Here is a 144179-nt window from a genome sequence, read left to right on the forward strand (position 1 = left end):
CGCTCTGTCCATATGATCAAATTACTTCCTGAACCTAGCCCGTTGGGCGCGTCATCCGCGGGACTGACTCTGCCTCCCACCGGCTTCCTGAAGCCGGACCGCAGCGGGGACGCCTCCTCTCAGGCCCAGCAGGGGGCGCGCGAGCCTCAGGAGACGCCAGCGGTGGTTGCGGAGCTGCGGTGCTGGAGGCCAGCTGTCACTCCAACCCAGCTGGAGATTCCTGTCGGGAATGCTTGGCATAGGACAACTGTGAGGGAGCCCCTGCGGCATGGGAAAACCCTCACAGTTCCAGAAAAAAACAGAAAACGCGTGCACAGTTTTTCTCGGTTAATCAAAGTCAAATTCCTCTTCCCACAACTGCTGGGGTGCCCGCTGGCTGGCAGGATGGAAGACCCAGGATGGTACCAATCAAAATCCGAAAAAGGCAGGGCCCAGAGTCATTCCTGGGTTTTGCTGTTTAATGTCATCGGAAGTGGGCCGTGACAGCAATCTGCCCACCACTTGCCCAGTCAGGTCCTCTTGCCTTTCATGCTGAGAATAAAGCCATTTTTTCCCCCCAGGCTTCTGGGTTTGTTGTGTTTGGGCCTCAGTAGTCACCGGCATCCTTCACTTGGCTCTGCATGAGAGAATAAAAACCCTGCAGTGGGAACAGGCTCATGTATCTCCTAACCAGGACCCATGTGTGCAGAGGGACCTGTCATGGACACTGGTGGCCTTTCAACTTCATTTCAAAGTTTGCAGGTAAAAGGGGAAAAATGGGTGTGCATAAAATCATTTAAGAATAGACAGGACGGCTGTGTCTGAATCGTAGGACACCACGACCAAGGCCCCCACGCCCACCCCTAACACATAGAGATGATATTTGGAGATAAGGACTGGTCTGGCACAGAGCGGGCTTCGGGAGTTGGCCCATCTCCCCTCTTTTCTTCTTCTGTCCACTCCACATTCACTAACAGTGGGAAACTTGGTTTCCGTCTAGAATGTGCTAGAGGATAAATAGAGCCCTCACATCCTTTATATTCATCTATAGGACATGAGGGCTCTATTTTCAGCTGTCAATGAAAATTTCGAGTCATCCTCACACAAATGTTGGAACAGGCATCTGTTTATTTGCTAGACATTTGGTTCTGAAAACTTTACTTCAAGGACCCTTGTTTAAACCTTCTATAATGTGCTGGATCTTTGCACACGGCTTAGGAGTGCAGATGAGGTGAGGGAAGCCATCAGCCCTGACAGCCAGTTGAGTTCAGCGGCGAGCTGCCGGCCTCCCCCATGCCTGGAAGATAGAAAGGATCGTTCGCTGTTTGGAGAATGGAGGGGCATTCTGGGTGACATGCAGAAGCCTGAGCAGCAGCAGCACCACATTGCAAGAAGGCAGACAATTACTACAAAGACAGCTCACGGTATCTCATTAGATATTTCCTTGTTATGGAATGGAAAGGAAGCACAGCTGTGTACTGGCATACATGATGTGATTTTAAATCCCAAGTCATAATTTTAGAAACCAACAGAACCTAATATTAAAGCTGAACTACCGTCCTCTTGAAATGATGAGACACCATTCCCGTTGCCCTTTTAAAAACACAATCAAAAGGTATGTTCCCTGTAAGTTCCACCTTCGTTTTGAACACTTGAAGAATCAGACTTTTACTGGCCTGGGTCACTGGGTTTTCTCTTTGGGATGAGGAGGACTTATTTGACTTCACCATCACATGGCACAAAATAAATGCATTCCACCTACCTGGCATTTCTAGGACCACCTATTTCTTTTTGTCTTCAAATGATTGTGACTTCCTGCTTCATTCACCTCAATAACTCACCCACACCTCCTTTCTATATTTGCTAATTGCTGTAATCTTTCTCATCTCCATGTAACTTTTTTTTTTTTTCTGAAGCATTCCAACATGGGTCTCTTTGAAATTCTCTGTACAAACCACAAAAGGCCGTGACTTCCCACAGTCTTTCTTAATTTCTGGCCTTAGCAACCTACATCCTGAAAATCCCACAGACATTTATTTAACCATTTCCCCATGCAAACAATAAGAAATGGGGGAGGAGGATGGCAGACATCTGGCTTACTCAGGAGATGATGTGTTAGTCTGGACCTAGAATATTCCCAGAGAATATTCCTGTAATCTGTATTAACTGCTCATTTGTGAATGTTCTAACCTCACAGACTCTGACGCATTAGGACAAAGCCCTTTGCAAGAAACGGACTTAATGGAAAGCTCCTAATGCAAGAAAGTTTAGGCCCAGGGAATGGTCTTTATACACTGAGAGATGTTAGGAACACAGGGAAGCACTGGGCACCTTACGAACAAAGTAGATCGCACAACTTACTGTGCCTTCATTCTCAGAAATCTGCTACTAATAGCTTTGTAATCATTGCTGATTGAGAGATGGCAACCTCAGGGCCAAGTGAGGCTCCTGCATTCATAAAATTCTCAGCTTCATAACTGCTCTTCTACAATTTTGAATTCTACTGTTGATTTTAGGATTTTCTTGGGAAAGGGTAGTGGCTGGGCTAATGTGTATTGCAGTGGGCAGAAAACCAACAAGTGTTTCTCCAATTATTTGCTTTCGTAGCTTTTCTGGAATTTGGACCCAGTGCTGTGGCTTGAAAGGGTGAAGCACATGCATGCATGTATGTGCACATGTGTGCATGTGTGCATGTGTGTATTTGTGTGTGTTGGGGATAAGGAAACATGCCCCAGTTAACGAATGGAGCAGTGGGCCAGATCCACATCCTGTGTAACTCCCACAGGCTCCTGCTATAATGAAAGTTCCCTTCACAGGGTTGAACACAGTAATTCCCCAAGGGATCCTGGCTGAAGTGGGTGGAAGTTCAGCGTTTCTTGTCCCACTGAATTTTTGAACATGACAACCACATCCTGCTCCTGATACTGTGTGCTTTCCTTGATTGGTCATGTCAAGATAGCCCTGCTAGCCTTGTGCTACAAGCCGGGTTCCATTCTTCTTGATATAACTCCAGGAACCAAATCAGTCAAAGGCCTTCTTTCTCTAATTCTAATTCAAGGGATTTCCCTCAATCCAACCTCTGTCTCCATCTTCTTAGTACCAAGCTCTGCCCAAAGTTGATCATTCCTGAAGAACATGGCATGCACTTATACCACAGCAATGATTTCCTTTAGGGACTTTCAGTAATGCACCTTTCATTTGGGACTGGGATGTGACAATTCTCAGGCAAATGTGGGAGTAGATGTCTATGTCATTTGTGAATAGGTAGAAATAAAGAGTTCATTTACATTAACTGTCCCACCTCTGTCCCATACCTCTCCTTCCCCATGAAGAAAAGAGAGGCAGAAGTAGAATTTAAGTAGAATTTAAAACTAAAAATAAAAAGAAGATATTTTAAAGAGTTAAAATATTAAAAGAAAACTCCTTTGAACCTCAATAAAGAAATGGCTATTGAATCTCAGCCTCTTTTGCCCCATCTTCCTAACAACTGGACCCATTTATGTTGCCACACAGCCCACACATCCTGAGTAGCCCCACATCTCTATTTTTGTCTCATTCTCCTTTTGGGATCGGACTTTTATTTGCAATGTAGCGTTGCTGTATCAATAGTACATGGTTAACTCTAATATGGATGCAATTTTCATAAATATTTATATTTTTTAATGAAATACACACCAAAAAAAAGCACACATGCAGATAATTCACAAACAATCAAATCCTTGGGAAAGGCTCTGCCATTTGTTCAACAAGGTCAAGTGTCATTAGGAGCACAGAACAACCGAATGTAAAATTTCTTTCCAGGAGCTTTCCAAGTGGTTGGAATAAACACAACTTAGACCATGCAAAACTCTTAATGTATATTGGTCTGGGAACTTAAAGATGGAAACAGAGAATACATAGGGAGCTATGCAACACACCAAGGGCCATTATCCACAATAATAATAACAGTGACAACGCAATAATAATATACAATGCTATAAGATTATTAAAATCTATTCTATAATGCACAGAGAAGTACCTGCTTGAAGCCATTAAATATATGACAGGGTCTGTCTTCAGTGCAATATATCAAATTTGGCAATTGAAGGGTATATAAAATGTATATTTTTTGCTTTCAAAATGTGGAACAAACTAAAATATAAGGCTTTTCTGATAAACTATAAAAATTTAATCAGCACTTGGATCTAATGACATATCTTTATAATACTTCCTCTGCAGATACATTCACTCAGTTCAAACCTTAACATACAAAGTTAGCCTCAGGAGGATCATATTTCCTTCCATTCATTTCTTATAAATATTGTTATCCACTTGAAGTCGTTCTGATGAAGGAATTTCCTCCCTATTTTTTCAGCCTTTTTTTCCTCCTCTTAGCTAAGAAGACATCAGGAAGATACTGCCCAAAGTATTCATTCCCCATGACTTACTTTCAGTTTCCATTTTTGAGCCATTAAAAAAAAATTCTCAATGTTGCACTGAGTGATTATATTAGATCATTAACATGGAAATCTTACAATGTGGCCCTTAATGTTGTTTGTCTTTATTTGTTCCTATTTTCATCTTTCTCTTTTTCTTCTTTTTCCCTTTCTCCCTGTTTCCCTCCCTTCTTTCCTTCCTTTCTTCCTTCCTTCCTTCTTAGAATTCACTGAAGTATTTCCTAGGTAGCCTTTTACTTACTACTTTAATCAAAGCTTATCTTTGTGCCCAATGTTTAAAAAGTGAAAATGTCTCTTCGAAATTCTATATTACAATATAGACAGAGAAGTTGGGCCTTGAGGGCTTGAGTTTCACTTAAATACTATACACATGTGGTATCACACAAGGGGGAGGGGGAAGGAACAAACAGAAACATAACAATTATTTTTAGTCTGTCTTTACAAAAGAAAGCCTCTTCTCTATGAAAAAGTCTTTTTGGCATCTGCTCCCGGAAACCTGCCCCGAGAACACGTTCCCCATTGCTTTGCAAGGATCTCTTTTTAAAAGTACAGCCACTGTCCCCGGGAGGTCACGTAGGTTGGATTATCCTGTTCTTAGTTGAGCAACGAAGAAGCACTGGATGAGTTTTCCAGGGATGAGCTGGTTGCTTCTGGGGTGGAAACATTATACGTTCCTGAAAAACAGAGCAGCAACTCAGCCTTGAAGACAAGCCATCATGAACTCTGGGGTGTGAACATCTCCTAAGGGACCCAGGGGAGCAGCGGTCCAGGCGCCAGGTAAGCTCCGCCATGCCTGGAAACCAACCCATACCTGCCCTCCTCCCAAGACCCAGAAATGCCAGAGAACTAACAGAGCTGTCGTTCTCATGCATGCATGGCAGCCAACAAGCAGTCACTACTTCACATCATACCAGCAGCCAGGTTTCTACAGAGGACAGGAAGATCTCAAGGTGGAAAGCCCTGCACATGCCATCACATGCATGGTCTGGGAACATCTGCATGAGGGAATCTCCCTGGTCCTCTTGGGTTGTGGTGACTTGGGGAAGCTCTTGGGAGGGACCTAGAGGCTCTACTGAAGGTGGAGGTTTGTAAAGAGAGAAAAGGGAAAGGAAAGAGAAAATTATAGGGGGAGAAAAAGCAGGACCAGAAAAGAAGCAGGAGTCAGGAATGTCAACAGAACTGCTGAGAATCAGCGCAGCAAGGAAGGCAGCCTCGGAGCAACTGCACAGGCTTGTGTCTGCAGGGAGGTGGGGACTGTGCACAGGGAGCGGGTGGAGAGTGTGTGTCAGTCAAGAAAAGGGTTGAAGTGCCCACCCTACCATCAGATTGCTGAACCGCCACTGCTAACAAGGTTTCCGTCATGGCCTGGGGGGATCTTAGGGGCTGCTGACAACATAAACCAAAGTTACGGTGCTTATGGGGCCCCCAAACATGCCCAGTTGGGACTTTCATAATCAGAAGTGAAGGTCCACCAGTTTCATAAGTAATTCATCAAATTGAAGCAGAAAAAAACCCAAGTCCTGTGGAGTTTTAACAGTTATAGGAATTCACAAAATTTGCTTGTATATGAAAAGCCTTCATCTGGAATGTTGATGCATTTCTCAACTCTGCATTTGTGAGATCTGTTCAGTTCCAAAAAGCTAGAAGAAATCCTGGGGCTTATTTTCCTCTGGGGAAGGGATGATGGCGTGGGGACAGGGGTTTCAATTTGCTAGAATAGCTGAGGTCTGTTGCCCCAAGTTATTAATTCCATTCATTTCATATCTCCAAGGTAGAAATTTAACTGTGAATATTTTTTTTTCAGTGAGATACTGTGGCCTTTGCCAATTTAATCAATAATAGCAGGGTTGACTGAAGTATCAGCAGCACCACCACCACTACAACAATCGGCGTCATCATGAATGCTGAGTAATTACTATAATCCATGTGCCATACTAAGCACTTTATGTATATTTGCTTATTTAATTCTTACAACTCTATGAAGTCATAATTATTACCCTATTTTATAAATGAGGAAGCGAGTTCAGAGAGGTAATATTTCTAATAGAATATCTAACTTGGGTGATCCCTTACGTAATGCATGCACAGTTCTATACACTTCCATGTGTAACACAAGCACACTTTATAGAAAGAACAAAAAAGGAAAACAAACCTACATAGTGAGATCCTGTAGTAAGATTTTCTAAATGTATTCTTTGCTGCCCCATAACCCTGAAACATGACCTATCTACTCTTATTTAACATAATTTGAGAAGAACTCTGTGTTTGACAAGGCCAGCAATTTACAATTCTCATTTTGATGGATGATATTTTGACAGATAGCTCTCCAAATCATTGTCTAGATTCTCCAAATCTTATTCTTTATGAGTTATTATAAGTTGCTTAGCAAAGGCAGCTGCCCTCTGTACCCACTTTTTGGTGATTTGTGAAAATGTAAGTTCCTCTATTTAACCTCTACCCCAAAAGAGGACATTTCAGGTAAATGCCATGAGCGGGGTGAAAGAGTAGGGGTGTTGAGGCTCCCCATTTAAGCAAATGTGTTCTGGACAAGCAGGGAGAAACTAGAGGCCACTACTCACCTGTTTTACCAAACAAATTGTTAAATCTCCTTGATATTGGAGAACTCATAGAAAACACAGGTGTGGATGAACCCAGGGATGTTGACTAGAAGAGAGAAAAAAAGGGACAATCACAAAGCAAATTTGTTGGACCAAAGCTGTTTCCATCTCTAGAAGGATTGATTTTCCACCCTCTAGTGATCACTGCCGGCATCTCTAGTCCCACTCCCAGAGGTCACATTAAAATACTGGAATCTTATCATCTGTATTAGAAAAATAACTGTCAAATACAAGTTTTATTGTTTGTTAGGCTTCTAGCATTTTCTGACACGTGAAAGGCAGTCAGATATATCCAAGGGCAATAGTTGTGTTCCAAAATGAACTACAGAAAATTCTATCCATTATTATTCTTCAACTTGTTTTCTCTAATGCCTTGAATCCCCCCAGAAGATTGCTTCTCATTGAAAGTTTGATTTCAACCTTAAGTTTATATCATATATTATTTTAAACCCTATTTAAATATGTGGAGTAGCATCTCAATGACAGCTCCATGGCTCTATTTAATAGACAGAATGACTTGAGAAGCAAAAACAATGGAATGATCCATGCCAAATACAGCTGTTGAGGGAGACAGGTTTGAGGATGCAATATATTTAGCCTAATTGATCAAAATCTCAAAGAAAAAATTTAGTACTCTGTACTTCAGAATGCTAGTGGAATACATGATGTTATAAAATGAAAAGTCTCTGCAGAGAAAAGGTTTACCTTTGAGTGCTGTGAAGACCATCTCGACAATGAAAACTTATTCAGCAAAGCTTCCTGTACCTGCATTGTTAAAAAGAAGCTATCGTAACTTCAACATGCCACAAGCACTTCAGACTTTTCTAGAAACATGAAACTTTCATTGCTCTTACCTTCAGATCCCAGAGGCATCCAAAGAGTAAAATGAATAATCCCTGAGAAAAAAAAGATTGAAAAGAAGTGCATTTTAATTATAGTCTATTGTCCAGCAAAAGAGGAAGTACTGTTAACCTGGTGTTAAATTTGTACTACTTCTTTTTCCTTCTGAGTTTATGGAATAAGTCCAGTACATGATACTGTTCAAAGAGAGGCATTTGGTCCACACCAAGGGACTCTAAATGTTATGATGTTAGGAAGATATTTTCTATTTTCCAATTTTCTTTTAGTTGAAAACTGGAGGTCCTGTTGGTTATGCTATTAATACACCTCTCGTGTCTACAATATTCCTTACATAGCTGTGATAAGAATCTGGGCTATGGGGTGGGATAACTAGTTCCTTCCAAATGAGGCATATCATGAAGGTCATTACATATGAACTACATAGCTTGGAGACACAGGCCCAGTAGCAGAAATCAAAGTTCATATGTTCTTGGCACAAGCATCCTGAAAGCAGTATCTTGAGTGTGCCTCCAGCCTCTGCCTCTTCACAAGTTTACAGTGGCCTCAATCCTTGGGCAGGTTTTTTTCTATCCTTACCACCTCTCCATTGGGTGAAACAGAATTAACCACTTCCTTCCTTGTACTTTAAAGGCTTGCTATCTATACCTCTGTTATAGTTCTTCTAACAAACTGGCCTGCACTATAGTTAGTTATGTGCTGCAGGAGAGCAAAGAAGATGTTTTTTCATTGTAGTATAATCAAGCAGATTGTCTGGCATTCACAGGACATTCATTCTCCGATTTTTGATGTTTCCAGAGAAGCTGCTATGTGGTACATAGGATTTATTTCATTCAAATGGTTATTGAGAACCTACTCTGTACCAAGGTCTCTATCAGGCATAGAGGTATAGTGATGAACAAGAAAGGGGCATCACTCACAAAATCCTCACAAAGACAGGATTTTCATTTAGGAGATAATAGACTACATCAAGATAATCTTAGACAAATGGGGATTTTCCTTTTACTAGTGTAATCAGTGTATTTAGCAGAGACTGGCAAATGACACTAAATTATAATGTAGGTGATAAAAAGCATGAGGTGCCATAGGATCAGAAGAATGTGTCCTTTCCATCTGATTGAGTTCTCATTATTACTGCTCTTTAGAGCTGAGGCTTCCTCTGGGCTGAAATCCTTCCCCATTCCTACTCTTGTTTGTGTTTCTATCATTAATTTGTCCTACAGGAATAAAATCTTCCTGAAAGCCCCGCACTGTAAAACTCACCTGGAAGACATTGAGGATGGCAAATATGATATGGAACACAAGGTTGGTCCCTGGGAACACAGTGGTGAGACCAAAACCCCAAGTGAGGCCCAAGAGTGGTGTGAGGACCCCAATGCTCTTGCTGATCTGAAACAGGCTGCTCTTCTCCTGCTTGCATGGCTTGTCTCCAATGGAAGGCCTCAGGATCTTGGTGATGACCACAATAGTGATGGTTATGTTCACCACCACAATGATCAGTGCTGGGATGGCGAAAGCCAGCAGGGCCTTGGTGTCCTCCCAGTTGAGCCAACAGACATTCTTCCTCGTATAGACTTCCCGGGGCTGGGTGGCTCCCAGCGTGATGACCGAGATGGCAAGTGGGCAGCCATAGCCAAGACAGAAGGCAATGGCTTTCTGAGTGGACCTGCTTGTTTCGTGCAGAATGAAAACCAGGCGATAGAACAGCATGAGGCCCAGTGTCAGCATCCAGAAGAAGACGCTGAGGTAGAAGAAGTGGATGAAGAAGGTGGCAGCCACACAGGCTGTCTTGCAGAGTATGTAGCGATTGTCCTGGATGGCAGCGACCACAATGAACCAGGTGTTGGCGACCAGAAGGGAGGCAGCGATATTCACTATGCAGGTGTGGCGCATATAGGAAGTCCGGTTCTTGGTCACCGATTTCCACACCACAGCTTCCACAACTAGACAGGCTGCCAAGCTCAAGATGGAAAAGCCCACCCCAACATAAGAAATAATATCCAGGAGTATTCCCAGGAGAGAACTAGGATCTGGGGAGTCAGGGGACATGAGGATGGAGAATGATGTTAGGTGGTCACAGATACAGGTGACATTGTCCCCATCACCTTCTTCGACATAGCACCCACTGCTGTCCCACCCCCCTGTGTTGTTGGCAAGCCTGAAGTTCCAGAAGACACACTTCGTTTCGCCGCCTGAAGGGCTGTTGTTCTTAAAAGTCATTGAAATCCTGAATGGCATAGTCGTATTGTGGCTGACAGTGGTTGTCATCACTAAGCTCTCTGCAAAGTTATTTTCCTGGATATCCTGGGCAAGGATGGCTTGGAGAGTTGGGAAAGCCATGGTGACAACAGACGAATCCGACTGCAAGTTTTCTAGATAGCTCTTGTCAATGACCACATTGCCCCAGAGGTCAAAGTATGGGAAAACAAACCTCTGTTGATAGGTTTTTGGGTGGCTGGACTTGATTACCATGCTGCTCATCTGCACATTAGTTTGGGAGAAGGACAAAGGAGGGCTATCTCCTGACTGTAATGCTTGGGAAAATCTTTCCACTGAATGTAGTAGCTGTGAACTCTGATTGGTCCATTGCTGTTGTAAAACCTTCCAGGTGTTCAAGACGGGCTTGCCAAGGATGACATTAACCGTAGAGAGCACGTGCTGAAAGTGAAATGGTATGGGGTCAAACTAACCAAATTCTTTCAATCATAAAAAAGAAAAAAACAACATCTTCCTAGAAACTGATTGCATAAAGGTAAGAGGAAATGAGAAAACAAAAATGAGACATCACAGGCAGTGGGGATGTATGACCTTCTTATGGCAGAGTTTAGCAAAGGATGGGTCCCCAAGACTGAAAGATGCCAGTAAGCATTTAGCAATGGTGACAGTGAGAGTCACACCCACTACACACCCTACTCTCTAAGGCCAATTCAGCAGGCTGGCAGGGATATTTACTATTTTATTTTATTTTATTTTAAATCTTAAGCCTATATTTTTAGTAGAGATGGGGTTTCACCATGTTGGCCCGGCTGGTCTTGAACTCCTGACCTCAGGTGATCCATCCACCTCAGCCTCCCAAAGTGCCTGTAATCCCAGCTACTTGGGAGGCTGAAGCAGGAGAATTGCTTGGACCTGGGAAGGGGAGATACATCTTTCCTGCTGTCCACTGCTCTCCCTGCTGCAGTCCCCTTTCTCCTGAGCACATGTCTGGTTATAGCTCTGGCTTTCCAAGACCATAGCTCCTGCTGACTGGTCCCGCCTCTAAGTCTTCAGCTCTCACTGGGCTCTGCCCTGTTTCCTCTTTTTCCTAGGGGGTGATAATGGCTTCTAAATGTTGCTGGTCTCTGAGTGCCTCATCACCCCTGGTTTATTTGTTTGTTTGTTAACCCTGTCTTTACCTCTGTAGGTATCCCTTCATTAAAGTCTCTTCATTTGAACTCTTGTAGGTGAATTCTTTATCCTCCCAGAACCTCTATGCTTCCAGAACCTATCCTCCCACGATTCCTTTAAAGTTCACATTTAGTGCTAGACCTTTGAGAATATCATCTTGTATATTCTGGAAACCTTTAATTCCTAGTTTTTCTGGAAAGCAAGTATGAATTTATTCCATTTTAATGAAGAAAATAAAGCAGAGATTCACTAATAAATATTCTTAAGGTCTCAAAATGAATACTGGAAACATTTCCTAATATTCTAAAAGCCATAGCTGGCAGAACTATCCTGAGCACTGCTCTGGAAAAGACAGAGAAGCTGCAATGGGGAGGAATTATGTTTCTTGAATACAAATTCTGAGGGGTGAAAAGGTAAGACCCAAAACTCCTGCAAAGGTTAAGCAAACTCACCGTCATCATTTCTGAATTTACTTGGGTTGGAACTGTTGAGAGCAGATCAAGGATGTTAATAATGGCTCCCAGACTCCCAGGAGAAGAGCTGATTTCATGTTCCGCTTTGTCTATGCTAATAGAAAGATCCTTCAGGTATGTAGGGAGCATCTCATCCTGAGAGGGGCTCTTGATCAAAGCCTAGTAAAACAAAAGCCAACACACAAAAAAATTTACCAGTCAATTCAGCTATCGAATCCAGCTGATCCATTCCTGGCAAAATCTCTCACGTCCGTTGTTTCATTTTTTGCTCCATTTCCATAAATATGTCCCATAAGATGATGTGCTTATCCCTTAAGCACTCCATGCATGCTCTTCAGAACAGAATATGACATAAGGCCACACACAGAAGGGGAACACACATATGTCAACCTGATAGCTAACTGGAACAAAAAAAGGGAAGCTAGATGTGATGGCTAGAGAAGTAGGTTAAAGTTGGGTGCAATGGTCACTTGGATAGTCGGCATGGAAGCACAGTTGCCACTTTTTGGTTTTCCTCATATCACTTACCCTGCCAATCATTAAAGTGACGGACCCTTCCAATTTTCCAGGGACTGTTCTGGTTTATACCTTTTCTCCTTGTGTATTTATTGAGTGTCCTCTTATATTCTCAAAATGTGTCCCGACTTGGATGATAGATTATATGGTCACCCTACCTGTATGATTACACTTCTGCTTTCTAACTCTCTCACTTAATCGAAAAGAATAGCTCAAATTCTGTCTTCTATGAAAAGCATTTGATAGATGTTCCAACCCAGGAAAGTTCCTTCCTCTGAATGCATAAGTATTGGTTTTATATAACATACTTTCATTTGTGGCATCTCCAGTAGTGTCATCTTGTGTTCTAATTTTGATATTGCTCCAATTAAATTATAAGCTCCTTAACAACATGGACCATGTGCTACATTTCTTTACATTCTTCTCATTCCTATAATTCCTAACATAGTACAAGTCATATAACTCAGCACACAGTAAGTATCCAGTAAGTATATGCTGAATGGATAAATCAAAAGAGGCATGATAGAGCAGCATGATCCTTTTCCATTGAAAATGTATGTAGGTATCTAGAATTGGGACTTGGGCCCACATCGAGTTCAGATTACAATTTCTATCTTTCTTCATTAGGATAATTTATATCCCTCATGCCTCATTCATCAAGGTCCAGCTCAGATGCCTGTTATTTTTTTCAAGCAGATCTTCTTAATTTATCTTAGCCAAATTAATGTGTATGTAACTACCCAATTCGATTATTTTCTTTACCAGAGACAAAGATCTGATTTGGCCCATTTACCTTGACAGCACCTATAATCATGCTTTGCACATAGTAGAGATTTTAATAAATTTGGTGTGAGACAAGAGAAAAGATAGAAGTTAATTAGATGAAACACATATAAGTATTACCCTTTTTTTCAATTATTTTCCCAGTGGTGAGAGGATTTGGAATTGGTTGTCTGAGGATGTCATCATTGGCTATAACCTCACCAGTTGCATCACCAGAATTTTTTAAATGTAATTCATGGAATTTTAGGAGTCTAACAACAAATCAAGTGTGGAGGTCCCATTTTTTTACATTGACAGAAGGAAAGGAACTTCTGCCCTGTTACATAGCAGTAACCTCTATTATAGGTAAGAGAGGCAGGGTAGTTGCTTCTTCAAAAGCACAAGTTACTTCCAAGTAGTCAGAAAATTTCATACCTGTAAGAGCATCAAGCCCAGCTATTTTTTTTTAAAGAAATTGATGAAGCTTGTTTTTTTTATATTGTTCCTTTTTCTGAAAGGATTATAGCAATTTTCTTGGTATCAAAATTACTCAAAGGAGAGCAATAAGAGAGAGGATAATACCGCTGCCCCCCGGAGGTATGGAACACATGGTACTGAGAAGTCAAGGTTAAGGTATCTAGTTGGTCTGAGAGCAGAACACATACTTAGTTGTCTTAGTATTTGAATTGAGGCTTTTTTTTTTTTTTTTTTTGCATTTCTAGGGTTGCATCTCCTTTGGAAATACACAAATAAAAGTAGTTTTGGAGCAACACAAAGCAGCACCAAATCCATTTTCCTAAGTGCTGAGAAATACGATCAGCCAGACAGATCGCCCCACCAAGAGCTCAGAGTGGAAGCTTTAAGGATCACCTTAGCCATCTGGAGCAGACTGTTTATTGGGGCAGAGATGCAGTCATTTCTCTTCTCCTCCCACTGGGAGCCTACACATTTGTAAGTGATGGTCCCGCCAATGGGACTCTCAGGGCTGCTGGGAACGTTTGAGAACCGGCATAGCTTCTGGATGACTTTCCCTGGCTCTCCGACACCTATTACGGGATCCCGGCATGTGATGTTTTCCCCTGTGTTGGAAACATTGAAATAAAAGGGATAATTGCAAGGAAGAGACAACATAGTAGAAATACGGTCAGGCCAAGGTAGAATTTTGATGTTTGAATTCACATTTACCTTTACTTTCAGTCACCTTTTCAGAACTACCCAATTTCTTAATTTTGCCCTTGATTTTCCAAAGCCCCTCTCTGCTTTCCACATGAACCTGACTTCTGTAATCTGAACTTCCTTTTCCTAACAGAATTTTATACCTTCATCTGGAGATTCCCAACTGTGACATATTAGAATCATCTGGGAAGCTTTTGAAAACACCAGTGTCTGGGCTAAGTAAATCGGAATCGTCAGAGCGGGATTTAGGCATCAGCAGGTTTTTAAGCCTCCCTGGTGATTCCAGTGTGCTGTCAAGGTTGAGAATCACTGCCATAATCCAAAGACATAATTGCTAGTAGGAACTCCAGGTACCTATGACCTGAATATTCTAATCAATATGTTTAAGCATTTGTTCCTTCTGGTTTCCCTTAGAGGTGATTCTATTTCACCTCTTCTCATGACCAGGCCAGGATGGGGAAATGACACTTGCTGTGGAATCTCTCATGTCCAGTGGACCCTGACTCTGATGAGACCCCTCCCTGAGCAACACTTTTCTTTAACATTAAGATCTTAACCACTGTATACAAATCTTAAATAAGTAATGTTCTACTAGGAAAAAGAAGCGAAACCATATTTGGTATAAAGAAAGAGGAGAAGAACAAAGATAAGTGAATAAAATGTGTTGGCTAAGATGAGTGATGGGGAAAAGAAGAGGTGACCTTTGCTGCACCCTGGAGGGGTTGTACTTGTGCATGGAAAGGTCAGGTGAAAGTGACTCTAAATTGTTTCCCGTTTTGGTGTCCAGGGGCTAGTTGCCAACATGTGAGAATGACCACAAACTATTCAGTAAACTCAAACAAGCTTGGTGATAACGATCCTTTGTCTATCACAAGTCCTGTTGCTGGGAAGATTTAAGAGGATGAGGAGTTGCTTATGGTAGAAGCCCAGGGTCATCATTTATCCTTTGCCTTAACATAAGATTCTCCCTTAAGATGACCTTGTATTAGGATGATCTATCCCTCCCTGCTGCTGAGAGGAGCTCCCCAACATGGGCTAGCATAGCAATGACTCTATAAAACATGACCTTTCACCTCAAAGATATTATGTGATGGCAAATTGACTCAGTGGTGGCAAAGGATGGGAAAGGCAGCTGCCTATTCTCGAGATTAATTGTTTTCATGTAGCCCTGTCTCAGAAAAACAGTGCAGTGTGGACACCTTTCATTTGCTAAAACCCCAAAGGACCTCAACCACGTTGATACTGTCCACTTCTAATCACCTGGTGAACTCCTTTAGCAGAGCTAAGCCACCCACAACATTTCTATTTAGCTCTTACTGTATTACATGTAATAATTTTTTTTTTGAGACGGAATCTCTCTGTTGCCCAGGCTGGAGTGCAGTGGCACGATCTTGGCTCACTGCAACCTCCTCCTCCTGGGTTCAAGCAATTCTTCCGTCTCAGCCTCCCGAGCAGCTGGGACCGCAGGTGCATGCTACCACGCCTGGCTAATTTTTTGTAGTTTTAGTAGAGACGAGGTTTCACCGTGTTAGCCAGGATGGTCTTGATCTCCTGACCTCATGATCTGCCCACCTCGGCCTCCCAAAGTGTTGGGATTACTGGCGTGAGCCACCGCACCCAGCCAATAACATTTTTTTATCACATAGATTTCTTCCCTAGGCTTTAGGCCAGGGGACATGGCTTATTTCTTTTCTTTTAAATACCCCTATGGTGAGCCCAGGGCCTACCGCAGTGAGGGTATTTAACATATGTTTATTGAATGGGGATGAATGAGGGAGTGAATAAATAAATAAGTCCCTGCCCTGACTATAACATCTTAAAGTAATTTAAAACGTTCTTACCAGGAACCAGATTCAGCTTCATAGATGGGCTCCAGACTGAATTATTAGCAGCATTGGTAAAGTGACAACACACATCAACAGTTTTTGAACACCAGGAAACTGAGCTTGCATTGAAATTGTGTTTGTAGCACACTTGTTTTTTGTTAACTTCTTTTGCTGAAGACAGAATTATTGAAAGAATTAAGTCACAACATGAGTCTCTAACGCACAAATTGTGTGAAGATAACCTAATATGAATAAACCTGTCCAAGCTTTCCCGAGGAATGTGCCACATTCATTTTTAACAGGTTTTACCTCTGGGTTTTGAAGTATGTAAGCCCACATTTGCATGTGTGCTAGTCAAAACTTCTCCTCTACCATTCATGACTCCAAGTCACACATTTTTGATATTCAGAATGCCTTTTCAGCATTCCACAAATCCTTCTCCCTATGTAAATTTCATCATTCTCTGAGTATTTATCCTATTCTGCCTTTACCATATTGGTATATAGTCACCTATTCATGAGTTTGTCTTCTCTACTAGACCATAAGCTCCTGGAGAGAAAGTACCTTGTCTTATTTATCTTTCCATCTCCTGGTGCTCAGCTCAGTATCTGGCACATAGAAAGCACTGAATGTATGCATATTAAATACAGAATGTTGAAATGTTGCATATGTCAAAATCCGGATTGATTATATCCCTCTGCCATGCAGCCTTCTCTAAAGACTACAGTGTTTATTGAGTCCCCACTTTTCTGAACTTCCACTGTTTTTTTAGTCTGTATTATTCTATTTGGATATTTTATATTAAATGCATTGCCTTTCATGGCATGGGCCCTTCTAGATATTAAAATATATGCCCCACTTCTTTTTTCTCCCTTTCATTGCCTACTATGGTGTCTTGCGTTGAGTAAGTCCTCCAGAATAGTTATTGAAAGAATGAATGAGCTTGTAAATCCCTCATGAAGTTGTCTGTGTTTTGAGATTTTGGGTTGTGAGATCATGCTGGTTGACCTTAATCTCTGGGAATCCCTAGGGATCTGGATTAAGGGCACCATCTACCAGAAAGACTTTGATTTTTTTTTTCTTTTTTTGCTGGTTGACATAGGGTGCTACCAATGGACAACTTTAAACTTAGGTTGGCACTCCTGAACCACAAAGGAAATATAAATTCAAAGCCCAAACCTGAGTGATGGCAGGACAACTATATTTTTTGGGGGAAACCTTTTGTCCACCTAGAGATGAGGCCAAGGTCTCAACTCTGGCAGATGAATTTTGTTTTCCTACCTTAGTCTCTTACTGAATGTGCCACTTTTTGAAGGTCTTAACATTGTGTCAATGGGGTGTGAGTGCCCCATTGTGTGTTTAGGGAGCACAGTCTTTACTTTTATGCCCTCTGGAGCCTTAAAACCCAAGGTTCTGGGTTTCTGATATTGGCAAAAGCTCATAGGAAAGCTCCAGCATTAGTTAAAGCATCATTTCTATTTTATTTTCCTCTACTTTTTTGGCACTTGTTTATTTCTCATACTTTCTTACATGCTCAATTATGCATTTAAAGGGATTTTCATGGCAGTTTTGTGGCATGCAACTTTATAGCATGGAAGAAAAGATTGTCAGAATATCTAGTCTGCCATATTCCTTAGAAGGTATCTCAATACTTTCTTCAACTTCTCCCAATTAAAAAAAAAGGCTCCACCATTGCAAACTCCCAAGATTGTACCACAAACCAATGAACCACTAGCCACATAGCAAAATAGAAGGTAACAAAGACTCATGGGATTCTACTCTGTTAATTCTATCTCTGATACAGTCCTATGTCTCTTGATCCCTATTTTAAGACTAAATTTTTAGACTCCACATATGTGAAATAATATACCCTAACAATTCAGCAATCAGCATCTTACCAGCAAGAAGGGATGAGGAACCCATATGGAAAGTAACTTTGTAGTCTCCATCCTCCTCTATGCAGCACTTGATGTGATGGTAACCACTGCATGAAACAGTAGCTTCCAAAGGATCAACCATGATGTTCAGCTTTAGAGGCAGCGGGTGAACAATGACGTCTTTGGTTGCAATACTGTATGAATTCTTATATCTAAATATGCAGTGATAGGTTCCTGAGTAGAAGACAGCAAAAATGAGATGGAATGAAATAATCGCCCTTCAAAAGCATCTGCTGGGAAGGTTAAGAAGAGGCTTAATTTTCCCTCTTAAGCTTTAGTAAAGGAATACCACAACTTCCTGGACACTGGAGGAAAAAATGCTTGATTGATTCCTCTCCTGGGTTCTCCATGCACTTGAAGGACTAACCAATGACCTCGTAAATATGCACTTACTTTCAAATAAAATTAAGTGGCTTATTCAAGGCCAAACAGCCTGTTAGTGGCAAAATTGGATTTCAAACCAGGTTTTCAATTTCTACTCTAAGGCTTTTCTACCAACCCAAGGAATAAATGGGAGTTTTGGCGTGCGCAGAAGTGGGGAGTGTTTTGACAATAATTGTTAACCTGATGGAACACTGTGGTGTTATGACGCCCCCATCTCCCATCTCTAAGTGAGCAGGTCTTTGCTCATCATGGCCCCAGAGGACAAGTCATCATTTGGGCAGCTGCCATGGAGACATACAGCAAGATTACAACAGCACCTACAGTTAAGTAAGACCCTTCAATTTTCTTTACATTGCTTCCCTTTGCCCCAGCTCTGGAAAAGTCAGAAGCAGCAGCTAACCAGAGGGCGAACGAGGAAAGAAAGGAAACTCCTTTTAATTCCTGCTGGGGGGAAGAGGGAATTTAAATTGAATATAAAATCACAGTGTAGTAGATTTAGATGAGAATATGACTTTTCAATAACTGATTATGGGACTGTTTAATAGATTAATGTGACTGCAAAAGCTAAAATTCTTCCTAGGTTATTGGCTTTTAGTAGGAAAGAGTAATTGGACAGAGCAGGATTGAGGTCAGCCTGGAAGAAAAATACTTCCATTTCCTGACTGTATACTACCAAGTCCAGCCCAAACAATAACTAGCTATTTCTACAATGTTGCCTAGGCCTTATATGAAAATAAAAAGAAGACATGGGACTCACGGAATCTAGACTGATTAATCTCATAGTTAATGAAAGGCTTTAGAGGGGAGTGGCTAAGAGTTGACCACTGGAGCCAGTCAATCTGAGTTTGCATCCTGGCTCTGCCACTTGCCAGATATATAACCTTGGGTAATTTACTTAACTTTACTGAGTCTCAGTTTCCTCATCTGTAAAATGGGGCTAATAATAACAGTATCCTCTAGGTTTATTGTTTCACATGAATTAATACATTTAAATACTTTGCATAGTGCCTATCACATAGTTAAGGGCTCAATAAATATGAGCTATTATTGTAGCAGTTCTATCTACCAATTTCTCTTTGCTTTCAAAGGCTTGCATTTCCTCACAAAACAAACAATGGATAGAGGTAAACAGGAAATTAAAATGTGTTCCTTTTTTTGGAACCAAGCTTATAAAATCTTTACCTAGCTGTTCTAAAGCACAGTTGGGTCAAACACTCCCGAGTGTCTAGTGAAAGTACTTTTAGAAACAATCCTCATAACTTAATGGCAAGGGCACAGGGTCTGGAATTAGAGACAGTAGTTCCATTCCTGGCTCTACAACTTAATTTGTTTGAGCATATTTACTTTATCTGTAAATATGGAAATAATGGCATCTTCCCTCAAAGGAATGTTGTGTTAAGTGTGAAGACATATTGAATTTAAAGTGGTTGGCATAGGCATGTCTCAAAGAAGACCCTACATAGATGGTAACTATTATTGCATGTTTCCAAGAGCCCAGGCAGCACAATGCGGTGTCCGGCCTTTCACTCACCATTCCACTCCCTGGTCGAGGTCTTGACTGTCAGTACTGATTCTGCTCCATCAGGATACCTCCTCGTGGTATAAAATCTTTGGTATATTTTAATTCCAGCAGAAGTGTTCCAATAAACCTCATCATAGTTACTCACATCACTGATGCATTTTATAGAAAAGTTTTGTCCCTCAGAAACAGAAATTGGGTCCGGGGTTATTGTTAGATTGGCTGAAAAAAGGCAAACAAAACAGACAAAAGAAAACTGACAACAAGTTCAATGTGTAGTATCTCTGGGGACATTAACATATGAGTGAAACTTCAGAGAGGGACAGAAAAAAAAATGAACCATCCTGACTCTACTCATGTCAAGGTAGAATTGGTACCTTGCTGCTCCCGGGCTTTACTCGTTTCTAGGCTGTTCCTGGTGGTGCTCTGCACTGTACTCATTTCCATCACATGCCTTAGGACCTCGTGCACTTCACTTTTGTGGCTGGAATTATCTCCTGATGATCAGCAGGGTAAAAGGTTGCAAACTTAGGGGTGTCGCCTTATCCCATGCTCCCCTCCAACCTCCTCTGTAACACCTCAAGGGAGAACAAATGGCTGGGTTCCTCTAACAATCTCAATCTCTACTCTTTTAAAATACTTTTTAATAATACCACATTGTGTATTATTTTCTCTCTTTTAATATCTCCCCTCCATAAAAATGTGAGCCCTCAAGGGCAGACCTGTAGCCTCTGTGTCTTTGCATCCCCAGTACTCAGCACTGGGTCTAGTACACAGTCAATGCTTAATAAGTGAAAGAGTGAATTCTGGAACTACATTTTAAGTACAAGAATCATAGACTGTATTGCCCAAATATAAGTTGGTTTAAAAGTAATGGCTAAAAGCACAATTACTTTTGCACTAACCTAATAATTACACCTGCACTGTCAGGTAAACTGGGATGTACAGGTACCTTAATTATAACTATATAACTACAGTAATATAAGTATTTATATGTAATTAGTTTCACTACATATATACTCCTCTAAGAAGCTTCTCACAGGTTCGTGAAAAATTACTAATCAAAAATATTAATAAGACTATTACAAATATAAAATATAAATATAAAAGCTTATATGAGCCTCCCACTATTTTTGTCTAACTGTGCACTTCTCTTTGAGTATATCTTTACATGGTTGATATTTCAAAACACCATTCACTTCAGTCTTCTATAAGTGAACAGCTTCATTTTGTGAGCTCACTGATGCTGGCCTACTTACCCAGTCAGTGTGAAATCTTATTATTAATAATATTATTATTTTTTTCTTTTTAGAGACAGGGTCTCATTCTGTCACCCAGGCTGGCACAATCACGGCTCACTGCAGCCTCAATCTTCTGGGCTTAATTGATCCTCCTGCTTCGGCCTCCCAAGAAGCTGGGACTACAGGCACACACCCCCATGCCTGGCTAATTTTATTTTTATTTTTTATTGGTAGAGACAGGGCTTTGCCATGTTGCTGGGGCTAGTCTCAAACTCCTAGGCTTAAGCCATCTGCTCACCTTGGCCTCCCAAAGTGCTGGGATTACAGGCATAAGCCACCATGCCTGGCCTAAAAATCTTATTCTTAATCATAATCCAATGACATCAGGGCTTTTTACAGTTACCATTTAGAAGCTGGGATTCAAATGTTCAGACAGCCCAAAGCCACTCAAAGAAGGTGTAATATGTCCCTGCATTGCCCTCCCCATCCATAGGCATCTTGAGATGGCTCTCTAAGGCTTAGCTATTTCTGTGAGTACAAAGAAAAAGGCTCATGGAACCATGAATTTGGTCCTCTTGATTGTCTGATGAGATTCCAAACTACCAGACTAGTGATTTTCAGCAAAGGCTTAACATGTCCCTAAGACAGGTCCCAGTTTTGTGGATAGAGGTAAAGTTATGTTAAGTAATTTGGAGAATGATTAGTTTTACCTGAAAGCATTATTTCGCTAGAAGAGCTCATGAGTATTTTGAGCAATTTGCAGTTTTCTGGAGTGAGAACAGTTTTGATTATTTGAACATAACACAACTCTTTGTGTTAAAACTAGGAATGCAAAACTGTTCTACCTGTAGATATATGATTATTATATAGCTATATATTATATATTATAGATATATATTAGATATATAGATAGATTACGCCCACATAAACATAATCTTGATCTTTGTAAAAATGCTAAGTCACAATAGAAGAAAACATGAACAACAGTTAACAAGTGTTGCTTATATCAGTCGTTTCTCTAAACTTGTTCAAAAAAGGGTCTAATGATTAATCTAAATTGTTCATTTTTGTAAGACAGGTGGAAAAACAAGTTTGAATGTCCTCTTTTTACACGTGGGGTGAAATTATAATGCTTTATGATATAGGGAGAAATGACAATTTTAAGAAGCCTAACTAAACAATTAATTGAGAGACTAACAAATCACTCGTTCCAACCATAAGATAACCAGAAAGAATCAGATTATTAAGGCTTTCTGCAGCATTGTCTCTGGAACAGGTGAAATGGGAGAGGAGGAATGAGGAAGGGTGTTGAGGAGTAGTAGGGGAGTGAGCCAGGCTGCTGGAATTCAAGAATGGGAGAATGAAGTAATGAGGGAAAAGGGGAAAATTAGGGCCATTATCCTCATTACACATTCAATGATAATAGGGATAACCTGAGTGGGAAACCCTACTTCCCACTCCACCTCCTGCGTTACTCAGAGAATGCCCCGGGGTTCCTTCCTGGGAACCACTGTGTCCTACCACAACCATCCCCAATTGTTAAAAGACTCCCTCTGAATTTAAATGGCAGAGAGAGAAATCCTTTTCTATCTCCCATTGTGTGATTTGCCCTAACCACACTCCCTGTCTGTCCATTATTTTGCTCATAGATATTTCCATAGCTCATAGATCACTGGCAGCACTTATTTAAGGCAGAACCTATTTATGGCTAAAAATTCTAGGGAGAGTCCTTACCCACAGAGATGAATGTCACTTTTATGTTTGCACTGCCTCTGGCTCCGTAGGCACTGATGAACTCACAAGTGTAGATGACTGTTGTTCCAGACGACCCGCTTGGGCACTGGGTTCCATCAGCCTTGAGGGTGTATCTGCTGCAGCTAGAATCTATGTCTGTCTCAGGGGTTCCTATAATGAGAAGCAAATTGTTGCCATCCCAGCTGGCTAACTCTTTTATTTAGTAGCAAAGAGGTCAAATCATTTTTTTTTTCATAAAAGGAGTTACTATTTAAATAGATTTCTTCTCTGAATGGAGAGGTTGGGTTTATGGTGATTAGGTCTGCAGACTCTGTATCCAGGTTGCCTGGCTTCAGATCCCAAACTCCATCACTTACTAGCAAGATATTGTTGAGACAGTCACTTAACCACCTTGTGCTTCAGTTCTCCAGATGTAAAATGAGGATTAATAATTGCAGTTACTTCCCAGGACCACTGTAATGTTAAATGAGATAATATACATAAACTCTTAGAAAAGTACCTGACTGGGGCCTGCCCCAACAAAGACCATGAGCGATGGTTTTTCGAATGTGAACAATAAAAAAAGAGAAGCAAGCTGTTTGGGTGTGATTTAACTGGAAGAACAGATGTCAGATTATTTAGATTATTATGATTATTAAAAAGGGGAAGAAGCAATACTGGGGCACCTGGTATTCATCTTATCTGAGCATTTTTCACAGCATGTTCCCTGTTTAAATCTCTATGTTTTAGTGAAAACTTCAACTTCACGCATTCTCAGTTACCAGCAGCTTCCCCTTCAAAATAGCTCCTTTTCCATACCTTTCTTTCCTTTCCCAGAAATACCATGCCCTCCATGCCATCTTTCCTCTTGCCTCGGGTTCTACAACACCCTGTGGCTGATTTTTCCTACTCTAGTCCCTTTACTCTCCCTCCTTCCACCTTGCCTGCTGCCATGCACTCCTAAGGGAATCTTCAAACACTATCAATCTTCCGAAAATGAAGGAAAAAGAATAAGCCTTTTGATTAATTCCAACGTAAATGTGTCTTTTTCAGCCGTGGCTGATCAATGATATTTGACATATTTCAATCAACATGTAACTAGCTTTTCTCCCTAGACCCCAGAAAGGTTGTTTGAAACACCAAACTGATTTCCCTCTTTATCTCTCTTGACTAAATTACCTCCTAGCTCACAGACATGAGTGTCTGTGCCCATCTCTAAGGCTCACCCCGCCACTTATCTCTTGAAAATCCACTTCTTCTAATTCTTCCAGGACATCCCTTCATCCTTTGCCCTTCCTCACCCTGTGTCTTTAATCTTTCCTCCCAGATTTCCTCCCCTTCAACCCCCAGATACACTCAAGTCTCCCTTCCTGAAATGGTCTTTCCCCAGTCTGAATGCTCCCTAGCCACCACTGCATTTCTTCCTCTCTTCATACCACCATGCTTCTGTGTTTGCCACCTCCAATTTTTCACTCCCGTTTCTCATCAAGTCTTGGCAATTGGCCTTCTTCACCCTCTCCTCTACCGAAAGTGTTCCTTTAAGGCCAACAGTGACCTCCCCTTTCCCGTATCCAGTGGCCTCCCCTCATGCTACTTTGACTGCAGCATCCCATTCTCCTGACCACCTTCTCTCTGATTTGGCATGCTTGAGTCCTAGATGTCTCCCGCCCCTCTTTTCTCCTCATCCCTCCTTCTGGGTCTCCCTCTCAGGCTCTTTTCCTTTATCCCCTTCTCAAAGATTGCCCCTTTCCTCATCTTTTTCTCTATTCTCTCTGCAGGCAATTTCATCTATACCTATGGCTTCTAGTATAGCCCAAATTTGGATGACTCCCACTCTATTTCTAAGAGCAACACTCTTGTTGGAAACTTTAGAAGCAAAGTCCCAAGTGTTGCTCTGACATCTTCGGTACCTTCAACTCAATTGGTCCATTTAAGAACTCATCTTTTTTCTCCCCAGATAAAACCTGTATATCTTCCAATGTGTCCTTTCTTTGTACTTGGCATTTCCCCAAACAAAAAATCTTAAATTACTTGCATGCACTCACCTTTTACCCCTACTCAGTTGTAAGAAACTTTTAGATTACTCTTCTGAAATATCTCACTATTGTCTTATCCACTCCTACCCATGGTAACTTGCTCAGACCCCATTATCTGTTGTCTGCCCATTACACATGATTGTAGCTGAGTCTCTATTTTCAGTTATTTGCCCCTGCAATCTATTGGCTATAAGACCTTAAAACTTATTTTTCCTAAGTTCAGCTCTCACCATCTGATGTCCCTCTTTTTACCTTTAAAACCTTACCATTGCCTACAGAATACAGTAAAATCCCTCTTAGCCTGGTATATTCAATTATTCACAGTGTGATTCCAATCTGCTTCTCTTCTCTTTATCTTCTTCTATAGCTCTCTCTGAAAAATTAGATCATCTCCTGGGGCTTGAACATGCCCTGTAGCTTTGCACCTCCATGCCTCTGTTCACACCTGAAATATTCTCACTCCCTCTTCCTCCTGCTGATTCTTACTGATCCTTAAAGACCCATCTATCTCACCAAACTAATGTACAAGACAATGATCTATGCAAGAAGGAGTGTATAAACAGATGCACAGAAATAATGATAGTGTGCAGTGGGTAGGTTCCATAAGAAAGAAGTCAATATGTTATGTAGATTAAAGGAGGGATGTTTAGTTGAGAGATTAGGGAAGATTTCAGAGAAGGGGAAGATTTGCTCTAGGCCTTAACAGACATTCAGGATTTTAATAGATAGAAATGGCGGCTGTAGTTCTGGTATGTGGTTGTATGTGGGTTGTGTGTGAGTAAATCCATACTCCTTGGAAAACTTGGCATTCCATCAAGCTGCTTCAGGGGCTGGGGCTGTGTTGGGGGGCGGGGGGTGGAAGGATAATAAACTGTGTGGGCTCCAATCCCTTCACCCTTTTTCTAACCAGAGCAGCTCCACTTTGGTCTGCTTTACACATTAGATGTGCTCTCAATGAGGGGCAATTTTGCCTCCCTGGAGGACATTTGGCAAGGTTTGGAGACATTTTTGGTTGTTGTAACTGGAGATGTTACTGGCATCTTGTAGGTACAGGCTGGGGATGCTGCTACATATCCTACAATGCACAGAACAGTTCCACCCAGCAAAGAATTATCTGACCCAAAATGTCAATAGTGCTGAGTTGAGAAGACTTGCATTAGACAGCCATGCAAGATTCTGCTTGAAAAATGGATTCTACTGTTAACTCAGAAAACCACTCCTATAAGCAAAAACACAAGCAGCAGCATGCAGGTCTTGTTCAGAGAACAATAACTACTTTTGTTAGGCTGAGATTCAGAGAAAGAGTGGAGAAAAGGCTCCAAAGAGGTGGTAAACTCAGAAAACACAAGCAGGACTTCCAAATTGGCATCATTCACATCGTGTTTCCTACAACACCCCTGGGACTGTGCAACCAGGAGCCCTGCATGGGAGGTACTGAATGCAGCTAATAAGTTGGTACTTTGCTTTCTGGAGAAGAGAAGGTATGCGATTACAATTTTGTTGTTCAAAATTAGATGACATCCCAGACCTTCCTCTATAAAATGGTGGTGATGGTACCTGCTTTGCAAGACTTTGTGTGGGGAGTGGAGAAAAACCAAGATGATAAATGTAAACATTGAAAACAGAGTTGAGGCCAGGTGTAGTGGCTCACGCCTGTAATCCCAGCACTTTGGGAGGCCAAGGTGGGCAGAGGTCAGGGGTTCGAGACCAGCCTGACCAACATGGTGAAACCCCATCTCTACTAAAAATAGAAAAATTAGCAGGGTGTGGTGGCAGGCACCTATAATCCCAGCTACACGGGAGGCTGAGGCAGGAGAATCCCTTGAACCCCGGGAGCGGAGGTTGCAGTGAGTCGAGATTGCGCCACTGCACTCCAGCCTGGGTGACAAAAGCAAGACTCTATCTCAAAAAACAAACAAACAAACAAAAAACAAAACGAAACAAAAAAACCAGAGTTGAATACATTGAATCTGCCACAATAACTATTTTGTGATCGCGTTGATACCCTTAAAGAATACTCCTTCACTTTTTTCCCATGCGGGAAGAAATCTTCATTGAATTTTAGTTTCTTAAAGTTAGAAATTCTGCCATTGTTGATTATTTCCTTTCCGTCTCATCCTTTTCCAGAGTGCTTTGAATATGCAACCATTTATGAGAGCAGGTCATTCATTCAGTTCCAAATGCTTTGGGTAAATTCTTTTGCTTGATTGTGTTCTACAGACTTGGAAAAATGGTTGTTAGTAGAACTTGTGGAATTTGGAGAAGAGAGCTGCAGAGAGGAAGCAGCAAGGGCAGGAGAAAGAAGGGCAGGGTGCCAAGGCAGAGGCTAAATCCATCAGAGAAACCACCACGCAGGTCCCCAGGCTGCCAGCCCTGAGGCAGGAAATCCATTGTTCTGCAGTCATTCATCCCGCTCTAAGCATCTGCGCCACAGACTTCCTGATTCCTTTGCCAGAAGGCCAGGTTTTTCACCTTTCGGGGTTGAAAGCTTCTAAGCCAGTACCACAGGAATTGTGCAAGGTCTTTCTTCCATCTGGCAGTTCCTTCAGGATACCTACACCTCCTCTTCCTTAGAAATCAGGGAAGTGACTCCATGTATCATGTGTCAACATTTTCAGCTGTTACCACATGCCTTTCTTCTGAGTACTTTAATGTCTAATACAAATGCTTGCAGGTGAACTGTCGTTTGGAAATTACATGTGCTTAGGAAAATTTGCCTGTAAATTGATAGTTTTTGTTGTTGTTGTTGTTGTTTGAGACAGAGTCTCACTCTGTCACCCAGGCTGTAGTGCAGTGGCATGATCTCCGCTCACTGCAACCTTGGCCTCTTGGGTTCAAGTGATTCTCCTGCCTCAGCCTCCCGAGTAGCTGGGACTACAGGTGCACACCACCACACCTAGCTAATTTTTTGTATTTTTAGTAGAGATGGGGTTTCACCGTGTTGGCCAGGCTCGTCTCCAATGCTCAACCTCAGATGATCCACCTGCCTCGGCCTCTGAAAGTGCTGGGATTACAGGCATGAGCCACCGCCCCTGTTCTGATAATTTTTTAAAAATAATTTAATCAATTTCCATAGCTAAGGCTTTGTAAAAAGAAGGTTCACCACACTAATGTATTTCATGGGTAAAGCCACATTTTACTTTAAAGACTTTTTCTTTACAGATAAGCGCATTATACTGTTGTTTCTTAAGAGAAGAGTTGGATCTTGCTCTATGCAGTTTCTAGGTAAAACACTGTTCAAACTCTGCCTGACTAGCTCATTCCAGTGCTGGCCCACCAGGCATGCATAATATAGTTTGGCCAAGACAGACACTGGTTTTGTGAAACAAGACCTTTGGTGTGTCCTAATTCATTTCTTTCTTTCTTTCTTTCTTTCTTTCTTTCTTTCTTTCTTTCTTTCTTTCTTTCTTTCTTTCTTTCTTCCTTTCTCTCTCTCTCTTTCTTTCCTTCTTTCTTTCTTTCTTCCTTCTCTTTCTCTTTCTTTCTTTTCTTTCTTCTTTCTTTTTTTTCATATTTGACAACCTTGGATAAGTCATATAATCTGAACCTCAATTTCCTTATTTGCAAATTGGAAGTAAAATGCTTCAAATTTGTGGTCAAGCAATTAAAAAGCAGTAACATATTTTTTAAAGGGTTAATCATAAACTGTTATACAAAACAGAGTCAGTATTGCTGTTTTAATTTATTACCATTATTATTATTCATCAATATAAACTGGAGGGTGGGGAACTTTAGGTAAGATTTCAGATTGAAAACAAAAGCTAACAGGATCAGAAATCATATGAAATGACTGAGAGACAAACAGGTCTGCAGAGAGAGAGGGATAAAGCTGGAGGCACAGAGATAGAAAATATTGAGGTATGCATAGATACAAAGGCAGAGAAGTGAGAAGGACCAGACACCAGGAGAAGAGACACAGAAAGGAGAAGCTCCAAGTCAGACCTCAATGACAAATGACCTCATCCTTAGCTCTTTGCTGAAGATGAAAGGAAGGTGAGCACAAGCTTTTCTTGTCTTTTTTTAGATCCAAAATGCCATCGACCTAAGTCATCAGGATCCTTATTTCTTGGGTCTTCTGCTGCTGGGATCTCATCTACAACCAAAGCACGACACTTGTGTGCATATATTTTTGGGGTCTTGTTCTAGAGTGGCTAAGCTGGAGCTGGCATCAAACCTAATGCCTTTTCACAGTCTGAAATCCAGAAAATAACAGCCATCTGACATTTCCCTTTCCATACGCCACATCTCCCATTTCTACTTGGCCAAGAGGCAAAAACCTATTTGCAAAAGGGCTTATCTAACATTCTCACCTGGAATATTTATTTTTCCTTTCTGCTTCCATTCTACTTTGCTCCAATTAACATTACCCTGACTGCAGCAGTTCAAAGATACAGGATTGTTGTCGCACATCACCTTCATTTCTTCATTTGCCAAAATTTGGATGGGCATAACATCTATTTTCTTCTTGCACTCATATTCAAAAATGTCTAATATCAGTTTGCAAACATATTCACCTGCATAAAATACACAAAATCATGTATTATTATAACACATGTGTATTTTCTTAGAGGAATGTACCGTCAGCTCATGGATCATGACAGTACTTCATGAAGTATCATTTTCAAAAGCATCTGAGACTTGGTCTAAAAACGCCTAAAAAACCATTCAGGAATTCAGGAAGTGCAGATATTTCTCACGCCACAAAGTGGAGTACAGAGATGTTCTAAGGAAATAGTAGAAATTTTAGGGACTTTTCTAATAAGAAAAAAAGTATAACAATAGAAGAAGTAGAAAAGAAAAATCGAAAAGCCTTGGAGAATTAGAAAAAGATGGATAATATTGCCGTAGTATTTAACCATGTTGTAAATCAAAATCAACAACTATGTGATAGGACCCATATGTCTATAGCCCACCTCATTATGCAGAGAAAAGAAGATGGCCCCATTGGCATCTGAGTTACAATGCGGCTATTACATTCCAGAATATGTCAGGTTCACCACTAGTCTTAGGGAAGAATTAAGCCTTATGCTTGCTTCTGTAGTTGCTTGGAGGGGGCAAGAGGACAGGAGAAAGCCGAAGAGAGGGATAACAGTGGAGAACCAGAAAATTTGGTGAGGGCAGGGAGAACGATGGATATGTTCACTCTCTTGATTGTAGTAATAATTTCACAGGTGTACATGTGTCAAGGCTTTTTAAATATGTACAGTTTATTATATATCAATTCCTTCCTCAACAAAGCTATTTTAAATTTTTTTTAAAATCAATTGAAAATTAAATTAATAATAAAGTAATATTATATACTAAAACAAAATAATGACAATAATTATATTATATACTATAATAAAACAAATAATGAAAATAATGAATTTTAAAATTAATTAACAATTAATACCACGGTGATATGATTTGGCTCTGTGTCCCCTCCCAAATCTCATGTCGAATTATAATCTGCACATGTTCAGGCAGGGCCCTGGTGGTAGGTGATTTTCTCATGGGGGCAGTTTCCCCCATGCTGTTCTCATGATAGGGAGTGAGTTCTCATGAGATCTGATGGTTTAAAACCAGATGTTTGACAATTCCCCAGACCCTCTCTCCCTCTCCTGCTGCCATGCAAGACATGCCTTGCTTCCCCTTTGCCTTCTGCCATGATTGTAAGTTTCCTGAGGCCTCCCCAACCATGCAGAACTGTGAGTCAATTAAACCTTTTTTCTTCATAAATTACCCAATCTCAGGTAGTTCTTTACAGCAGTGTAAAAATGGACTAATACATATCGGATTAATTTTCAGTTTTGAAAGGTTGAACCAGGAGACTTATTTTGGAAGAGAAAAACACTATCTACATAGCTACGTAAAACACTATTACATATTTGCTTCTTTATAAGCTCTTCATTCCATTCCTCACACAAGTTACTGAATGGAGACCTACCTGCATCACCTGGAGTGATGTTGTGGATGGTGAGCTTGGACACCGAAGTCATGTTGTTGAAAAGTGCGGTGTAAATCGAGAATCTGCTGCTGTTCTGGATTTCCAACTGCTGTTCTTCATAGCGCCAAGACACATTGGAGGACAAAACTTCCTTTTCACACACCAGACTGACTGTGTCCCCTTCAAAGATGATTTCTGGTGTGACAAAGAAATTGCTTTCATCTGGAAACCCAAAGAAAAGTTAATAAGATCCCAAAGCAAATAAATGTCACTGATGCTACTCACCACACACAACCACCACAAGGCTCTTGGAGGTCTTGACAGCATCTGTGGTGCTGAACTGGCTGAGGCAATGTGTCTCCTCACTCCATTCCCATGCAGCTGGTGTCTGAGCCCTGAGGAGGTATGTCCTGCCACATGCCAGGGACAGGGTTTCCCGACTGGGGTCTTTGCCCTATGGCTCCTTAATGGCAGTAATGGAGATTTTAAAGCTATTTTCAATATTTCAAAAAGTGTGGTAGAAAATTGCACATTTTCTTATAAAAAAAAACAAACTTAAATACCAAGTTTCTGTGCTACAGACTGGAATAATATCAACTGCTTCTTATCAGTAACCAATATCTCAAGCTTATTGAAAGCTCTGACCTAAGTCTTGAAGGATTTAGAAATGTAAAAACAAATTAATTAATTATAATAAAGTCTGCTTGAGAAATAAGAATTTCCTAATACTCATGGACCTCTTTAAGAGTGGGAGCTTTATAGACAGTAAGTTTGGATTTGAATCCTGGTTCTGTCCCACCCATAACTGTGTGGCCCTGGGGAACTTGCTTAGCCTGGCCGAGCCTTAGTTCCACTGTCTGGAAAACAGGAGCAGCGAGAGAGAGTTACATTGGGAGGTGACTTGGAGAAACTGTAGCTCTTATTATTGTTTTGGCAGTAAAAATCCATGGGATCACTGCCTTATCATTTCACAAATAAAAATAAAAACACAGCCAGGCATTTTGGCTCATGCCTGTAATCCCAACACTTTGGGAGGCTAAGGTGGGAGGTTTGCTTGGGGCCAGGAGTATGAGACCAGTCTGGGCAACATAGTGAGGTCCCATCTCTACAAAAAATAATAAAAAAAAAATGTTAGCTGAGTATGGAGGTGTGCACCTGTGGCCCCAGCTACCCTAGAGGCTGAAGCAGGAGGATCACTTGAGCAAGGAAAGTAGAGGCTGTAGAGAGCCATGATTACACTATTGCACTCCAGCCGGGATGACAGAGGGCTGCACTCTGAGGCCTACTGCTCTAAAACAATGGCCCTCTATTTCTTATTGGTGCATTTTGTGAATATTTAAACCTCCACTGTGATATTAGTTTTACTTTTTTTACTTAGTTTTGGATCTGTTAATTTAGAAAATACACAAACCCAGATGGCTCTGTGACCCCCTTGTAAATCCCTGTGCCCCCTTTCCACACACCCCAGGTACAGTGGCATTAGTCAGATTGGGAGGCACTGGCATAAGAGGAGGAGGTGGTACAGAACCCCCTGTGCCAGGAACTGGAGTGTCTAGCTTCCCAGAGGACATTGTAGCATAAACTAATTTCCTAGGTTTACGCATAACCATAAATAACATGACCATATCTAAACAATTTCACTTACTGATAGTAACTGCTTGAAAGGAGTTGTAGTCCATTTTGTAGGTCTGATTGAGGCTCTGTACAACTTGTTCATTGGCTTTATGTATTAACTCAAGTGAAGGTGGTGTAGTCTTGACTTCATATGTCACAACCACACTTCCAGACCTGGACAGAGACCACTCAGTTCAGTAAAACAATAACTGACCTGGAAGAGTCTAGATATTTATGGCTTATTTGCTTAGGAAACAAAATAGCACAAACTGCCTGATGCAGCATGCAAATCTATGGATCTGACTGGCCAGCAGGATCTTCCAGAAGAAAGACATCATTGCGTGGCATTATTTCATTTTTATATTTCTGAACTATTTGGACTACAAACTTATCCCTTATCTTTGCTTGCAAATTTTTTTGCACATATATAGAATGAACACAAGTCTTTTACTCTCTTTCTTTTAAACAGGTACATCTGTAAGGGGTGAGGTACTTTTTTCACCTCTACCAAACTTCTCCTGCTGAGGATTCCACATGAATAATGCCTTTCTAGGGGGTTTACCTCCTTCACTACCATATGGATCCCAGCCATAAATTAGAAATGATCAAATTAAAGTATTCTTACTTGAACCCTGTCACAGTCACGCCCTTGAAGCCTGGTAAAATTCCGTAACCCTTCCGGAACTGAAAAATAAAGCAAGATGAATGTCATATATCAAAGTCGAGAAATAGGTATATCAAAAGATCTGAAGCAGAGTAAAAACCACATATTCCTAATCACACTAGGTAAAAATATCTTCTGTCTATTTTGTTAACTGTGGGCATTAGATTTCTGAAGAAGTAATTCCTATCTATGTCAGCCTGGGTCCTCCGAGAAGTAGACTAGATGAAATGTGCAAAAAATTTACTCAGGGAAATGTCTAGGAAAGAAAACGTGGAGGGAGCAGGGAAGACAGAGAGAGCCATCAGACTCCCAAATGAAAGAGAGGGAAGGAAGGTTGGCTAAAACCATCCTAGCCTGAGCCTGGAAATGTTCAATAAAGCCTTCCAAGGAGTCCCACTGTCTGCCAGACACAGATGTGTTGTGCCCCTTCATTGGTAGGGAGCAGCGGTGATGGTCGTGGATTTCAGAAGCAGCAGCTGCAGCCCTTGCTCCATTACATGACCTGTAGTTGGAGGTTTGTGAGGGGCACCCTCATGGCTGCCATACTGCAGGATTGGTTGGTGTGCCAGGTACCTAGGTGGTTGCTATGTAACTCTCTCTTTCAAAGCATATAATTTAGTGTAGTGTGTGTGTGAGGAGGGTTCTCCTGCTGTGCAGACATATTACATGCCAGAAATGTAAATCAAACATCCAAGAGCTCTTCTGAAGCAGCACTTCATCAAGGCACTCATGGGAGATGACAATATTTGGGTTACATGCTGAGATGAGCAGGAGGGTGCTGACAGCCTAAGGCAGGGCTCAGCTGACAGCCTAAGACAGGGCTCGGCTGCCAGGAGAAGGGAAGTCATTATCTCAGCCCACCTGTAATAATCTGTGCCACATCCATTGGGAAGCTCTGTTCCAAATATGTTAACTCTAGCAAAGTGTTTAGGTTTAGATGGATCAATTCAATGTGAAGCACTCAAGACAGGGCTGACAAACAGTTAACACTGGTGGAATAGTCTCTATTTTTATGTGAATCAATTTATATCTGTCTTAGGTATGAATGCCTAGCAACCTCTGGTGTAGAGTGGTTTGAAACCCTCTGTGCTCAGCCACGGGTTGGTCTGCCCAAAAGTTGTTAGGGGTTTCATTCATGTGATATATGAAGAATAGAAATGCACCAACTCATGCTTGTAGGCTATAGGTTCTTGGGGCTTTGAATACGTTTTAGTGAATTGATGCCACCAAATCTTAACTGAACCAGTTCCACCCTGAGAAAAATTTATACTTATAGGTCAAGGTGAGTCACACTGTCCCCTAAACATGATTTGATTTGAGCACATATTAATTCACCATCTCAGATGTAAAAGAATAATAAATCCACATCTGTAAATTCTGACAGATCCAAGCCACTGTTCATTGTGAATGCCATAGACTCAGTTCAGTCCAAACAGTTTGTTAGTTAAGAGGTTCTTGGGGCCAAAACCTACCGCTGTTTCCAAGTCGGTCTTGTAGGACCTATAGAGGGCAGAGGAAGTGTTCATGAGGTCTTCTTGAAAGCCTACATTTAGTCTGACTCTCATGTTCAGGGTAACATCTGTTGAAAAACACAGGGCAATATTTAAAAATATGTTAGTGTCCGAGTATATACAAACCAGAAACATTTGTAAGCTGTTTTTGTTTGTTTGTTTGAGACGGAGTCTCCCTCTGTCTCCCAGGCTGGAGTGCAACGGCACGATCTCAGCTCACTGCAACCTCTGCTTCCCAGGTTCAAGTGATGCTCCTGCCTCACCCTCCCGAGTAGCTGGGACTACAGGCATGCGCCACCACATCCAGCTAATTTTTGCATTTTTAGTAGAGGTAGGGTTTCACCATGTTGGCCAGGATGCTGTCAAAGTCCTGACCTCAGGTGATCCATCCACATCTGACTATCAAAGTGCTGGGATTACAGGCATGAGCCACCATGCCCACTCATAAACTGTTGTTGAATAGCCACTCAACGAGCATTTAATGAGCAGTTACTTACCTTCCTGAAGCAGGCAAAAAGGTCCATTGGGAGGCAGTTCTTTAAGGCAACTGCAATGGTGCCCTGGGAGGAAGACGCCACGCTCTTGACAAATGAGATTGTGAAGACACCTTTCCCGAGGCCACCCATAGCCTGTCTCGCAGGAGCACCAGATTTCATTTCCAGCAGGTCTGCAGACTATCATTAACCAGAACAGCAAGGAGAGAGGTGGAGAAGGTGGTCACCACATTTGTATTTATAGCCTGCAGGTATTCATTCTTGAAGAAAATCCTAATCTGACTTTATATTACCTTTCTGAGAAGTTCAATAGCACTGCATAAAATTGATGTTTGCATGTATGCATCACCATGCTATTAGCCATGACAATCTGAAAGATGACTGCTGTGACGGTTGAGTGATGAATGGCTAAGTCATCTTTTAGATAGTCATGCCTAATAGCTAATAGCCACCAGATGTCCATGATGATAAGTATAAGGTAGCTAGCCTCCAAGATGACCTTTGCCCATCCCTACCACTAGGTATTCAAACCCTTTTGTACTACCTTCTTATATTGTACTAGGATTGGTCTATGTAATCAACAGAATATGACAGAGGTGACGGTATGGCACTTCTGAGATTAGGTTATTAAAAACACTATAGTTTTCCTCTTGGTTGCTCTCTCTCTTTCTCTTTCTCCCCTCACTCTGGGGGAAGTTGACTGCCATGGCATGAAGACACATCATGGAGAGGTCCACATGGCAAGGAACTGAGGTCTACAGCCAATAGCTAGTGAGAAACTGGAGGCTGCCAACAACCACATGAGTGAGCTTAGAAATAAATTTTACAGGCCAGGCACAGTGGCTCACTCCTATAATCCCAGCACTTGGGAGGCCAAGGCAGTTGGATCACTTGAGCCCAGGAGTTTGAGACCAGCCTGGGCAACATAGCAAAACCCTATCCTACAAACAATACAAAAACATTAGCTGGGCATGGTGGTGTGTCCCAGCTACTCAGGAGGCTGAGGTGGGAGGATTGCTTGAGCCTGGGAGGAAGAGGTTGCAGTGAGTTGAGATTGCAACCACTACACTCCAGCCTGGGCAACAAAGTGAGACCCTGTCTCAAAAAAAAAAAAAGAAAAGAAAAAGAAAAAGAAAGAAAGAAAAGAAAGAAAGGAAGAAAGAATAAACAGAATTTTTTTCATAAGCCAGTTATGCTTTCATATGATGACAGCACTGGTTGATAGATTATTTATAAACTTACAAGAGACCCTGAGCCAGAACCACCCAGCTAAGCTGCTCTAAGATTTCTGACCCTCAAAAACTGAGTCTATCTTCTAATAAGAGAACTAAACTTTTTTTTTTCCATTACCATAAAAACCCTACTTAGGACACAAAGACAAAAAGAAAAAAGTGTCCTTTTACATCCCGCACTCGCAGAGAAAAACAAGAGGCCTTGTCTTGATGGAAGCCCCAGTGAGGAAGAATAAGCATTCTCAAATTAAAGTGAGACCCTCTGGCCTGGGCCTGGTTCATCTCTGGGCCTATGTACCACATAAAAAGAAGGGTCAACCTTGGCATTGCAGTGAGTGACTTTCACGGCTTTAGTGCATTTTCATCTCCCAGAGTGAGCAAAAAGGACCAATGCTTCCTTTCTACATGTTAAATGCTGCAGGATGTATGTTAGAGCATACCTCTATTTGTAGACTATTGTAGATACAGTTTATAAGGCAAATAAGTTTATACGTGTATAGAAGTTTATTTTTATATAACTGTTAGTACCAACACTCATCAATACTTCCACCTTCTACATCTTAATACTTAACAAATATAAATACAATGATTTAAAAAACTCTCAGATAATAAATGTTTGTTATTTTATGATGCAAGGTTTTAGACTCTGTTGTGCACCAATAGATAACAAATGTAGAGTGCAAGTAAATTTGTGTCTTTTACATATCAAGTCAGGTGTGAACAGCCTACATGAACTCTGCTCTCATTGGAGACAGTAAGAAATGTTCTGAAATCAGAGTGCTTTGAATCAATTTCCAAAGCTAGACCAAAGTCACATCTTTGGGAGCTGTTTGTTCTGCAGATGGGTAGCCAGGCAAAGTCCCACAAAGTGACTATCCAAAGGGAAGTTATCAAATAGTTGTTTCTGAAATAGGAGGGACAACACATTCGAGTTAATTCCTTGGGCACTGATGCAGCCTGTGTCCCAGCAGTGGGTGGCAGTGGGGCAGGAGAATTAGAAATAGAAGAAACTGGAGCTACTAACAAAGAAGCTGAGTGCCCGCTAGAGGTAATTTGAGGATAGCCAACAGGATCCCACTTGTTGAAATCTCTCTTACTGACATGAAATTCCAGTGCTAAAGCAATTTTGTTATTGTCATCTGTTTTGTAAGGGAGCATTATGGGAGGAGTAGTTGAAGAACTTTTGAGTCCCACATAAAATGCAAACATGCCTTAGGAGAATGGAAAAAGTTACCACTTCCAGACCACCTGACATATCCCAGGTATTGTTCGGTGCTTTACTCACATTGTCTGGTTTTAAATATCCTCAGTTTTATTTGCCATTACTAAAAAAGGATCATAAGGTAGGCTGTTGGAAGAATGAGGCGAGGGAAGGATGGAAAAAGGAAGATGGTGAAAGTTTGGATGCTTAGACATTAGTGCCATGGTCAGTAGGCCTAACCTTCATTGCCCACCCATCCCATTCACTTCCTCTTTTAGGCCAACTCCTCTTAGCTGTTCCCTGCTGGTCCTGAGGTCCATGAGCCTGAGGCTTTCTCTGCTACACTGAAGTATCCACTTTTGTCAAACCTGTTTCATAGTTCACTATCAGAAAAGATTCACCCCCTCTATGTGTGAATGACCAGTCTTTCTGGAAGGATAAATTAAACTTTCCAAGGTCAATTGCATTTTAATTGAGAAGCTTGTTAACCCAAGTTTTTAAGATGGTGAAGCCTCTTGAAGTCATCCCATCTCTAGTAGAAAAAAATCAGAGAGAGTTTGTTAGTATGTTTATATTGAATATATGTAAGATAAACTCACAACTAAAGCTCAAGTGTCTATAATCACAAATTGTTCAACAAAAAACTATTTTTGATACTTGGTCTGTTTTGTTTACTGGATTCACTTACTAGCACCTACAGAGATACCAAAAGGTTTCTGTTAAAAAATTTGGGAAGCAAAATTGACTAAAATCTATCCAATAATTTATTCTAAAGGCAAAAGATCTGTGCCGGGTGGGAACATAGAAGGGTGTTTCCTATGTATTTTCCAAAGTACCCTAGTTCGGTGAGATGTTCTATGGATAAACAGTGGGAAACACAGCAGAAGTTCACTGCTCCTGAAGGACTCATAATGCACATTGGCATCCAACTGGAAAACCACTAACTCAAGGAAATTAGTGCTAATGGTAGAAATCAGTGGGAAATGGCATCCAAAAGGAGTGATAAGGGAGCTATGACTTCGAGAAACATATATTAAGAATCAAAAATTAAAATGCATGTACCGACATTGGGATGGACTATTTGAAATATGTGAGTTCAAGAAGAATTTCAAAAACAAGAATTTTTTCTTGCCTTCATTTTAGAATAATAAAACCCAACATCTATTAGTGCTTTCCAATTTAAAAAACAATTCCCTGTTATCAGATAACTGGAAGCCTTATCTCACAACTTCTACTGTATACCAAGTCTTGGGTGATGGTCTCTGGAGACATAGGGAAGTTAGCATGACCTTGGAAAAGAGTTTGCAACCAGAAAGTCCAATCTATGGCCTAAGAGGTTCTACTTAATGCCTTGCTTCTGATGCAGGCATGTACCTGTTTCCTATTTCCTGACCTATAATGCCAAAGAGAAGGGTATCTGGTACTTACTAATATCTTGAACCAGTCCTTGTTATGTCTATTGATATACCAAGGGAGGAGGACACAGGGAAGAGGACCCAGTAGTTTATCTGCTTAAGGGAAGAGGACCCAGTAGTTTATTATGAAGGACCTGGCCATATCTTGGGATCACTTTATGACAAGCATCATAGAAACCACCAAGCAAACCTTTGGTCACCATTTAAAATAAGAAACCTCTGGCTGCAGAGTTTACTGATAGAGGCTTCATTCAGGAAGGCTGTGAAGTCACAGAATCACACATCCGTCTCGGTAAGTCATTTCACTTGCCTACTAAGTAAAAGATTGCTCTGATAGTCAGGAGCTCAGACAGTCTGTCTCAAGACATCCAATCATTTATTCTGAAGCAATGGGTCTCTTACTCACCTGTTGTCACATTTATGCTCAAAATGTCGGTAATTTGGTCAGTGTTATTCCCATGAATTGGAAAACTGAGGCTGTTCAAGTAGGCTTTGATAGGATCCAGGAAGGATGCATTTTCAAAACTGATCTCAATATTAACAGTGTATTCTTCAGCTGTAGGACTTTTTGTGGCAACTGCAATGAAAGCACATGAAGGCTGAGAGAACTTACCATGGGAGATGGAGTAAGATCATGATGGATATTTCAGCAGTTAAAGGTAATGACAGGTACATGTGAATGGTTGGTCTATCAACCCTTAGGAATTTCTAATGAAATCTTTAGAGAAAAAGAAGGTTTATTTACTCACCACCTTGGTGTCCAAGGCCAAGCACTGCTGTGTGAAGTATGGAATGTAATGAGGCAAGAGCGGAAGCAGAGAGAATAGCAGGGAGGGTCTGGGAACTGTTCGGGCAAAATATGTCACAGTCAGGACTCAAAGGAGTGAGTCAGTGTTTCATCTGCAGTATGCATCAGTCGATAGATGCACACTCTAAGGGCTGAACCATGCATGGCTTGAAGACATCTGGGAAAAGTCACCCAGTTAATTCTCTTTGCCCTTAGCCTATGGAAAGAGCATATATTCTTTGCTCTTCCTCTGTATCTCCAGTGTTCAAAACTGGACACTGCTTTTGTTGAGGTGCTCAACAAAAGTTTGGCAAATTGGAAAGTAAAATAAAAGAGATTTTCAGCTCTTCATTGTTTTTCCAAATTGTCTCTGGGTGGTTACCTGGCTTGCATTCAAGATGGATCTGTTCCCCAACACACAGCTACACCAGGCAGGCTAATATATATGTATATGTGTGTGTATGTGTATACATATATATATATATAAAAATATAGAGAGAGAGTATATATAGTATACACAGTCTATATATAGAATTATATATATAGACTACTATATATACTATGTAGTATATATAGTACAGTATATATAGTATAGTAATATAGTATATATAGTCTATATACAGTAGTCTATATAGAGTAGTCCATATACAGTCTATGTATAGAGACTACATAGTCTTTATATAGTATATATACTACATAAAGTATAAAGACTATAGTCTTTATATAGTATATATACTAAAGTCTATATATAGCATGCTATATATGGTATGCTATATATAGTCTAAGTTTATATATAGAGAGACTATATATAGTCTACTCTATGTTTATATAGAGACTATATATATATATGTGTGTGTGTATATATATATATATATATATATATATATATATATATATATATAGTCTGGCCTGCCTGAGGTAGGTGTGTGTTGAGGAACAAATCCACCTTGACTATAGTAGTCTATATTGACTACTATATATACATATATAGACTATATTTAGACTGTCTAGTCTAGTCTATATATATAGTCTGTACAAACATTATATATTATATATAAACACTATATATAATATATATGTGTGTGTGTATATATATATATATATATATATATACACATAGTTTTTTATACCACATCATATCTGGGCCACTAGTTTTAAGCTTCCCAAGAGCAGGAACTGTTTCTTTCATGTTTCTTTCACTTCTCTTAGCCTTACTTACTCCATCTGGCAAAGAGCTCACCACATTATAAATAAACGACCAATCAATTCTTGTTAAACCTGAAACTCTCTGTCACTGACCAGATCTTTGACCTAATCTTGGCTAGAATATATAACTGAAGCCATGGCCACAGTTAATACTTAATAAAGAATCTTCAAGGAATAAGAAAGTTTTACACAGATAAATTGAGAATATTTTTCTTTTTTCTGGACAGGACCTCTCTCTGTCGCCCAGGCTGGAGTGTAGTGGCACGACCTTGGCTCACTGTGACCTCCACCTCCTGGGCCCAAGTGATTCTCTGGCTTCAGCCTCCCGAGGAGCTGGGACCACAAGCTCATACCATCACGGCCAGCTAATTTCTGTACTTTTTGTACAGATGGGGTTTCGCCATGTTGCCCAGGCTTGTTTTGAAGTCTTGGGCTCAAGCGATCTGCCTGCCTCGGCCTCCCAAAGTGCTGAGATTATAGTCATGAGCTGCTGTGCCCAGTCATTGAAAATATTTTATCTTGTCAGTTAAATAAGGAAAAAAGTAGGGCGGGCGCCATGGCTCACGCCTGTAATCCCAGCACTTTGGGAGGCCGAGGTGGGCACATCACCTGAGGTCAGGAGTTCGAGACCAGCCTGGCCAACATGGTGAAACCCCGTCTCTACTAAAAGTACAAAAATTAGCTGGGCATGGTGGCATGTGCCTGTAATCCCAGCTACTCAGGAGGCTGAGGCAGAAGAATCACTTGAACCCAGGAGGCAGAGGTTGCAGTGAGCTAATATCGCGCCACTGCACTCCAGCCTGGGTGGCGAGAGACACTCTATCTCAAAAAAAAGAAAAAAATAAGGAAAAAATTAGTGAATACTTATAAAATGATTATTTTAAAATTTACATTCTATCTGAAAAGATGAAGTTTATTGTACCATAAAATTAAAATTCTATGTTAAAAGGGCAAAAAATTTTCCCATAATATTGCAAGATTTAAATATTCCAAGGACTCTTGGTATGAAATACTAAAATAGAGTAAGTTTATCCTGGGAAACTCTAATTGTTGAATGTTTGTTTCAGAAAGCTGTAACATTTGTTCATTTAGCTTGGAAAACTGTTTGTCTTAGGTCTTTGGATTTACCCATCAACCTTGTTGAGAATTATTTCATCCTGGCATCATTCAGCTTCCGCAATTAACTCAGCCTATAAAAAAGGTCCGTCGCAGATTTTCCTAAAATTAAGAATGAATATTAAGGTATACTTCTTCTTTATAAAAATGTACTTGACAAATAGAATAAAGTGACTTTTATAAGAATGCGGAAACTCAGCCTGTGATGATAGTATGGCATTGCCTAAAATTTCCTGTTGACTTTCTGATTCTCAAATGGTCCTGTGATGAAAACAAGCTTCCTGGAAGAATGGTTAATCTTACTTTATGTGATTCTAACTATGGACACATTATGTTGTCCACTGGGAATATTTACGAGAAGAAAGGCTGCATAATATTTACAAGTTCTGCCTTAGTGCACATTCTTTTTCCTGAAAAGTAATGCAGCAACGTTTATATCCTCCAGAGGGTTCACTACCTCCAGGATCCTCTTTGCCATGCCAGTCTACTATCCTCCCATAAATATAAACAGGATTTCCTGGATGGTAGCTGCCTTTTGGATGGGTGAGGTCAGTAACAAATTCATATCATATCCACTTCATTACTGGCTTTGTTGCATCCCAGGATCTGATCCCACAAAATATCAATGCCTGCCTGAGGGTCATGTCTGGCCCTGTGCTCTTTTCAGTCACAGCTGAAGAACAAGTGTGTGCCTAGAAAGCACATGGTGATTCACGGATGTTATCACTCCCCATTGAAACCAAGGCAGTTCTGCTCAGATTTTACAAGGAGCTGAGCCAAAGCATCAAGAACTAAGAGGAAAGGCTCTTGTGACCTTAGCAAGTTTCAGTCTATAGCATTCCTGCAGCTGTTAATGTGAGCACCCAGCCTCTAAGGACCTCTTTCCTTTACCTTTTATGTTCTCCAACAGCGTCTAAAAAGAGTTTCAGAATCACCCTCAGCCTGAGCGTCACCTCTGTAGAAACTGATATGGATGGGGAACCTCGAATAGAGAAGGAAATGCCTTCTCCTTGAAAATACTCAATTATTTGAAACAGGCTCAAAAACACCACTGTAATTTAGCAGGCTGTTGGCTTACTCTTGGAAATCATCTACTCCAGTGATCCCCAAACTTAACTGAGGATTATATACACCTAGGGAATACACAAATACACACACACACACACACACACACACGCACAGAGAGAGAGAGAGAGAGATTTTGGAGCTCAGCCCATGTGAACCAAAGTAAATGGGACCACTTTGTAAACTTTAAAGTACTATTAAAAATATGAGTTATTATTGTTAAATGTGTCTTTAGAACTTGATATACAATTCCTAAAGTAAATTCTAAAATAAAATCAAGTTCAAAGGCAAAATGATTAATAATAAATCAAAGAATTATGTAAGCCTTTGTTTAATTTTATTCAACATAATAAATGTCTTAAAAATTCACATTCAGGGCCAGGCACGGTGGCTCACGCTTGTAATCCCAGCACTTTGGGAGGCTGAGGCGGGTGGATCACAAGGTCAGGAGTTCGAGACCTGCCTGGCCAACACAGTGAAATGCCATCTCTACTAAAAATACAAAAATTAGCTGGGTGTGATGGCAGGCACCTGTAATCCCAGCTACTTGGGAGGCTGAGGCAGGAGAATCACACGAACCCTGGAGGTGGAGGCTGCAGTGAGCCGAGATTGCGCCACTGCACTCCAGCCTGGGAGACAGAGATAGACCCCATCTCAGAAAAAGAAAAGAAAAAGTTCACATTCAGGAAAAATGCATTGTGACCCATTGTCATTGACACTCATGTATTTTGATATTAAGCGTTGCTCCGCTCATCTGTTTGTTCCTTGATTTAATGATTTACCTGTAATTTTACTATTTATTGAATGCCTGTTTTCTAGGCACTGCACTAGGAGCTGGAGACACAGGGTGAATAAAAGGAGCAAAGCCCTGTCTTTGAGGATCTTTCATCATTATACTGGAGGCAAAAGATAAGTTTACATTTTAATTTAATAAAGGAAGGCAAGAGTGATGGGGACAACAGGGATTTTTTTTTTTTTTTTTTGGTAGAATGGTTACAAAAGACCTTTCTCAAGCAGTAAACTTTGAGCAGAGACTCAGATGAAGTAAGGGATGAACCAGGAAGCTCTCTGGATAATGTCACTCTAGGAAGAGTAAACAGGTGTTAAAACCCTGAGATAGCAACCCTCTTGGCTTGCTTGAGGAATAGCAAGAAGATGCCCTCAATCCCCCAGTACGCACTTGAAATTGGGTCATTTCTTCTCGTCTGAAGCCTGGAACAGTATCAAGGTCCTATAGGCAAACAGAACATAGAGGCTGTGGCTGAGCCTTTTTCCCCTGTAATGCACCGAGGTGACAGGATCAGCACCTAAGGAGCAGCTTAGATGCTCAGCGATCAGCGTGACCCACAGAGCGGTGGGGTCAGAGGCTCTCTCACCTCACTCCTTCAGAAGGCCCAGAGTTTAGGCTTAGAAATGCCAAACCCACCTGTCCTGCTCAACCTGAGGACTTCAGAGCCTGTAAAGTAACATTCCTTGTCCTTCTCCAGACTACCAGGGACCAGGAGGCATGAGGACAGTTCCTCAACTTCTGTGTGTGTGTTTTGGATGCACTCTCATCCTCTTCTGCTCCTCAGGATGTCTGAATCCTGATAGTTTAATGTGTTTTCTTTGCCCCTGGCATTGTTTATCTGGATTTTTCTGGCTCGCTGATGCCCTATGTGGAAGGTAGCCAATTCCAGGTGTCATCAGTGTCACAGACAGAGGCCTATCAGCAGGCCCAGGAGGCACAAGACAACCAGGATTTCCCCTCTCCTTTCCCATAAATCACTGCCAGCCACACAGCACTTATCTTACAGGGACATTTCTGGAAAGTTGGCCACAAACTGCAACCAAGATATTTAGGTCTTAATCACAGCTGTTTAAGCAAACAATTCTACTTTTGCCTGGAAACACTAATGGGAACTATGGATTGTCAGAGCCAGAGCTTAAGTAGATGGGTAAATTAACTTCTTGCCTGCTAACTTCACCCAGGAGAAAAGAGATTGGTTGGTTTGGCTTCCTCTTGACTAAAGGGGCCAATGCAATTTTACCGTTGATGGTTTGGCTCTCCTGTTTCTCCCTGTCGGTCTTAGCAAGTAAATATCAAAAGATACCTACCATTTGGCTTGTTTCTTGACACATTCTAGAAGGTGGCAATTTGGCAGCATTGTCTGTCTACTACTGTGTGATTGCTCTGCAGATGCAGTGAAGGGATCTCATTCTCTCTTCAGGTTTCAGAAAGATTTGTTCACAAAGAAGAAAATCGTCAGAACCCAAGGCTATGGGCTACCTGGCAGGTGTAGATGGAGGAGAAAGTGGGCAGCACTGTGTCATCAAACACCAGACTGTGAAGTCTAGGGAAGAGAATTCATTCCACTAGCTAGCCATATACCCAAATCATCAAAGTTAGCCCCATCTTACCTAGTAAGATGAAGGCAGATATACCAGTCTTCCTTACGCTACAAAGCTGTTCCAAGAGCCATGAAATGAGACTTCATGAGCCAACCAGGAACACATGTTGAAAACTATAACTCATAGCTATAAGCATGGACTTTGGAGCCAGAGAGAATGGGGGAGGAATGTCTTCTGACCTGGGCAGCTCATTTAACTCTGTGAGCCATACTTTGCTTATCTGTAAATGAAAGGTAGTATTTTCTCTGCAGGATTATTGTTAAAGAGCTGGAATCCTACATGAAAACCCCTAACAAAGTGTCTGGCATATAGTTGCCAGTAAAATAGTAATTCTGATTATCATAAATATAATGATTATATTTTATGCAGATGTGTGCTGATAGGTCAAGAAATGCTAACATTAAGGGCCTGGTGTGGAGGCTCACGCCTGTAATACCAGCACTTTAGGAAGCCAAGGCGGGCAGATCACGAGGTCAGGAGATGGAGACCATCCTGGCCAACATAGTGAAATCTGTTTCTACTAAAAATACAAAAAATTAGCTGGGTGTGGTGGCATGCACCTGTAATTCCAGCTACTTGGGAGGCTGAGGCAGGAGAATTGCTTGAACCTGGGAGGCGGAGGTTGCAGTGAGCCGAGATCACACCACTGCACTCCAGCCTGAGTGACACAGTGAGACTCTGTCTCAAAAAAAAGAAACGCTAACATTATTCCTATCAGGCTTCACCTTTGGTATAGTTAAACAAACAAACAAAAAAGAAAAACATTAATCAGAAAAATTTTAAAAAAGCAAAACACTCCCAACATTAAATGTCAAGCTTAAAACCAACTCCACACACCAGCCTGAAAGCACCAGGTCTTCTATCTCACTCCACCACCATCGCTGCCGGCTCAGAGCACTCAGGGCTACATGTCATCATCAGAAAGGCTGCAATCATGAAAACCCAAAAGTCTGTTCCTCAACCTGGGAAGTGCACGGCATTTCCTGGACCCAGATCTAAAAGGGCCAGCACACCCAGGTTGCTAGGCCTGCAGAAAGGGCAGGATTTCCGTGCTAGCAGCCAGAGACCCAGTCTGGGAGGAACCTTACTCTGACTAAATAGATGTGAAAATGTGAGCGCATCCAGTGCAGGGTTTGGACATCCTGAATGCCCCTCTCTTGCTGTTTTGCCTCTCATCAGTTATTCCTTTAAAGCCGGAGAATAATCAATTGGGGCTCTTCAGCACCAGGCTCCAAGACACACCCCTTCTGTCAGAAAGCTGGAGTGGAGAACTTGGCCAGTTGATATTTGCGTTACTTCTAACCAATAAGAAACATCCACTTTCATTCCCCTATGAAGAGTCCCCATAAGACTAAATTTGGAGTTTGTCTGCAAACCTCCAAACAAGCTTCTCCTTCCAACTCTGGTCTCTACCTGTGACCTCCCAAAGCACCATCTCCTAGGTTTGTGCACTCCTGAAGAGTCACAGGGATTATTGCTGTCCTTCATCCCCAAGTCACATCTGTCCAAGACCTTTTGCTGTGTTTTTCAAAATGTCTTTGGCGAGAATTTCCTCTGCTTCTTTCCTATCTTACTACATGGCAGAGTCGCATGTCTAGACTGCCGAGCCTCCTGGCTGGTCTCCCAGGCACTAATTTCTTCGTGTAATTTATTTAGCCATAACCATGGGGATACTTTTCACTTAAGTGAGTTCATCAGTCACCTCTCTGTGGCAGCCGCTCAGCTGATCCAGAATCCACTTCCTGATGGAATCGTGACATGACTCGGGATCTTTCCCCCATTCTTATTTCTCTCTGCTCCCTTACAGCCACTCATTGTCCTAACAGGCAGCTCCATGCTTTTTCTCACCTCTAGGTTTCATGCAGGCTTCTTTTTCCTGAGAGAATTTTGAAAGAGTTTTCCTAAAATGCTAACTCCTATATCACAGCATCTGTGCCCCTGCCTTCAAGTGGTACAGAATACCTTCTCTGGACTGGAGGTAGATCAGGCCCTTTCAAACGCAACACTATTTTATAAATAAATCGATTTTCTTTGTTTAAATTTCTTTAAAAAACTATTAAAAGAAAAATAAACACCAGATAATCCAATTAACATTTTAAAAGTAATATTAACATAACCTTATTTAATCTTCCTAACAACCCTATAAGGTAATATGTGTGAGATATATGTGTGTGTGTGTGTGTGTAAATGTGACATACATATGTGATACATATATATGTGATACATATATATATACGTAATATAATACAGTCAGCCCTCTGTATCTGTGGGGTTCTGCATCCATGGATTCAACCAATCTCAGATGGAAAATATTTTTAAAAATTTTGTCTATACCGAACATGTACAGCCTTTTTTTCATGTCACTATGACTTAAAAAGTACAGTACAACAACTATTTACATAGCATTTACATTGTACTCGGTATTATAAATAATCTAGAGATAATCTAAAACATATTCAAGGATGTACATAGGTTATATGCAAATTGACACAATTTAATATCAGGGACTTCAGCATATGCACATTTTGGTATCTGAGGGGTTCCTGGAACCAATCCCCCATGGATACCAAGGGAAGGACAACAGTATACACACACACACACACACACACTCATATACATGTATACACATATACACAGACATATGCATGCATATATACACACACACACACACACACACACACACACACACACACATATAAATTCAAGGGGCCAGTTAGGTTATGTAACTGACCAGTCACATGGGTAGAAATTCATGGTGTGCTGAGAATAAATGTAAGTATTGATCCTATCTTTAAAGATGATTCTATTCCAAATGCTAAAGATTTTGTCCAGTGACTCAAAAAAAAAAAAACTCCTGACCTAATTGTTTTTCTCTTTGTATCCTTCTGGCATCCAGGCTTCAGAAAGGGAGAGGTGTGTGTATGTAAAAGGGAATAGCAATCTGAAAATCAGAGCCCAGTTCTAACACCTCACTTAACTAACACACCCACCAAGCAGAACACAGACACCTCCATGTGGCATCCTGCTGAAGGTAACATTTTCTGTTGCTTCCTTTCATCATTTTCCTGGAGAGTCATGTTCTTTTTTTTCTCTTTGAGATAGAGTCTCGCTCTGTCGCCCAGGCTGGAGTGCAGTGGTGCGATCTCAGCTCACTGCAACCTCCGCCTCCCGGGTTCAAGTGATTCTCCTGCCTCAGCCTCCTGAGTAGCTGGGAATACTACTATTTTTAGTAGAGACGGAGTTTCACCAGTTTTGTCAGACTGGTCTCGAACTCCTGACCTCGTGATCTGCCCACCTTGGCCTCCCAAAGTGCTGGGATTACAGGCGTGAGCCACCACGCTGAGTCATGTTCTTAATTGCAACTTACATTCTGGATATCTGGGGCCTAGTACCTAGGTTTTTCTATGGCCATTTCTTACTTCAGCAATTTTGTAAAAGTACCAAGGCCAATCCATCTTCTGCAGATGATGGGTTGATTCATTAACACTTCCCAAATGACTCTAGAGGCCCAAGAACACAGAGGACCATGTATAATAAATGGAAAACATCTTTTCATGTTGATTTAACATTGTCATGATTGTTTTTAATGAAAGCACACCTGGAAAAACTTTGGAATGTCAAATCCTTAGATGTAGAAATGGTTTCCTCCCCAAGGGCTACCCCCTCACGTTGTCACCACGGGTCATAAACAGCCTGGCTCAGAAGTGCAGGAAGACATTCCTTTTACAGCTGTAGTCACCCACTGCTCCTGAGGAAGCCAGCAGCCTGAGCCTTAGAAGAATTTGGCAGAAACCTGGAGCTGGAACTCACTGGCCAGTAGTTTGATTTTAAAAAGCCAAAGTCTTTCAAAATACCAAATGAGCACATCTCTGTCTTTGTTCCTGTCATAGAGTGCAGAAAAGTTTAAAGGGTTGTCGGGATGGGGTAGAGGTAATGATACCTGTTTTAGAGCACAGAACGTATAGACTGTGCCATAGGCCACTTGGGAGAAGGAGGGAGAAAGGGAGCATGGGATCCCACAGGGCTAAGAAAACGAAGGCTGAAACGGAAAAGAAAAGAAAGGGAAGAGAAAGGGAGAGAGGGAAAACCAACAGTGGTATGATCTTCCAATTAATATTTTAAGAGCTTAATAGAATGTGGTCAAATTCTCATTTCGAGCGCTGGACAACAGTTGAGTTTGGCCACTGCACCGTGAAAGGCTTGAACAGATGCCTCCACTCTGATCTTAGGGTAAGCCTGCCCTCTTTGGCAGCCTACTGTCTCTTTTAGACTCACTAGATCAAGTCACACATGGCTGAAAAAATGATTCCATCCTAATGTGATAGGGTAAAAAATTTTTCCTTCTAGATAGTTGGTACAGCCACTCAGCCAGCAGACGTTTTCAGAAAGGTGCTGTAATGTGAACGTGCAAGTGCTTCATCTATTCGCTCACTGGTTGAGAAAGAAACTGAGTTTGATGCCAGGCTACAGAGATGAGGAGAACGCAAGTGAGCTCTCCTCTACTGGGGGTGGTAAAGAGGAAGTAAAATAATTACAGTGCTTTGGGACAAATGTTGTGAATGGAAATGTATCAAGGGGAACGGGAACCCAGGAAAAGCAGTCTCTGATGATCTGGGGAATGGATGGAGGGCCTAACAGGGCAAGAGTTCATAAGACTTGAGGCTTCAGTGGGGGTCTCCCAGATAAACAAAGGGGGATGATGGGCAGGGTGTTGATGACGTGAAAGGGAACAGAAGGAGATCAGGTGGGAAAGGCACAGAAGGCCTGGTGAGTCACGAGCAGAGGATTGGCTTTTAGTTCCAAGGCCAAGGGAGCCCATGAAGAGTTCTATGGGGGCAAATGACAGGATCCGATTTGTGCTTTTGAAGGGCTTCTATGCTGGGTGTGGGACCACCAGGTCCTGGGAATACCCAGCCTGCGGCCCTGACCTGACACCTGCGCAGGGTCCACTCAGGATGGGATTTGAGGGTCGGTGTTTCAGAATTTGCAGCTCTTCACCTACCCCTAACCCTCCAAAGGGCTGAGTCTTGTATTTTCCAGATCACTGCTTTAGAACTGAGTGGGAAAATTGGAGTGGGAAACAGAGGAGGAGGACTTGAGCCTCGTGGTTAGATTGCTTCACAGGATAAAGTCCTAAGTAAAAGAAGTTTTTTTTTTTTTTTTTTTAAAAAGCAAAAAGAAAGGCTTCTGGATGGTAGGCAGAGAAGTAGGCCATTTGGTGGTGCGGGAGGGCAGCTGAGGAGGGAGCCACAGAAAAATCCTAGGAATGTGAGAAGCAGTGATGGCAATGGGGAGGGAAGGAGGGTTCTTACGTGTTGTTATGATCCAGTTACTGTCATTTGGTAGAGAATGGAGTTTCCTAGTAATTATTTTTGGAAATCACACTGCACTATATGACCCTGATGTGATTGGAGGCTGAATTATGTAGACTACAATGTTTTAAAAAGTTGCAACACATATCATTTGAGTCAACTTATAAAAGGGATTGCCAAGCAAGAGTTTGCATACCGGCTCGTTTTTGCCTCAGTGCCTCTTCACCAGCTGGTTCATGTTCATGAAGACTCTGAAAAGAACATTTGAGAAAGTTGTCAATTAACGTTAGAGAAGTCTTTTCACTGTGGCTCCCCGCTTAGATACCCCTAAATGTTGGAGCTGAGCTTAAGGCTGCAGACTTTGGGTTAGCACCATGTGTCCCGTGGATGCTGGGCACATAGCAATGAAATGGTTTGGAAGACAAAGTGGAGCTGTTACTGTAGTGTGACCTAGGAATTCATTTTTTTTCAGACCAGTCTCTAGACCAGGAACAGAAGAAATCATCATATCTGACTTTCTCAGAGTTCCTGCAGTTTGAATCCTGTCAAAAAACATAAATTATTATAATGTTCTAAACTTGTACTCTCTGCCTGACTTGAACTGAGTCATCCCAGTGACCTTCGAGACAAGTCTCACGACCTCCTTCTCAACACTCACCCTGTCCTAACCCCAATCTTCCTGCTGTATTAGGGCTCTTTAACCATTGTGTGTGCTTAGAAATTATTTTTTCTACATCTGATCCTTTTTCTCCTGGATGGTTCTATTGCTGGTTTCTGTAGTAGGAACTAAGAAAGCCTGCTCTAGAGTCAGACTGCCTGGGTACAAGACTGTGCCACTTACTCTGTGGCTTTGTGACCTTGGGGAAGTTACTTATCCTTGCTGAGCTTCAGGGTTTTTTTCCTGTAAAATGAGAATAATAACAATATCAACTTCATAGGTTTGTTATGAGAACTAAGCAAACTACAGTATGGCATATAGTAAGTTCTTAATACATTTTAGCTATTATTATACAGTGTGGTGACTAAAAGTAAGGACTCTGCAGACATTGAGTTCAAATCCTAGCTCCATCATAAAATGTCTGTATGACCTTGGGCAAATCACTTAATCTTTCTGTGCCTCAGTTCTTACCTATAGAATGGGGATGAATATAGCTTATCTCAGAACATTGATGCGAGGACAAAATGATTAATAAATGTAAGGCCGTGAAAGTAATTTTGGTTACATGGTAAATGCTATTCAGGGAGGGGGCATCAAGATGCTCTGGGGGCATCACGCTGCACCTGCCACCTGGTGCATTTCTGTGAAGTTCATCTCCTTCATCCTATAGCTTTTTTGTTAAAGAATAGGCATTGATCAGTTTCACTCATGGGATCACCACCAGCTCTGCAGCTGGTAACAGAGCCTACCCCATACCTTGACCTGACAAGGATTTCCTAGCTGATCCCTGCCTGCCTACAGGTTTTCCTGTGATGTATTTTCCATTCCAAACTCCTTTCACACTCAATAGAAAAGCCCCATCTCTCTGAAGTCTCCCAGATAACCCCTGCCCACAGAGATCTGTGCTTTACCCTGAACTCCACGCATCCATGACCGCCACCTGGGGCAGAGCTCATTCTGCCGTCAGGGTTGTCTACCACTATTTTCTAGTTATCTCACATCATCACAATGACAAACATAATACTTCCTAAGATGTATTTAACACCCTGTGCCAAGACAAGGGTAGATGCTGTTATTATCCACATTTCACTAATAAGAAAGCACAGGCACAGAGAGGTCCAGTAACTTGCCCAGGATCACACAGACTTTAAAGGCAGAGCAGGATTCAAACCCAGCCAGCTCCAGAGTCTGCACTTGTCCACGCAGGCACTGCATCATCTTATCAGCAGAGTCCTGGGAAACTGGCTTTGTCTCAGGGAGCGGGTCTCTCTTTACCCAGAGCCGTTTCTCTCGGTGTCTGTATAACCTCTTCCTATTCCCTCCTCCTTTCCAGTGAACAGTTCCCTTGGCTGGTCTCCCTCCTCTTACTAAGTTACATTTTTAGGAAAAGATCAGATGTCCGCAATTTACCACTCCATGTAAAGTTTACCTGTTCCCCTTGCTGATGCCCTTAGGAGGTACTGGTTGAGGAATGTATTAAAGTCAGTAGGAAATGGGGAGCGACTGTGTACTTGATAGTTCATAAATGTTCTTGAAGAAATAAATAGGGGAATGATGGATGATGATTGGAATTTCAAAAGCCCAGTTGCTGCTTTATTTGCAGTGAAGTTATTTTAGATGTACTTGAATATGCAGGAACTGAAGGTGCAAAGTCAATGTATAGGACTGGTTCCAGCCCAGCTTCCCTTGGAGAATGCTTTGGCTTTCTGCCCAGGCAAAAGGAAGGTTCTTCGTGCTTTCCTGCCTCCATCCTCTCTGGGGCCTGGTGGGGAGGAGGGAGTGGCCACTGGGAGCTTTCTCTGTCCACACTTCAAGGCAACAGTTAGGGGACTCAGACAACACAGGAGAACTTGACCTCCAATGGTTACCTTTGGGCAGTTATCCCAGGTCGAGTTTTCATTCTCTCTGCTTTCCAGTAGGACTAAAGCATTGAGGTCTTGCCTCTTGTCTTGTCAGTTACATGTTAAAATCAAGATATATTTCAATTATCTAATGCAGCATATTTCAACTCTTTGTAAGAATCAGGATCATTGGTCTCCCCTGCCCCCAGTGTGATTCAGTAGGTCTGGGGTGAGGTGCAGAAAACTGCCTTTTCAAGCAGCGCATCCATTGACATGAGGCCATATTTTGGAAACACTACTTTCTGAAGATTTCCGGAATCTTTATGGTGATCATCTGGAACTTTCAGGCCACATCTTTGCAAGTGCCGCTTCCACAGCTCTGTCACCTACAGCCTCTTCGTTGTCCAGTGGGAGCAGCCTACTTCCTATTGTAAGCCCTACAATCATTGGAGATAATGGAGGAAAAAGCACATTGATGGCAATGAAGCCTCTGAGGAGTTGGGATGGAGATGGGTAAATGCTCTTGGCCATCCCCAGATTCAAGGAGTTACAAAGATCTGGCTGCCAAGTCACGGGACCTGATTTGAATAGAGCAAATGGTCACACTAAGAAGTGAATCCCACAGTTTCAGATTTTTAGGAGATGTCATTCACTCCCTCGAATCCTCTGTTTCTTACATTATGAAAAATAATAAGTGCTGAGGCATGTCAGGTGCTCAGTGCAGTCTCTGGTAGTGGTGAGTGCCGTGTATCCTGCCGGCATGGGGCTCACTGGGGACCAGCCTTACCATCCTGAGTCCTCATGTTATCGCAGTTTGGGGAACTGTGGGACTCCAGCACTTGCCTTTCCTCTTACACTTTGGGTGCTGGGTAGATCTCACAAGGGAGCATAGGTTTGCCAGGGCTCCCAGTGCTCGGCAGTGTATTTACTTCAGACAAGAAAACAGAGCTTCCAATTGGACCTCCCCTGCCTGCTCCATCTGTGTAGAGGTCCCCAGGGGACTGTCTGAGCCACAGTGGACAGAGCTGTCCAGAGGGAATTTCCTGAAGGCAAAGCTTCAGCCAGAAAAGACAAAGTCACAAATTCCAGGAAGTGCCCCACCTGTCGGACATGATGACTTCACAAATAATTGTAGTGGTGGTGGGGCAGGGTGGCCTGGAGTGGGGGTGGGTAGTCAGTCAGGAATGAGAGGTGGCTTTTTATTCATGAAGAAGAAAATTCCCAGGGAACAGGATGGCAAACGAGAAGGTAAGCAAAGGCTCCTGCTTTCCCAAATCTTAACCCTACTCACCCGAGCCCTGCCACACATGCCTCTTCTTCTTGACCTGAAACTTCCAATTTAACATCTTTGCTTCTGTGTTTGAAAACTGTCTGAGCAAGAATCCTCTAGCAATGTCTCCTCACATAAGCATATTCAGAGGGATTTATTTGTATCAAAAGTAATTGCAAAAGCTGCAATTACTTTTGCACCAACCTAATACTAGAATATTAAAAATAGCTACAAATTCATAAGCACTTGGGCTCTGTGCTAGTCACTGTGCTGTGGGTTGCATGTAGAACATTGAAGCCTCACAACAAACAGATGAAGGAGATATGATTTATTCTCATGTAGAGGAAACAGACTCGGGGAAACGAAGAAAGTTGACAGTTTCCAAAGCTAATGAGAGTCAGAGCTGGGCTTCCACTCAGACCTGACATCAAAGTTGAGCATATATAGCCTGTAACTCTAAGATGGTCACTGGAGCAGGATCCAGGGCAGCATGTCTGAAAACCAGCATCCTGGGACCCACCCAGGCATCCTGAGCTAAAATCTGCATTTGAAGAAGGTCTCTGGGCAGATCCATGCTCACATGAAAGCTTGAGAAGCACTGAGCTACATCATCACCCTTTAAAAGCCCTTCACCCCACATGTGTATATTCACGTTCATAGGCACATTATTCACAATGGCCAAGAGGTGGAAGCAACTCATGTCCGTGGATGGATGAGTGGACAAACGAAACATAGACATATGTACAATAGGATATTATTCGGCCTTAAAAAGAGGGGAAGTGCTGACACAGGCTACAACATAGATAAACCTTGAGGACAATATGCCAAGTGAAATAAGTCAGCCACAAAAAGACAAATACTATATGATTCCACCTACATGAGGTATCTAGAATCACCAAATTAATAGACAGAAATTAGAATAGTAGTAACCAGCAGCTGTCAGTAGAGAAGGAAATGAGGAGTTATTGACAAATGGGTATAGAGTTTGAGTTTTGCAAAATGAAAAAATTATGAAAATTTATTGTACAATAATGTGAATATACTTAATACTAATAAACTGTATGCCTAAACATGGTTTCAAGATGTAAAATTTTATGTTAGGCATATTTTTTCACAATTTCAAATACCAAGCCCATCACCAGATGTTGCATACATGTGTCATTTAAGATGGCAGAAGGTCAGTCATGGAAACTGGGTGGCAGCTTAGGGCAGTATAAACTGATCAGGCAGGCTCAAGTGCACTTTTCCAATGGGAGTCTTCAGCCTTTGGGTTGCATGAAGACATTATACCTTGAAGGGTAGATCTACCAAAGAAAAGTGGGGTCCTTTGAGGTGAGTTGTAGGAGCTTCCAAGGAGATGGATTTCACATTCCACCAAGATCCCTAGGAGGTCAGCTTATCCCCTGACCAGCCTTCACCACCAGGCAGATGAAGGGGCTTTGCCAGGGCCATCACTAGGAGGGCAGATGTGACATAGAGAGAAGGCATTGCTGCAGCCAGGAGCACTAAGAAATGCTGGAACAGAGGCAAAGCTAACCCCATTGCTGAGATCACCTCAGGCCCTGGCTTTTACCCCACCTGCCTTGGATAGCCAGAGCTCTGCACTGACTATGTGAATTCACAAGAAGCTTAAATGTTTCCCTTCTCTATTTAAACGGGAAGGCTATTGTGTATGAGTGTACAGGTTGTACCCTGCACACTGGGGTTTGGAAGAGGAGACACACCATATATATTCCCCAAGTCATGAAAGAAATAAAGAAAAGACAAAGATAACCTAGGTCAAACAATGAAAGAACCAAAAATGGAAAGAGGAAGAAAGTACATGAAGTCGTGAAACAAAATCCTGAAGGTAAGATCAAGCATTTTGAAAATGATATCAAATGGGAATAAATTATACAAATTTACTTGCTCAAGTTTGGTTTAAAAGAAAAAAAATCAAACGCACATTGTTTACAAGAGAATCATAAAACAAAGTGGTATATAAAGTCTTGAAAAAATAAAGGACAAAAATCTGGCAAACACACAAACAAAAGCAGAAATGACAATTGGAATAGTAGACAAATAATTAAAACATACAAAGTAGGACAAAGAAGGGCATTTTATAATGCTAAAAACATACCAATGAATCTCTAACAACAATGACTGACAAAAAAATAGAACTGAAATATGTAAAACAAAAAAGTGGAAAGTATTACTACAATAAGAGAAACAATAACAGCAAACAGTTACATAACATTTATTATGTGCCAGACACTGTTCTAGAGCATCTTATAGATATGAACTAATTTAATTTTCATAACAATAAAAGGAAATCAGTACTACTATTAGCATCATTGTACAGATGAAGAAATTGAGACAGAGAGAATTACATCAGTCTTCAAAGATTCCCAACCAGTAACATGCCCTGTCTCTGGTGCAGGGAGAAGCTAAGTAAGGAATAACCTGAAAATTCCCATAAGGAATAAGGGGGTACTTATCCCTCCCTTTACTTAAGCTAAACTCTCATTGACTTTCCAAAGACAAAACCACCTGAATAATCTGTCAGCAAAGGTCTTCTATGATGTCTATGGTCCCTTCAGCTATATCAGTCTGTGATTGTCACACACACACAGATTAATGTCTTTTGGAATGTGTTCTAGCCTGATGTCCCAGTTAAAACAAATCCTTTGAGAACATACATTCTGCTCAATCCTTCAAATCCGCTTTGTTGTTATTGTTGTCAGTTTAACAGAGTGGAAGACTTAGGCCTAGTGGTTGTAATTTAGTGAAGGAAGGAACCCTGGGAGGTCTCTCTTGAAGCTACATTGATGTTCCCTTGACACCACCACTTATTTCAGAGTAGAGCATGTGGTAGCCCAGCAAATACACTGACCTGGGTTTACATTCACCCCTTCTCCTCATTTGCAACATTTTTTCTTATGTTGCAATTATGGGAAGAATGTTTTTTCTCCCCCTAAAGTTTTTTCTCCCTAAACTTTTTGTAAGAACCATTGTCAGTCAGGAAATCAGAAAAATGTGACAAGAAAAATTATAGCAGATATGGATATAACTCACCAAAGGATGAATAGTAGACTCGTAATTCCAGTTCAGTGCAGCTTTGGAAGAATAAATCACAATAAACATGAGGCACAAAGTGGTTCTCCTTGGGGATTTCATGTCTTCAAGTTTGAGTTGGTTGGCCTGAAATGGAAATATGATGGTTTAGATATACAGCAATTTATTTCTTAAACAAGGAAAAAGAACTCGCAAGCCCTGTCTTCAAGGTCATCCTACACAAGAACTTTTCAAAAGAGACACAAAAGGAAAGAGGAGCATGAAGGAATCAACTTAGCATTCTCTGCCCAGACCTTTGGGTGAAGAAATGGTCACAGTAGGGGAATGCGGGTTGATAGGCTGAGAATGGTGCCTGTAAATAGGACAAAGGTAGCAGATGTTTGAGTAAGAAATACTTACACATAATTTATGAACAAAAAGACTCAGAGAACACTATTCATTTTCGCTACATGCAATATACTTTGGTATTTTCAATTCTATCATAGAGTATCTTTCCACATTTTTAATTTAATTCTGGTAGCATCCCATTAAATGGACATCATGACCCATATTAATGGACTATGACCCATTAGTATGAAAACTGCTGGACTTGGTTATAAAAAATGTAAGTTGTACCTTACAGTATTATTTCATATTATAGTGCATAATATAGAATATTAGTATCATTATATATCCCATCTTATTCATTGAGTTCTTTTTATTTTATTTATTTATTTTTTTTATTTTTTGAGACAGGGTTTCACTCTATTGCCCAGGCTGGTCTTGAATTCCTGGCCTCAAGCAATCCTCCTGCCTCAGCCTCCCAAAGTGCCAGGATTACAGACGTAAGTCATCATGCCTGGCCTTATGTGTTGATTTTTTAAAATTCCTTTTATAATGCTGATGATGAAAATAGCTTTTTGGTGATGAGATGAATCATTTTTGACATTTTTTCACTTAAAAAGTAGGGTGTCACATGGAATAACCTCCACCCTAGAAGGTCTAGGGACCAAGACAATCTACTTTGTGCACACTCCTCTCCTTGTAGCTTTTCTATGCCCATGTGTTGTTGTGAAAAGAATGCTAGACTGAGAGACACAAGATATGGGTTAGGATCCAGGATTACTAGAAAGTAACTGTGTCCTGTGTAAGTAATTTGTCTTCTCTGAGTCCAAGTTTTCCCATCTGTAAAACAGGGATAATTGTACCTCCCCTAATTCTCTCACAGAGTTTTCTGAGACTCGAATGAGATTAAAAGGCATGAAGAACTCCAGAAATGCAGGCTGCAATAATTATTACTCTGATCGTCAATAGAATCCAGAATGCAACCATCCAGAAGGGCAGGCTTTGGCTGCAGTGTTGCAGGGAGCGCCAGGTAAGCATGGCCAGGATAACACACTGATGATAGGCAAGATTTACACGCCAGGGAAAATTGTATTTCAATTGCCAGCTGACAACTGCCACCTTTTCCTCTTCCTCAGTGGAAAACTGGAAAACTGATCCAATTTGCAAATTTGGCAATCAAACACATTTTTTAAATTCTGCAACTCAATGGTTTGGGGGAAATGCTTTGCAATTTAGGTTATAGTAGTTGTTTAAGACCAGATGCATCTGCTATGGGGAAATCATAGCAATGTACTGCTTAATTTTCTATTGGAAGTTTTATCTTCCTTTTTGAAAGACAGTGTGTCTTTGTGGGTATTGAACAGGCTAATACAGAATGAGTCAGGTATTTAGGAGGCAAAGTAGTCTTTTCAGGCCCCACCCTCAGTTGGTTCCCTACTGAGGCAGTTAATCAAGGAGACGAGACTTAGTAACTGAATAGTTAATGAGCCTCCCTTCGAATCTGATAACCAAGGAAGGACTCACATACTAGAAGGACTAGAGCTGGCTCCATATCTTTCTACGATTTCCCAATGTTGGCAGTGCATCCTTTTTTTGGTCAGTTAGCAAGAATTACAATGTTTCCAAATAGTCATGTCTGGCCCTTTTGTACAGGCCATTGGCCAATACTGTCCCCATCTTCCCCCACCCCTGCCTCTGCTGAGACTATTTTTAATAAATTAACATTCTTATCTATGTTGACTTATTTGTTGACAACAAGATTGCAAGCCAAAAGAAATGGAGATGTAGGAAGGATGCTACCACGGGGAGGCGGGTGTTCTCTGGATGCAGAAGATGATATACAGTCATCAGTTACACACAAATGTCAGGGATTCTTCACTCAAAAGAAAGGAGAAAGCCACCACTTTGAAAGAAAGGAAATAGTCAACATATTTGACAACCAGTATGGAATGGACCTGACCAATGGGAACAGTGACACGAGCTGAAATTCACTTCAGCTTTTGGGGTTGCTGCCACACTTGGGTAGAGACCTAAAGACCAACTTTTCTTTAACCTGCATCATTAATCGTATAAACCTTCCAGCTCACAGGTATCCATACCTGTGAGGAAGCAAGCAAAAACTGTTTAACTTGGCCAATGTGGGGAAAAGTCTATATTCATCCAGTTAAAAATATGGAGCAGCATCCCATATTCAAGGCAGTTTGTCTTCAGTAGGGCCCCTTTAATGCCAAATTCCCTAAAAGTTCATATTTCTTCTAAAATTCCTGGAGTAAACGGCAGACAAAGACTGAGAGACAAAGAGAGAAACAGAGGCAGAGAAAGAAAGAACATTATCAGATGTCATTCCCGATCTCCTTCTCTTTTTAAATTAAAATCCAGGACACTCTCTACTAAAACTCACCAAAGCTGGGAAATATGCCCTAGCCCTCAGTATTAGCCTTGTGGCTCTGAGCAACTTCCTGGTCTCCTCTGACTCTATTTTCCTGTCTGTGAAGTTAGAAGACAGGGAGAGGAAAATAAAGCACAGCCTGACATCATATGCCAGGAATAAGTCATCAAGATTCTCAGCAACACTGCATCTGGAGGATGAATGATCTGGGTTCCCTGAAGCCACCATTAATGGCATTCTCTTGCAGAGTGATTATGCACCAGGAAGCTTCACTGTGGAACTGGCCTGTTCTTACAACCCTTAGAAACAACCAGTGCTGGCTGGGTGTGGTAACGCATGCCTGCAATCCCAGCATTTTCAGAGGGCAAGGAGAAAGGATCACTTGAAGCCAGGAGTTCAAGACCAGCCTGAGCAACAAACTGAGACTCTGTATTATACCAAAACAAACAAAAACAAAAAAGTTTTTTTTTTGTAAATAGCCAGGTGCACTGGCATGCACCCATAATCCTAGCTACTCAGGGGGCTGAGGTGGGGAGATGGCTTGAGTCCATGAGCCCTGGAGTTCGAGGCTGCAGTGAGCTATGATTTCACCATTCTAGTCCAACCTCTAACAGAGCAAGACCCTATCTCTCAATAAAATAAAATAAAATAAAATAAAATAAAATAAAATAAAATAAAATATAGAGAAACAATCAGTGCTTAAGATCAACTCTTCTCTTAGAAATCCTTCATCAGCCCTGAGATCAGAAAACCAGGCCTAGAAAGAGCTGAGTGTCTCAGAGCTCAGAGGTGGCTAGGAGCTGAGTTAGTCAGAACTCCAAGAGATCTACCAATGATTCTCAAAATTTTAGCCAATGATATCCTCTGACAGTTGGAGCAACCATGTGTGATAGGATTGTGGGTAATAATTGCTGGTGGTTATTAATTGGCTATTAATTATAATTGGTGGGTAATAATTGCTGGTGACAATGACTGTAGGATAGGATTGTGGGTAATAATTGCCAGTGGTTATTAATTGGTTATTAATTATAATTGGTGGGTAATAATTGCTAGTGAAAATGACTGTAGGAGTCCTGTCTTACTGGGTGCTCACTATATTCTAGGTCTGCTGCTGAGCTCTCTGCAAGGGTTACGCCCTCTAACCCTCTCAAGGAGCCTCTGATACTACTAAATTACCCCCATTTTTCAGACATGGAAAAGGAAGCTTAGAAGGACGATTAATTCACTGAGGCCACACAGCTGATAGACGGTAGTGGCAAAATTATAAACAAAGCTGTCTATTCTCCTGAGAACAAGGTGCCATTTGAGCTAAGAGATTTTCTTTGTGGGAAATCAACCAACCAACCAATCAAACAAACAAACAAATTATAAGTTATAGACACCTGACCAGGCAACTGGAAAAAAACTTCTAGCCTCATTTTGCCACTAATTAGCTGTGTGATGTGGGGCAAGTCACTTTATCTCTCTGAGCCTGTTTTCTTATCAGTAAATCCAGGGATTTGACTGCACTCAATAATTTCAAAATTGGGATGCAGGAGTTGGTCTCTTGAAGTCCTGTTACTATTTTAAGAGTCTAAAATTCTTCACAGTTATTTCAACTCAAATGCAGGCTCACTCTAGTTAACTTCTGAGAATAATCATAACTATCTTGCATTTATCCCACCACTTCTGACTTACTACACAGTCTAGGCCTTCTCTGCCCCTCATGTACACCATGGCAATGGCTTCCCTTCTTTACTTCTCTGCTCCCTCTCTACAGAGATGCAAGATGGATTTTCCTGAAGTACTCTTCACACAACATTCCCTGTTCAATTTTTCCCTGCTTTCAGAATAAAGGAAATCACTTTCACTGATCCTCAAGGCTCTCCATAACCTGGACTTTATTTAGAAGAGTCAGCATATGTAATAAGCATCTATAATATTTTCACTACCAAAGTCAGCTGCTTTTTCATAAGTTAAAATAGTGCAAGAGATTTTCCAGTGCTCACGCAAAAGTAAAAATGCCAAGTCAAACTTTGAGAATTAATTTTGGGGAGGGACAGGAGTAATTACTGTCAAACAATTTTTCTGTGTTTGGCGAAACCAAAATAACCCTATCATTTATTTGGTTTATTAATCTCCATCTTTTCCTGTCCCCTAACCCCACACAATCACTGCATATTCAGATTCTACCCATCCTTCAATGCCCAGGCAAAGGGCTCCCTCGCAGATGAAGGTTTCCTGATCTGTCCAGTTATAAATAGTCTCTACTTCCCCTGAACACCTACACACACTTAGTCTAGGCCCTTAGCCTTCCTGGTTGTATTATATTTATTGTTATAACTATTGCACGAAGTAAATCTATTTATTCCCTTATCTATTCATTTGTGTATTCCTTTACTGGAAAAACATTTATTAAGTCCTGTTACATGTTAAGAGTTCTACTGAGTGAAGGGGAAGTAGCAGTAAACAAGACAACGGTCCCTGTCTCCATGAAGCTTAAAGTCTAATGAAGTAGATGAACATTATTAAAGAATAAATTACTCAATTCATTGTTTAACTATGACTGTGAAAGTGCTACCGAGAACAGTAATCATAATATTAATATTTGTTGAGGACTTACTATATACCAGGCACTAAACTCAGCACCGACAATATTAAATCACTGAATCTTTACAATTCTAATGGGGTGGTTCTAGTATGATATCTAATTAAAGGGTACAGATCTGGTATGATATAAAATTAACTGAGCCACTGAGTGGTTAAATAACTTGCCTGAGATAACACAGCTAGTAAGTGACAGAGCCAGGATTTGAACCTAGAAAGTCTAACTCAAGAGCCCATCCCTTTAACCTTTGTGCAGAATTGTTTACAAAAGGCTATACCAGAAGGACCTGACCTAGTCTTAGGGATTTGTGGCAGATATTCCAGGGGAAGTATTTATTTGAGCTGAAACCTAAAGCATAAGTTGGAGTTAGCTAAAAACAACAGGGGAGTTTGGAAGAAGGGGAGGAAGATGGTTCTAGGTGGAAAAAAAAGATCATGTGAAAAGGCCCTGAGGTGAAGAAAGAGCATGACACATTTGAGGAGCTGCAAGCAGGCCAGAGTGGCTGGAACATGAAAAGAGAGCAGGTGAAGGGTACGAGGCAGAGGGAGTGAGGTGAGCAGAGGCCAGGATGGGGAGGACTTGTCATTGCAACAACAGGATTAGGTAAGATTGATTAGGGAGGCAATACAGAGTAGAGAAGGAGGCCTAGAAACAAGTCCTACAGAATTCCAACAATCAAAGGTCCAGTTAAGAAACATGACAAAGCCAAGATGATTGGAAATTGTGAAGTCCTAATTAGGGAAAAAGAATCAGGCTGGCAGGAACAGGGGACAGCAAAAATAAAAAGCAGATAAGCTATAAGTCTGCCTTTCTTCATGGTCCAGAACACATAGCCCTCCTGTGCAAATAACTCACAATCTTCCTGTGCCCAAGTTATGACCAGACCCTTCGCTGATTAAAAAAAATGCAAGTTAGCTCACTGCAACCTTGGCATTATCAGTACTGCACAAAGCCCTCTTCAGCACACAATAGAAGCAACATTCTATAAAATCCCCAGCAAGACTGTGTCTTGTTACAGTCAGCCCCTTTTTGCTGGCCTGTCCATTGCATCCTTGCAACATATTTTCATACTTTTTCTAATAAATTTGCCTTTCTTTACCTACGACTGTCTTGATAAATTCTTCTTAGTACTCCCATCACCAGCTCTAAATAGTGGCTAATCGCCTGAGACAGGAATGAAACCAGAGAGGCAGGAACAGGAGGGAAACAAGGCTAGTGGAATCAAGGAAACCGGGGAAAGTCAAGTTTTAAGAAGAAGGGGACTGGGCCAGGTGTCTCACGCCTTTAATCCCAGCACTTTGGAAGGCCAAGGGGGGCGGATCACCAGATGTCTGGAGTATGAGACCAGCCTTGCCTAACATAGTGAAACCCTGTCTCTACTAAAAATACAAAAATCAGCCGGGCATTGTGGTGGACACCTGTAATCTCAGCTACTCGGGAGGCTGAGGCAGGAGAATTGCTTCAACCCAGGAGGTGGAGATTGCAGTGAACCAAGATCACGCCATTGCACTCCAGCCTGGGCAACAAAAACAAAACTCCATCTCAAAAAAAAAAAAAGAAGAAGAAGAAGGGGGTGGTCAACTATGTCCAGTGGTGCCAAGAAGTCCATTAAGGAGGAGACTGATATTGCTCATTGGACTTGGAGACATGGTATGCTCTCAGCAAAGGAAATCCCATTGGAATGGTTGGATAGAAACTGTATTGGGAAGAGTTATAGAGTGTTTGGGGAGTGAGGACTTGGAGATGGTGAGTACATGAAACTCACGAAATTTGTTAGTAAATTGAAGTAGAAGGTGAAGGTTCTTCCCACATGTAAGCTGCTTAGCTTTCACGTCCACGCAGTAGGTGATGTTATACGCATAGCTTTCTCTTTAAGAAAGGAACTAATTGTATTAGTACAATATCAAGGGAAATCATACCTCTTACTAAACCTTGGCCTGCATCTGGCTAACTAGACACACTATTGTAACCTTTGAAAAAAGCCAACGGCATATACCCTAATGTCTCCCAAACCTTGTGTTCTGGGATACAGACTACGATCAGGCAGCCCTTTTGCAAACATATACTTATCAAAATAGAGACTAAATGAGCCTGAAAATAGATGAGCACATACAAGCATTCTACTACTAAAGAATAGAGTTACTTTTAATGGTGGATGATAGATGGCAATGCCAACTTTCAGGAGGACTATCATTGCAAATTTTACTGTGATTATTACTCTGCTCATCTCCATGAGATACAGAGTTGCAATAAGGATAGAATGCCATCAGCAACCTACTCCCTGAACTGTAGAAGTACAGATTAAAAAACCCTTAAGTGTAACTTTAAGAGCCTGCCTTCATAAATCTGTATTTTCAGCTGCAGAGGTGGCAAGACTTATCTTTGCTGACCTTATTTGATTAGATGATTCATCTCCTGCACAAGCAAAAATATAAGCTAAATATTTATTTAACACAAACATGCGACACAATAACAATTAAAGAACTGCCTTGAAGACATTTTTTTTCCTATTTAATTTTCCATTGCCTTGAAATCAGGCCCTGCAGCAGCATTGTGTCAGGGCAGTTCAGTACTATCAGATTACAGGGGAACATTTGTTTGTACACAATGGGATCAAGTTTTCCAAAACACACTGCACATGTGGGCGGCGTTGATAACCTTTTATCCCTCTTTTCTTGTTGTTAAGTCACTGTGGGTCTTAGGCTTTAAGCAAAAGATTGCCATCTATGTGAAAACATTGAGTTCCTAACTGCTCTTATCTAGTCCGTCTTGCATTAATTCACCATGTGGAGGGGTTTCCCTAAGCCATGGCAAAACAATGCCCAGGGGTGCATTCCAATTGCAGACGGAGGGAAGCCCTGTGGAATGGGTCAGGTTTTTGTTTGTTTGTTTTTATTTTTTTTGTTTGTTTTTTTTGAGACGGAATCTCACTGAGACACCCTGGCTGGAGTGCAATGGCATGATATTGGCTCACTGCAACCTCTGACTCTGGGGTTCAAGCGATTCTCCTGCCTCAGCCTCCCGAGTAGCTGAGACTACAGGAACATGCCACCATGCCCGGCTGATTTTTGTATTTTTAGTAGAGATGGGGGTTTCACCATATTGGCCAGGCTGGTCTCGAACTCCTGACCTCAAGTGATCCGCCCATCTCGGCCTCCCAAAGTGCTGGGATTACAGGCGTGAGCCACTGCACCCGGCCCAGTTTGTTCTATACTCAAATGTTATGTGAGAAAACTTGGCGAAGCTCATTTTACATTAGGTTGTTCTCAAGCTTCACAGTTCTGTGGTTCTACCATGTGTTACGTAAGCTCCAAAATAATACTTGACTATTTTAATAATAATAATAATAATAATGGACCAATCAGAACAATCTCTGTCCACTGTGCAGGAGCAGGGCCTGGGGGTCTCCTGCTGGGCTAGACCTTAGCAGTGTCATTGCTAGATTGTAGGGAAGTCTGTGTAGGATCCCAGGAAAGGGACTGGATGACTAAAGCAGAGGTGGGGAGGCACTCCAGGGGCTGGAGGAAGCAGTTATTTGCAATGTGGCTTAAAATATTCCAACATTACAGTAATTGGCAGGGCCACCTTAGCCTTCTGCACTTCCTCCCTTTATGGCCCCCATCCATTCCATCTCCCTGAGAAATGGCTTTGCTGTCCTTAGCCAGTGACTTCTCTTCTAAATCTTCATTTCCTTCTTCAGGGATTTTGTTAGATTTTAACCATATAATGTGTGTGCTATTCAGAATGAAAAAAAAAAGTATTACTTTATCCCCCCACCCCCAACCCCAAGAAATACAGTACCCTGAAAAGTCCTTGGTAGTTCAAGATTTCCTTACTCTGGACAGTTTGACTTTAGTCCTCACCTCATTATGAAAAGTATTCCGTAGAGGCAAACCCACAACATTTGCCCCAGTCCTCACTCTCCCTGGCTTGCGGTAGGTACCTGCTCCATTTGTGCATGGCCTTCTCCTCTGCAGCGCTCCCTTTCCCTTTCCTGGTTCTCAAGGCTCCAGAGCTTATGCCTTTTCTCCTTCTATGCTCCCATCCTCATCATCCTGCAGCTGCCTCATTGTGCGCCCTGCCAAATACCTCTCCTGGGTCTACAGCTCTTCTCTCTTGACACCTTCTTATAGTAAGCTCATCCACTTCCATAGTTTTAATTATCAGTTTATGTGAGAATTCCCAGAACTGTATTTCCAGCCTCTGACCTTTATGGCATATTGCCTCTTTTCTTGTCCCCAAAGATATCTCTTTCCTCTGCATGCCTATTTCCTCTCTTTGCTAGATATTAGGCATGGCTTTTCAACTATACTCTTTCCACTAGAGTGTAAATTCAGATCATCGAAAACTGAACTTGTCTCCTGTCCCACTGCTCTCTCCTAACCCATCCCTTCCTAGATTTGCCAACTGCTGGCTTCATTCTCCAGTTTCCTAGGCTCACAGCTTCACAGGTGTCCTTGGACACAAGAAGTGGTGCAGGAGCAGAAGCAGCAATTCGACCGGGTACTAAGTCCTGTTACCTGCTGCTGATGTGCTCAGAGCCCCTCATCGGTTTGGATATTGTCATCTCACCACACTTGTTTGGACATTGGGCCACTACATTGGTTGGGACATTATCATCTTACATCTAGATGGTCGCAATAATCTCCTGAATGGGCCTCTCCCTCCTTTCTTCCCTGACCAATAATCCAACACAACAGCAGGGAATTTATTTGCCCAGAACACTATTCTTCCTAAATTGTGGCTGGATCATATTTAAATACTTTAAATGTTTGCAAATGCCCAGAGAATATTTAAGCTAATTCACCAGGCAAGCATGATCACCACGACCTAATGTAAAATGAGCTCTGTCAATTTTTCTCCCATAACACTTGAGTATAGAGCAAACTGACCCACTCCCAGCTTTTATTGTATCTTCTTTTGTCATAAATATTAAGAGACAATATTAGTGGAATGCATTGCTACCTTGCAGCTTCTTCTCACGCTATTCTTGGCGACTGAAATGCTCTATTTCTCCTTCCTGAGCTTTACTCATTATTTCAGGTCTTGCTAATTCATTTGGTAACAACAATTACTATAATTTATCAAGCACTTGCTGTGTGCCAGACACTTGCCATATGGCAAGCATTAGGTTAAGCACTACACATGCACTAGACTCATTTAATCTTTATAATCCTGTTTATGAGAAGTATCATCATCTTCATTTTACAGATGAAGAAACTGAGCCTTGGCTAAACAAACACACTTGGCAAGTGGCCAAGTTTGTCTCCAAAGTCTGAACTCTGACCTTTATGGCATATTGTCTCTTATCTTGTCTTCCCCAGAGATATATCTTTCCACTGCATGAACTGCATTTCTCTCCTCAGCTACTCATCTGGTCCTGCCATGTGGATCACTTTTCAGCACTGTGTGTTTTTCAGGCATAGCATGGTAATTAGGCATATGTACTCTGAAGTCAGACTGCCTGAGATGGAATCTTAACGTGCCTCTATTTGCTAGCTTTTTGTCTCAAGTGATTTACTTAACTTTTCTGGATCCCCCATCTATAAAATGGGGATTATGATTTTATTTGAGGCATAGGATTATTGGAACAACTAAATGGGTTAAAAATCATCTTTATAAAACACTGAGTATGGTGCCTGGCACATAGCAAGTACTCGATAAATATTGTTTGTTATTTCTCCTAATGCTATCCCTCCCCTAACCCTCACCCGCCCCCCACAGGCCCCTGTGTGTGATGCTCCCCTCCCTGTGTCCATGTGTTCTCATTGTTCAACTCCCACTTATGAGTGAGAACATGCAGTGTTTGGTTTTCTCTTAGAAATACCTAATGTAAATGACGAATTGATGGGCACAGCAAACAAACATGGCACATGTATACCTATGTAACAAACCTGCACCTCGTGCACATGTACCCCAGAACTTCAAGTATAATAATTAAAACAAATTCAATCAAAAAAATTGTTTGTTATTAAAATTCTCAATGCCTGTAACTTGCTTTCCACTAAGAGTCTGAGCTGATTAAGAAGAAAGGTTCTTTGCCTTTGCAATTCCACAGCACTTAGCAAGTCACTCCAGAGTAGGTGATTCTACTAGGCTGTAATTTTAAAGATTTCATGTTGGCGATTATCTTTTAGGAAGCAGGGAATATTCCAGTTATTTTAACCATCATGACCAGAGTCACACCATGTGATCCGAAATGTTGAGCTGGTAAGTAACTTGTGAATCATGGTGTGCCCTTAGCTAATATGTATATTTAACTCAACCATCCTTATTAGAGCACCTACTCTGTGCAGAAACTTGTAGGTCCTGGGGAAACTGAGATAAATACTGAACAGGCCCTGTAGTCCTCTCTATCAAGGAGACAAACATTGCACTGACGAGCGATACTAACTTGAACTATATCAAGAAATGTCAGTGGGGAAAAGGCTGTAGGGAAACATGTTATAATTAAAAAACAGCCATGACTTATTATCTATTCATATTTAGTTCAACCCAGAAAGTGGCAGCTCATGCAAAGGATAATCAGTATTTCTTTTTTCCCCCTTTCTCTTGGGATTGGGACACAACATGGCAAAGTGACCTTGAATAAAAAGTATGATCTGATAGTCATCTGGCATTAGAAGAGCACATCCTGTTTATCTAGAACATTTAATCTGCCTTTGTAAAATCTGCAAGTCTCAGGGAGCCAACATATCTACAGTGAAGTCAGTGGGGTTGTTCCAATTAAAACTGGAAAGTCAATGCCATTGTTGGAGGTGTCGGAAATCTCCTCTTCATTCTGACGTGCAGATGTGTCTGTTCCTCCGAAAGACAGCAGCAGCCAGAATTCTAATGATCTGCACTGCTGCTCACACTTTTGGTCCTAATTTCTTGGCTTCATAAACAGCCATTGCTTCTGCTTCTCAGTTTAGCCACTGTATCTCACACAGCCAAGACTCAGTGAATCTCAACCCCAGCTGCATTATAGAATCACTTTGGAGATTAAAAACAACAAACAAACAAAAAATCTAACCATGACCTGGCCCCATCCTCAGAGATTGTGATTCAGTTTCTCTGGCAAAGTGTCTAGACATTGTTTTCTCTTTGTTAAGTTCCTAGGGTGGCGCCGATGGACAGCAGGTGATAGAACTTGCTAATATCTGGACAAAGCAATAGTTTAGTCTAACTTTAGATTCCCAGCAAAACATCTACCATGTGGCTACAAAGCTGACAGAATCCAGCCAATCACATCAATTCTCTATTCCACATGACTTTTATCCTCATAGTACTGACATAAAAAAAATGGGGCTGCAAAGACAGTAATCTGAGTTTCTTCTCATCTCAGTCCTCCAAAAAAATTCATTGTGCCATTGAGGCAAATAAATTAACCTCTGAATTTCTTGTTTTTGTATTCCATTAGATGAGAATAAGTTACCCGCTTTACCTGTGACATGGTGAAAGAAGAGGCATAAAAGTCTTTTGATAACTAAAAAGTTGCATATAAATACAAGAGATTGAATGCATAATATTTAGGAGGAGATAGATTAGCCTCATTAACGTGAGGAGGTGGGACCCCATGGGATATTTTTAACTGCTCCAAAATGCCCCCAAGTACCCCATAGCGCAGTAAGTGAGGTTACTATATCATAGTAAATAAACCCACACTCAGTAAGTGAGGCAGTGTTAGTCTACAGGGCCTCAGTGGAGGTCTCTCATGTGGCTAACACTGTGCACTTGGAAGAAATGATTCATCGGAGTAGCCAGAGATCTGGAGAAGGGACAAAGGCAGGCAAATTTTACAGAATGTCCAAAATCAGCAAGGCCTAGTGGCTCTATAGTTTGGGGTGGAGAAACCCTGTAAAGAACAAGAAAATATGAAATAGCTATTGAAAGTGTTCGTATTATTCTTGGGTTTGATACTGCTTATTTATACCTTTTTCCCAAAGGCTCTCTCCATAAGCTGTATCAACTTGTTCATAGTGATGTTTTCCTTATTTGCTTGTCTCTTAACATTGTTGGTGGGGAGGGGAAGGCCACCTTTTTACAGAAGACTAAAAGAGATGGAAAATGAACCGAACTGTTAAATGCATTTATTATCCACTGAATAAAAGGGCAATCTCTCCTGTCTTCACTCTACGTTCTCTGGGCTACTTTATCTATCAATCTAGCTATTATCTATCTAGTTAATTTCCTGTTATTTTATCTTCTCCCCTTTCATTTCTAGAATAAGAAACCTCTGATGCCCTTCAAGGGAAAAGCCCAAACCACTAATTGGCAAATCTAGAATTTAATCCTTAGGAGGTTGTTACTAATATTATTAATTGTCAAAGCCAAAACCAACACAAAATAGTAATGGTAAAAATGAGTAAAACTCTTTATACTTTTCTAAGAGTTAAAAGAGCTATTCATGTTTCCCATGTAGCATTTTATCTTTCACTGAGAGGAAGGAGTTTAGGATAAATCACATGAACTTGACAATGAGAATTTATTGTACTCCTGTGCCCCGGCTTGTCCTATAGAGCTCAGAACAGAAAATAAAGCCTTTAACTGGTAACACAGAAAACAAGCGATAGAATAATATTTGGGGGGCGGGGGAAGAGAGTGTATATTGGGGGTGCAATTGAAAACTGTTAACAGAAAGCTGACTGCGGTGGCTGACCCCTGTAATTCCAGCATTTTGGGAGGCCGAGGCAGGTGGATCACCTGAGGTCAGGAGTTGGAGACCAACCTGGCTAACATGGTGAAACCCCATCTCTACTAAAAATACAAAAATTAGCAGGGTGTGGTGGCGGGTGCCTGTAATCCCAGCTGCTTGGGCGGTTGAGGCAGGAGGATCGTTTGAACCCGGGAGGCAGAGGTTGTAGTGAACCAAGATCGTGCCACTGCACTCCAACCTGGGCGACAGAGCAAGACTCCATCTCAAAAAAAATAAAAATAAAAATAAAATCTATTTAGAGATATTCTTTTATGATAAGAATATAGTCAAGTATTATCTGTGTAATTCAAAAATAACCTACATTGAAAAACCAACTACATTAGCCCTTTATGAAAGAACAAATGCTGTAGTGAAGTGGCATGACCTGGCTTTCTGAAATATGAGAAAACATGGTTTAAGCAAACCGCACATCATAGAATTGCTCCTTTCAAAACAAGTCGGCCTGGCCCTGAAGCCCCAGCACTTTTACTGACCTCCTTCCTAACGCTGACTACAAACTCCTTTCCCCTCAGTCCTGGGTGGGAGGCTGCAGCCTACATTTTACATTTCTAAGGTCATCCCTTGTCCTTTGGAAGGACTCTCCCGGAGCTGAGCGAATAGCCAGGGCTCCTCCTGCTACTGGGATGCAGCCTCTTCCTTCCTCAGCCTGACCACAGCAATGGCCGACTGGCCCTGAAATGCTCTTGGCAAGAGCAGCAGCTCAGTAGCTCATGAATGCACTGGTTTTTATAGTATTTTCTGGTTTAAGGACGAGAGAACTTGTTTGAAAAAAAAAAAAAAAGTCTGTTATTAAGAAAATCCTAAAGGATCCCAGCTAGTTGCTTGATACGCCATCTCCTTTAATATAGTCTCATTAACTGGACCAACAGTATGCACAGTGCTCTTGACTGGACATACTTAACTTTCCCAACATACATATCACACCTACGCAAAAGAAAAGCAGGCAAAGAGGATCGTAAGTGGAAGATGTCTTAAGAAAAGTGACTTAGGAGCCCCTGAGGTCTTGCTACAAAGGGAGACAGACTGACAGACCGTAGTAGGAGAAATGTCTGTTACCTGTCCAGCACTGTGGTCCCCCGGCTGGCTCCCGCTCTGATCAGATGCCTAAAAGCTTCCCAGTTTCCACTATGGGGCCATTTGTCCTGGGCCTCCTGGGCAGGGGCTCTCACGCCCAGTGGAGGGAGAACCAAGCAAGACTCATTTCGCGTTTTCAGGCAGGACTGGCAGCACCGCTCCCACGCTCAGCCTCCCCCAGCTATGATCCTCCCAGTCTCACAGAGTCATCCCTGAGAGCCGCGCTGCTGTTTTAAAAACAAAAAGTGATTTCCTGGTCCTCTTCCCCGGATGGCGTGTGCGATTTCCCTCACGCCCATGGGAAGTCCTTCAGATCCTTCTTATCTGGAAACCTCTCCACCAAGTGGACAGACTTGTTTGGCCAATGCCCCTAGTTCTCACTTTCCTTTCTCCAAAGAAAAAAATCAGAAAAGCAAAACCAGAGCAAACCAAACATAGGTTAGAGCTAATGAGAAGTACAGGATGCCTGGTTTCAACTTTTAAAAGATGACCACTAAATTAGATTGTAATTTCAGAGAGGAAGGAAAATTAAGACTATCGATGAATTCTTTGTCTTTAGCAGTGCCAAGAAAGCAGAGAAAAAAAGAATCCGCAGAAGAGAAGAGACCTAGAGAAGTTGCTTAGTCCTCCCCCGCGGGAGGGCTGTACCTCAAAAATGCCATATTGGAGGGATGTCCAGTTCTCCTAGGTTTCCAGGGAAACTCTGTGAGTATTTGTGTATCAAACTATAAATTTAGTGGTACTTAAAATACCGCTCGATAGCATGGATATTTAAAGATAAGGAGATATATGGTAAAGGCCTGGTTGGCAGGCTGCATCCAGGTTGCTGGGTTTAAAGATGAATTATAGTCAGCTCATTTTTTAACTGGAAGTGACCTCACTGATCCTCATTTTACAAAAGAGGAAACTGAGGCCCAAGGAGAACCCTTCCCAAGGTCAGAACATGGATGGGGAATGCTGTTTGACTCTCTACTCTGGAGCTCTGCCCACAGAAAGTTTGATGAATGAGGCCTGGCTTGGAATCGGCATTGGAAATAAGTGCTTCGGGTGAGTCCCATGCAGGTAGTCCCAAGAGTATCTTCAGGGAATTCCTCATAGTGTCAAATAAAGGACTCTGGAGTCAGACTGTAGGAACTGATGCTTTAGTCCCACCAATTATATGTGGCCGGGTACACATTACTTGACCCTATTGAGATTCAGTGTTGTTTTGTTTTTAGACTGAGTCTCGCTCTGTCTCCCAGGCTAGAGTCCAGTGGCGCGATCTTGGCTCACTGCAACCTCTGCCTCCTGGGTTCAAGCGATTCTCCTGCCTCAGCTTTCCCAGTAGCTGGGACTGTAGGTGTCTACCAGCACATCTGGCTAATTTTTGTATTTTTAATAGAGACAGGGTCTCTCCATGTTGGCCAGGCTGGTCTCAAACTCCTGACCTCAGGTAATCCCCAGCCTCGGCCTCCCAAAGTGCTGGGATTACAGGCGTGAGCCACTGCTCCTGGCCCTGAGATTCAGTTTTATTGTGTGTGAAAGTGGGATAATAATAGTACTGAGTTTATAGACTCTGCTGAAACTGAAGAGGAAGAGTTTAGTAACTGTTTGTTGTTCTCTGGAGCCCTGGGCTCCAATGCCTCCAAGTTCATCCTCTCTCCCCTCCAGCTGCCTTCCCTTCTTGTCATGCTATCAGCCTGTAGCAAGTCAGCAACCACCAGCAGGACTTAGGCTTGAGACCAGAGTATTTGGGCAAGAAGAGGATGAACTCCAAAATGTTATTATTCCACTTCTAGATACTGATTCTCAACTGTAGTCTACACGTTAGATTGGATACACCCTAACTTAAAAAGAGCCTGCTGAGGGATGCAGTTCCTGGGCAAATGCTGCCTTTTTTCCTGCTCGTATTTTGGTTGTTGGGTGCAGCAGGCTGTCTAACATGGAATGGGCGTTGTCAAAGTGGCTGTCCCTTTCCTTCCCTGAGGAGCAATTCTTCTCGCCCACAGTTCCCTGCTTGTTGTTAGGAACACTATGTGCTTGCTGCACACACATTACAATGAAAACAAAAGCAAATAAAAAATGCAACCACCATATGGCCTCAGCGGCAACCCAGAATGAACTGTGGATGGAGCGACCCTGCCCTGTCGTAGCTACGGCTGGAATTGACTGTCACAGCAGCCGTTTTCTTGAATTCTAAAACGTTGGTGTTGGTGGCTGAACCCAAATTTCTTGAACCCAACTGCAAACGTAGAGAGAATAATTTACCAGTCATGTTATCACTTTGTTAATATGAAGTGTCTCTCATGGCTATAAGGTACAGTCTCATTAGAGACAAAGCTCCTACTTTCTCAGGAAGAAATTTCAGCACCAAATAAATACATATTTTCCAGCATGTTCCCAGCTGTTTCACTTCTGCCCTTCTTTCACTCTGCCCTTCTTTCTTCACACAGGTAACGTTTAGTCTCTTTTTAAGTTCCAGGTGTTATTTCTTCCAAGGACCCTCCTATTTCTCCCAGCCTGAGCCAAGTATTTCTTCTCCCTGATCCCACACTGCCAGATGCATGTCTTTTTGAAGTTACCACACTGCATTCAAACAATCCATCTAATGCATTGACTGTAAGCACCTTGAAGGCAAGCACTAGTCTCATTTATGTTATGCCCAGCTCATATTACAGTGCTGGTATATAATGGGTTATCAATAAAAGCAAGCAAAATTAAACTCTGCATTTCATTTTCCATTGCTGGTTCTTCCTCTTAACATAAGAGTGTCTCATAGCTCAGTCTTTGAAACCCTTCTCTGTTGACAATCATTTCCCAGGTGATTCTACTAGTTTTGGCTTAAATCTTTGTGCTGATGACTTCCAAATGTCTATCTCTATCATAGACCTCTCACCTGAATTCCTGACCCACATATTCAACTGCCTACTTGATATCTCCTTTCAGTTGTTCAATAGGCCCTCAAACAGAACATGTCCCAAACTAAACTCCTGATCATCCCTCCCAAACTAGCTATACCATCAGTCTCTCCCATATTAGCAAAGGGCATCTCCATCCTTCCAGTTACCCAGATCAAAACCCTAAGAGTCATCCTTGAGTCCTACCTTGCACACTTTACATTTAATTTGTCATCAAATCTTGTTAGCTCTATTTTCAAAATATATGCATAGTCTGGCACTTCTTCCCCTTCTGCTGCTATCATTCTCATCCAAGCCATCACTATCTCTTGCCTGGATAATCACCAGTGTCTTATCTGTCTCTGTGCATCTCCTCTTGCCACTTATAGTCTGTTCTGAAGACTGCAGTTAAAATGGTCCTTATAAAATACAAGTTATATAAAGTCCACATGTGCTCAACTCATCTCCCGTAGTCAGAGCACAAGTCTTTTCAACAGCCAGTGAGACCTTCATGATCTGCACCACCTTCTCTCCCCATCATTCATGTTGCTTCAGGCACACTGGCCTCCTTGCAGACCAGGCAGTCTTGCATTTCAGGGTCTTCATACTTGCTGTTCTCTCTGCCTGCCAGGGATGCTCTTTGCACAGATTTCCTCAAGACTCACTCCATCACCTCATTCTCACTTTTGCCCTAACATTGCTTTCTTAGTGAGGCCTTCATTGACAGCCATATCTTACATTTCATCACTCCACATCCCCCCTACTTGCTTTAGTTTTCCATATCATCTCTGGTACACTATAATACACTTTTAAATTTTGCTGGAGTCTCCACCTTGCATCCCTGGACTAGAAGGTAAGCTCCCAAGTCGAATGCAGTGGCTCATGCCTGTAATCCCAGCACTTTGGGAGGCCAAGACAGGTGGATTACTTGAGGTCAGGAGTTCGAAACCAGCCTGGCCAACATGGCGAAACCCTGTCTCTACTAAAAAATACAAAAATTAGCAGGGCGTGTTGGCAGGTGCCTGTAATCCCAGCTACTCAGGAGGCTGAGGAAGGAGAATTGCTTGAACCCGAGAGGCAGAGGTTGCAGTGAGCCAAGATTGCGCCATTGCATTCCAGCCTGAGTGACAAGAGCAAAACTCTGTTGCCTGCTTAACTGACTCATTGCAGAGGAATATTTGAAAGTGTAACACGCAAGCAAAATTATTAATGCCACAGCCCTGGCCAGCATAGCTGAGGTACATAATAGTTCAACTTGTGAAATTCTCCTACCTTCATATCTTGGCAGGGTAAGCCCTGCTTTTTTTTATTTTCTTTTATTTTTTAAGCCATAACCAGATGTTGGTAACCCTTTTGACCCAAGGTCAGCTCTCTTTTGGTATTTCTATATTGAGGCCAAGAAAATTCTCCTTTGGCACTGATCTGTCCTTATACAAGGAAGGAACTGGCAAATAATCGGGCAGTTTCATAGTATACAAATGGTCTTATTCTTATCTTGGGTGTGTATATTTTGGCAGAGCCTCCACTAATGGAATTGGTCATATCTGTGCTTAGCTGCAACCACTCAGATTTTGTTTGCACTTACTGCTACTGCACCCATTCCACCAATAGACAGTGTTATTACACCTTCTTTGTGTATGCTTCTCTCAGACATTGATGTTGTTTTGCCCTGGAAGATTGCAAAGCTTCCATTTTTTGAGCCAACTGGACACAGTTGACAGCTCCCTTCCAGCACTTGTTATGACTCCAGTGATGCCCCAGCTTCTGCCAGAAATCCAAGTCACCCTCCAAGTAGGACCCTTTTCTGGATTCTACTCTTAGCACTACCCCCTCTGCCATCTCCTAGAAGAGGGAGAGACAGCATCTCGGGTGAGGGGGGGCAGTGCAGATTTGAGGTATGGTTCGTTGAGGTGTCATCCACACTTCTTTCTTGACCCTTATTGATCTATTCTTGGGGAGCGCTGACCACCAATGGCCTGTGAGCCATACACAGCCTTCACATTCCACTTTCAGTTCTTAGAGATGACATGCTGTCTATGTAGCAGGAAGTCACTTCTGATGCCCATGGTATGAAATACGTCACCCACATGCCTCAGCTGTGATGCACATAATTTCAGAATCATCGACTTGTCATTGACTCTTCCTCCCTCAGTCCCCTCCAACCCAGTCCCATGGAGAAGAGCAGGTATTTGAGGACATGGCATTCCTTCTTGTCTTGGCCTAGGAGGGAATCTATTTAGAAGGAAGCTACACTTTTCCTCTCAATGTACACTGTCATTTTGTCCATGAACACTGGGCAGTCACTCCTATTTTAACCTCTACTTCTTTACGTACATCCTGGGTGCGGGCAGTCTCCACTGGCGGATACCATATACTGCAGTAACAGCGAGGCTGATCTGCAAACATCAGGCAGAATCCTGGTTTGGGACTGCAAAGCCCTGTCCTCACAATACCATCTCCCATCCGAATTCCATCATTCTATGCTATTTTCAGTGCTTCAACATTTCCTTTGACTCCCAAAAAAGTTTCCCTCATTTTTACCTCTGATTGTAGAGATAATTTCCTCAGAATTTATCAAGGCGATTAGTGAACAGTCATAATGCCAAAACCACTAGACAAATATGTACTGAAGAGTCATCCATGCCAGGAGAAAATCAGAATCAAAAAATGTTAGAGCAAAGGGTGGCGGGAGTGGGTGGAGGGGGGTGGGCAGAGCTAGTGATCATTTGTTCCAACTATCTAGTATTAAAGTTGAAAGGCTTAACCAAGGTCACAAGCAGCATTAGTGTCAGAGCCAGACTTAGAATTTAGATCTTGTGTCTGCATCCCGTGCTGTTACCTTATGCTCTGGTGACCCCCCAGCCCCCACCAACACATGCATTCCCATCCCCAATTTTCTGGTAGGAGAAATAATGGTTGTAAGTAGAATAAGGACACATAGAGGTAAACTCCTGTTACACCTCTGTACTGACGAGAACAATAAAAATTCTGTCAACATTTATCCTCTCTTTATTTATTAAATCCAGATAACACATCTGACGCAAGCCAGCAACAGAATTTCCTTGTTAACATCATTATCACAGAAGTAGACCAGCACCAGTTAGGCAGTCTCTTTTCCATCCACAACCCCCAAGTCCCACCCACTTACCTAGGTACCAGCTTTCATAGAGTACTCAGAACAGCATCATAATAGGTGATAAAGGCCTGAAACCTCCTTCTCAGACAACACCCATAAACAAAGCTTTGCCATCAACAAGTCAACAAGCAAGCTTTATTGCAGAAGTTTCTCCACGTTGTACTTCCCCAGGCTAGAATTAAGCTCACATCATGCCAAATAGCTGTATTGCCCTCTTGAGACAGAAGCATAGGCTATGCTCTGGCTAAAATGCTTCAATTTGATTCTTACCTGACTCTAACAACGGGAATACTGAAAAGTGGGGTGACAACCACAGGAACATTTGAGGGGACAGAATAACTGACCCAAGTCAGATTGGGTTCCAGACGAAGCATAACCCAAATGCCTGCTGTGAATCCTGGTCTATCAAAATTCTAGATAAAATTGCTTTTCTCCAGCTTGTGGAAGTTCAGAGCCCACCTCAGGGTGCCTGGGAATTCCTAAGGATGTTTATATTCTCCTGGCCTGGTCAACCCATAGAACTGCCACATTCCTAGTATGTTGTGTCTGTGTGGCTCTAGGTTGGTACAAAAGAAAAACAGCTCCTTTTTTGAATTTCACCACACACCCAGTAAATGTGAACCTAAAGTTTGGGGGTAAAGGAGTGACTAAAGTCACATTTACAACCAGAAAAATAACCAAGTTGTGACTGGAAGGGTGGATGTTACTATTTTATTGGGATATTCTGACCACCTCTTCACTGAGCGCTCCATAGACTCCCACCTTCTCTAGTGCCAGCTTCCCACCATCTTGCTGACCTCTCTTCCCTTCTTCCCTGTAATCTCCACTCTTCTCTCATTGGCTCCTCTATCTATGGGGATAACAAACATATTCCACCCCTCACTTTATGCATGAGGCCCTCTACTCTCTTAGAGGTCTGAGTCTCAATTGCTTTCTAGGTGACTATCACACTATTTTTCTAAAGACGGTTTCTTCCCAAGGAGGACTAAAATGCTCACCATCACTGGCCATCAGAGAAATGCAAATCAAAACCACAATGAGATACCATCTCACACCAGTTAGAATGGCAATCATTAAAAAGTCAGGAAACGACAGGTGCTGGAGAGGATGTGGAGAAATAGGAACACTTTTACACTGTTGGTGGGACTGTAAACTAGTTCAACCATTGTGGATGTCAGTGTGGCGATTCCTCAGGGATCTAGAACTAGAAATACCATTTGACCCAGCCATCCCATTACTGGGTATATACCCAAAGGATTATAAATCATGCTGCTATAAAGACACATGCACACGTAAGTTTATTGCGGCACTATTCACAATAGCAAAGACTTGGAACCAACCCAAATGTCCAACAATGATAGACTGGATTAAGAAAATGTGGCACATATACACCATGGAATACTATGCAGCCATAAAAAAGGATGAGTTCATGTCCTTTGTAGGGACATGGATGAAGCTGGAAACCATCATTCTCAGCAAACTATCGCAAGGACAAAAAACCAAACACCGCATGTTCTCACTCATAGGTGGGAATTGAACAATGAGAACACATGGACACAGGAAGGGGAACATCACACACCGGGGACTGTTGTGGGGTCGGGGGAGAGTGGAGGGATAGCATCAGGAGATATACCTAATGCTAAATTACGAGTTAATGGGTGTAGCACACCAACATGGCACATGTATACATACATAACAAACCTGCACGTTGTGCACATGTACCCTAAAACTTAAAGTATAATAATAATAAAATAAAAATAAAAATAAAAAAAAGAAAGTAAAAAGATGAAAAAAAAAAGATACCCCTTTCTCTTACCCCTATATTGGGACAATTTCACAGGTACAGGTGGGGTAGTTATCCATATACCTAATGTCTAAGATGAAGTAGTGATTTCTGAGCAGAGAAAGTGGCAATATGAAACTTGTGTTAAACTTGTTTAACGATGTTTGGCTTTTCCTTATGATGTCTGGCTCATGACTTAGAGCAAGAAATGGCATTCTAAATAAATTAGCTCAATGTTTCCAGGGCCTATATTCTTATTATTATTTTTATTTTGTTATTATTATTTATTATTGTTATTTTTTGAGATAGTGTTTCACTCTTGTTGCCCAGGCTGGACGCAGCAGCACGATCTTGGGTCAGTGCAACCTCCACTTCCCGGGATCAAGCAATTCTCCTGTCTCAGCCTACCGAGTAGCTGGGATTACAGGCACTCACCACCATGCCCAGCTAATTTTTGTATTTTTAGTGGAGATGGGGTTTCACTATGTTGACCGGGCTGGTCTCGAACTCCTGACCTCAGGTGATCCACCTGCCTCGGCCTCCCAAAGTGCTAGGATTACAGGCGTGAGCCACTGCGCCCGGCCTCCAGGGCCTATATTCTTTCATGGAAGAATGTTAAGTGGTTCTTTTTAACATATTAGAATACAGTTTTTAATTAAAAGTGTAGCGAATGGCACCACAGTATGAAAAATAAGATGCCAGGTGACATCAGAAGTATAAACTGTCACTTCTGTAGCAGGATTTGGGAAGCAATGGGAAAACCTGTTTATCTGTACCTCATTCCTAAAATTACACTTTTGGAGACAAATTGCTTTAAGTGAAGAAACTGCCCCTACTCTGACTCAGGTATCTTTGAAATGTTTACATATTGTTCATTTCCATTTCCAGTGAGTTCCATATTAGTGTGAATTAATTTAAACCAGCAGTTAAAGATTTAACACGGATGACAGTAGAGATAACAGGAGGACAATGAGGGTAGAAAGAAGTGGGAAATGGTGTGGGGATGGTATTTCCGAGAGCAGTTATTTATGGGCTGGCATGCAGCTTGCATGTAAAAATCATTCTGCCAATTATCAGTGGAATTGCTGTAGCCACATAAACTGGCAATCCTATTATTTATGTTAGTTTTCTCACTCCTTGAAATGGCCATTTCACACCTTCTCTTCTCTCCTCAGTCTTAGCAGTATCCTTGCCTCATATTTCACTGGAAAACAGTCAATTAAATGAAACATTTGGCTGGGTGCGGCAGCTCACACCTGTAATCCCAACAGTTTGGGAGGCTGAGGCAGGGGGATCCCTTGAGCCCAGGAGTTTGAAACCAGCCTGGGCAACATGGTAGGACCCCATCTCTACAAAACAATACAAAAATTAGCCAGACATGGTGGCGCACACCTGTAGTCCCAGCTACCAGGGAGGCTGAGGTGGGAGGATCACTTAAGCCTGGGAAGTCAAGGCTGCAGTGAGCTGTGATCACACCACTGCACCCCAGGCTGGGCAACAGAGGGAGACGCTGTTTGAAAAAAATAATAAACATTCATCTTCCTACATAAAAACTTTTAATCTTCTTGCACCGCACTACCCATTGTGGTCTTCTTTCCAGTTCAAGAGGATGATAGGCCTGCCCCTTCTTCCACTGGGCTCTGGGTGCTGTCCCCTCTTACTTCCTCAGCAACATCAGCACACAAACATAGAGTATCTCTTTGACATTATGTCTTTCTCTTTCCCCTCATTTACTGAAACATTTTTCTGTTGCCCTTCACAGCTCTTCACTAAAAAGCCAAATACCTAGATCTCATCTCCACCTCTTTAACCTTCTTCTCCAGCCTCAAAGTCAGTCAAATCAATCTTCCCTCCCTACTTCTGCATCACAGCAGCTCTCAGGGAGCTCCCTCAGTCTCCAGGTTGCCATAACCAATGGTCAATTAGCTGCTCTCATCTCCCTTGACCCTGCAGCACCATTTGACATAGTTGGCCACTTCTTCCTTCTTATAAACCACAAGACATATTCTTGTGTCTTCTATGACACTCTCCTCCTGCCCTGGCAGTCCCTCCTCTCGGTCTCCTTAAGTTGGTGTGCCTAAGGCTTGGCCCAAGGGCCCACTGTCCTCGTTCACCTGTGCTTTCTCCCAGGGTGACCTCATCTGGTGTCACACTTGAAAGAACCTTCATGAATGAAGGCAAAATAAAAATATTTTTGGGCATATGAAGACTGAGGGTTTGCATCTCACTGACTGTCACTAAAAGAATGACTAACATCTGTAATCCCAGCTACTCGGGAGGCTGAGGCAGGAGAATCGCTTGAACCTGAGAGGCAGAGGTTGCAGTGAGCCGAGATCTTGCCATTGCGCTCCAGCCTGGGTGACAAAGTAAGACTCCATCTCAAAAAATAAAAATAAAACAAAACGACTAAAACAGAATCAATTTAATTTTTGCCATAAACCTCTTTGTACATTTGGTGAAGGCTATGCAACCCTTCTTAGAATAATGTTTGTAAATGCACAAAACAGAATATATAAGATAACAAATGAAAATAATTATATTGAAATACAGTTAAAACATAATGTGATTTAGTAGGTATATTTTTTACCATGCAAGTTTCTGGATCCCTCTGAATTTTATTCATGTGCAGTACATGAACCTATTTAAGAAAGAACAAATTGAACACTCAAGAATTGATCATTTAAAAAATATTTTTTGACCATTAGTTTTAAAAATTATTAGTTAGCAGTGACTAATGTGGAGGTGAGGTTATAAAAGAAAAGACAAACTAAAGCGCTAGGTAACTGTTAAAAGGAACATAGTAGGTGTTCAATTAGTACTTTAAAAATAAGTAATTAAATCAAGGACAGATTTTACCTCTTATCTCTTTTTCAGTTGGTAGGATATATACTGTTAGTGGAATCCAGTATACCCCAAAGAAAAGTCACAGCATGGTTGTGGTTGCTAGTATATCCACACAAGGGTTTTCTGTGCACATTAATGCCCCCTGAAGCCCTTTGTTTGTTAATAGGGGTACAGAGCTCCCCCATGCCACAACCTTAACCATAGTGAAAGTAATTTCTGAGGAAGAGCTAGAAATTCCCAGTACAAAACAGATGCTCAATAATTTATAAGACCTACAATAGAAGGGTGACATCGCTAGATCAGTATCACCTTCTGGTCAACCAGATGAATCATCTGTGTGGTGAAAATTACCACCCTCAAGTATGCATCCCACCTCCCTACAGAGTCACTGCTCCTGGGCTCCTGCTTAATGCCTAATAATCGTGTCCCTATACTAAGACTCCTCTCAATTCCTTTGAGGGATGACGTATTCTTTTTAAAATGCCCTTTCAAGAATACATAATATGTCATGCACAATGACAATGTTTGCTCGAGAAAGAAATCTGAAAAAAGACTGGCCGACGCCAGTGTCTATGAAAAACAACAATGGCTCTGAAACTCAGAGCCAAGAAAGGGGCCAAAAATAAGATCACTGAGGAGAAGCACAAAGTTGGAGGCAGCAGTGATGGGAATGGAAAACGAAGCATATATGAAAATTAATCAAACTTTCTGAAGTTCAACTCCTTGGGGAGAAGGAAGAATGTGCCTCTTAAAAGCGTAGAGACGTGGAATGCTGCAAAACCACAGAGCTCGTGAGTGAGCTTAGGGGAACTAAATATTAACTTGATAGTTAGCAAGGTCTTGGTACCCAAAAGCACCACTTTTATGTTACCTGTAGTGAATCGTTTTTAAAGAAAATACAAGGATAAATAATTTCCATGTCCTACACATATCGCTCAGTAAAGTAACTCCTGTTCAAAACAACTTGCTTGTTTTAATACTGGAGAAAAGCACTAGCTGTTCACTTCAAGTGGCTTGCCCCTAAATCCGCTGAATTCTCTGTCTCCCCAGGTCCAAGTCGTGGATATGTCATTGGTTTGTTACCCTCTTTATTCACTGGTCTTCTCTGTCTCATACCACAATGGCAAACCCGGAGAGATGGATGGACCTAGTTGGCCTGGTGATCAGGATGCTACTACTGAAGGTGAGTTGCTCTGCTTTCTAGCCTGAGCTTTCTATTTTAGGAAATTAAAGGGTAAGAGATTGAAGACAAAGGTGTTCACAGTGGCTGCTACTGCAATTCAAAATGGTCTAGCATTGTACAGATTGTCATCGGGCCTCAGGGAAATTGCTCAGCCCTCCACAGCTCCCATGGCCTATCTCAGCACAATGAGGGGGTCCACATTTCCAAGTTCAAGACCTTTCATAACTACGTCACCTTCTATTTATCAGAGTCTGCCTCTCAGGACCACTAAACTATTTTTGGATCTGAAGCACAGTATACAAAACATAGCTACATATCAACAATTACACGATTATTCCAGACCCATCGCCCTTGGTTTTGCCTCATCTGACCTGGAATATTAAGGGAGGGAAAACCACATCTATTTTTAGTTTCTTCCGGAATTCCTCAAATTGTTCACTTTTCCATTTTGTTGAAAGCCATTAAGATCTAGACTTTGTGTTTTACCCAGCAGTGTGTGCACATACTTACGGCACATCTTTGTCTGGGACTCTTCATTTGAACCTTCTGGGCTCTCACTAAATATGGGCAATCTTATGAGTGACCTCTTGCCCCTGAGTCACCCGAATCCACTAATGTCTCTCTCTCTCTCTCAAAAACAAACATACACACACATGCATGCACACTCCTATGCCACATACACACTCACACTTCTATACATAAAATTAGAGAGCAGCCAGCACACATAATTCTGGACCATGGAGATATCTAGCAGAGTTGACACTTGGACCAGATCTTTTATTGACTTTCCCCTCCATTATTTTCAGCAATAATCCTTATTTGCTTGACTAATTCTTTTGATTTAAAGCAATTGACTGAAAAAGAAAACATTTTACTTTATGCTACTACTAAAATTCAGTGAAATGTTTAAGTGTGAACTAAAATTTCTATGTGCCAAATAATAATAGTATGCCTTGAAGTTTGCACTCTACACTGTTTTAAATTTTAAACAAAAATAAAAACTCTATAAGGTCCCATATAATGACAGAATTGAAGCTACGTATGTTCAGTTTCTTTACAAACACCATGCTAACATTGTGTGTTTTTAATCTACTGTTCAAATGCAGGGATGTGTCATTCTGCAGAGGCTGGAGAGACTTCAGGCAAACTCAACAGTCCCAAACCCTTAGAAACTTACTCTTGGAACAAACATATGTAGCTGAGTTCCTCTGTGTCAGGAGCTGCTATATAAATGAGAGTTTTCTGAATTACCTTCTCTGTAGAACACTATTTATTAAAAGGTAATAAATAAAAATACATTAATTAGCAGCTTATATTACTGAAACTCACCAGTAATAGTAGCAATTGTTTAGAACTTAGACCTTCAATAGATTTTTTAGGAAAAATACTTAATCACTGATGTTGTTTGGGATCACCACCATATGGTGATAGTTCTTTTTTTTTTTTTTTTTTTTTTTTTGAGGCGGAGTCTTGCTCTGTTGCCCAGGCTGGAATGCAGTAGTGTGATCTTGGCTCACTGCAACCTCCGCCTCCCGGGTTCAAGCCATTCTCCTGCCTCAGCCTCCTGAGTAGCTGGGACTACGGGCACGTGCCACAAGGCCCGGCTAATTTTTTGTATCTTTAGTAGAGACAGGGTTTCACTGTGTTAGCCAGGATGGTCTTGATCTCCTGACCTCGTGATCCACCCGCCTCGGCCTCCCAAAGTGCTGAGATTACAGACGTGAGCCACTGAGCCCAGCCAATAATCCTTAAAAATGATTTAGTCAGTTTTATTGTTGATTTCAAATTCTCTACGAACAATGCACCACCTTATTGCCTGCACTTGAGGGAAACCCCCACCACTCCACCCTGGTGTCACGGATTCCAGAGTGTCTCTTGTGGGCTCTTCATGCAAGCACAGGAGACCTTCATTCAGAGGTTCCCCATTTTCTCTTCATTAGCCTAATTTATCTCAGAGCAGTACTTTTAGGGGTACAGACCCAAGGAGGGTAGAGGAAGAATTTGCCACTATCAAATAAAAGTGGAGAGAGAGCTCATATTAAAGGAAGGCCACGTGAATCCGATTCACTAAGGCATTTCCCAGCTTCTCAAGGGGAAGCTAATGTTGCCTTTCTCCTTTTCCCCAAGTCCCTCTCCTGCTCCTGAATTCAACTCCATCTGGAAACATCTCCCTGACCCAGAGGAAGGAAGGGCTGCACAGATGTCTGTCAGTGCAGTTCCAAGCCCCCAGGGCCACCTGAAAAAAACAAGTGTGTTGTGTAATGCTGACCTGGAGTGAGAAGGAAAACAAGCTTTGACTCCACTTGACCCTGAAGGAAGGAAGCAGGAAGCCTTGTAGAGGGACGGGGTGAAGGCGTCCTCCGGAATGAGGTGTCCTATTACCGCCTGACCCTCTCCCTAATCAGGAATGCGGAATGAATGGCTCCAGCCCAGAAAGCAGAGCAACTGCAGCAGTTTCCACACCTATCTCAAAATTAGAAAACTTGCCTTGCACAGGAAACAATCCTTATGGCTCCTACTGTTTACACCACCCTAGGCACAGTGTGTCGGGTCCTGCTCAATCTTCACAACACTGCATTCTCTCCTCACCCCCATTTTACAGATGAGGAAAATCAGTCTCAGAGAGGTTGAGTTGGTCAGGATGGAACCCAGAGCTGCCCCATGCCCAAGGCCTTCCTCCCTGGGATGGGGGCTGGCTGGGGCTTGAACACTCCCATGCCTCTATCACCTGTAGATTCTAGAGCATTAAACTTCAGACTTTGTGGTTTCGCTGTTGGTCATATGGTGCTGAGGTCCTTACTGTATCTTCTGTCTTTTCTTCCAGATCTGCCTGCCAAACCTGCCTTCCTCAAAATATCCCTTCATGTGAAAGCATTATGAGAAAGGGTAAATCTAATTGTATACTATAATAGTGGCAGTAGGTGAGTTTACATCACACACGCTAGGAAACTGCTTTAATCTTTCGACATCTCTCTCTTTCCAAATCATGCACGCATTCATTCCATCATCAAACATTTATTGAAAATCTACACACCAGACACTGTTCTAGGCCCTGGGGATAAGAAGTAATGAAAACAAGTGTCCCCTAGGAGTCTGCACTCTAGTTGGGGGAGGTGCTGGCTAGCCTCTGTTTACCCTCCAGGTCCATCTTTGCCCTTTTCTGTGCTCCAGGAGGCTAGCCCCGCACTCTACTGTGCCTTGTCCTCTGGGAGGGTGATGGAAGGTAGGGAGAGTGGGAGATCCCAGCGGGAGGTTGTAGTATGGAAGCACTGGAGAGCTAGGCATTTTCTCCCCGCCAACTCCTTCCAGGCTGCAGTTTTGGCAGTGGTTGTGTTCCTCCCCTCTAGCCACAGATCCTGGGGGATCCCCCTCTCCCATAGCCGCAGATCTTGGCAGGTTCCTCTGACACCTCTCTTACCTCCCCACCCTTCTTGACCCTTTTTGCTTAATGAGAGGCAACCCATGGCTGCTCAATGCTGTCTGTTCTGTGTTGACTTAACTGTTCTTACCTCTTCTGTTACCCTTTGAGAATGTTACTTCTTTTCTGCCAGGACCTTGACTGATACAGAAATACAGAAAATAAACAAACAAATGAGTTATATGTCTGATGAGCAAAAATGCTATGAAGAACATGAAGCAAGGTACAGGAAATAAGGAGTGTGTGTGTGTGTGTGTGTGTGTGTGTGTGTGTGTTGATGGGGTGGCATCAAGCCCCTCTTTCTCCCATGTCACTGAAATTCCCCTTATGACGCTTACCTCATGTTTTCCCAGCCCCTCACTGCCTCAGATTTCATGCCATTGGGTTTTCTACTAAATCTTTTATTTTCTTATCTTAGTAAGCAGAGCAGTTCAGGTCAATTGTGGCTCCTACCTTAAAATGTGTACCTCAGTCCTCCCAACCATTCGTCACCATTCTAGTTGCAAGGCAACACAGTGGTCCCTGATTATCTGAGGGGGATACATTCCAAGACCCCCAGTGGATGCCTGAAATCATCAATAGTACTAAACCCCATATATACCATTTTTTATATGCATGCATACCTATGATAAAGTTTAATTTATAAATTAGGTACAGTTAAGAGATTAACAACAATAACTCACAATAAAATAGAGCAATTATATAATATACCAGCATCACTAATCTTGTGCTTTGGGGCAATTATTAAGTCAGATAAAAGTCACTTGAACACAGGTGCTGCAATACATATCTTGACAGTCGATTTGATAACTGAGAAAGCTACTAAGTGACTAATGGTCAGAAATAAACTGGACAAAGCGATGATTCACATTTCAGGTAAGGCAGCATGAACAGCATGAGATTTCATCATGCTGCTCAGAATAGCATGTAATTTAAAACTTATAAATTTTTTTCTGGAATTTTCCATTTAATATTTATCGACCCCACTTGACCATGAGTGGCTGAAACCACAGAAAGCAAGACTGCTAATAAGTTGGGGGGTAGGGTCTACTGATTAAGAGTTATCAATACCAGAAATGTTTCCTATTACATGTAACTTATGAATAAACATGACTTACAGTTTAATTTTAGTGTTTGGGAAAAATGTACATTCTTTAATTCTGGAAAGCCTGCAGAATGAATTCCAGTGTTCACTCTGAAAAGTCTTTGCTAGAAGAATAACATTCCGGATGCCTTCTACAGCAGTATCCTCCCTTTCCCTTCCTTTCTGCTGGCCTCAGACACCATCACCTGCTATCTCATAAGAAGCAAATCAGAGCTGAGTGTGGTGTCTTCCTCCCACACTCTTCTAACCCTTGATAAACGCCTTTGACTGGCAAATAGCACTTGTCTATTTCTGTATTTTTTGGCTCTTTCAGTCATCTTGGAAGCCAATGAGAATGAGAAACTTGGGGGCTGCTGTGAAAAAGGCAACAGATTCTGATAGGTGAGGCCACTGGAAGTGACTGGTCCTCTGAGCCAGTGATAAAATCTTGGAGTTCACCCCCTAATCCCACCAGATGAAGGAGCATCTTGGTGGATGGGGTTCAGCACCTTAGTGATCACTGCACTAGGTTGCAGAGATTCACATGGGTAAGGTGCTTAATCAACCCTTTGGGTGTCCCCTGACCAAGACTTCTGGGTTCCCCCTGTGAGTTCCCCCGCCTAGAGTCTCAAGGTACAGGCCTAAGGTCTTCATCATTAACAAACTCTCCAGGTAACTCTTGTGCAAACCAAATTCTGAAAACCACAAATCTAAAGATGACCACACATGTTCTACCACAGAGTCCTTCACAAAGCCTCTCCCCAAAACTAGCCTTATTTTTCATTCTACTTTTCTGATTTTTTTTTTGATGGAGTCTCACTCTGTCACCAGGCTGGAGTGCAGTGGGCCAATCTTGGCTCACTGCAACCTCTGCCTCCTGAGTTCAAGTGATTCTCCTGCCTCAGCCTCCCAAGTAGCTGGGACTACAGGTGAGTGCCACCACACTCCGCTAATTTTTGTATTTTTAGTAGAGATGTGGTTTCACCATGTTGGCCAGGATGGCCTCGATCTCTTGACCTCGTGATCCCCCAAGCCTGGGCCTCCCAAGTTGCTGGGATTACAGGCGTGAGCCACCACGCCCAGACTTTTCTGATTACATAAAAGCAAAAATCCCAGGGACTCATTGCTTGCTCCTTTAACTAGTGGTTCTCTTCTACCTGTGGGGCAGGAATCTTGCTTTAACATGGTTCGTTGAGTGGCCAGTTTCAGGGTATCTGGATTGGGGGCAGGCAGGGCTGAAGCTTAAGGTGGGCTCAAGGTGGGCTCAAGGTGTGGAGGGGCACAGGAAACAGGAGGGCACTGGTTTGAGAAGAGTGTAGAGACTTGTGAAGACACACAGTAAATAAGTAGGTAAACAAATTAGTATATGTGACTTCAACTAAAATCTGTGTGTGAAAATTAAACAAATGAGGAGAAAGAGTAACTTAATTAAAATGTATTGTCTCTTGGGCCCAATAAAAGTAATTTTCTGTTTATTTCCTTTTTATACAATCACTGTTAATTTCAATTATTTTTAGTAACTTCCTTTTGAACTCATTGTTTCAAAATTCAAAAGTGACTTTCACTAAAGGTTGAATTTTGTTTGTGAGGACATGGAATGGGGAGCTTCAACTGATTAATTTTACTGGTATACTAAAGGTGAAAATTTACATAGTGCTGAAAAATCTTCAAACATGTATTTAGCCCATTTTTTCTGTATATAATAGAGATTGTAAATGGAATTGAATCCACTTTCGATGAATGAGGATTTCCAGCTACTTCCAGATATTCTCAATGGCATTTACATTTTAATACTATAGATAGAGGAGTTTAGACTACTAGAATGATTATAAAATGCTCACAGGAACTTATTTCCTTGTGATTTTCAATTACAGTTGACCCTTGAATAACAGGAGTTTGAATTTCAAGGGCCCAGTTTTATGTGGATTTTTTTTCAATACATACAGTTGGTATTTGTAGTTCTGTATCTGAAACCAAACACCGATTGAAAAATATGGTTTTCCTTGGATGCTAAACCAACGATACTATTGATTGACTTTTACTTTTCCTATATGTGAGATTCTGCAGGACTTACTTTGAGACTGAGTGTGCACGGATTTTGGTATAACCTGGGGTGAAGAGGTGCAACTCTTGATTCATCACTCATGTTAAAGATTAATTGAGCCACTTGCTATTATATTTTTCACATTGATCTTTTACTTCTAAATATTTGTTTTGAGAAATTTAGTTTGTGACCATGACATTAAAGAAGATAGTTGCTTTTTGTTGGATTCTGGTAAGCAAAGGGGACAAGAAGCACATAGGGCCTCTTCTTCCCTATCCATCCTTCCAATTCTCCTTCTTTTGAGGGCATTTTGGATTTCCCAGCCTCCTCCTGCCTTATCTACAATGGAGGAAATAACAGCCCTCAGGATATATTTCAGCCTTAGCCAGTTGGCCACACTCAGAGACACAGATCTCATATTTCCACCTGCATAACCCATCCTGTAAAGACTCAGATTCAGACCATTCTAAAATGCAGAGAAGTGTGCTAAAAAGCCACAACTCTGAAGCCCTCTAAAGAGGCAAACGCTTGACTCAAGTGTTTGCTTTGGGCAACAAGTGACTTCCTGCTTTGCAAAGAGAAATTTCAAAGGGTTGATTTTTAAAATTCCAAAGATCCCTAAAAGTCCTTATATTTTGACCCCTTACAGACAAAAATGAACCAGAATATCAGGAATATTTGGGTTGGATTTTCTTAAATTACAGAAATAACTAAAAGTTAAAGGAGCACTTACAGCAAAGAAGATAAGAGATTTAGTAATTCTTTCTCCCAAGAATTTTCAAATTTTAGTGCAACCTAAGAATCACTCAAATAGTTCTGGCTAAGTTCTTGGCTTCACACTCAGAGTCTGCTCAGTAGACAGAGAAGTGATTCAAAAATGTGGGCCCCCAACATTCTGGGAACTTGTAGAAAATGCAAATTCTAGGCCTACTCAGTGGCTCACATCTTTAATCCTAGCACTTTGGAAGATCGAGGTGGGAGGAGCCCATAAAGCCAGGAGTTTCAGACCAGCCTATGCAACACAGCAAGACCCTGTCTCTACAAACAATAAAAAGCCAGGCATAGTGGCAAGCACCTGTAATACTAGCTCCTTGTGGGGCTAAGGTGGGAGGATCATTTGAGCCCACTAATTTGAGGCTGCAGTGAGCTATGATTTTGACACTGCACTCCAACCTGGGTGACAGAGAGAAACCTTGTCAAGAAAGAAAGACAGAAAGAGAGAAAGAAAAAGAGAGAGAAAGAGAGAAAAGGTGGAGGGAGGGAAAGAAAGAAACAAAAGAAAATAAAAGAAAAGAAGAGAAAAGAAAAAGAAAAGAAAAGAAAGGCAGGCAGGCAAATTCTAGAGCCCACCCCAGACTTCCAGAATCTAATACTCTGGAAGTGAGGCCCAGTAACCAGTGTTTTAACAAGCTGTCAAGCTGTCCAGGTGATTCTGATGTGCACAAATGTTTAATAACCACTGAGATAGAGCATGGTTTTGTTTTGTTTTTTTTTTACCATTGTGGTTCTCACTTTGAGAAACTATTGATGGTCCCCAGGCCTGTGTCAGCTGTATCAGAACCTCTGCATACATTTAGAGAAACACTGGCAGATAGATGGGCTGCCAGGTTCATCTGTGGGCCATCTCTTCTCTCCCCACACATAATTATCTTCAGCCGAGATGCTTCATTGTCAGGGCTTCTGCCTAAAGAGCCAGCTTTGCCTCTTCCTACTCCTTCCTTTTTTCTCTTCAGCTTTATCGAGGTACAACTGACAAATAAAAAGTATATTTATGGTGTGCTACATGCTTTTTTGCTATATGTATACATTGTGAAGTGATGACCACAGTCAAGCTAATTACTCCTTTTTTGTCATTTTACTTTACCTTTCTGAACATCCTTAGCACCCTGCAACCACTGTGCTCTCCAGTCTGCCAACTCTCACAGTCCTTCAAGGCCCAGGTCAAGGTCATTCCCTGTAAGAAGCCTCCCTTTGACTCCCTCTAGTAGTGTGTACACCTCCCATCACCTCCTCCCCCTGTCAAAGCACCTGCTGAACTGCATTACAATGCTCTATTTATGGGCTCCTCCACTGTCCTGTGATACTGCCACTTCACACCCCACCCCAGGGTAGGACCTCATTTATCTACTGTTTTGTGTCTAGCACTTAGCGCAGTATCTGGCACAGAGTAGTCAGGTGCTTAATCCATGTTTGTTATGAATGAATCCCTAATGCAGCACACTATTAGAGATGCTTAAGAGGGTAAAAGCATGGGCTATGGCACGAGGCTCTTGGGTTGAAGTCCTAGTTCTACCACTTCTAGCTACTTAAATTTGGGTAAGTTACTTAATCTGTCTGATGCTCAGTTTTCTTATGTGTAAAACAGAGATGGTGCAATTTTCTTATATTAAAGGAAGTATTCCAAATTAAGTATTTAGAGCAGAACTTGTGAGTATTAAGTCTTCCATGCTAGGAAGAAAATGGACCAGAAGATCCTAAGACTAAGATGCTTCTGTCATGAGAAGCCTGCACATAAGACACTTTTTATTCATAGTCTCTCTATTTCTCTTTCATCCTCTTTCTTTCTCTAAATATGCCTATTTTATCTCTAGACTGCTAATATTTCTTTCTTCCTTTTTCTCTTTCTTTGACATACTACTTTACAAGTCCACAGCTGAGATCCCACATGCATAACCATGAGAGATGTGTGCATGTGTCTGCATGTGTGCATGCTTGCACTCATGCATGCGTGTGGATTTGGTTTGGTGGTTTGAGTTATTGGGTTTAAAAATGGAACTAGTGCATATCAGTAAATAGGCTATAGGCATTGACCAATTCCTCAATTATAAGTCTTGTTTTTGAAGGATAATCCACTACAATAAATAAAGTTTGCATGTCCCTGAAAATTGACACAGGAAATTGTTGACTAAAGGTGGGTCTCAAGTCAAAAGAGGAAAAAAAACCTGGATTTAGAAATTTACATCAGATATGAAACTTACACATACAAAAAAAAGCATAATTGCCTGCTAAAGTAAGTAAGGAGAACTTATAGACCATCTCTGAGAAAATGGATGATTTTTGCAGAAAGTTGCTAAGTTTTGTCAAGAGCAGCTGAGGTTCGATCTTCAGTCACACATCATGTTGTGTTGGCAGTTTGGTTACAGATTTTTATTTTTTAAATCTTATCCTTTTCCCAATATATGTATTCATATTCACAAATAGGATATTCATTCACTGGACAAATGTTTCTGGGCACCTACTTTGTGCAGAATACTATCTTAATGCTGGGAAACTTATGGATGATTTCTTTCTTACAGCAAGTTTATTGTTGGTGATGATGATGATACTATTGCTATTTTTAATTGCTATCTCTTGTTGAGGACCACCTCCATCACAGGGTCTCTGCTGAGTGTTTTTTAACAAGCTTTTTAAATGGACAATGTCATTTAATTTTCACAACACACCGTGAACTAGTTAGCTACTCCCATTTTAGAGAAGGAGGCTCAGAAAGGTTAAACAACTTGCCAAACCTGGTTTAAAATCTACATAGATTGAAAGTCTAGCAAATTGAAAAATTTGAGGCAGACTATGAATCCCAAACCCAGTTCTTGTCACTATACCATATTATGCTTCAAGATAGGCTGCTGAAACATAAATGAAAGGTTAAACATACGATGGTTCAAAGGATGGTACAAAGCGATATAGAATTCTCTTCCAAACTGTAGTCCAGACCAAGGGTACAATTCAGCGGGAAGAATGTTCCTGCAAACATGAGCCTGGACTGCAAAATCATTAACCTACCCAGAGAAATACAGGGAGGGACCCTTCTGCCACCAGTGTAAACACTTTTCTAAACAAAGCTGGTAGATATTTTCTAAACATTGTTTTTTATGCCTAACTAAATGTGCATCATACTTTGGAAGTACTTCTAAGGCAGTGGTCTCCATCCTCTTTGGCACCAGGGACTCGTTTCATGGAAGACAAGTTTTCTAGAAGACCAGTAGAAGCGGGAGAAGCAGGGGCATGGTTTCAGGATAAGACCGTTCAGATCATCAGCCATTAGATTCACATAAGGAGCATGCAACCTAGATCCTTCGCATGCACAGTTCACAATAGGGTTCAAGCTCCGGTGAGAATCGAATGCCACCACTGATTCAAGAAGAGGTGGAGCTCAGGCAATAACACTGGCTCTCCCATGGCTCATGTCCTGCTGTGTCACCTGGTTCCTAACAGGCCACTGACTGGCACTAGTCCATGGCCCACAAGGTGGAGACTCCTGTTCTAAGGTGCTGGTTGAAAAATGCAGATTTTGCAGCATTGCTCCCTGTCCTGCTCCTACCCCCGTCTTCCTACACACACAGGTTTCAATTTAATAGGTTCAGGTAGAGCCCAGAGATATGCATTTTGATCAGCATCCAGCCAGTTTATCTACTGCTCGTCTCTAGACCACACTTGCACAAACTGTGCTTTGCATCTCCATGTAAATATAAATATGTCATATAAAATATGTCATTACGGTTCTCTTATACTAATATATTATACATCTATTGTTACAAAAACCCAAAATAGAGATTTTTAAAAGGATGAGATCTTTCAAAATAAAGAGCAGGGCACATACTTTATCTTCATAGTCCAACAGAGGGTGTAGCATACCATCTGCCACCCAGAGTTGAGTGAACCTCTGGCCTTGTACCCTAAGATGCATCCCTGTCTTATGAACTTCTGGGAGACAGGAGGTTGGGTGGAATCTGTACTGGCTCAGTGCTTAGGCTCATTCTCTGTGGCCACCATTGTTCCCCTTCAGACAGGTCAGTAAATCAATCTCCATGGCTTTGAAAGAAGGGTAGACAAGTTCTGCAGGTGAGCTGTGGAAAATTTAGGCAACAACAGCATCGGCAGTGAAGTGACAATCTTGAAAAATATTAGTTATGCTATACCATGGCAACCCCACCTCAGGTGCATGAATATGCAGTGTCACTCATGACACATTTGGAAATTCTCCCTGAGTGATGATTTAAATAAAATGTGAAGTCCAAGTGTCATTCATTTCTGCTTTTAAACAGGACTTTAAAACTCATATAGGAAGAGGTAAGAATTGTGATTTTGATTTTAAGAAAAAGGTAAAAGTTTGTTAGTAACCTATATGCGAGTGCTTTAAAGTTTCAAAAATTATATTAAAATTAAAATGTATGAACACATTCATCCTGAAAGAGAACAAGATGTTATTTTACTTAAAGAAGAGATAAATCACTTAAGTGACACTTTTGCATTCCTAACTCTACATGAAATACTGATTAAAAACCTAATGTGCCAGGTACTGTGCTAGGGGCGAGGAGTAAAAAGATGAATAAGACGGCATCCCTATGTCCTAGGAAAGAAGTGCATGTGAACAATTACTGAGATTTCAAACACAAAAGGCACTGTAAAACAAGCTTGGGACAGTGCTGCAAAGCACTTAGCAGGGAGATCAGTTCTGCACAGGGATGGGGTGACCTGTGAAAAGGAAGTAATTTGGTGACATTTAAAATGGGCTTAGGAGGATCGTTTACTTGACAAATGTATTAGTCTGTTATCACGCTGCTAATAAAGACATAGCTGAGACTGGAGAATTTAAAAAGGAAAGAGGTTTAATGGACTCACATTTCCACATGGCTGGGGAGGCCTCACAATCATGGTGTAAGGTGAGAAGGAGAAAAGTCATGTCTTACATGGTGGCAGGAAAGGGAGCTTGTTCAGGGGAACTCCCATTTATTAAACCATCAGATCTCATGAGACGTATTCACCACCATGAGAACGGTATGAGGGAAGCCACCCTCATGATTCAAATATCTCTACCTGGTCCCACCCTTGACATGTGGGGATTATTACAGCTCAAGGTGAGATTTGGGTGGGGACACAGCCAAATTATATCAACAGAGAAGGCAGGAAAGAGAAATCCAGGCAGAGGAATGAACCACAGTAGGGAGACAGAATGAATGGAGAAGAGGTGGCTGGCCCCGGTTATAGCCATTGGGAAGCTGAGGAAATGGCAGAGGGAAAGTAACCTGTAAAAAACAACTGAGAAGTTGCAGCCAGAGAAGAAGGAGGGAGGCCAGGAGCACTGGTGTCCTGGAAGGCAGGGACAAGACTAGAGGAAGTAGAGAACAGTGTGAAGTCCTGCTGACAGTAAATGAGTTGGATTTGAGGATACAGAGGTCAAAGAGAATCTTGGCAAAAGCATTTGCTGAGGTACACTGGGGTAGCGTAGACAGAACACAATGTGAATGGTTGGTGATGATGTGAAGACATGAATCGCCATAATCCTTTCAAGAATTTTGTGGTGAGGGGAAATGAAGATGGAAGTGCAGCTGAGGAAAAATATGGGTTAGGAAGAGCTTCTGCTCCTATTGTTTTAAGATGAGAAGGATCTAAGCATAATTAAATGCTAACAGGAAAGGGCCAATAAGAGGTGAGCCTAGTGAGGCTATGGGAATAAAGGGCAGGAGCACGGGAGAGCTGAGCTCTGGATGCAGGGAAGGGTCCCTCTTCCCTTGGGACAAAACAGGAGGGCAAAAGAGATGGGTATTGAGGCTGATCCTGGCACAGATTTGGTGGTGAGAAGGCCAATGGCGTTATTTCCTCCAAGAAGGCACAGCCGTTTCCTGAGAGCAGGCTGTGTGTGCAAGTGTGTACATGTGTATGTGCATGGTGCACACACTGGGCTTCGCTGGTGCTTGGAGATTTAAGGACGGTGAAGACACCATAAAGATGTCTCTGGGGATAATTGAAGAGTTCCAGGCTGAGTGAGGGCCCATGTTCCTATTCTAATCTTTACTGGCCTTAGACCATACAAATATGTGGCTTCTTTGCACTCTCATTTGCAACACGTTGAGTTTGTGTGTTTGTATATATGTATAAATATATGGTCTTGAATTTTCCTGCAGGCAGAATCTCTGGTTTCTCTTAGTACCTAGTAGAGTTCAGACACATAGAATATATTCAATAAATAATTCTTAGTTGATTGAAATACCTTTCAACTCATTATACCCCAGCTTTAGCCAATAAGTAGACTCCAAAGGTGAAAAGCAACTATAATTCTGAGATAGCCCTTCCCTAGGGACAGGGAACTGCAATTGAGTCATCATTTTTAGCATATGGGAATACATATTACGATAAAGAAAGAAGTATTCTCTGGTCTGACCAATGATGGCTGCATGTCATAACACTGAATGAAAACCTTTTAAAATGCAATACGTTTTGTGCTTTACCTATTTCCTCTCCATTAACACACAAACATATGCACACTCATGCACACAAATGCACACATATGTGCACATCTGCGGGTGCACACCACTACCAAAACCCAAACATCTTTTTGCTCCTTAGATGGCTGGCAGCGTGAATTTTCTGTAATGTAAACGAAGAAGTGGTGGGCAGGATAAAGGGTTAAGTAAGGATCTCTAGTAATGCTTCAACTTGTTCTTTGAGGAGTAACAAAGAGAGGAAGCACAGGCTTTGTGGAAGGAAATTCCCAGGCCCCACTTCGGACATTCGCAACCTGCCCTGTGAACCTCTGAGGGGTGTCTGATAATAAACATTTGCAAACAAAACAATCCATGAAGGCATTTTTACTAACATTCTCACATTCTCACCAAAGGGCTACAGCACATTTTCCTGAATCTGCAGACCTTGGAGGGGGGACCTGGACATCCACCTGCCAGCAGAGGCCAACAACCCAGTCCCTGCTCAGGCTGGTGTTTGTACGTGCAGGTCCCCCTTGCTCCTTGGGCCTTTGATTGGGCAGGGTTGGTGATGGGGCTGTGGAATGCAGATCACAGACTCAACACCGGACAGGATGTGTGTGGACTGCTGTGTGCAGACCTGAGACCCACCTCTTCATCTTTCACGGAGACCCCTAGACATAGCCCTGAGCATTGCAACTTTGAGTAATAATGCAGTGACCTTCCCCAGGAGTAGAAGGAACTTGACAAAGGCATGAAAAGCTTTGCTTGTAAAGTGTGCCAATTAAGTAACAAATTGGCCTTCTTTTCCTGTAGTAGCAAAACAAACAAATAAAACCCCTGGAGACTTGACAGTAAATATTTGTGCACAAGTTTCTTGTAAGAAGCTCAAAACATGTTAGGATCAAGATGCAAAAACTTAAGCAAAAGTCTAGTTTGGGTGAGATTATTTGTAATATTATACCTTATTTATCCCCAAACTAATAGGATGTGAGATCTGTTATGCCCATTTCATCAATGAATAAATGAAGGATCAGAAACTGGCCTAGAATAATATTAAAGTTCTGGGTGATTCAGGTATCTGATACTTGCTCTAGTGTGTGTGTGTGTGTGTGTGTGTGTATGTGTGTGTTTATTGTGGCTGTGTGTACACAGATTTATGGCTTTTTAAAAACAAAATATTCTTAAAATCACTTTATTAATTGCAATTCAAGCCAAGATCCTCAAACAGCATCGCTGTCTCAGGTCTAGACCAGAATTCACTTCACAGTACGGGTGAGATTTAGATCCTTGACTACAAAAAGAAAGCTGACCCTTTACTTTTGAATTGCCGTCACTGGTCTCTGGAATATTTTTGGATGACTATTCATTTGCATCTGTCCAGAGTTGGCGGGCAATCTCCCTCTTGACCCCAGCCCTCAAGACCACATTGATCCAACCGAGGTGATGACAGGTTCCAGATTTTACTCTAGGCGGGGTTAACATGAGCCTCTACTCAGGCCTCCTTCTGTCCTTTGTGCTACAACAATGGGCGGAAACACAGCCTTGTTAGAGGAAATTCCCAGGGCCATGCTTTGGACATGAGACAGTGGCTTTGCTATGCTGGGTAGGCTGATGCACATCTAAAAATAAATACCCTGGTCTGCAAGGGTTTCTATGATTTTGTCATGTACAGTTGATTACATTTCAAAGGATTTTTTTAAATTAGTGTTTTTAAGAAAGCTAACTTAGGTAAGCCTTGAGAATAAAATATATCATGGCTTTGTTTCAGTCTGAAAACATATAGCATTTGCTTATAACTGTTTCTGTTGAAAGGACTGCTGCTTTTTTCCCCGAGGATCTCAAAGTGAGATTGAAGAAAGCAAAGGCATGCTGAGATGCTGCCCAAGCATGGTCAGAAACATGCGAGGGTCCAGAACTGCAAGTTCTTTGAGTCCACAAAGGATAAAGTATTAACAGAAAGCTCTGGGGCTGCCTGGAGTGGTTGCTGATGTGTATAGGGTCTACCTAAGCCTAAGTCTTACTTCTTAAAAAGTTTCCAGATCCTTACTTCACAAAGAGACTGCTCTTGAGGTGGTTCATGTAGCAGAAAAGGAAAGATGGGGAGAAGGCAGTGGCCAGTGAACTTGACTCACAGCAGGCAGATGGTTCCAGCCAGCTTTCGTCTCTCTCCAAAAGTCAAATATTCCATTCATAGTCCTTGCAACTTAGAAGATGGTAGAATCAGTTTCTTTTTCACATTTTAAAGTTAGACCTCGGAATGGCTAGGAACCCATATCCATGTAGTCATATTTCCATTTTAGCTGGAGGAGAAATCAGGGCCAAAGCTCTGAGTCTTGCTGTTATTTGCCTGACTCTACTTGAGCTGAAAATGTACAGAAATGTGGCAGTTTTCCATCAAATAGGAATGTGTTTGCAGCACAAGAAGTAACCCATAATTTAGTTAAAGAGTAAACCAAGAAGAGTGGTTTACAGTGAACTTTTCCCTCCTCATTGTTCTTGTTTCTTTTTTGCTCTTTCCTGGAAGTCCAGCCTACTCCATTGTTACTAAGACCCTATTTTAAACTTACTGCAGCAGATAGGTAGGGCTAGCTGGTGAAAAGTCAGCTATCCTCACTCTAGCCTGATGATTTTTTTTGCAGACCTTCATTTGGTGGCTTGGATCACCGCACTGACATCACGAGACTCTTGATAGCTTTGAGCGGGAAGGGACCTTTGAGGTCATCACCCGGACTCCACCCATTATGGGCATCCCTTTGGGAACACCCTGGCCACTAGTCCATCTTCCAGGGTGCTGGAACATTGCCCGGGACAAAGCGTTCACCACACCACAAGGCAGCTCACTCATTTTTAGATGATTCTGATGGTGGGTAAATCCTTCCACACATTGAGCTGAAATCTGTTGCGCTATAATTTCCACTCATTGATCTTCTGTTGGCCTTCCCTTTTCCCACACAGAGCAACCTTTAAATATTTAAAAGCAGCCCTCATGTACTCAAGATGTACTTCTTACTTTAATTGTCCCCTGAATGCTCCTTCAACTGTTTGGTGAATGACAGTTTTCTCATTTTCACCATCTTGGCCAACCTCCTCTTTTAAGACCTGGTGTTTTTTGTTTTTTGTTTGTTTTGTTTTGTTTTGAGACAGAGTCTTGCCCTGTCGCCAGGCTGGAGTGCAGTGGCACAATCTCAGCTCACTGCAACCTCCGCCTCCCGGGTTCAAGCAATTCTCCTGCCTCAGCCTCCTGAGTAGCTGGGACTACAGGCAAGCACCACCACATCCAGCTAACTTTTGTATTTTTAGTAGAGACGGGGTTTCACCGTGTTAGCCAGGAAGGTCTTGATCTCTTGACTTCATGATCCGCTCACCTCAGCCTCCCAAAGTGCTGGGATTACAGGCCTGAGCCACTGCGCCGGGCCGACTTGGTGTTTTTTTAAAGGAACCTATTTGGCACTTTAGATAATTAATCTTCTTACAACTTTGTGCACTAAGTATTAGTTCATATTTTCAGAAACAAAGACTTGGCAAGATACAATTACTTGTTCAAGACAGGAGATTAAAAACCAGGTCTGCCTCTTTCTAGCCCACAACATGCCTCTCATTAAAAAAGAAATATTGAGCCAGATATAGTCCAGGCTGATCTCATATATAGCCTGAGATCTGTGGCAGGCCACTGGAAACCTCTCATGCAGGTTAATATCCCTTTTGTTATTACGACGAGTGTTTATTGACAGAGATTAAGGTGAACTTGAGTGGGTAAGAAATTACCAGCAGAAAACATTCAGTTGCTGAAAGGCAGCTGTAGACAAGGTGGGCATGGTGGAAGCCTGGAGGCAGAAAGGCATAGGAGCAACAGGAAGCAAGAAGGGATTCTAGAGGTGCAGGAGGCATCTCATTTGGAAGCTCTGGACAATGGAGGGAGAAGAGAAGAAGGCTGGAAGACAGAAATAGCTGTCCCTTGAGAGTGCCTCGGCAGTTTACTTCAGCCTAAACCTGTTGGTTGTGTCTGTTTGCTTTCTCCCAAGTGTCCATGTGTTCTATGGGAGGGCAAAGCATGGGAGAAAATGATACTATGCCCTTCTCCACCATTTGATTCTAGGTGAAATATGGCTAAGACACAAATCTTTGGGTGGAAAAAGGAGAATACCACATGTAGTCTGAAAGGGAATCCTTTTAGCTGTGCTGCAGTGAGGGATGATGTCAGGAACTGGCTATATGTCTACGTGCTTCTAGGTTTTTCCTGCACCACTTGGTAGAGCTACTTCCTCCTCTTTTCCTGGCTGCTTTCCTAAAGCAGGGACTGCTTAATGGAGGCCTTTCCTCCCTCCTCATCTAACCTGCTTCAAAGCAGCTCTGCACCCAGCAATGAATGCCTCATGGATTTCTCTGAGTTGCAGGGCACTGCTCTCCAGGAGTCACAGGCAAACTGTGCTGTTGGGGAATTACCAAAGCACAATGTTAATGTCAATAGCTGAACATGTGAGCATAGTAATAAAATGGCTCTCTTAAGATCTCTTCGAGCTGGCTTGACTCAGAGAAATACAGAGCACCGCCTTCCAAATTGCCATGAAGCATGAGAGAATGTGAGTGCAGAGGCTCTGTGGATATGGTCTTCTCTTTGCACTCTGAAATCAGGGATTCTCTTCCCTGTAGCTCTCTGTCTTTTTCACCACTTGAAAAACTCAAGGTTCAGAGAAAAGTTGTGGACCCACCCAAGGGTCACATGGCAAGATAGTTGCAGGTACAGGGCAAAATCTGGGGCCCCAAAGCACAGTTCAGCTGTCTTTCTATTGAACCACACTGACTTCAAGCTTTAAGCTCTCAAGGCCTTTACTTGGATGTGCCAGCATTTGTTAGGGATCAAGCTTATTTCAGTTTTCCTTAATACTTCCATGAAAGAGAGGTAGCATAGAGGATGACAAAAAGTAAGTCTCCAGATGAGAGCTGCATGGAGGCAGGACTCACATCTATATTGTTTGCCATCATATCCCTAGCACATAGCACACTGCCTGCCCTGTGAAAGGGACTCAGTGAGTCCTTGACTTCGAGCGGCAGAGAATGAGGGGCACTGATAGGGAAACAACTAATGAAAGAGGCTGTCACATAGATGTAAAGAAGTAGATTCTAAAAGGCATGGCACATGGAAAGTACTCAAAATATTTGGTGAGTAAATGAATCCAGCAACATTTCAGAAAGAAGAGTGTGGGAAAATGCTATAGGGATTAAAAATATCCTTGGAAGATTCAAACTATAGATCTCGATCTGATAATTAATCAGGGTTTTTCAGACAATGTACACATTCATTTGCTCATTCATTCATTCATTTAACAAAATTGATTGAGCAGAAGCTATGTGCCCAAAACTGTGCCAAATGCTATGGGTTTAGACATAGAAGACCAATAACTCTTCAAGAGTCAAAATAAATATAGCAACTATCACTTAATGTGCTTAGGGATATGTCAAAACATTCCACCAAGTACCAGAAAAATCGCAGACCTGAGAACCGCTTAGTAGAAGATGGATGGAGGGGAATGAAGGTGTACAAACCAGGCCTTAATGGGCAATTGGGTGGGGAAGATGAATAGAGGTATTCCAGGCAGGGAGGACAGCACACACAGAAATAGGCAGGCATTAGAGCATTCACATATTAGGGAAATGCAAGGTACTTAGTTTAGTTGCAAAGTCAGATACTGAGAGGGTGAGGCTGGCAGGATGATAAGGAGCCGACTTTTGATTTTTCTACCCTCTTTAAGTGAATGCTTCTCAAACTTTAATGTGCATATGCATCACCCAGGGATTAAAATGCAGATTCAGTAAATCTGGGGAGGGAATAAAGAATTTGTTCCCAAGTGATCACTCCCGACTGATGCCTGATGCAGCTAGTCCTTGGACTACACTTTAGGTAGCAAGGCTGTAAGCAACAGAGTGCAATAGAAATATTTCACTGAGGTCAGGCACCATGGCTCCCGCCTATAATCCCAGCACTTTGGGAGGCCAAAGTGGGCAGATCACCTGAGGTCAGGAGTTCGAGACCAGCCTGGGCAACATGGTGAAACCCCTTCTCTACTAAAAATACAAAACATAGCTGGGCGTGATGGTGCGTGCCTGTAGTCCCAGCTACTCGGGAGGCTGAGGCACAAGGATCACTTGAACCCAAGAGGCAGAGGTTGTGCTGAGATTGCGCCACTGTACTCCAGGCTGGGAGACAGAGTGAGACACAGTCTCAGAAAAAAAAATTTTTATATATATATAGATATATGTATATATATATATATCTCACTGAGAGTGGCATTATTAGAATTGCATATTCCCAAGACCCCTGTAGCAAGGTATAGAAGATAGAATGGAGGGAGACCGTATTGAGGTAAAATACATAAGTGGTAAGAAATTATGAGCGTCGGAACTAAATAAGCTAGAAAAGAATAGTAAATGTTCAATAAATAGGTATGAATTGTTTGATATTCCATGAAGTCCGTATAAATTATTTCTCTTAGAGTAAAGGCTGGTTGTGAAGACAAAATGAAACAATAAAAACATAAGATGACAAAAAAATCCAGAGAAATTTATAGTGGTACTTAAATAAGACCTTGCTCCTCTCTGAGTCTCAGTGACCTATCATCTTGAGCCTCAATGGTGACCAACAAGAGCACCCAGCTAAGGAGTGAGCACCATCCCTGCAGACAACCACCACCACAGCCTCCGAGCCATCCCTGGATATTCGTTGTCACTACTTGTATTGAATTTCAGGAAACCTCGGGAATAACAACTGTTTAACCACAAATTCTAGAAAATAATGCAGAAGTCCACCAGATCCCTGAACAAAGTACTCTTTTTTTTTTTTCTTATAGCACATAGGCACTCTAAATTAGGAACACCCGTTCCTATTTCTGTTAGCAAATTCTCTGTCAAATCTACCATTTCTTTAACTGAAAACCTCAGAAAGGAATAATAAAGAAATCATGGTAGAGGTCTATACTATTAAAAAGAAAAGGCAGTTAGTAAAAATTACCCCTTATGCAGAAGCCAAAAAAAAAAAAAAAACTACTTCTAATGAGATTTGCACTCCAAAGAAAATAAGAATCGCCACCATGATCTATATACTGGCTGGCATTCTTTATCCAAAGATATACAGATTTGAAAAATCCATATGTCATATCCCCTCTCACTATTTGCCCCTCACAGTCTTGTAAATCAGTAAATCTCCACAAGACACACAGGTTGAGAGCGTGAAGCCAGCTAGTAAAGCCACGTGGAAATGCACATCTATTCCAGAGCAGCTGGATTCACATTTAACATGACATATCAAAACGATGCAGGTACCTACCTTTCTCTTCTGGAGTTTTCAGGCTCCTAAAATTTAACACCTTACTGCTGATCTGCCCAAAAATCTCTCAGGTGAGGTGAACCTCGAGGGCATCCCATTCAATCACACAGTCAGAGGAGGGTGGGGTTTCACAAGACCAGACTTCAAATGCTGGGGCTCTTGCGGGTTCCCAGGCTGTCGGGAGCAGAGGTGAACTGCCTTCTGTTCTCTGCTGCAGGAAGAAGCCGGGAGACACTGACTGCCTGGAGGTGGGGGCGGGGGCTTGGGGGAGGGAAGTAATATGGGGACTGTAATAAATAAGAGATCCTCTCCACATGATTTCCTATATTTGGTGCCTGATGCCTCTCTCCAGGCTCCCTAGAGGAAACAAGAAACTTGTCCTCTGGCCACTGGAAAGAAGAGAATAAACATGCTGAGAACTGTGAAAAGAAGCAGCAGGACCCCAGGCAAGGAGCTGATGGGCCAGCCAACTTTACCTTTTACCAAGTGCTTTCTTCCTGAAGTTCCTCTAAGTGTTTAACTCTGTAAAAGTCAAGAATGTCCTCATCTTCTTCCACTGAGCTGGAGCATATTCTGGCCCCAGTCCAGATGTCATGTTATAGAGCAGCTGATGACAGGCAGGTTAGAACAGGCCCTGGAAGAATCCATTCCCAGCCTCAGGCAGGACCCCCTAAGCTCTGTCTTTGGAAAGTCTGATCTTTCTTAATCTTGGACTGACTCCAAAGCCCTCAGGCCATTTTGCCTTAGAGTTTAAAGAATTATCAGGAGGCCACCATCCGTGGAGCGAAGTAGGACCCTCTACATTATTTATGGGGTTTCACGTAAAATGAAAATGTGATGCCACTCATTTGAAAATTAGGAATTTCAAGATGGTGACAACAGAACATTAAAGCAAGTGTGGGGACTCTCTAGAGCACAGGGCTCTATGCAACTGTACCAGGCCGTAGACTCACCAAGCCAGTCCTGGCTGTAGAAAGAAGATGGGAACTCTGGGCCATGTGGATTTTCACAAGCTGAGTTGTTTAGAGGCCTGGACTACCTCCATTGTGTTCAGCAGGGTGACAGTCAGTCCTCCAACAGCAGCACACTTGGAAGCTGCTGCAAGGCGGCAGAGGGGGAGGAGGGTGGATGCTGGGTTGTGGGTGTGAGCAGGCAAAGACCACAAACACATCACCGAGTAAAAATCACACAGTGGTCTCCTTGCCCATATTTTCCCTCACTTCCTATCCATTCTCCTCTCAGCAACCAGGGTAATGTCTCTCAAATGCCATCTTCATGGTGGGATTCCCATGCTTAAAATCTTTCAGGAGCTTAAGGATATAGGCCAAACCCTTAAATGCACAATGGCCAATCTCTTCTACTTTCCCTCAAAGCCCACTTTCACCTATGCTCTCCGCATGCCCTTTCTCATTCCCTCCTTCCCCACCTCTCTCCACTCAATGAAGTATGTCCTCCACTCCAAGATCCAATTCCTTGAATCTCACATCCTTCAGAATGCATTTTCCAATTTCTGGGCCCCTTTGGTGTTCTTCCAAGCAAACCATGCTTGTCTTTCTCATAACACTAAAGCAAGGAAGCCTGCCTACTTGTCTCTCTGTCTCCTGCTGGGCTGTCCCTCTGTGAGGTCAAGGACTGTGTCTGCTTCACCATTATATCCCTAGCATCCAGGACCCAGCAGTGTCTGGTTTGTGTGGGTTTAATGTTAGGAGGAGGAGCGTCATCAACTACAGTTATTGCCGGGAGCGATGGTGCGCACTTGTACAAGTCCCAGCTACTCCGGTGGCTGAGGCAGGAGGATTGTTGGATCCCAGGAGTTTGAGACCAGCCTGGTCTCAAAATAAAATCAAATTAATTTTTGATTAATTTAAAAATAAAATCAAATTATTTTTGATTGATTTACAAAATAAAATCAAATTAATTACAGTTATTACATGTTAGGGAAAGGAGAATATACGACTTAGAGGAAAACACAAGACTGTTGTTATAGTTTTACAAAGTGGAGCAACTTCACGGGTGATAGTGCGGAGCTGTTGCTGAATATTACGAAAATGCTGCAGTTTGTCATATGCTGTGTATTGCTGCCTCACAGAGATTATTATAAGCAGGTAAACAACCTCTATTCAAAAAGTGAAGTCTTAGATAATGCCCACAAGAAGGAGGACTAAAGTTAGCAAGGGTGAATGAAATGGGAGTCTGTTGGAGGTGAGGGGAGAGAGAGGGAGAAAGAAGGGGAGGTGGAAAGGAAAGAGGAAAAGAGGAGGGAGGGATATGGGAGGAAGGATAAAGACAGGAGAAGTGGGAAGAAGCACATGAATGGAACAAAGCTTAGAAAACAGTGAGGTGGTGGGGAGGGGAGGAAAACCCCTGTGAAGTCAGCATTTATCTGGAAGCAGTGCATCACAGGCAGGCTCTGTGCACCCTGCCTGACTCCCCTGCACTTTCTCAGGCTCCCTGATGAATCAAGCCTGTTTTTCTAGAAGTCAAAAGGCAAAAGGGGGTCTAGGGACATGCCACTACTGCTCTTAAAACACAACAGTTAGCTTCTGCATTTTGTTTGGACTTTGAAACATTATTAAACCACATAGTCATTTTTTATTTCATGATTTTGAATACTTCCATGACAATATTACATCTGGAATTTCTAAGCATATATTCTGGTTACTTTTCATGGTTCCCCTGAATTAAGAGGTCACTTTGTGTGTTGATGAGGACTGTATATGGGTGAGAAGCCCCAGGTGAGGCTGGATGATTGGAGTACAAGCTGCAGTAACAAGACCCATACTCTATCATCTGTAAAGGTAATCAAAACATAGGTGATTCTCAATATCTGGTTTTGTGCATTTAATTGTCATTTAATATATGCATCTATCTAGAACAAAGCAAAGATATTTATTAAGCCAATCATTTGAACTTACTTTATGAAGTCTCAATTTGGTTCCTAATTAATGGATATTACTTCCATTGGAAATGGAAGTGTCAGAAAAAATAGTGAAAGGCTTTAAAATAGGAAAAGATGACTGGGTGTCCTGTCAACAGAGTGTTGAGAGTTTTCTAGCAAACAACGTACAGCTGGAGAGCTGAATCTATAGGGGTCTCTACATTTGATCATCTTTGACTGGATGTTTAATAATTCTGAAGGACATAGAAACTAATAGTAATACAAATGATTTTTGACCATAGAAATGCACATGAGTTTTGTCCAGTAGATATATAATTGCCTTCCACCCTATAGAAATGGTTATTTCAAACATTAAATTTTAGTGCACGTTAGGATATTAGCCAGTTTTTGTAGCTCTTAGCAAACTCAGTTCAGCATTCCTGATTGTCTCTATATAAATATATCTGCTCTTGGGATTTCCCTTTGAACAAGTTCTAACGTTTTACCACTCCCTTCATTAATTAATGAGTTAAATAAAATCTCTTTCACATGTCATTTTATATTGGAGTCAGGATTTCACCTTTTGAAAATGGTCTTTTAACAGAAGGCAGGTGATAGTGCTTACAGCAAGTTGTATCAGGAATTTTCAATGGCAAAACTGTTTTCTTAAATATTTGGCCTAGTTTTATACGTTCCTTGAGTATGTAAAATAAAAACAGGGAATAAACTAAGTGTGTTGATTATGAAAGTGAATGACAAAGTGATATCAGCTGAACAATTAGGTGCGCACAGAGTTTCAGTTAGGGCAGGAGTACAGGCAAAGCCCAAAGCAGAACTATGTAAAACAATAACTGGACACGGGTTTACTAAATATGGTGAAAGTGGCCTAGGTTTGGACTCACTAAAACCAGTACCTTGGGGGAAAGAAAACCTTGATAAGCAAAGGGCTTACATTTCAGGTGTTCAGTATTTTTTAAGACAGTGTTTTTAGGAATTCTTGCCACATAGGCAACTATTCAGAAATGTCCTACTATCAATCAGCTATAGCAAACCGTTCAACATAGGGGACAGTGACATTTTGAAAGGAAGAAATCAGAAAACATAAATATATTTGTGTGGTTTGGTTTCTCTTTAATTTTTATATTTGCTGTATTTTTAGTGTGTGTGACTTACAATCTATATTTTTAAATATCAAAGATATAAAATAATTTATCTTTAAGGATCGGTCTGGCCAATCAGTTTGGTTTGACTCACTAAAGCTCTTAGTACCAGATCAGCAGCCAAACATAAGGCCTTTTTGTTTTGTTTTGTTTAATTTTTATTTTCAAAATGAATTTTCCATTAATTCTGTAATTTGGAGCATGGGAAATGACTTATCTAACAGCTCAGTGTGGAAGTTTGGAAGTTTGGAAGTTCCTGAGAACAGTGATTCTTGATTTTGGAGTAATCATGAGAACTATAAATGATCAATGGCAAATAATAGAACAAATGTGATCTACTAGGTGCTTAAAGATCACTTCCCACAAACATGTGGCTCTTTCTGCAAGAACCATGAGTAGACTTGTGAAGGGAGACTCCATCACAGACTGACACACAAGCTTTGTCTTCACCTGCATTAGAGGTGAGGCTCTCCTTTCATTGTCAGTTTTTCTCTGCCAACTACTAATATCGCATTTGTCATTGAAGATGGAGCTCTAAGAGGGGACTATTAAGGAGCTCTATAACTTTCATTATTTCACATAAAAATAAAAAGGAAGTATGGACACTATAATATTAAACCCGTCAAAGAAGGAATAAACATGTAAAACATCAGTAGCATTGTTCTTGGGAAAAAAGGAATGTTGGCCTAAAGAAGGGCAACTGACAGCTATCATATATTTCCCTTAAAACTAAAGGTGTTAGGGAAAGAGAGAGAGAGAGAGGGAGAGAGGGAGGAAGAGGGACAGAGGATGGAGAAAGGAAGGAAGGGAGGAATGAAGGAAGGAAGGAAAGGAAGGAAAGAGAAAGAAGGGAAAGAAAGAAAGAAAGGGAGAGAAAGAGAGAGAGAAGGGGAGGGAAGGAGGGAGGGAAGAAAGGAAAGAAAGAGGGAGGGAGGAAGGGGAGAGAGAGAAAAGAAAGTGAAGGAGGGAGGGAGGGAGAGTGGGAAGGAAGGAAGGAAAGAAGGAAGGAAGGAAGTAGAGGAGGGAGGGAGGGAAGATGAGGGAGGGAGGGAAGATGAGGGAGGGAGGGAAGATGAGGGAGGGAGGGAAGCAGGGAAGGAGGGAGAAAGGGAAGGAAGAGAGGAAGGGAGGGAGGGAGGGGACATACATACATACATAGATTAAACCAAGTGTTTTAGGGAACTAGGGATTCTCAAATCCTGCTTAGTGTTTTGGGAAGAATTAGAAACTCTCACACACTGCTTGGTGAGTATAATTCAGTAAACCACTTTGGAGAGCAGTTTCACAGTGTCCAGGATAGTTCAAATTTCTAGTCACATCATATATTCTAGAAAATTCTTGCCTATATATACAAGAAGAAACACAAGAGTGTTCAACTGCAACACTCTTCAAAATAATTATAATACAAAAATATATATATGCATCATAGAAACATTAATAGAAAAATTTTGATATTATTACAGAAATAATAAATTAAGTCTGTATGTATCAAGATGGATGGGGGAAAATACATGTAAAAGTTTTTTAAAAAGCCAGAGGGAAAAAGATCAGTTGTAGAAAAAATACATATACAATGCTATATATTGAAAAGCTACACAATACAGTGTAGGAGGAAGAAGGCATGAAATAGGACTAAGCAGGGAATAAAGAGGTTTTTCTTTGTATTCTATGTATGAAATAAAAAAGAAAAAAAAGTCAAAATACCAATGTTTAATTCTGCATGGTGTGTAATACAGATGCTTGTTTTTCTCTGTAGGTTGTCTTTTAAAGAAAGAGAAAGAAGTCACTAAACTATTATTTCGAAAAACAGACTCATTTTGAGTCATAGAGTAGACACGTTCTTTTTCACTCTTTACTTACAACTGAGGTAGAAAAAAGTTTCTAGAAAAAGAAGCCTAGGAACAATCATAATTATGTTCAGTCCTTGATGAAATGGCAGTACTGTCCTTAGCTCCATCTCAGATTCACTCACTCTTTCCACGTGAAATGAAACCTCGTGTCCTTAGAGTTAAGGACAAGCATCCTGCTTGTTAGGGAAGCTGATTACTGCGTTTACTGACAGCTTGGGGTTGTCTACTCCATACACCCTTTACTATTCAACACAAGGTGATTTGCTGAAGTAGAACAAAAGTCATTGGCATTGGAGAGCTCAAGGAAGTGAGAAACATCTTAAAAGGGAGGATGTTCGCGAGAGAATGTGCGAAACCTCAATAACTACACCTAAATATTTCCCAAAGACGACTCGCTTTAAAAATCTCTGTATCTTTGGAAGTTTGAACTGGATATGATTATATTTAGTTGATGTAAAAAGGAATTTGTCTTTAACAACTAGACTTAGGCATTCTGCATCAGAGTATAAACCCTGTTTGTTTTGTTTGGGTTGTTGGTTTGGTTCGTGGAGTTCAGCAACAAACCAACGTGGATTGGGAATACAACAAAACGCTTTTTTTTTTCTTTTTGTTATAGGGGTAGAGGAGGAAGCTGTGGCTTTGTGAAAAAATGTCCTAAATTTCTCTAACCTCTGGCTTTCATATTAGGCAAGGGATGGCCCTGGTCTCAGCTTCACACCAAACTTTGCCATTTGGTGACTCAGATGGAGAAATCAAACAAGCAGAGGCCATGTCTTTTTAAAGATGTGACTGTGGGAAATCACCTCACCACCCAAGAGACATTACAGTAATAATGTCAAAGCCCCTGGTCATGCAGGTCTCCCTGGATCTCTGCACCCTGAATTGCTTCCTCTTGAGACATTTCTGTGCCCCACCAGCTTGCACAATGCAGAATGAGTTCAAGGCTTCCTTCCCTGTTGGAGCCTCTATCTTCAGATTCCCTTCCATCTTCTTGGGTGTCCCTCTGGTCACCGTGCCTGCCCCAAGAGGCACAAATTATTTCCATTCCTTGTCAGCCCTCCATTCCTTTCATTCTTATCCACCATTCTTGCTCTTCCACTGTTCCCTGAATACTGGCACCTGGCTCACACTTTTACCCCTCACTCTGCAATTGATGTCTGTCATTTCTGCATCTTCCCTTTTAAGATGTTTCTCACTTCCTTGAGCTCCCCAATGCCAATGACTTTTGTTCTACTTTAGCAAATAACCATGTGTTGTGATTGCTGCGTCCCAGAATGTCAACATCTGGGACTGCTGTAATTTCAAAATAGATGATGAAGTTTGAATTTGTGGGGGCGATGGGGAGGGGATATATTTTGTTACCATCTTTCCTCACTTCTACAGGACCTCTGCCTTTATTGAAAGCCCCAGTTCTTCTGTACCTCCTTCGTAGCCTTCCCACTACTGCAAGCTACCCTTACGTTCCTGCGAAACCCAGATGCTATGGATAGCTATTTAAATACACTCTTTGCCAACTTTTTATTATATCTTTCTTTCTTGACATTCTGCCGTGCTACTGGCAAACTCCAGTGCTGGGGCCCCTAGCAATCCATCTGCCCTGTTCTCTCTGTGACCAGTGGAGAAATACACAAAATATTACTAAAGAGCAAGCCACATCCGGGTTCTCACAGCTGCTTCACAAAGATTTCCAGGGCTCAGTAACCTAGCTCTTGAGATTTGACCCCCTCATTACTCCTCAATTCCTTTGCCTGAAAATATGTTTATATCTCTAATTCCAAAATCTTCACCAGCAAACCTTACATAATATTTCCTACTCTTCGATCACCATCCTAACTTTTCCCTTTCAGTTTGCCTCCAAACTTCTCAAAAAACTGATTGATAATCACCCAGACTCTTCCTCCTCTCTTCAAAGCTCTACTAAACTTCTCTCTCCCTAAGCCACTCTCTTTAAATGACTTCGGGCTAACAAAAGCTTCTCTAAGTTCTCATTTATCTCATCCCAAAACTTTTATGTGTCAGTCAATTTTTTCTTGAAATTCTTCTCTCATTTTCTTTGCACCTGCCCCACCTAAAATCTCTCCCCTCTACCTGTCTTCTCCCTCCTTATCTGGATATTCTTCTTCATTCCTCTTTAAATAACAGCATTTCCCAAAGTACTTGATACCTGTTGTCCTGTTTTCAGTACCCACCATTCTTCTAGTTAGCAGGTTCAAATCTAAAGTGTGATAACCAGCTTTACTTTCTCCTTTATTTTCCCAGCCCCACATCCTTTCCCCAGGCCGAAGCTAGTCTCCAGGACCTGCTGATCCTCACTCTGGCAGATCTCTTCCATATGTGACTGTATTTACATATCCACTATCACCACTCCATGCCTACATTTATCTCTTCTTGCCTAAACCACTAAGAAATTATCCTTCATCTGTCCTACTCCTGAACTCCATTCTCCCAGTCATATAACCAGGTTAATTTACTGGTTTATTACTAGGTTAATTTCCTTAAAGGACTGCTATTATTTTTATACTCTCTCCTCAAAAATCCTTCCATGATACCTGTGGTGCACTCACACTCTGCCTATTGAATGCCTATTGTCATTCAAAGCTGTCCCAGTCTAAGCCTAGTTTAAGTTTCCAATGCAACTTCCTCTGATCTTCTGTATTTAGCCTTGGCTGCAGATCCAAATGAATCTCCTTCTCTCCCTCCAACAAGCCTTGTCCTTTCCTCTTCTGCAAGGAGCTAGAGTCATTCATCAGAGTCTCAAACAAGTCCACATGCCCAGCATGAAGTCTGTCTCCTCCACAAACCCTTCTGTCATAAATGATGCCAGAAGTAATCTCTCCCATCATTAATACCCTAGAGCACATATTGTCTATGTCACTTTAGTAGCCCTTCTCAGCCTTATTTGTTATCTATTTATGACTTGATAATCCAGCTACTCAAATAATAATAAAAATAATAATATCAAAAACACATTGAGTACTTACTATATGCCCAGCCCTTGACATGGACTAACTTATTTAATTCTCTCCCAAAAAAACAACCCTATGGATGCTTATAGCATTTCCTTTAATATAGAAAAAAAAGAATGGCTGGATCTCCCTTCCCATGTATTGCGGGAAATCCACAAAAGCCCAACCCTCCCACGCTCCATTCCTATGGGATTCTTAGATAAGGGTGTGTGGGGGAGAGTTGCATTCTTCTGAGCTATTCTTGCTGAAGGCTGCACTGGAAATGGCCCTGAATGATTCACCACCTAGCCATCACTCTTGGTCTCTGCAGTTGAACCCCACGTCCTCCATTTCCCCAAAGCCCTATTAATACTGGCTATTAAGTAGAACAGACTTTTATCGAAGATCTGAGAAGGATAGTTACATTACAGAGCTGAAAACCACTTAAATTGTTCCCAGGTCATTATTGTCCTAAAGTCCCTCTCCCACCACTCCACAGGGAATTTTTCCGGTCAATGTTCTCCTCCAGTCTCCATCTACATCATATTGCCTAGCCTCCTCTTCCTTTTTAGAAGCTCCTGGCACTGCCCTCCTTCTTCCTCTCTTCTGGGTCCTATACTTTCACTGCTATGTAAGTTGTTAATTTCTCTCACTTCATGATGCAGAGTAATTCAGCTCTTTTCTTGTTTTGCTCCCACAGTCCAAATGCCCAGGAGGTTTCAGCTTTCACCTCCAAATGACCCAATTAGGATATCTTCTAAAACAAGCATCCATCTTTATGCTATTGCCTTAGAAGGCTGCAATACTTTTATCAATTTAAATGGCAACATTTTATTTTTCTTCCTGAGCTTTTGTATATCTTATCTTCCTGGCATCTAGTGTCTTATCTTTCATACCATTTTTTAAGCATGTTGACTGTGTCTTAACCAAATTTGTATGCTTCTTTGTGCCACATACTTGTTGGGTAACTAAATTAATAAGAAAGAGGATGATAGGAGGCATGAAGACAGTGAGCATTTAGAATGGACAAAGAGAAGGGAACACCAATTTCTATCAATGACTGGAAAAACCTGGAAGGTGTCTTTTTGCAGATGACCCAAACCTGGGAGATAGAAAAGTACACAGAAGTCAAATTCCACAAGGTCTTTAAATTTCTGTACTTTTTCCAGAATGCGCTGTCTCTTTACTTGGGTCTAAATGACTAAATATATTCTGCAAATACTGAACACGTTAGGGAACAATGTGAGGTATTCTCCCCTGACTCTTCTTTTCTGGAATGAGAAGTACAGACGGAATAAGCTGCCTTCACAGTCTGTCTGGGCTGAACCTCATGCCAGGGCGTGGGTAGCACTTGGATGGAAACCACTTCCCCTGGCTTATCATTGTTGAATGATCCTGGAGCTGTTTCGGTTCCTTCCCAGGGGATGGCTTCCATTCTGTCTGCCTCAATAAACTGTCATTTCTTCTCACAGAAACAGTAATTTTCCCAGCTATTAATTCTTCACACCCACTGGAATTTACAAAAACATACCCTTTATTGCTGTCTGAGAATCACGAGGACTCTTTATCTAAGATGTCTTGTTCCTAACCATTCCCAGCACCTGAGAGAGAAAACCTGCCAACAGCACCAAGAATTTGGCAAGTCTCTTCCATACTTGGTCCCAGGTTTTATGCCAGCACTAGGGGCAAATGAGACACATTCTGAACCCAAGCATCTCACGGTCCAAGCAATTTCCCAATTTCATAACTCTTTAAATTTAGAAACACTTTAACTCCAGAGTGTTGACCTCTTTGAGATTCTGAATACAACTTTAAGGTCATTTGGAAAGAATTACTGCCTGCTGTTAGCTCAACAGCCCTCCCCATATTTTCATATCTGATAGAAATTAGGATAAGCCAATTTAGAAGTCACCGAAAATTCAAATCCAAAACACAGTTGTTTATTTGGGAATGCATTTTTAAGAAAAACAAAATTTCTAAAATAATAGCAACAATAATAATTGCTATCCTTTATTGGGTATATATCCTGTACAAGGTACCATGCTGGGTTGAATGATTTTATTTCACTAAATTCTGATAACAATTCTGAAAGGTGGATGCGAGGATTTCCTATCTTTGATAGGAAACTAAAATTCAGAGAGAGAATGTAACTTGCTTATGGTCACTTGGCTATGCTTTAAGAATATATAGAGTGACTTTTTGGCGCTCCTAGTAAGTGTTGAATGAATAAATGAAGAAATGAATGACTAAATATATAAATCAGTGATTTCCTGAAACAATCTATATGGCCTATTTAATTGTCTATGTGCAAAAAAACACACACATAAAAATTATAATCTTAGTCATAAAATTATACAGAAAATCAACAAATTTGAATTTAAAAGAGATTTTTACATTGAGATCTGATGTTTGAGAGGCACCAGTCTAAGTGGAGGAAGGAGATTAACATTTTTGGGAGACAATTTTAGTCACTTTGAATTTGGCCCTAATTTCACTCAAACACTTTTGGCTTTACTTTTCCTTGATACTAGCGTATCTCCTCACTACTTTCATTGTCACCACATGGCAAGTTTCCTTTGGGCTGTCAAAAGGAACAAAATGAAATATCTCTAATAATAGGTGGCAGAAGTGCAAGAGCAATCATTCTCCACATTTTCTATCTTATGATCCTTCAGTTATCATTAGAGACTCTGGATCAAATCCTAATACAAACAAAAGTTCCAACCCTCCTCCTTCCATCCCCCAGCCCTTCACACCCACTAAGGAGATCGATATGTTCCTAGATACCGATTAATATTGATCTTCATTGATCTTACATTTTAAAGATATACAAAGTAAATATTATTGTAGCCAGTAAACATCATTGGTATGGCTCAAAAAATAATAAATCTATGTGTCATAGTATGGAAAAGTGTATAATTTGTTATTAAAACACAAGAGAATTTTCCTAATGATGTTTCAGGTGTATGTGGAGTTTGAGGAAATATTAATTTAGCAATGTTACTCAATATCCTTACCTAACTTAGACTGTTTCTGTAATTCCTTCACTCTACTGTTCTCAGGGAGTCCATGAAGAACTAAGACACGGAAGCTGGAGGCACAGAACTGGTTGGGAAAAAGCGCAGATTCATGACCTGATTTAAAAAATAGGAATCACGAGGGCATAGATATGAGAAAGCAGTTCCAAGGCCATCAAGCGTTCAAAAACTGAATGACTGAGGAGGACAGAGATAGGTGAGTGGTCAAAGGCCTGGCAAAGACCCAGGAACTAAGGGAGCAGCTGGGCAAGGAAATGAGACCAGCAGGCACCCGGCACCTACCACGCAGAGAGGAATGGGTGAGAAAGAAGTCCCTAAGAAGTACCTAATCTACAAGTGTAGGATGAGAGATAAAAGAAATAGAAGTGTGTGGATGGACAAGAAGTCATTAGCTTATGAGCTGATATATGGAGGCCAGAAAAGAGCTTAAGGTATGCTGATTTTCAATGCAATGGTCAATATCCTACCAGTGGGCGGGGGGCGGGGGGGGTGCGAGGAAGAACAGATACTTAAAGGAGATGGTAAGGAAAGAAAAAAGGAAGATATTTGAGGTCAAATTTCAGGGAGACATCTTAGAGGGAGAAGTTTCTTGGCTCCAGGCCTGCCCCAGAAACATACCGGGGAAAGTACACATGGAGAGACACATACCCTATGTCTTAATATCTAACAATTATAAATTAAGCTAACTGTGTCAGTCAGAGTTCCACCAGAGAAACAGAACCAGTAGAAGATATACATTAATAGATTTATTTCAAAGAATTGGCATATGTAGTTGTGGGGCCTGGCTAGGCTGCTTGGTTTGAATGTTTGTGCGCCCTCCAAAATTCATGTTGAAACTAAATCCCAAATGGAAGAGTGTTAAGAGATGGAGGCTTTAGGACACAGTTAGGTAGGGCCCTCTTGGATGGGTTTAGTGCCTTATAAAATGGCTAGAGGGAACTAGCCAGGCCCTTTTGCCCTTGCACCTTTTCCACCATCTGAAGATAGAGCATGTAAGGCACCATCAGATGAGACCCTCACCAGACAGTGAATCTGCCTGCACTTTGATCTTAGACATCTCAGCCTCTGGAATGGCAAGAAATAAATTTCTATTATTTATAAATTACTCAGTCTCAGGTATTCTGCTATAGCAGCACAAATGAACTGAGACCCTAGGCAAGTTTAAAATCTAATAGCAGGCAGTCAGGAAGGGCAGGCTGAATTCCTGGGCACAACCTGACCCTGCAGTCCAAGGCAAATTCTTCTTCCTCAGAAAACCTCAGTTCTGCTCTAAAGAACTTTCAGCTGATAGAATCAGGCCCAGTCATATTATCTATGTAATCATCTTTACTTAATCAACTGAATATAGAGTAAATGACAGCTACAAGTTACTTTCAAAGCAAACCCTAAATTAGGTTTTGATTGAATAACTGCGGACTATAGACAAGCCAATTTCACTTATAAAACTGACCATTGTATTAATAAACTGTTAAAATATGTTACAACTACCTACCTTGACAAATATACCATCATGACAACAATATCAAAAGGTATGTGTTAAGCAGTGGTTAACTAAATGACTTATAAATTGGCAAAATATCAAAGATGGCTTACAGTGATTATTAATTGACCATTTCTGCTTGTTCTCTTAATGAACCAGGGAAGTTTGGATGATTAGTAAACTGAAGACAGACATAATTTATAAACTATACATTCATTTGTAAAATTTATTTTTCTTGCTTGAATTTTAACAAAATTACTAATGATGCTATTATAATCAAGATCTTGTTCTGTTGATAGAATGCCAATTTAAAAAGCCTTTCTTGTGTCATTACAGAATTATAATTATAATTATAGAATTATAATGACACAAGAAATTATAACAATTATAGAATCGTCAGTAAATGCTCTAAAACAATATTTAAACTCAGAAATAGCCATAAATGTTACATATCTTGTGTAAATATTATAATAGAATCACTTGTGATAAATTAGCATTATCATGAAAAATACCGTGATTTTACAATATAATTGTTATCACATATCGTGATTTTAACTATCTCTTAAAGCAAAGTTTAGATGCATGGTAATATTTTTAAAATGTCTTTCAAGTTTTTTGAAGCTGGAATAGTATAAAGAAAACTGAAAATAGCACTATATTGCAGCATTTGTTCAAATTTCTCTTCAATAGACAGCATACGTTGATCTACAATGACCAGAAAACAATCCTTACCAAAATTTCTTTCAGGATTATTTGTGTGTGGACCTCCTTTTTATCCAGGTACATATTTTTTTTCTTGTTCTAATTGACTTATATTTTATTGGAATGTTATTTCATTGCACATATCACATGCACTTTCTTTTGATTTAGAAAAATGTTTTAAAAATTAAAAACATTTGTAACCTTTTTATAAGTAAAATGGCACAACTCAGATTTTTATTTTTGTAAGATTTTGTCAAAAAAATGCATTCCAAATAACAAAAAAACATGAGCCACTCATGTTCAAAATTAATTTGATTTTCTGTTGAAGATCATAATTTCCTGTTTATTTGAAGCTCCTCTATTGTTTTACTTAACTCTTCAATATATCTGATATCTTGCCTAAATTAAGTCTAATTGCCTTAACAGCATTCAGTCAGCATTGCCATGATGTGTCAAAGGATGATCGGGTGGCCAAAATTGATATTAGTTTCTTTAGTTTTTCATCTTTAGGCAGATAAAGACAATATCATACATAAGGCTTGGAAGTGTTCCACAGAATACCGTAGTTATAAAGAAGTTAAGCATTTGTCTCCTGGTAACAAATTCAAACTATGTTGAGTCATCTGGCTTGTTGGTTTTTTCTTCAACAACCACCTGAGCACAATTGTTAACAAACTTTCAGATCAATGCCTAAAATTGAAAGTTGTTTCTTCATCTTTTCATAAAAGTGAAAATTCTTACTTTTTACAACAGATGTAAAAACTAATGAAACATTTGGAATTTTTAACTTCCTTGTTTCTTCATCTAGTAGTTTTGAATACTTTGCATAATAAAAGTTGGTGTATAATGTGTCTTTTATCACTGGTAGAATCTAGTTGACCTTTACAATTTTTATGTATTAAATATTCTTATTTTATTACTCATTATTAACAATTTCTTTTAAAATTCTTCATTCTAGATAGTGATAATTTATTTCACTTTCTTTTTATCTGTCTTATGTGTTTGGCCATTTTAACATCAAATTTCAAAAGCATTTCTACTTAACCTAGAAATTTTCCATTGTTTTCTGTAAATATCGTTCTGCTGTTGCCACAGAAAACATCATTATGCTTGGGTACATACTACACACAATAATATTCTTTTGAAAAAAATCTCACCTAATGCCCAATGTTCTATTTCAGTGTTTAAATACTATTGACTGTTTTTCATTTATTTAGCTTTTTTTCAGTTCTAATAAAAATCACTATTTGCTTTTTTTTTTAAATGCATCTTGTATGCTCTTCTTATTGACAGTCTAAGAGTTTCCATTCACAGGTATCTTCACTGGCCAACACTGATCCTGAAAATAGATTTTAAAATATATACCAGTAGTAACAAAACATCTTGTCTTTCATTTAAAATATAAAAACCAATTTATTAGTTGAAGTTTTATTTGCTTTGTTAAAACATCCAGACTGGGCATGATGGCTCACACCTATAATCCCAGCATTTTGGGGGACTGAGGTGGGAGGATCACTTTAGGTCAGGAGTTCGAGACCAGCCTGGTCAACATTGTGAAACCTCGTCTCTACTAAAAATACAAAAATTAGCCAGGTGTGGTGGCGAGCACCTGTAATCCCAGCTACTTGGGAGAATGAGGCAGGAGAGTCCCTTGAATGCAAGAGGCAAGAGGTTACAGTGAGCCAAGATAGTGCCACTGCACTCCAGCTTGGGTGACAGAGCAAGACTCAATCTCCAAGGGAAAAAAAAAAAAAAAACCCAGAAACTTCCGTGCAGAGATCCTGCAAATTAAAATTTTTTAATGGGCATCTTTAATTTGATGTCTTGAGATCGAGTCTGATATTTATATTTGTAAATAAATGTATTCAGAAGACAAAAGCAATTTTATCATATTATTCGAATTATCAAGAAGCACTAAGGCAAAATTTATGAGGCAAAAGTTATAAGCCTTTGCAGTGGTGGATCTATTTATTTACAAAAAACAAAAGTTCTATTTCTAAAATATATTGCCCAAGATGCTGGAATTTTAGCCTATTCCAAACGTGTTAATGAAGCCACCTTCTTTGTTCAACCCTTCCACTAATAGCATAGCCATTCCCCTAGTCTCCTGGGCGAGAGATGCAGTGCAGTCTTTGACTCATTCTTCTCTTTTTCCTCGTGATGGGGTGCCAGTTATCACGTCCTGACAATCTGACCTCAGCAATGCCTCTCCTAATCTGATCTCCAATTTTCAGTTTCTAACATGTCTCTAGTTTGGGCCATCAATACTTCACAGCTATACTTTTAAATGGGCTTCTAAATTAAATGGACTTCTCTCTTCTTTCAAGTCAAAACACTCACTGGTACCACATTTATTCTCCAAAATCTCAGCTTGATTTTCATTCCTGCATACCCTATGCACCCTCCAAAGTCAAGCTCAGTCGTTTCCTTTTCTGTGAAGCTTTACCTGATCCTCCCAACCAATTAATATCTCCCTGTTTGAGTCTCCTACTCTTCTCTGGAAAAATGTTCTTGTTTTGTTGTTGTCTCATTATTTCTTTTATTTCCTTTACTAGACTGTGAGCTTCTTGAAGTTAAAGTCTTGGTCTCTCTATTCTTTGTCTTTCCTGTATCCTTAATATGACACTATGTTCAGAGACAGTAACACTACACATTTGCTTAATTTAAGTAAAGAGCGATTTATGGAAGCCTCCTTTTCTAAATAAATCAATTTTAATGTTTATTCAGACTGAATTTTTCACTAAAATTTGTATTTCATCTCAAATATCACAAAATTTATGACTCTGATAGAACTTGCCCTGAGGCATTAAAGGCATTCTTTTAAGAGTTCCCCATTGTATGAGTAACAATTCAAATTCCAGTTCAGTGGGCACACTCTTTCTCGTCTAATGCATTAGGGCGGCTCTACAGGTTACGAAGCATCGGAAAACAAAAAAATGACTTTAAGTTGTCTTTCCTTCAGCATTACAAAAAAGAAAAGAAGCTGAAATAAAATATTACTAATTCACCCTGAAAGGCTCCTCAGTTCTCCAAATTTAGGGGCATTTGCAATATAACAGTAATATTTTTTAATTCAATCTAATTTAAGAGCCCCCAAAGAATTTTCATATGCATATGTTGCTCAGAGTATCCATGAGTCAATTGAGTCAGATATTAAGCTAATTTTCAGGGGGGGAAATAGATTAATAAATAGAAAAATGATAATTCTATTCATCTACCCATTGAGCCAGCATGTTTTGATTGCCTGCACTCTGGGTACTATTCCTTGAATTAACCTGTAGAACACACTCAAAATTTTCTAAAGATTTCCTCTGTTATCACAAAAGAAAGGATTCCAGACTAGAAAGGCCCCTTAGATACTATCTAGCCTTGGAGTAATAAATGGTTACATCTTAAGCACACCAAGTCTACTCAATTGGTAGCAGCTGCCTATAGCATTTAATTATGGCCTGTAATTCCAAGTCAAGCCTAAATGGGAAAGAAATCAGTGGTGGTGGATTAGCTATGTCTGCCACGGATGTGGGATTGGAAGAGACAGCAAGTGTGCAGTATAGGCTTTATCTGGTTCAACTCTCTTGTTTTATAAGTGAGGAAACTGGATACCAGAAAATGGAAATAACTAATTTTAACAGACATCGCTCACTAAGGACAGAAACTGGACTAGAATCCAAAATTTTGGATGTATAGAGAACTTCTATTTCTACTTCATGATGCTCGTATTCATATACACAGTTTTGCCTGATGACATTGACAATTAGAATCTCCAGTTTGGGGAGAAAATGACTTCTAAAGAACACAGACTGGGGTCACAATTTAAATGCTGATTCAGACCTGTCAATTTTCATGAGAGTGAAAACACCTGTAGGAAGAGGAATGACTACTGCTTTGCAGGGGTGGGAGGTTGTGAAATACATTTGTTTTCAAAACTTCTGTTTGAAAACTCTCAACTGGCACCACCATCAAATAGGAGAACTCTCTTTAAGCACGTTTGTTCCCGTTTGTTTAAAAGAGAATATTCTAAAATATTTGGCTATGCAGCCTGCTTGCTTCTGTGCTGAGGGAAATTCTGTGCTCTAGAAGAAGAAAGAAAATCACAAAGCTTGAGCCTGGGAAAAGTGGAAGTAATCTTTCTCCCTATAGCTAATCTCCTTGTAGAGCTGTAAATATGACATGTTGTTAATGGAGGAAAATTAATTCACTCTTCAGAAATATCACTTGTATTTTAACATGGTCGATTTTTTCTACAATGTTTTTATTGGCCCCCCAAAGTACAGATATCTCCAGATAAGTTGTGGATCAAATAAGGAAACTGAGAAGTCCCTACCTCAAGAAAGCAAACGTTTTGAAATTTACCAGGCCAATTAATACCGAAGGCAAATGATACATGTATTTCAACACTTTGTTCCTATTCCTCTGAAACAGTAAGGCAAATATTTACCCAGCTCATCAGGAAATATAACTGTGACCAACACAAACTTGATTTTTTGCCTACATATTAGTCTCAGAAAGGTAAGTTATAAAAGAGTAGATTAACAGGTACATTGAGAACTTGGTAAACATTTGGAATAGAAAGCTATTTTCTTATATGAAGCTATTTTCTCTTAGTTTGAGGGAAGGGAGCTTTCAAAGAATATGGTATATAATTTTAAATATTAAGTAAAAAGACTAAATGTCTACAGTCAGTTATTATCTTGTGTGATTTATGCCCGACTCCACCACATGAAGTTCTGACATAATACAAAATATTTGCAGAAACAACAGTATAACACACCTGTAAAGGGCAATAGAACAAAGGAGGAGTGTTATAACCTTGAACTGTTCTTTAGTCCTTGACCACCTTGGGAACTTCCAGTCATCACCTTGCTTTGAGAGCCTTTGGCTTAAACTATACTGGACTTCCTACTTTCATCTCCAAGGTCCTTCTCTGAACTGGTGGTTGAAGTGAGAATAAACAGGAGGGGGCCCATGTGAGAAATATTTAGGAGGTAAAAGGAATGTGTTAGGAGATGGTCAGGAGACAGTGTGGTGAGAGGAAGTGATTGAAGATGATGCCCAAGATGGTGGACGGACTGAGGACATCAATGATGGAGACGTCTCCTGAGACAAGGAAAATAAGAGGAAGATCCTGCTTGTTGTTTAACACCAGGAAAGAATCACAGATGCCTGCACTCACTAACTAAGGCATCCTCCGGAGGTGTGAATGGAAGACATTAGCACAGAACCTGGAGGTAAGCAGAGATCCTCAGCTGTCCCCATCAGACTTTGGAAGGCTCCCTGCACCTCACACTTCATGCACACACACTTGTTGTGCCCTCAGCTTGCCAGATGGGTAACCACAACACATTTAACTATTAAAGGTAAACTGATTCAGTTATACACCATCAGCACAGGAATAAAGAGAACAAAAATATTTTCAAAAGCTCAGGGGATTCTGCTGCCACCCAATGTAATCAACATTGGCTTCCTAGTAAGTCAGAAATGGGCAAGACCATCTCTAGATCTGAGCAGGGCAGCCTGCCCACTCCTGGCCCCTTCCTGCACCATAAGAGGCCTCATGCATAGGGGTATGGACACCTAGGTCAGCATGTCTAAAATCTACCCAAACACCTGGAAACAACCACACCATGGTCATCCCTTAGGGTTAAGGGTACACACAACAACGGTACAGTCCATTCCAGAATAAAAAGCCTACATAGGCCCAAAAAACTAGATTGGGATCTTTGCCAGGGAGTTTCAGGGTCCTGGATTGCTGGGGTAAGGTATAGAGAGTGTGAGAAATTGGCCCTAGGAGGAGGGGTGTGGCTGGAAGGTGACTTCTCTGCACTGACACAGAACTCCAAGGAATCTGAAAATTTCCCATTTAAATATGGCCATTCAGGCCAATATAAAAGTCTATTAGTCAAAAAAGAACTCTTAAATATCTTTTAACAGTTTGTTCACTTGATTTATAGCTTCAGAGTTTATAGATGTGTTATGTGGCCCTTATTTGTATTCTTGTCCCAATTTCCACAAATATTAGGAGTAAGGTCTGGAGAAGAGAGACTTGACTCAGCTATTTCATCTGATGGGTTCAGTTCCCATGTTCCTCTTGCACTAAGGGTGACTTGACACCGAGTGTGTTTCTAGGATTAAAAGATAAACATCACTCATGTCACATAGGCCTTAAATGCAAGTCAGCTACTTCATCTGATACCAACTAGGACAGCCATCATTTCCAACCTTGAGAAAACACTGGCCCTCACAGGCTTATTGAGTGACAGTGTGTCATGTCAGTCTCCAATCTGACCTGTAAATATGGGCATTTACACAGCTATCTATGTATTATTATGGGATTAGTCAAGGGTAATCTTGACTGTATTTTATTTTTTGCTCTATTTACACGTACATGCAGATCCAAATGATTATCAGGCATTATGGCAAAGGTGTGCATCATTGAAGTGGAAAGGGAAAAAACATAACTGGGATAATTTGGGCATGATTTCAAATAGGAGAAAAATAAAAGATGCGGAATAATTTAGACATTTTACTCATCTGCTTGTTCAAAGACAATGGGATGGCAACAGACTCTTGAGAATGAGGAAGATATCCAATATCAACCCTCTCATTTATCTAATTCTAAATAGATTGATTAGAGCAGAGAGGGGAATACTTCAAGGATAGGGTGAATAATTCTATTTATAAAAAAAGGAGAAAAACAATAAAAGGTTGACTTCCAAAATCCCATTATAAGGATTGGATCTTCTGCTGTTTATAAAAAGTCCAAGTAAACCTTGGCACCCACCTTAAGCCCACCAATACAGCTCCGATGCCTTGAATTGAAGGCATCAACTGAAGGCCAGGCCACTTTTTGCTAAAACTGGTTTATTTTGATGCCTCGAAGCAAGTGTCCTGGAAACAAACTGTTGGCAAGAAAGACAGTGGTTAATGAATCGGCAAGGGCTAATTTTCAAGGCCTGGGAAAAGCAAAATTGCTTTAAGAAAGATAACATGGCCGATAATTGAGTTCATCCAAGGGAGGTTTGAAAAGAGGGCAGGACACACTCAAAGAGAACTAAGTCTTCACTTTAGAGCTGGCTGCCTGCAGTTGAAAACATAAGGATTGTCCAGGGCAGTCCTAACTTGACTATTGTTAATATTATATTTATTATTTACTTTTTTAGTAGATTGAGAGACATATTTAGCTTTTGTGGAACATATTAGGTTTCCTGCAGCCTAGAATAGTGTAATTTTGGACATAAGTGAAAAAATCATGCTCCATGTGTACTTTTAACAATAATTATTACAGTTATGATGGTTATAATATATTGTGTACCAGACACTGTGATACACATTTCATGTAGACTGCCTTATTTTATTTAATGCTCATAAATACTTTTCAATATGGGTGTGAATATGTACATTTTAACTGGGGCTTGGAGAAGTTAAATACTTGCCCAAAGCCACACAGTTAGTAAGTGATGAAGCTGGTATTTGAATGGTGCTGTCATACTCATGCAGACTCAGAACCACAGGTTACGCTGCTTTCTTGTACAATGCAGTTTTATTCTGCATCCAGCTCTCATATACCTATCATTTCTTAATCCTTTGAATTATAATCAAAAGCAACAATCAGTATATCAAAGCGATACCTGCACCCCCATGTTAATTGCAGCAGTATTCACAATGGCCAAGATATGGAACCAAAGTAAGTGCCCATCAATTGATGAATGGAAAAAGAAAATGTGGTATATATATATAGAAAGGAATGCTATTTGTATTTGACCATTAAAAAAAAAGAATGAAATCCTATCATTTGCAGCAGCACGTATGGCACTGGAGGACATTATGTTAAGTGAAATCCTATCATTTGCAGTGTGGCACTGGAGGACTAAAAGGCCCCAAACGAGGCTGGGTGTGGTGGCTCACACCTGTAATCCCAGTACTTTGGGAGGCTGAGGCAGATGGTTCTCTTGAGTCCAGGAATTTAAGACCAGCCTGAGCAACATGGCGAAACCCCATCTCTACAAAAAATATATGAAAATTAGCCGAGTGTGGTGACATGCACTTGTGGTCCCAGCTACTTGAGGGGCTGAGGTAGGCCCAGGGAGATCAAGGTTGCAGTGAGCCAAGACCACACCACTGAACTCCAGCCTGGGCAACAGAGAGGAACCCTATCTCAGGGAAAAAAAAAAAGAACGGGAAGAGAAGGCAGACCTAGATAACCACAGAATGAAAATTACTCAGATATTAAGAGACAGTACAGAGAAGAGGCTAAAAAAAAAGTCCTTAGTAGATTTTGAAGTAAGTGTTAATGGACATAAAGAAAACTGTTTTGGTAAGATGCTATGTATTTCCATTTATTATATTCTTCAGAGTTACATAAACTTTGAAACGCTTATGATCAGTTTAGCCAATGTTGACAGCTTCTCAGTTGCCCTTGTCAGTTGCTCTTCCAGGAGCCTCTGGAGGATCCATCACTCAGTAGGAGGCAGCACCTGATGCATAATTTATAGGACACAATGCAAAATGAAAATGTGGGCCCTTTGTTAAAAAATTATTCAGAATTTCAAGACAGTGACAGTAGAGCATTAAGCTTGGCCATTCTGAATGTGAGAGCCTCTGTGACTCACAGGTCACACATCCATGAAGCTGTCCTTGATAGGGGCACTCAGAAAGAAGTGTGTCCTGGGCTGCAATGGCAGTGACCAACGTCCTATTGGAAAGCCACACATCTGTTTCTCATCTCTTTCTAGGCCCACTGAGCACCTTCTCTCAAAACACAATAATTTCCATCAGTCTTTCCAAAAATTATTTAGAAAAGAACCCTTGGAAAGCTCACAATATTTGAACACTTCACACTTTCAGACGGTATATAGTTCCTCTAATCCTAGGCCTAGAATTTGGGTAATTGCTTCCATCTATGCATTCATCCATTTATTCTTTGGCATAACAGCTAGCTGGAGCTAGCTGGAAGTCTCCACTAAAAGTGTTAAGATACTTTCATGACAAGGTTTTAGAACCATTTTCTTACCATTATTTTTCAGAAGAAAAAATTTTACATAAGAACTTTAAAATGTTTGAGGCCGTAGTAAGTATTCTTATATTAAGAAGCCTCTGAGGCCAGGCACAGTGGCTCACGCTTGTAATCCCAGCACTTTGGGAGGCCGAGGAGGGCGGATCACGAGGTCAGGAGATCGAGACCATCCTGCCTAACAGGGTGAAACCCCGTCTCTACTAAAAAAAAAAAAAATACAAAAAATTTAGCCAGACATGGTGGCGGGTGCCTGTAGTCCCAGCTATTCGGGATGCTGAGGCAGGAGAATGGCATGAACCTGGGAGGCAGAGCTTGTGGTGAACCGAGATCGTGCCACTGCATACCAACCTGGGCGACAGAGTAAGACTCCGTCTCAAAAAAAAAAAAAAAAGCTTCTGAGTCTAGACTCGGCCCATATGACACATCATCTGTTTGCTACCTATTTCTTCTAGAAGCTCTGGCATTATTAACTTTTAAACACAGCATTTTATAGGAGATCTAGCTCCCTCAGATCCTTTGTGGAATGGGGATCAGTGACAACTAGCCTCTTAGAAGGCCTGAGAGCCTCAATATCTCCTGTCTTGCAGACTGCTAAGCATCCTGGATGATTTAACTGTCAAATGGGATTACTTTCTTAGTCCTCTTGAGTACTTGATTGCCCAAACTTTTATTTTGTTCGGCCCAGAAATCATATGCTTTCCCACCTCTGTGCATTTGCCTGTTCTTGTCAGCCCACCTGGAAGGCTATTTCCTCACTCCCCCTAAGGCTACACATCTGAATTCTTCACATCCTTCAAGCTTGATGACCAGGACTTTTAACCCATTAATCCCACTTTTATGAATCTAATGAAAGAAAATGATCAAGAAAACACATACACACACACACACACACACACACACACACAGAGACACACATACATTATATTACTCTATGATTTACATTACAAAATCGAAGCAATTTATCTTGATCTCTTAATCTTAAGAGTCACACTTTAACTCACTTAATTTTTCTAATGCATATTACAAGTCATGTATACTTAATGTAATCTTTTTCTTCATTCTAAATTTTTAAACCCGTTTCACTTAAAAGTCAGTGATGACTTAGAGTAAAGGAAATATCACTAATGCCCCTACAAAGTGAGGAAGTTTGGTCCACAAAACCACCCCCATTTTTGATGACAATTACAGAGTGGCAGGATTCTCAAGACCACTCTCAGTTTCAATAAATCACATAACTCATTGAAAGCTGTTATACTAATGGAAAGAATAGAGGATAAAATCATCTAAGGTAAGATGCACACAGGGCAGAATACAAGAACAGTCCCAGCATAGAACTTCCATTGGCGCTCACCCAGTAGAATGAAGAGTGTGACTCCTCTGGCAATGATGCATGACAATACGCACAGATTATTGTCAACCAGAGAAGGCTACTTGATTCTTGGGAATCTGGGTTTTTTATTGAGTTTTGATCATGTAGACACAATTGATTGTCTATGAGGCTGACCTTTACTCTTCAGCCCCTCCAGAGACTGAACTGATAACTTTTGTCTCCAGCCCCTCTGGGGGTAGAAAGGATACCACGTGGTCCACAGCCCCTCCATAAATCACACTGTTGGACTGTTCATCGTGGCTCAAAACCCCAGGAAAACAAAGATAATTTTGTCAGGGAGGACATTCCAAGGGCCTAGAAATCATCTCCCAGTAGCCAAGGGCAATGACCAGATCTCTCTTTGGGTAAGATTAATTATTTACTGTTTAGCCTCCAAGTGAGGGATTGGTTAAATTAAATATAGTACCATAATATTATGGGATAACACGCTGCTCATTAAAATTGTGTTTTGAAATGTACTTATGACATGGGGAAATTTGTAGAGCATAGTCTTGTGTATATTTAATTTGAATTGTTTGTGTATGTGTATGTGTGTTGTCTTTAAGCTAACCAATAATATATTTACATTCTTCTGCTTCAGTGATTTTTTTCAATTGCCCACATTTAGTTTCCAAGTAATACGTGTGTGTGTGTTTTTTTCTTTTCCCCATTCAGGTTCTGTATCTTTTTTTCTACAGAATAACAGAGACTTTTCCTTTCTTCCTATTACCTTTAGTCCCACTAAATATTGCCAGGCTTTGGCAACATGTAAAGTCAAAGAACAGGGAAGTCTTCTTTAGAAAGTCCTCCTTGGAAAGTCGGTTGTAGAGACAAAACAGTTTCTCAGCAAGAATTCTCTCTGTTTCTCTGCCTATTAAATTTATTCATTCATTCCTTCATTTATTGAACAAATCTTACAGTATTTATGCTAAGACTGGGGTTGGCTATACAGATGAGTAGAGCCATAGGGTCTTCCACTTAATGGGCTTGGAACCTGGTAACAGAAAGAAACATGTAAAGGATAAGCTACTATATATGACAAAAGTGTCCTCTTCCTCCATAGAAACCCAAAGTGGTCCAGCATATTCCAATCTGGAAACTGAGAAATTCAATAAGGCCACTCTAGCTGAAGCCATAGAGGGTGGAGGCATTTGTAGTACATCTTCCTTCCTCTGTAGGTTCTGTACCATCCATCCTACAGACAGATCTTAGAATGTGGTGTTAGGATGGAGGCTTAGACATCTGCTACCTTATGGATCCAGAATTCTGATCATTTTTCTTTTCTTCTCTTTATTTTGGAATTTGACTCTTTGCTTTCCTCTTAATCCTCAAACTCAAAAGACACACCACATTGCTATTCAAGACATTAAAATGGCAGACCAGGTGTCAAAATGAATTGACCTAAATGATTCCAAGTTTTCGACACTTTAATGATTTCACAGTAATTTACCTGGCACCATTTCTGATTTTACCAATTGTTGTAGAGCAAAACAAACAAAGAAAACAATAACAAAATATGAATCATCAGTTTATTTTTCATAAAAATAAATTATTAATTGAATAAAAGTGTGTTATTCATATTGTTTAATAACAAGTACACACACATGCATACAAAGTGAAAAGTACCATGATAACTCAGAACAATGACTGTAGAAGTGTAGAAACAAAACACCATATTCTACGTAGAGAAATAAGATGTCACTCCCGCCTCTTCTCATGCACAGAATCTGTCTCAACCCCCAATGTTAGTTGATCCTAGGACCCCTAAGATTGTCTTTGGCTCCATTTCTAATGATAGCCTCATGCCATGTATCTAAATCAGCTGTTTCTGACTCAATGTTAGATATCTTCTTAAGTCAGTATTGTTATTACCAACTTAAAAAATAAGCTCCACCTTTTCTGCTCTATTCAAAGCCCAGGGGTGTGGGAGAAATCTGCCTGACTACAAGCCAGACAGGGAACACACAAGAACACACACACATGCACATGTTCACAAACCAAACAACCACCAGAAAGAAAATGCATCTCATTTTGGCCTGTCCAGAGGGCTTGGTAAACAATGGAGAGGATTGAGTGGAAAAAATACCAAAAAACCTACTTGAAAGCCCTCATTTATGTGTTTAAAAAATAACAGGGAGATGTGAGTGGCTCTCAATTATGGTGTGTTGAGGTGGATATACAGTCATGTTAAATGAATGAGCCTTACTTTCCTCTTTTCCTCTGGCTATATTTTCCCTATTACATCCAGAGCTACTTTTTTCTTAAACCAGATTTATAAATGAATAATATTGAAGGCAAATTTGTTTTGACCAAGGTGATGCCTGTGTTTCAGGTTGCATGAAGAGGGAAAATCTGTGAACAACTTATTCATTGGGTCTAGTTCATGGGTTAGTTTGTTAGTGCTGAGAAAAACACAGGTCCATCTTCCAGTGGGTTCTTCTTTGCATTTTGAACATCTGGATGACTTAACTGAATCTTAGCTTTTATCCAATCACCTAACTTTCCTGTAGACAATTTTAGCATAATATAAAAGTTCTCTAAAATAGGTTAAGGTTGACCTTTTCTCTTATAAACAAATATAATACACATCATACACACAGTTGTAAATGCAAACACACACATACACACACACACACACACAGAAGCAATTTCTGGTAACGGAAATCAAGAATTACAACATGGAGTTATTTTTTATTTCAAATTTCTTGAATTGTTTCTCGGCCTCTCTCTGCTCATTCAGGAAAACATGAGTCCCTCAGGAGCATATATTGTGTTTCCAACTTCCTTTCTATCCCCCATGGCACCATACCATTTTGAGCATAATAGGAGCTCAGAATATGTTAAATGACTATGTATATGAATGACTCAGAACACAACTCAATGACTGAAAGCTTTTTAATTAGAAAATTTCAGAAAAGATAACTATTGGTTGCTGGGCTTCATTCCTGGGTGATGAAATAATCTTTACAACAGACCCTCGTGACATGAGTTTACCTGTGTAACAAAACTTCCCATGTAACCCCGAACCTAAAATAAAAGATTAACTTAAAAAAAATTCAGATGCAGGCAATTCATATTAGAGTCTTGTGTCAATGAGTTAACTGCCATCAAGAATAAAGTAGTCTTCTATTGCAAGGAGTGCGTAATCTAGCTAGTGAAACAAGATTAATAGAGGTGAAAAACAGCAGAAGATACAAAAATGATGCAGTAAGCACTCCACTGTAACATCTTGATGACTATCTGAGTACTCCAAAATTCAGAGGAGAGGGATGTTGATGGAAGCAGGAGCAGACAGGGCTGTCTTCATGCAGGATACCGGGTGCCGCTGGAACCTGGAAGGGCAGTGAGGTTTGCAAAGGTGAAAGAGAGACTGGGTAGTTTTGCTAGGTGAGTGAAATAACATGGTGAGTGATAACTTTTCCTTTTGGGACTAGAGCATAAAAAGCAGATGAGTATCAACTTATTTGTTCTTGGAGCCTGTGTACCCCAAGTCAATAAAAAATAACACCTTGCAAGATAGCTGAGATTAGAAGAAAGCAAGGAGACTGGCCAGACAAGCTTAAGGCCTGTGATGGGTTTGCGACCACATGGGAATAATATATAGTGGGTGATAGACACCCAGGTTCCCTAAAGCAGGAACCTGGTCGGCCTTGTTCATTTTGTTCACCACTGTATCTCCAATGCCTAGAACAGTGCCTGGCCCTTGGTAGGCACCTAAATGATTTTTGTGAAATATAAGAATGAATCTGGAAATATTGTTTTTAAGACTGAGTTTGAGGCCCAGCTTATACACACTGAAGCAGAACCATTTCAGAGACCAACAGAGTGAGTGCTGTGTTTGTTTTCCTGGATGGGCTGGCCTCCAGTGGTGTTTGCTGAAAATACAAGCCCATTTCCCCATTAGAGTAAAGGTGAAAAAACTCAAGGAATGCTCTCTTCCCTTCAGAAGTGTGTGAAGGTAAATGTCTTTTTGTAAGCTAGTCTGCTCCCTGCCCAAGCCTAGAAGCATGAAATTTGATTGCTCATTCCAAAGTATGCATGACTACCAATGTTAATAAGGCTCATAAAAGTGCTTAGCCCTTTACAAACAAACCCATTATTTATTCTGCCTGTCTCATCTGTGCACTCTGATAATTGAGTATGTGTGGTAGAGCTTGTTGTGAAAAATGGCTTCAAATCTAGTCAAATCCCCTGATTTAGTTTCAACTAAATGCAGAGAATGGATCTGTCCCAAGATTAATAGATTATATTTGAAAGGAGGAGATACCCAACTAAGAAAATAAGGACTTGAGATGTAATTTCACAGGATAAAAATAAAAAGATCATGTTTTGTTTCTTATCCTAGAACTAAGGGATGCTTTGTAGTATTGATCACATTCTACCTTGGTTAATGTTTTCTATCAAGCTGTTAGTTTCATGCTACCAAGAAATGTCAGTGCTCAGCCACTAAAACACTGGACATGAAATTCATGGTTATATGTAAACTGTGATATTTCCATTTTTTTCCTGAAAATGGCACTTTTCTCTCGTGCTTTTCACCTTTTCCACCTTGAGGCTTTACTTTTGACAAACAGAAGAAATTAAAGAGATTCTTCCCAATATGCACATCTTTTTCCTGTGTGATCTCATAAGCCTTCAGGGAAAGATGGATGTCAGTGTCTTACAGATGGCAATCCTTAGTGTCTGCACTTTGTTTCCCTTCTAGGGATATAAAACCTTTGTAACCTCCCCACAGTGTACTCACAGTGGCAGCAGGAATAGAAATGAAATCTGTTCCTCTTTATGTTGTTTCCTCCTCCAGTTGCCCTCAGCCTTTCCAACATTCAACAAAGGGTTTTTGTTGTTGTTTTTGTTGTTGCTGTTTTTGCTGTTGTTACGGAGTCTTGCTCTGTCGCCCAGGCTGGAGTGCAGTGGCATGATCTCGGCTCACTGCAAACTCCGCCTCCCAGGTTCAAGTGATTCTCCTGTTTCATTCTCTCAAGGAGCTGAGATTACAGGTGAGCGCCACCATGTCCGGCTAATTTTTGTATTTTTAGTAGAGACGGGGTTTCGCCATTTTGGCCAGGCTGGTCTCGAACTCCCGACCTCAGGTGATCCGCCTGCCTTGGCCTCCCAAAGTGCTGGCGTGAGCCACCACGCCCCACCCAACAAAGGGTTTTTTGTTTCTTTTTGTCTGTTGGAAAGGTCTCCCTGACCCCATCTCTCCCAGAGATGAGCTTAGAGTGAAAGTGAAGAATTTCCTGGGGGCTTCTCAAGTGACCCACCCTTTGTATATTTCCACTGCAGAGAGAAGGAACACATTTCTGCAGCCAGGTGCGGTGGCTCACGCCTGTAATCCCAGCACTTTGGGAGGCCGAGGCGGGCGGATCACGAGGTCAAGAGATCGAGACCATTCTGGCTAACCCGGTGAAACCCCGTCTCTACTAAAAATACAAAAAAAATTAGCGGCGCGTAGTGGCAGGAGCCTGTAGTCCCAGCTACTCGGGAGGCTGAGGCAGGAGAATGGCTTGAACCAGGGAGGCGAAGCTTGCAGTGAGCCGAGATTGCGCCGCTGCACTCCAGCCTGGGCGACAGAGCGAAACTCCGTCTCAAAAAATAAAATAAAATAAAATAATAAAAATAAACGCAACCTGGAAGCCTGGCTTCCTGAGGGTGTGACCTTGTGCTCTGGGGAAGTTATTCATCCATCTTGGCAGGCTTGCCTGTGGCAGGCTTATGGGAGTTAAGGTTGGAGCTTCTGACCCCTCGAGAGGCTGCACAGCCTGTGAAGAATGTAGGAGGCCCAGCTATTGAACCCTCAGCCATGAACTCCATGGCCAATATTTTCGCAGGCTGTGCATTCTTTTGAGGGATCAGAAGCTCCAGTCCTTGCTTCCCCAGCCTCATTTCCACAATCTCTGGATGGACGAGCATGCCAAGGATGAATAACTTCCTGAGAGACCAACGACCCATCCTTAGGAAGCGAGGCTTCCAGGCTATTCCTTCTCCCACCTGTGGAGAAGTACAAAGACAAGTCCCTGCACCAGTGGTGGCACGGGAAAAGTGTAGCTGTACCCAAGGCAAATATTCAACCAGGAGCCAGAGTTGTGTCTAAAAATGACACACATGGACCCCGACTCCTGGACTCCTCCTCCTGGGAATGTTGTAAGGTTATGGAGCATATGTAGGACCCACATGCTGTAATGTACTTTTATGTAACGAGAAGAAGCATTCAGAAGGGAAAAGCTAGAATTTGGTCACAAAGTCTCAACTCTTGGTCGTGGAAGTTGCTGGCCATGTCTAATCTTGAACAAAGTTACTCCTTGCCCATATCTGTGCCTACTGTACATTGTTGCACGTGAAGTTGGGGTTTATTGGCTGCCCTGGAGGGAGAGGCCCAGAGTTACACTTTGACCTGGGGCTTGACAGTGCACTCCTGGGCTGGCAGGGAGCGTGGAGATGGATGGAGTGGCCGGGACTGGGAGGGTATAGTGGGGGCATAGTTGATACTCCTCTTGGAGGTACCCTCAGGATTTGCCTCACAATCTTCTAAATATCTATTATGATAACAACATCTGCATCTTTGAGAGGAGTGTAAATTTTTTGAGAAAATGAAATTGATCCAGACCCATGAGTATAATTAACCATGTACATCAAGGTAGTTTTTGTTTTGAAAAATTGGGTGTAACTTGAAAGCTCTGAATACAGAGCTCTAGAGATAGACCTAAAGTCATGAGGTCAGCCGAGTGTGGTGGCTCACGCCTGTAATCCCAACACTTTAGGGGGCCAATGCAGGAGGATCACTTGAGCCCAGGAGTTTGAGACCAGCCTAGGAAATACAGTGAGACCTGTCTCTACAAAAAAAAAAAAAAAAAAAAAAAAATTTAAATTTAGCCAGGCAGAGTGATTCATGCTTGTAATCCCAGCTACTCAGGAAGCTGAGGAGGGAGGATCGCTTGAGCCTGGGAGGCAGAGGCTTCAGTGAACCATGATTGTGTCAATGCACTCCAGCCTGGGTGACAGAGGGAGACCCTGTCTCCAAACAAAAACAAAATGACATTTTGGACTGGATAATTATAAAAAATAAAAAATAAAATTATGAGATCTATTTTCTTCTGCATTTTAAACCTGGCTCAGTTCTCACAGGAAATTGCCAGATTTATTTTGTGAGCTTTTGAAATAAGCATTAAATATGTCTAGAAGGCAAAATACATACATGTGGAAAGTGGAATCCTACTTATGTGGAAAGATGAAGTCTTGAACAACATATTCCAAACTTTTAGCAGTGATTATGTTTTGGTGGGGGACAAGTGGGTGCACAGGGAACTGGAAAGTCAAGTATAATGAGGTAAGAAATGCATACTTTCCGTCTTATAAAAATTTTTACATTTCCAGTAAAATAAAAGCTAATAATATGAGCTAACATACAGTAGGCACGTACTATGTTCCAGGAATTTTGCTAAATATACTATTTCATTTAATTCTGATAACAACCCTGTAGGCAGTTACCATTACTGTTTTAATTTTACAGTTTGGTAACCGATGTTTTGGAGAGACTAAATTACTTACCAGAGGATGCACGGCTAAGTGTGAGAGCTATAATGTAAACGTGGCATCCCGATTCTGTAATTCTGGCCACTCCACTGAACCTCCTCCAGTAAGTAAGTAAGTAAATAAATAAATAAACAAACAAATAGAAGTAAAAATTCCTCTTTGGAAAGCAAGGAGTCAATCTCATTACCTCATAGTCACACCTCCTATTCATCTTATGCTTACACTCAAATGTAAACTTTGGTTCATTTAAACAATCAAATGTACATTTTTGTAATACACAACCCCTCTCAGCACCTGCAACACCAGGATAAGGAAAGTGCATATACATTTGGGGGAGGCAGAGTGGAGAACAGAAGAGAGGCCACAAAAAGATACCTGAGGCTGGTGATTGGTCTTCCCTAAAGTGAAAAATAAAAGGCGGAAGGACAGATGGGCTAGTATGAGATTGCAATTTAGGACACTGAAAGTGCTGTAGACTTGGAAATGTCCTAAGTAAAAGCAATACTGATGGTTTTTTGATATATTTTAAAAGCCTATTTTATATTAACAAGGTAAAAATAATTACAAGCATATTTGGGTTTACAGTTCTTCAGTATCATTCTGTTAAAAAGCCTTATTTTCCCTGAGCTATTTTTCTTTCTACTTGTCAAGGGTCACTTTCTTCTTCATAGGCCCCTGTAGTCCTTCCCCTTACCTTTAAAAGACATTTTCTTTTTTTATTGATACACAATAGTTATACATATTTATGGTGTGCATCTGATATTTTGATACATTCATATAATGTGTAATGATTCCATCAGGGTAATTGGGATATTCATCACCTCCGGCATTTATAATTCCTATTTTTTGGGAACATTTCAAATCTTCTTGTCTAGCTGTTTTGAAATATACAATAAATTACTGTTAACAATCACCTTGTTGTGCTATCAAACACTAGAACTTTCATTTTTTGTATCTAACTATATTTTTGTGCACATTAACTAACCTTTCTTCATCTGTCTTCCCCCTTCCCAATCTCTGGTAGCCATCATTCCTCTCCACCTCCATGAGATTAACTTTTTTATATATGAGTGAGAACATGCAATCTTTTTCTTTCTGTGCCTGGCATGTTTTGCTTGATATAATGTTCTATAGTTCCATCCATATCCCTGCAAATGGCAGAATTTCATTCTTCTGGATCATATAGTAGATTTATTTGAAATTTTTTGAGGAACTTCCATACTGTTTTCCAGAGTGGCTCTACTAATTTGTCTTCCTACCAACAGTGCACTAACATTCCCTTTTTTCAGCATCCTCACCAGTATTTGTTACTTGCTGTCTTTTTAATAATAGCCATTTTAACTAGGGTCCAATGATATCTCATTGTGGTATTGATTGGCATTTTCCTAATGATTGCTGATAATGAACAGTTTTTCATATGCCTGTTGGCCTTTTGTATGCTTCTTCTGTAAAATTGAGCAGGCATTGCCTAAGCCATCTGGATAAAATACCCTTAAAGGAATGTTTTGCCTGAAACATTCATGGCCCACTGACCATACTTTTACAAATTTGGGCTTATTTTTTCTTCTGAAAAAGAGGAAGTAAAAAGAAAATTACTGATCACCTATCATATTACAGGCACCAAACAAGCTGCTTTAACTTTACCTCCATTTAGGTTTCCAAAGAACCCTGCAAGGTAAATGTCATCTTTCTCATTTTACAAATAAAAAGGAATAAGATGGCCTGTCCAAGGTGGTCAGTAACAGAATTGAGGTTTGAACGCTGTCTATTGTCCCCAAAGACTGTGTTTTCCTCTATGCACATTGCTTTTCAGTAGTAATGATGTTCTATAGAATTCATGTTTTATTATTAACATTAGTGTCATTAATGTAAATAACAGCCACCATTTGTTGAATGCTTACTAAATACCGGAATCCTAAGAACTTTCAGGCTTCTCTCATGTACTCTCAACAATAACTTTACAGATGAAGTAACCAAACTTTGGTAATGTAACCAAGTTAATATGGTTAGTCAGTGTTGGAAGCAGGCCTCAAACCCATTTCTTTCTTAACAGTTCTATTACATTTTCCAGAATACTACCACCCAGCATTAATCACTTCTCTGCTCACATCATTACCAAGACTTTCTTGCTTACTGATGCTCACAGAAGTGTTGCCAATAGAAAATAAAATGGAAACAAATTCTCACCCCCGTCCCCTACTCTCCAGCTTCACAACTCTGCTGATCCTAACCTCCAGCCCTTGGTCTCTAACATTCCCTATCTCAGTGGTTCCCAAATTTGAGCGTGCACCAGAGTCACCAAAGAGCTTGCTAAAATAACAGGTCCCTGGGGCTCTGCTCTGGAGTTTCTAATTCAGAAGGTCTGGGGAGAAGTCCAAGAATTGGCATTTCCAATAAGTTCTAGGTGACACTGATGCTGCCCGCTGGGGATACTCCTGAGAACCATTCTCTGGTCTAAGAGAAAGCAAGCTATGAGCAATTCATATTGTTGCAGACTTTCATATGTAAACAATTATCAGCATAGATGATAGAAGTGATTCCACGAATGTGACTTTTTTATTTCACCCTTTTAAAATTAGTTGTTGGGGAAGGGGTTGGCTGCATAACATTTCCCACAATGTGGTGAAGTAGAAGACAGATAGGGCTGGCTCTCCTGCCCAGACTACCTCAGGAAGAGAGAGTCACATTATCACCAGTGCCAGGCAAAGCTTTCATGCTGTGAAGAATTATCCTTGGCAGTGCCCAGCAGCATGTTGTCATGGAATTCAAAGCTGCCTTGCCCATGCCGTGTTCAGGGATATGGCTGAGATCTAAGAACTAGGAAACCTTATCCACAAATCCAATGTGTCCCTTGGCAGCACATCACACTGAGGAACTCCTTTGCTCTGGTTTCGAACATCAGGTCAGAATTCCAAAGGGGCGTTGCCTCCCATTTGGTTGGCATAATGTAGCTGTTGGCAATGTTTTATCTACAATTTCTACCCAGCAAGATAAAGTCTTGCCAAACCCATTTGGGCTGGTATTCTTCAGTGATAAATTTCTCTTCTCCAAGCGTGATACTCATGAAGAGACCCAGAATTATAGAAAGTCAGAGATAGAAGAGACCTTTAAGCTTATCTAATGAATGTGGATCTGTGGTTTTACAGATGGGAAACTGAAATACAAGGAGACAACAGGAAGAAGCTAGACCCCAAGTCTCCCAAGGACTCCCTGTCCCACAGAAAAATCTTCCCATTCCCCCACAGGAGCCAATCAAGGAAATACAACTAGGCACATTTGGTTAAGATCAAGCCAGGTGAAATGTGGACCCCCTATGGGAGAATTCATGGTAATCAGTGAACTAGGGGGACTCTTCCCCTATCACCTCTTTTAGTTCTTTTCTCCAGTCTCACCCCTCCTCCACTTTGCCCAGGTTAGCAGGAGACTCTCAGATAAAGGATATGGAAAAATTACCTCATGGCGTGGTGTTAAGAATGCTATTCTGTTAAAAGACAGCCCCAGTGTACAATTTCTCTCCAAAAGGGATACATATCTATGGATAAAATATAATCTGTTGCTGCTTCCCGAGGTGAGGTCAGTGGGGAGGCTTTCCGAACAAGGGAGGGGAGCTTGCTAAGGTGAGCCCACGCCACAGTGGTGAAGGCTGAGGAGTTAACTGCAAAGCAGCCCTGAGCGGTCCAGGCCAATCCCTAGGGACCTCGCAAATCTCTGTACTGCGTTCAAGTCACTGTTTTATGTTTGTTTGTTTTATTTTGTTCCCTCCACCCTAAGACCTTGGGTACAAAGTGGAATCTGTAAACAGTTTTATGTAATTCATCCACGGAAGTGGGGCTCTAGGCTGACAAAACTATATAAAATTTTCCAGACTATTCCTTCCCAAAGTAAGAAATGAATCCAAAAAGCACAGAATATTTCTAATCTATTTTTCAAACCACATATTTGAATTAACTCTGTTTTGCCCAAGGTATCCAAGGTATAACCCATTGATACGACTCAAATAATAATAATAATAATAAACAAAAACACTGTTTTTCTAGCAGATAAAAATCCCGTGACACCCATGGCTACTTCCCGCTTTGCTTAAAGCAGTCTTCAGTGTTTACCAGCACACTTGGGCATAAACCCAGGAAACAGAGGCATTGTTTGCCATCAGGAAACAGAGCTATTACAGTTACAGATCCCTAATCTCCTTTATTATACAAACCAAAGCAGCAACAATGCAGATTGCCCCTAATTAGAGTGGTGAGACTAAAACGCCTTTTGCACCCTCAAATTCAAGAGTGAATTTCAGGTGTATTTAAGGTTTAAGGAAGTTGTCCAGGATTTATTTCTTGGTCTGGACTGCCCCCTGAAGTTTGATAAGGGTAAGTACAGTATAGGCTTACTGCCTTCTTATAAAATGCAGATTGTCTTTCCACAGAAGAACCACTTGAGGTTGTCGCAAGATGGCTAGGTATTGACGGAATGTATCTCAAAATAATAAGAGCTATTTATGACAAACCCACAGCCAATATCATACTGAATGGACAAAAACTGGAAGCATTCCCTTTGAAAACCGGCACAAGACAAGGATGCCCTCTCTCACCCCTCCTATTCAACGTAGTATTGGAAATTCTGGCCAGGGCAATCAGGCAAGAGAAAAAAGTAAAATGTATTCAATTAGGAAAAGAGGAAGTCAAATTGTCCCTGTTTGCAGATGACATGATTGTATATTTAGAAAACCCCATCGTCTCAGCCAAAAATCTCCTTAAGCTGATAAGCAACTTCAGCAAAATCTCAGGATACAAAATCAATGTGCAAAAATCACAAGCATTCCTATACACCATTAACAGAAAACAGAGAGCCAAATCACGAGTGAACTCCCATTCACAATTGCTGCAAAGAGAATAAAATACCTAGGAATCCAACTTACAAGGGACGTGAAGGACCTCTTCAAGGAGAACTACAAACCACTGCTCAATGAAATAAAAGAGGACACAAACAACTGGAAGAGCATTCCATGCTAATGGATAGGAAGAATGAATATCGTGAAAATGGCCATACTGCACAAGGTAATTTATAGATTCAATGCCATCCCCATCAAGCTACCAATGACTTTCTTCACAGAATTGGAAAAAACTTCTTTAAAGTTCATGTGGAACCAAAATGAGCCCACATTGCCGAGACAATCCTAAACAAAAAGAACAAAGCTGGAGGAATCATGCTACCTGACTTCAAACTGTACTACAAGGCTACAGTAACCAAAACAGCATGGTACTGGTACCAAAACAGATATATAGACCAATGGAACAGAACACAGGCCTCAGAAATAACACCACACATCTACAACCATCTGATCTTTGACAAACCTGACAAAAACAAGAAATGGAGAAAGGATTCCCTATTTAATAAATGGTGCTGGGAAAACTGGCTAGCCATATGTGGAAAGTTGAAACTGGATCCCTTCCTTACACCTTATACAAAAATTAATTCAAGATGGATTAAAGACTTAAATGTTAGACCTAAAACCATAAAAACCCTAGAAGAAAACCTAGGCAATACCACTCAGGACATAGACATGGGCAAGGACTTCATGTCTAAAACACCAAAAGCAATGGCAACAAAAGCCAAAATACACAAATGGGATCTAATTAAACTAAAGAGCTTCTGCACAGCAAAAGAAACTACCATCAGAGTGAACAGGCAGAATGGGAGAAAATGTTTGCAATCTACCCATCAGACAAAGGGCTAATATCCAGAATCTACAAATAACTCAAACAAATTTACAAGAAAAAACCAAACAACCTCATCCGTAAGTGGGCAAAGGATATGAACAGACACTTCTCAAAGGAAGACATTTATGCAGCCAACAGACACATGAAATCATCATCATTGGTCATCAGAGAAATGCAAATCAAAACCACAATGAGATACCATCTCACGCCAGTTAGAATGGCAATTATTAAAAAGTCAGGAAACAACAGATGCTGGAGAGGATGTGGAGAAATAAGAATGCTTTTACACTGTTGGTGGGAGTGTAAATTAGTTCAACCATTATGGAAGAGAGTGTGGCGATTCCTCAAGGATCTAGAACTAGAAATACCATTTGACCCAGCGATCCCATTACTGGGTATATACCCAAAGGTTTATAAATCATGCTACTATAAAGACACGAGCACGCTTATGTTTATTGCGGCACTATTCGCAATAGCAAAGACTTGGAACCAACCCAAATGTCTATCAATGATAGACTGGATTAAGACAATGTGGCACATATACACCATGGAATACTATGCAGCCACAAAAAAGGATGAATTCATGTCCTTTGCAGGGACGTGGATGAAGCTGGAAACCATCATTCTCAGCAAACTATCACAAGGACAGAAAACCAAACACTGCATGTTCTCACTCGTAGGTGGGAATTGAACAATGAGAACTTGGACACAGGGCGGGAACATCACACACTGGGGCCTGTCGGGGGGTGGGGGGTTGTGGGAGGATAGCATTAGGAGAAATACCTAATGTGGATGAAGGGTTGATGGGTGAAGCAAACCAACATGGCACATGTATACATATGTAACAAACCTGCACGTCGTGCACATGTACCCTAGAATTTAAAGTATAATTTTA

At 41.1% G+C, this 144179-nt stretch overlaps 1 protein-coding gene across 6 annotated transcripts; it reads right to left on the minus strand.

Annotated features, from left to right (window-relative positions):
• Nucleotides 1–3611: 3611 nt before the first annotated feature.
• Nucleotides 3612–105808, minus strand: ADGRF5 (adhesion G protein-coupled receptor F5). 6 transcript variants are annotated; one of them, XM_034962219.3, is made up of 23 exons: nucleotides 72694–73053; nucleotides 57640–57765; nucleotides 51013–51067; nucleotides 39346–39516; nucleotides 35095–35271; nucleotides 34559–34665; nucleotides 33048–33106; nucleotides 32454–32596; nucleotides 30809–31030; nucleotides 29193–29396; nucleotides 22847–23017; nucleotides 20249–20368; nucleotides 19884–20093; nucleotides 17930–18142; nucleotides 16047–16202; nucleotides 13900–14108; nucleotides 11731–11910; nucleotides 9155–10549; nucleotides 7888–7929; nucleotides 7739–7798; nucleotides 6995–7079; nucleotides 5735–5798; nucleotides 3612–5089 (listed from the first exon to the last, which is right to left on the minus strand). In XM_034962219.3, exons 2-22 carry the CDS (start codon nucleotides 57739–57741, stop codon nucleotides 5737–5739), a joined length of 4143 nt encoding a protein of 1380 aa, XP_034818110.3. In that variant the 5' UTR covers nucleotides 57742–57765; nucleotides 72694–73053; the 3' UTR covers nucleotides 3612–5089; nucleotides 5735–5736. The 6 variants fall into 6 exon arrangements, with proteins under 6 accessions (XP_034818110.3, XP_008956930.4, XP_008956929.4 ...); XM_008958682.4 differs by having other exon boundaries at nucleotides 5735–5801; XM_008958681.4 differs by lacking the exons at nucleotides 5735–5798; nucleotides 72694–73053 and adding an exon at nucleotides 105603–105787.
• Nucleotides 105809–144179: the final 38371 nt, after the last annotated feature.

Source organism: Pan paniscus, chromosome 5 (assembly GCF_029289425.2).
Source record: "Pan paniscus chromosome 5, NHGRI_mPanPan1-v2.0_pri, whole genome shotgun sequence".
In the NCBI taxonomy this organism is placed as follows: Eukaryota; Metazoa; Chordata; class Mammalia; order Primates; family Hominidae; genus Pan; species Pan paniscus.

Excerpts from the sequence above, each read along its gene's own strand:
- ADGRF5 (XM_008958681.4), bottom strand. The coding sequence starts at position 57,741 with ATGAAATCCCCAAGGAGAACCACTTTGTGCCTCATGTTTATTGTGATT. Across the intron at positions 20,094-20,248 it reads TAAAGCCCGGGAGCAGCAAG|CCAATCTAACAATAACCCCG; the intron begins GTACCAATTCTA and ends GCCTTTTTTCAG. Across the intron at positions 7,799-7,887 it reads GATGCCTCTGGGATCTGAAG|GTACAGGAAGCTTTGCTGAA; the intron begins GTAAGAGCAATG and ends TTAACAATGCAG.